The sequence below is a fragment of the Salminus brasiliensis genome, chromosome 17, assembly GCF_030463535.1.
Source record: "Salminus brasiliensis chromosome 17, fSalBra1.hap2, whole genome shotgun sequence".
Classification (NCBI taxonomy): Eukaryota; Metazoa; Chordata; class Actinopteri; order Characiformes; family Bryconidae; genus Salminus; species Salminus brasiliensis.
In genome coordinates, this window is record NC_132894.1 from 7,213,596 (window position 1) to 7,352,432 (window position 138,837).

A 138,837-nucleotide genomic window follows, 5' to 3' on the forward strand; every position below is an offset into this window, starting at 1 on the left:
TAACAAGCCAAATGTTTATACCAAAGTATCTGCATTTCTGCCCTGGATCAAGTCTATTGTTGGAAATGTGTAATGTGCAGAAAACAGAAGCATTTGCCAGATTTGATCTTGATAAAAGCATTTCTCAAGTCTTTGTTGTCCTAATGTTCAATGGAAGTCAGTATAAAATATTTTGGAGCATTTCTATTGGTGCATTGATCATGAATTTTGGCACTATGTAAAGAACAACTTCCAGAGTCACATTATGTCGAAAGGTGAAAACACAGCAACAATGGAAATACAATTTTGGTGTGAGAGCGACGACTTACAAAATAAATAGAAGTGGCCTAAGAATGGATCCCTATGGGATTCCACATATCATAGCCATCCTATCATATACAGACCTATCAGTGATTACAAAGAAACCCATATGTTTTAAATATGACCTGAACAATTTCAGAACTCCTCCCCAGTTTGTTTGTTTTTAGCCATCTAGGAGAATTGCATGATTGAATGTGTCAAAAGCAGAACTAAGATCTAACAACTCCAGAACTGATAATTTACCAGAATCAGTATTTAGAGTAAGTATGTCTTTTTTAAGTATTTAATACGCTTATAAGGACAGTTTAGGTACATTCTTGGACAGGATACAATATACTATTTATTCTATTATATGAGGTACATTCATCATGAAATGTTGATACAATGTAAAGAACAGCCATATTCACAATATATAAAAAAGAAAAATTTTTGCAATACATAGATGACATGCAAGACAATTTTTTGGAAGAGACCTTCCAGAGATTGATTAAGTGATGTAATAGAGATCTGATGTGAGATTAAGAAAAGTACTTTCAACAATTTGTGATACAGCATTTATCACAATTATATAATGGAGCACTTTGTACTGTGATCTTGTTCTCTAATTGATATGTAGAGACCAAATACATTCCTTCATCACTGAAAGCTGAACAAGGATGGTAGGGGAAGTATCATAAAAAAAAAGATATGCTACATGGACAAAAGTATTGGGAACGCCAAAACCCTGATTTTTTTTTTATGAAATCAGGGTTTTTTAATCAGGGGTGTCCTGCTTTTTTTTGAAGTAACTGTCTCTACTGAGCTTTATGAGAATGACGAAGGAGGAGTGGACACCAGAATCAGGTTTGAGAAGCAGTTAGGAAGTCAGGGGGCAGTTAAGTGTTGGCCAGTCAAATGAAATTGTTGAGGTTGTTCAAATAAAAATTAAAATATTTATAAATTGCTTATTTATTCCTAATTCCATTACATGTAAATATACTATAGTGGATTAAAATGCACTTTATGTACAGTGTCTAAAACCAAATATGCGATATAAATTTGTCATAAAATGTGATCTGATCATCATCCAAATTGAGCGTATTGACAAATATAATGTAACATCCAGGACTGAACAGGACTGGAAACTGGATTGACTCTCTTAAAATATATTTAATGTATATTTTAGTACATTGCTAATACACTCAGTGTAACAGTAATGCAGTATATATATATATATATATATATATATATATATATATATATATATATATATATATAACATGGATTTATTACATATGCAGTAATATGTTTAAAGTCTACTTAAGTTTATTTTAACACACTTAACAAAAAGTTATTCGTCTGTATTATTGTCCGACTATTAAAGTAGAATAAGTACAATAAAATAGTTGTAATAGCACTCTTTAAATGCACTGATCATTAGTGTGGCTACAAGTATGCTTTACTAATTCACTTCAGTGTAATATTCTTTTAGTTAGTGGTGTCGATCACAGGAGGAAACTGAAACTGGAGACAGCAAAGAATAGGCTTGAGAAATGTCTGAATGCTTTTATTGAGGTGAAATGAGGTTCATCTGCAAAATACAGACTAGAGATCATCAACAATGGACTTGATCCAGGGCAGAAAAGCTGATATCTTGGCATAAACATTTGGTGCACGAGGTGACTCACACATTTCTCCATCACCAAAGGAAACGATACCCACTGCAATGTTATTACACACCAAAGGGCCGCCAGAGTCTCCCTGTTAAGAACACACAAATGAATGCATTACTCTTTTGGTGGTCAAAGTGTACATTTTGCAGGAGGTGTATGTGTTCCATATACATCAGTCCATATTTTTTCATACCTTGCAAGATCCTCCAGGATAAGCTGCACACACCATCCTAGGAGTAATAGAAACATCCCTCCTGAACCTGTTCCAAGCGTTGTTACATGTGGTCTGGTCTTTGATGATGGTTTTGGCCTCCAGAAGACGCTGACTTCCAGGTTTACTGCTACCTGTTCTTCCCCAGCCAGTTACATGGCAGACTGAGTTGACATCAATGGCTTCGTCTCGTTGAGGGATGGAGATCCAGTTGACAGTCTTGCTTTTTTTGACCGTCCCACGCAACTATGATAGGCACAGGGTCACAGATGTTAACTGAGCATGTGAGCAACTGTGCATGCATCACTCTTCATATCCCATACTTGCATGCAATGAGCAAAAGTGATATGCAAAAGTGATATACATACATATATCTTACACCCTGCTAGCTCATTGCTATCTTACACCTCGCCAACTGTCTATTTTCACGCCTTCTGCCTGCGTGGTTTAAATAGCAATGGTGCCTGTCAGTATATCTATGCTGATGGACATGGTGGTCTCGAAATGAGGTGTATTCAGGTGAATTTCTGGCATATTGCTATGTTGGCAACGGAAAACACAGGTGCGCCACTGACTGAAAACAACCTAAGCAGACGTCTGCAGTCAGATGTTCATAAACAGACTCTCATGCTCAGAAATACCAATCCGCCAAAGTCACCTGGCTCTTAAAGAGAACGTCAGATGACACACTGATTGGTTTATTGCACGTCACACCCAAAACAGACGCATGTTTAATTAAGAGACTTAATACATGCCTCTCTGGAGCAGATAAATATGAATGTACTGGCACCATGCTGCCTAGTGCCAGGTGTGGGCTAGAATAGCATAGCCCTCCAGCACAGGACAGGACTATAATCACTGAGATAATCTGGTAATAACTACGTAATATCTCCTCCCCAATACATGGATTGATTTTCATTGATGTTTTAAAGACTCATGAAAGAATTTTCTTCTTCCGTCTGGAAGTATGTGAGCAGCTCTATTGGATATGCATTGTTTTGGATGCATGTACCAAATTAAAAGTCTAGAAGCATGGTTATTAACCATGCTTTTAAAGATCTACCTTCTTGCAACCCCAATCAAACCCATCTGGCTAATCTAATTATTGCCTAATTCAGCCATATCTGAATACCCTCTGAAAAACAAAGGTGCTTCAAATGGTTCTTTGGGTGATACTATAGACGAACCATGCCTGCAATAGAAATGTTTTACCTTTGAACTGACATCTCTGTTACAAACATGGTTCTTAATGGAAGAAAAAGTGGTTCTTTGCTCAGTGAGTGTAGCTGTATGAGGGGTAGTGGATTTGGGTTGATGGAGAAACCTACAGGAAGGAAGATCTTCAAAATAAGGATTAGTGACCACTGCCACAACCAGATAATTTACCTTTAGAAGCATGATATCAGAGTCTAGCGTTTCTGTGCTGAACTTGGGATGGGAATGGTAAGACTCCACTTTCATGCTGATTGTTTCTTCTTTGCTGTTTGACAGATCATGAGCACCCAGCACTGCTGTAAGCGTGAATTTTCTGCTTTGAACAAAGACAGATATTTAGCTGACTGTATTAATTTAAGAGCAATGCTTGTTCTACAAGGAACTAATATTAATATTATACTAATACTAATACTACTAATACTAATATTATACTAAAATATCACAATATTTATCACATTTTTTATGATACATGATATTTACCATGATACACATGATCACAGACAAGATTCACCAGTAGCAACAGATTCTTAAAAAATATTACTAGTTCAAGTACTGTCCCATACTGAGTACAGTGATTTATATTAAAATGTGCTGCACTTCATCCAGTTAAACCAGACTAATTACAATGTTTGCAATGGCACGTGCAGTGGTTCTTTAAGCACTGATGATATCCTCAATATGCTTAGAATTAAATATTTTGTATCATGTTAAATTTAAAAAATGATCATGATATGATAAAATATCATCATATTGCCCACCCCTACTTGCTCCACTTCATTTTGATAGGACACTTCTATTAAATTACAGAGTTTCCGGTTCATTGTTTGCATTTCTTTCTCTTTGTTTACCTACAAGGAACATGGCGACCGCTGAGGAACGAGCTCCCAAATGCTCAGCAAGGAGCTTGTGTTGTTGGAGAGGCAGCCCAAGAAGACAAGCCCCAGATGCCTCCTACACGGACGTCTCAACCCCAGCACAACAAGCGCATTAGATGCCGTGGATTATAAGCACTGGAAAAAGCCTGGGGTCATCAGTGTGGCCGGGGAAGGCCGAGGTCCTCTCCACCACCATAGTTGTTTTTCACATCTACTAATCAGTTCAAGGTCCTTAGCCCATTGCCTTCCCCATCCCCAGCATCTAAGACAACTACACAGGGTGGCGTTCTCATTGTTGGAGATTCTACTGTAAGACATCGGGCCCAAAGCGAAATGCCTATTTGTCCTATTTTCTGGGTGCCTGCGTCCTAGACGTCGCCAGGCGGCTTTGGGTTAGTTTTAGGTTTTGGTCGAGGTTAAGATTAGGGTGAGGAACAATGAACGTGCATTTAATACATGCTTAGTTAAATGCAAGTTAAAGGCAAGTAGACCATCTACGGAGCATCTTAAATGTCCTATGCAAATAAAGTGTACCTCTCATATTTACTTGATGACTTTTAGTTCTAGAAAACCACTGAATTATAAGGTGATTCCAAAATATGAATTGGTTGATCTTTCGAAGACATCTTGAAATAAACACATAAACATACCCCCGGTAGCAGTGTGCAGCCGTCATGACGAATCGGTCAGACACAAGAAAGCCACCACAAAAGTGTGTCCCATTTACATGGAGAGAAACCATGTATGGTCTTGAGTGTGGGTCTACCACGGTGCCATTTATTATACCAACATTGACACTTGCTGAGAAAGACAGAAAGGGAAGGGGTTAGCATCACACTTGTGCAAATAACATGCAAATAAACAAAAATATGAACAAAATATGCCAAACTGAATATTCAAGTAAATATGTGCAGGTAACCCTTACCAGAGTGTCCCTGGTATGACAGCAGAGCAGACAGCAGAAGCAGGGAGATGAGAGGCATGGTGCAGTAGGGAGAGAGTGGGTTCTCATTGATGAAGAGTAGGAGTTTAAATAGTGAAGTGGGTAGACTGACTTCCTCACAAGTATTCATGGTGTAGCGTGTGTCTTCTGCACAGAAATGAGAAGCTGTGGAAAGCTTACGCACCCCTCAGGTGCATCAGACATCATTAGATTTTGTATGCAGTGTTAGAGACTGGTGGATAACCTCATCTAGAAGAAAGGAATTGATACCTAATGCATAAGTACCAGTCCAAAGTCTGGACACACCTGGTTGAATGTGTGTCAATCATCATTTTTAATTCATTTGATGCAAATGCTAAGGGTGGCGCAGTGGCGATGCTAACACAGGTACAGTGATGAAAACACTGGTAACATTGCTGGATGAGGCCAGTGGTCAGCACAGCAGCTAACACTGCAGCAGTGATGCTAGCACCGAAGTAGTACATCTACCACAGTGTTAGTGAAGCTGTTTAAGGCTGAGGCCAGCACGGTATTGTAGCTAATGCTACAATAGTGATATTAATGAACAAACATACACTATATGGACAAAAGTATTAGGACACCCACTCATTTATTATTACTTCTGAAATCAAGGCTATTAAAGTTTAGCTTACTTTTGATGGGAATAACAGTTTCTACTGTCCAGAGAATTCTTTCTGCTAGATTCTGGAGCATTGCTGTTGACAAAAGCATTCATTAAGGACAGGGTGTTGGATAGTCACCATGACGAGACCACCCGTCTTATCCCCTACTCATTTTAGAGAACACAGTTCCACTGCTCAAAGCTGGGGGGCTTAATACCCCTCTAGCCCATGCTATGCATTAGGCACGGTGCCATGGTTCATGTTAATCTTCTCCAGAGAGTCCTATTCTATTGATCAATTTTCTTTACAGGGACTAGACAAGCTGTGTGTATTTGTGTATTTGCACATCTGTGTCAGAAATGGGTACAACTTGAAGTAGCTGAATGCATCATTAGAAAGGGTGTTGTGGTGGAAAACTTGTGACAGAAGAAGCACTGAGTCTCTGAGTCAGTATTGAAGTGAGTAACAAATTTATTGAGAGAAGTACAAAGCAAAACCTTAGTTTCTGCCTGTCTGCTCTGAGCTCTGCATGGTCTGCAGGAGCCTTTATCATCGCTGGGCTTTACCCTCACCCACTCAGCAATGACTGACCAGATAGCCTTATATGGCCTTATATAAACAGGCTATACATTTATCTGTTACTTGCATGAGAACCGTCCCAGGAATTTGACCCCACTGACCCAGTCTGGTCCCTGTTTATGGGGGGGTCATTCTAAGGTAAGTGACCGGAGATCGTTCTGCCCTCCAGTCGGCAATTGCACCCTGATAAAGGTGAGCAGAGACAGACAATAACAGTGTGGACAGACCCCGGTACAACATAGATAAATAACACGAAGTGACCGAGGTCACCTTATGTATCACAGAATATGCATCAACCATTTAGGTATTGATTATGAATCATCAATAACTTCCATTACAGTGTCTACAAACATTTGAGAAAAATCTATCATATCATATTATGCAGTATCTTTTATGGATATTTACCTTTTTTAGAATGGTAAGAACTAAGGTCTCAAGAAAGCGATCACCACTGTCACATGAAATCTGACATTCTCTTGCACTTAGGTTGCCAGTTGTTCAACATCACAATATTATTCACTTTTCTACTGTCTATATTCAACATATCAAACACGTTGGTGCCACAGTTCATTTATAAAGTACCTAAGAAACAATGCATCCCATGCAGAGCAACCCAGCAACTTAAAACTTGAATGTTTTCACTGTTTATTACAGTTTTACTTTCAGGACTGTACTGTGTGCTGCACTACCATAGCTTTTCTAGAGTTTGGTGCTGGGATGGGAGCAGCTTCTTTGTTGGTTCTGAAGGCTGGTTCTGAAATGACCCAGTGCCCCCCTTAGTTCCCTGATACTGTTGAAATCACACACATTGCTTCAGCCCAAGCTTTAATGATTACTCCATTCCTAGCCTCAGATATAGCCTGAGAGGTTGCTTTTGCTCCTGTCTTAAAGATTGTTCAGCTGTAGCCTCAGAGACTGCTCAATCCATTTTTGGATGGACAGAATTAATGCCCACCATCAGGTCCTTCATCATTTACTTAAGTCAGACCAGGCCAATGTCGGAAAATGAGTCCAAATTCACATTCATAACAAACTAATGTCACTACTAGACTACAGCTTAATCCTCAAATTCCATCTGCCAAGTAGCCAACACTAAATATAAGCCACTATTTTTCTAGGCCAAGTACTTGGGACTGCTTGTGCAGTTTTGGTGGATGGTGTTTATGAATGCAGGTGATATTATTAAAATATCTATATCTTATAATTGGATTGTCAGTTAATTTTAAGTCATTTTAGTAGTGGTTACTGAGTGGATTTTTTTATTATTAAGCTTATGCACACCAGTAAAAACACTGCTAATAAAAAGCCTAGAATTGCATAAATCCCACAATGGCTGAAGCTGGATTATGCTGGTCTAGTATTTTTCCATTACTGCTTTATTTACTGGTTTGCATACCAGTGTCCAAAACACAACATATGCTGGCCTATGCTAACAGATGTTGATGATATCCTTTTAGCAAGGATTAAAAGTAAATTCTCTTAAAGTATCAATAACCATATATTCACCAACAATAATTATCAGTGGAACACAAACCTAATTCTAGCTTTAACCTAACCTAACCTAACCCAAACCTAACCTAACCTAACCTAACCCACCTATTCTAAGGGGCATGAACACCTCCCCCTGCAACTGGATCCTGGATGTTCTGACTGGGAGACACACTTAATCAGTCAGGACTGGGAACAGTCTTTCCAGCACTATTACACTAAGCACCACCACTGCCAGATTTGGTAAAATGGTATCATATATATTGGTGGGTGTTTTTATGAATACGCTTAACTGTGGTTTCAATCCAACAATTAATCGCAGGGGCCATGCACCCTTATGCACATCAGTAAACACAGTAGAGTTTTTTCACACTCATAAAGCCTGAATTTCCTCCTGTGTATCCTTTTTGCATTAAAACGTGCTGACTGAGGTATGTGTGAAATTTCAGAATCACAGAGTGACCATGCACCACAACCTCTGACACTGCTTCTCACAGATTGACTCAGATCCTCACAGAATCTGAACAAGATTTTAGTTTTACTTAGATGCTCCAAATTATTAGCCCAAAACTAACCTATTGCTTCTGATCCTATTGCTTAGGATCTTGCCTCAGAGATTGCACCAACCCTAGCCTCAGATATTGCTCCAGCTTTGGCCTCAGAGATTGCTCCAGCCCTAGCCTCAGATATTGCTCCAGCCTTAGCCCCAGAGATTGCTCCAGCCCTAGCCTCAGATATTGCTCCAGCCTTAGCCCCAGAGATTGCTCCAGCCCTAGTCTCAGATATTGCTCCAGCCTTAGCCCCAGAGATTGCTCCAGCCCTAGCCTTAAATATTTCTTCATAGCTATCAAGGGGCTTAAGAACATCATGCAGATTTGGCCCAGATGACACAAAGTATTTGTCCAATGTTTTGCCAATCTCTGTCCATCTATACCAGGGTCTCTGACATTTAACAAAAAATATTTTATTTTACTTACTGTAAAACTTTAACATGCAAAGGGCATAAAATAACTAATATGATCTTGGCACTAATATAACATTACAAATCTCATACAGGTGCTAGGTGTAGAATCTAACATTTCTTTGCCAATGATAACAAATTAATGAAATGATTTAAATGGTGAATTAAACAGAATGTGCCAGGTGTGTGGAACTGATTTGTGTTATTAATGTGAAGGTTTAGACTTTTCAAACCTACAGTAGCATAAAATGCTTAATAAGCTCGTTTATTTGGGGTTTCTAAAAAATTACTGCAGCATATTTGAGCGTAACCAACCAATGAGGTTAAGTAGATAATATCACTTCAGCTTTGACAGCTCTTCAAATGTTTCCTGTGAAATTCAGGTTTGATGTTAAGATTCTCATTTGGGTTTTAAATCAATAAATGGCCACAAGCCATATTTCTTACGTACGTTTAACATATGCCCACCTAAAGCAAAAAAAAAAACAACCCACAAACAGCACAGACACATGATAAAGCAGAAAATACAAAAATGCATACAAATCCTTGATGTTGTAACTGAATGTATTTGATCTCTATTTTAGAAAATATGAATGTGATCACAGCAGATAATTATACAGAATTTTATTATTATCATGATTACATGATAATAATACATGATACATGATTACATGATACAACTTCACATCTCATTAGTAGGAATTTACCATTTGTCTTTTATTTGTCACACTTCTCTAGAATACATGTATTTTTAAATGTTAGACTGAGGAAAATAGGACTTCAGACAGCAAAGAATATTCTTGATAAATGCTTTTATTGAGCTAAAATGAAAAAAGTATCTTTTTTTGGTTGATTTGTCAAATGCAAACTACATGTTTCCGACAATAGATTTGATCCAGGGCAGAAATGCAGATATCTTGGCATAAACCTCTGGCTTGCTGGGTGATTCACAGAAGACCTCACCGAAAGAAACAATACCCACAGCAATATTATTACACACCAAAGGACCTCCAGAGTCTCCCTGTGAACAATACAGAAATCAATACATCAATGTCTTTCTACAACAGAACGGCCGTATGTATCGGTCATCAGTTTTTTCATACCTTGCATGGTCCTCCAGGAAGAACTGCACATATCATCCTTGAGGTTATCTGCCAGAGTTTGTCACATATTGTTCTATCTGTGACTGTGGTGTTCGCCTCCCGAAGACGGACACTTTTAGGTTTTGTGGTTCCTGTTCTTCCCCAACCAGCTACACTGCAGACTGTGTTACCTGGGATGTCCTCGTCTCTTTCAGGGATGGCAATCCAGCTAACAGTCTTGCTCTTTTTGACTGGTTTATGTAACTGTGGCAAGATCATCATAACACATTATTCCACATTTACTATCAGCATACAGCACTGCTGTTTAGCATCCAGGATACACTACATACGTACATCACTACACAACCCATGTGTGCACACTTAACAGGTCAACTTTTACAAAAGGCCTTTCTGTATAGTAGTCTATATTTAGAATACTTACTAAATCAATACTATTGTCTGGATGTTAATGTTTGAAGGATACAGGTTCAGCAGAGCAGCCTGTAGCCAGCGAGACCTATATGCTGTACTTTGGACAATGTCAGTGCGATAGCAGTGCTATGACTGGGCCTAGTCCTATGAGGCTAATCACACCCAAAACAAAAGCTCAAGTTTACTTTCCATATTTGAAACCTTATAAATAAATAAACCAAAAAAACACTAGACAAGTAAATTACCTCATCTAAACAATTTGGACATCAGTTGTAGTTTTGGAGATAAATATAACAAGGGCCATGATATAGATTTAGGGATTGGAAGCACATGACCACAGCTTGTTTTAAGGACAAAATTAGTCAAGCTCAAGCACAATTATCAGCCAGTTCCTCAGAGCTTTTACTGGCTTTGGGTCAACAATAAGTAAAGTTTAGAGCACCTGCTGGAGATCATCAAGTGTTCACTTCCACAATCAAGTGACAAACACCAGCTTCTTAGTTTATATAATAAAACAAATATATAAATACTATTTGGGAGCTCCTGGCAATATAAGCATCAGTCATGTGTTTTTGTACATTTACCTTTAAAAGCAGGATGTCATTGTCTAAGGTGTGTGAATTGTAATGTGGATGGATGTGGTGAGACTCCACTGCAATTCTGATAGCGTTTTCGCTGCTGTCTGAGAGATCATGAGCCCCCAGCACTGCTGTAAATGTCGTGTTTCTGTTTAGAGAAAGAAACAGATGCTGAGCTGATTTAGCTTTTTTGCAAACATGTTATATATAGGATAACCTGGGGGAAGAAGCACTCTGAGGAAGACAACTGAGTTGCAGTTGGGAGGAGAGCTATTACTACTACTACTTTTACTGCTACTATTACAATTAGCACAATTATTACCAATATTACTGCTATTATTAATACTACTACTATTAGTACTAGGGTACTTAACCATTTGTTTACCAAATACATTGACTAGACACTGAGAGATCGTTGTATTTTAATTTTTGATCAAAATTATAGCTAGAGATAATTCAGTAGTCACTGGATATTGGTAGGGACATGTTCCTATCGCCCCTTGCCAATTCAATAATGTCCCTATCGTCCCTTGATACTACTGCTATTATTTCTACTATTAATTATACTATTGCTACCACTACCACTATGATTACTGTTACTACTACTACTACTACTACTACTAATAATAATAATAATAATAATAACATAATTTCAAGAAAAAGATTAACTGTACATAATATGTAATATAATTTTATTTAAATGCAAAATTGAGAACAATAATAAAATATTTATATTTTTTTGAAGTTTTGGAAAAGAAAGTGTAATTATTGAGACATATTGAAGAGGCATATAATTTTTCATTTTTAATCCATTTTTAAATCAAGGATATTAAGTGCTATAATTTGACACCAGCTGAAAATCAGCTAGATGTCATCTCAAATTCACAGATAATCAGATTTCTCCAAAAAGCCTTTTAAGACATAATTAAAGACTATAACTCATTACGAACCTTAATTAAATACAATTTACTGAGATTACATCTCATAAAAAAAACTGTAAGAAATATGAAGCATACTCTTCCCAGCAGTGGGCAGCAGACATCACATATTGGTCAGACAGAAGGAAGCCACCGAAGATGTGGGATCCATCTTTTTGGATGGAAACCATGTAGGGCCTGGAGTGTGGCTCAACCTCCGTGCCATTTATTATACCAACATTCACGCTGGCTGAGAAAGAAAACAGGGGGGTTAATCCTAGGATCCTTACTCAAAGTTTATCTCAGCGTGGAATTCTGCAATACAGCAGCTTGATTTAATGCTGTGATGTATGTATCTGAACACTACATACAAAAATTGTATGAAAAAAGTAAAAAAAGTACTGAAATCAAACTAAGATGGAAATGAGCAGTGCATTAGCTTTGCGAATTTGACACTTACCAGAGTGTAAGGTATGGTATGGCAGCAGAGTAGCCAGAAAAAGCAGGGAGAAGAGAGCCATGGTGCAGTAGAGAGAGTGTGTTCTCCTTGATGGAGAAGAAGAGTTTAAATAGCATGGTGGGGAGGTTCAGTTCACCACAAATATTTTTTCTTTTGCTGGTGCTGTGGGCCCTGGTATCTTCTGATGCATGACAATGTGGCTGAAGTGTGTCAGCAGTTTCTGCATGATGAAGGCATTGATGCTATGCCTAGTGTAGTCTGCCCGTTCCCCAGACCTGAATCCAATCAAGGACATCTGAGACATCATGTCTCGTTCCCTCCACCAAAGCCACGTTGCACCAGAGATTGTCCGGGAGTTGCTTTAATCCAGGTCTGGGAGGAGATCCCTCAGGAGAACATTTGTCGCCTCATCAGGAGCATGCCCAGGCATTGTAGAGAGGTCATACAGGCACGAGGAGGCCACACACACTACTGAGCCTCATTTAAACTTGTCTTGAGGAATTTCCACTGAGTTTGGATCAGCCTGTAATTTGATTTTCCACTTTTATTTTGAGTATGATTCCAAATCCAGACCTCTATGGTATAATAATTTAGATTTATATTGATCATTCTGTGTTATTTTGCTCTCAGCACCTTTCACTATGTGATAAAAAAAGCAATAAGCCATGCAAAACTGCATTACTGCAAAATAATCAAAGGGAAGGGTGTTTTTTATCACAGGAAATCCTGTGATAAAAAACACCCATCCCTTTGATGAAATCATACACCCTTCCCTGCTTATTGCTTTATCATAAGAGGCCTGGTCCTCAGGGAAAGAATAGAAACTCATTACTAAACTATATCTTCACGATCCTCATCACGCTTCGGGAAAAACTGGAAGAACTTCTGCACTGGTGAGTTGCTAGGCATGCTCTGGGAAACATTGTTCTAGACCGAGCCTTAGAGATTGCTTCAGCCCTAACTTCAGACATTGCTGCCACAGCACGAGAATTAAAGATTGCTTTAGCTTTAACCCAGCTGCCAGCCTAATGATGAGGTCTCATGACGTCTTGATAAATGCATCAAAAGACCCTATAAAAGCTAGTCCTTTGTGGGGGGTTTTGTGCATTTTCTTGCATATGCAAAACACAACACCAATGCTAAATACCTACTGACTACCATTTGAAAACAAATCATTAGCATTGCCCAATGCATTTCCATTTCACTCTCTAAAAATGATGTTTGTGTTAGCTCATATTTATCATAGCTCATAGCTTTATAAATGTCATTTTTAAGCCACACCAAAGCTCTAGTTTCAAACAAGTATGTGCAAGGTTTCAACCCCGGCCTGCCATAGGCACAACTGAGACTGAGAAGTCACTCAGTCAATGGCCAGAACCACAAGAGGGAGTCAAAAGCCAGAAACAGTACATACACTTCACTCATCTTAAGACATTTCAGTACAATCACAAGCTTTTACTCACTGCAAAAATATTTCTTATGAAAGAGATGCATCTTCATTTGGCATTTGAAGACAGTGAAATAAATTAATCTGGGGGAATCCAGTCCATCCCCATGACAGAGAAAAGTGCAGATGCTTGTTTTTCATTCATCTTGATGGATGGTGGAACAGGCCAAGCCATACTAAGGGCTCTTGGTATGGCTCTGGCTTTGACCATTGTCTTCAGGGTTGGATGGGCTGGTCCAGTGGAGTTTTAATGGGCAGTTACAAGAAGCCAATGAAGAGAATGCAAGAGAATGCAACATGAGACATAGCTGAACTTGAGGAAGACCAGTCTGGAGAGAACTGTAGTAGTAGTAGTTTTAAGAACCTTGAGATGACCAGGGACTGAACAAATACCCTGCTGGTCTTTCTAGAGAGGCAGGCCTGAATTCTCTGGATGTTGTAGATGAGAAATGTGCATTCTATTGAAAGTCTCAGTGGTCCTAGATATTTCAGCTAGTATAAGGCAGGATTTAGGTACAGTGGTTGGAATTCCTCTAAAAATAGTTTTATCTATAAAAAAAAGGAATGTTCATAAGTAAAGGCAGTGGTCATATAAAGAACTATCACAACTTACAGAGCCATTTGGATGCTTAAATAGTTCTTTCTTTGGTTAAATGGTTCTTCACGTTGGTGAAAAACCTTTTGTAGGTGGTTCTATATAACACCAAAAAGGATCCCATCAAAAACCCTGTGAATAACCCTTTTCACCAGTTTTACAGAATGCCTGCTGTACATGCCAAATCATTAGCTTTGCCTCATTAATCAAGGTGCTACAGTAAAAATGTACATTGTAAATTAAGCAAACACTAATGTAATTGCATTTAAATGTAATTTTGACATACAGCTGTAAGGCCTCATGACAACGTTTTGAGCAGCAAATAAATAATAATCATTAAACATTTATGCAACACAGTGTATTGTGTCTGAGCACATTCACTAAATGTGCTGAAATTCTGTTGTTCTGGCTCTTGAAGATGTGTTTGCTGTGCATGCTAGTTCTCATGGTTCAGCCCTAAACAGACTGCTATCAAGCACAATCTTGTGTTTGAGGTTGACTTGGAAGTCAGTTTAATCTTTCAATAATATATTTTCATGAGAATCATATCTGTGCTGAAGACCTGTGTCCTTATAAAGGCTTGCTGTTATTTCCTAGACCATTATATGCAAGTGAAAAAACACACACATATATATATAATATATGTGTGTGTGAGAGAGAGAATTTACATGTCACTGTTCTTTGAGAAACTTTTAGGGGTTCTTCAAATTGAAACTGTGGAGGAACCTCTTAAGGTTTGACAAAACTTTTAGAAGAAGGCTCCTCAAAGCACTTTTATCACCTTTTCCTTCTAAATATTTTGTCCTGAAGGTTCCTTAAAGCACCTTCAGAGGTTCCTCCACAAAAGACCCCAAACATTCTCAAAGAAAAAGCCTGTGTCCCACTGGAGGGCCGAAAGTGTTATTACAAACTTCTATGACCAGAGAATAGCCCCACTATTTTGTACAGAAGTCCCTGTAGTTACTGAGTAATACACCTTAGTGTGGAATAAGCCTTGGAGTGTTATGGGGTTAACAGTGATGTGGACAAAAGTATTGGGACTCCTGCTCATTCATTGTTTCTTTTGAAATCATAAGTTTTAAAATATATTTAGACTTTGGAGCATTTCTGTATAGATTTGATTGCATTCAGCAACAAGACTGTTTAGTGAGGTCAGGATGTTGGATGATCACCACCTACCTCATCCCTAACTCCCCAGCAAATCCCAAAGGTATTCGATGGAGCACCAACCATCATTGGGGGGTGTCCACACACATACTGGCACTTCTCTTGTACGGCAGTTGATGCCAAGCTTGCTAGGTATGCTAGGTAACACATTGCAAATGCCAGTGCTTAAGACGTGTAAGTAAGAGGCAGTCTGAGTTCTGCTGTAGTGGAAAACTTCCTTACAACCCACTCATCCCAACCTCTGATTTAGAGGACATAACAAACTGGCCAGAAGACATAACAAAGAAAGTCTGTACATGGTTTTCTTCTATACATGCCTTTGCTTGATCAGCACTAGTCTCACATATGCTTGCACTGTTCTCGTGTGGGTCTGACTAGGCCTGGTGTATAAAACCACATCATAAATAGATTCACTCACATGACGCAGATTGGTAGTGAGATAAACAGCAAGTTCTGTCTGTAGCACAGAGAGCTCATACTAATTAGTTGTCCTATGGGCTGAAATACTGAAGCTGCGAATCTGTTTTACAGGTTTATGATCATGTAAGCGTTGTTATTGAGCAACAAGGTGACCTTGATGTGCTTTGGAGGTCACATTATTAGCATGTTGGTTCATCTTCTTTTTACCATTCACAAATTAAATGTAGTGTTATGAAACAATAACTGCATAAGACTAATGAAATTACATTAAAACTGCACATCATGACTCTTAACCTGTCAAGTAAAATGAATATAACTGATTCTGAACACTGGGATCTACACACCTGGAGCTTATGTCAGCTATCAGCTGTAACTTCAGACATTGAGAGTTAAATGCAATGCAAGAAGGTTGGAAATTAGCAACCTTTTTTTGCTCATTGAGCCCAGAAGGGACAGAATACTGTCACACAAAGAAAAATAAATTTACAATATAATACAAAAAGTACATTAGATTACATAAGATTTGAGAGCATACCCCGATTATACCCCTCTCTACATCTCCACATAGACACTTAGGAAAGCTATAAAGCGAGCTTATTGACCAACCTTTAATAGTGATCTTTTTCTTGTTCCTATTTCACTCTGCTTTGGTAAACATATAGTTTGTTTGTTTAATTATTTATTTATTAATTCATTTATTTAAATATGATGATACAAAAATACTTGAGCCATCATAACCCTTTACTAAAGGGGTTCAAAATCAAGGGTTCTTGGGGAAAAACAATGGTTCCATATAAAATCATGACAACTAGAGTGGAGTTATGAAAGAACTGACTTTTGGGAGGAGGAACATGCCATGATGTGTCAGAAGATGATTTGAGTGTTCCCCAAGGGAAGACAACCTGTGAATTGGCCAAATGTTTGTGGACACCCCTTCTAATGAATGCACTCAGCTACATTAAGGGACAGCATCTCTGCATCTCAGCATGTCATGCTAGCTATGCATGCTAGGAGCTGTGTCCAGTCACACAGTGTGTGCTTAGCCAGCTGAAGAGATTGTAGTAGAGTCTGGTGGGGTTAGCCTTTAGCATAGCACCAAATTAAAAAATACACTTTTTCATTCCAGGACATATTTAACCTAGTCAGTGTCACACAATTGCCTTCTTTTGAATATTTCCTAAGAAAAAATGCAAAATTCTTTATTTTTTTCATTATGTTATTATTATTTACATTTTTTCATAGTTCTCAAATGTTCCGTTTTTTTAAAATGTTCTGTGTTGTAAAATAACTGGCAGTGAGAGTGCAAAATTAAGATTCATCAAGAAGGAGAGGAAATGAGGTTGTTTCTAGGTGCACCCTGCTATTTAAACCCCCCTTCTTCTCAGAAGAAAACCCACTCTCTCCATACTGCACTGCACCATGGCTCTCATCTCTCTGCTTCTGCTGGCTGCTCTGCTGCCATACCTGGGACACTCAGGTAGGTGTCGCCTGTAAGAACTAACCCCAGGATTGCTCCTTCAATACATTCATTCAATTAATTTTAATTTGGCATCCTTTTCTTTTTCAGCCAGTGTGAAATTTGGTATAGTGAACGGCACAGAGGCTAACCCGCATTCCAGACCCTACATGGTCTCTGTCCAAATGAATGGGTTCCACATCTGTGGTGGCTTCCTCGTGTCTGAACACTTTGTCATGACGGCTGCGCACTGCTGGAAGTAGTAAGCTGTGTTTCCTATTTCTTAATTCTTTAGAATAATCTTAATAATGTGACCCCAAAGTAAAGAGCCCTAGACTGAGTCAGGAATCTCTGAAAATACACTACTGAACATCCTCTGTTTCCACTCTGAGGTTTAGATGCACCTGCTTTGTGCACCAACTGGTCCTTTTATCAGAAATACCTACTATACATACATCGATCTGCCATAACTTTAAGACCACTGACATGAAATTGTGAAGTAGATACCGTTGATTATGTGGCTGCCGTGGCAGCTGTCAAGGGGTGGGATCTACATTAGGCAGCAAGTGATGCAGTCAGGTCCTGAAGTTGATGTGTCATAGCATGTCTGAGCGTTCCCCAAGGGAAGACAACCGGCAAATTGGCAAAATGTTTGTGGACACCCCTTCCAATGAATGCTTTAATGTGTACCCATTGCTGACACAGAGCTTGGCTAGTCCTTGTAGGGAAGCACTGTCAATAGAATAGGACTCCTACTTATAGAGTAGGAGAAGATAAACATGAACCTGGTGGTACCATGTCTAATGGTAGGTGTGGACTAGAAGGATATAAAACCCCCCAGCATTGAGCTGTGAAGCCCCCTCCAATTCAAATAGAAATTCTGACAGCAATACTCCACAATCAAGTAGAAAGCCGTCTTCCTTGAACAGTAGAGACAGTTACTCCAACAAAATCAGGATAAACCTTTCCCCATACATTTGGTTTTGGAAGAAACTATGAATGAGCAGGTGTCCCATTAATTTTGTCCATGTAATGCACTAGACATACATGGTGATTAAACTGTTCGATGTGTTTTTGAATCTTGTGATTCTAAAGTGTTGGTTCCTTTCAACAGCGGCATGAACCTGACAGCAGTGATGGGTGCTCATGATCTGAGGAACAACAACTTTAAGCGCATACCCGTGAAATTCTACCACATCTATCCAGGTTATAAACATCTGTACAATGACATCATGCTCCTGGAGGTAACCGGTTTTAAATGGGCCCATTATGTTGTGACAAGTGTCGCAAGTATTCACAATATTACTGTACGTAAAAACACTGATCTTGTTACAGCTTGAAAAGCCAGCGCACATGAGTGCAAACGTTAACTGGATCTCCATCCCCAATACAAATAAGGATATTGAGACCAATACCATTTGCAGCATAGCTGGCTGGGGGAAGACTTCGACTTATTCGAATGCAAGTTCTCACCTTTTGGAGGCAAATGTTAAGATTATAGACCCAAAGAAATGCAAAGAGGACTGGAAAGAGCATTTCTCTAATGTAAATATGATGTGTGCAGGTTCAGGACATGGATTTTGTCAGGTAAAACACTCTTTGCCTATTAATTATGCAGTGATTTTCTTAGTTAACCAAACCCAAGGTTCTACACTGAGGGTTTTTTTTCTAGGATTTTGGCCAAACTCCTATTAAAGAAAGCTACATTAATACTTTACTCCGCAGCCTAATAAAAGGTCGGGCTTAGCAATGTGCTAACATGGATCTTTTTCTTTTTTGCAGGGAGACTCTGGAGGTCCTTTAGTGTGTGATAACATTGCAGTGGGTATTGTGTCATTCCTTGAGAAAGGGAACTGTGATAAACCAGTAGCACCAAATGTCTACACAAAGATCTCCAATTTCCTGCCCTGGATCTTGCAAATCATTAATCATCATTAATCAATAAATGAACAAAAACATTCTTTATAATGAATAATAATGAAAGTTGTATGCATTAATGACATTTTATTTGGGCTCTGATAAAAAAATAAATAGATTTGCAGATAACAAACTGTCTCTGAGTTATTGCAGTCCATTTTGGAGTCAAGTCAAGTCAATTGGGTTTTATTGTCATTTTAACTACATACAGAGTACACAGTGAAACGAAACAACGTTCCTCCAGGACCATGGTGCAACATAGACACAGTGCATACAGAACACAAGTGCAACACAGTACAAGTGCAGACAGACAATACAACACAATACAGACAAAGAATAATAAATACATTAGGGGTAGTGTGCAAATTATGCAGTGTGTAATAAATATTGAGTCCAGTCAGGTAGTAAAGTTATTTGTGCTAAATTACTTCCCATATTGTCTGGGGTAAATGGTTGGAGAAAGAGAGAGAGAAAGAGAGAGAGAGAGAGAGAGAGAGAGAGAGAGAGAGAGAGAGAGAGTGTATGTAACAGAAAAGACATCAGTTCAGAGGTTGAGTTGAGAAGTCTGATGGCTTGGGGGAAGAAGCTATTGCAGAGTCTGGTCGTGTTGGACCGGATGCTGCGGTATCTTCTTCCTGATGGCAGGAGGGAGAACAGTCCATGTGAAGGGTCGGTGGAGTCATCCACAATGCTGGTTGCTTTGTGGATGCAGCGGGCAGTGTAAATGTCCATGACGGAGGGGAGAGAGACTCCGATGATCCCCTCAGCTGTCCTCACAATACGTTGGAGGGTCTTGCGGTCAGAGGCTGTGCAAGTCCCAAACCAGGCAGTGATGCAGCTGCTCAAGGGGTCTCCATTGCCCGTTTGGGAAATACAGCCATATTGTTTTTCATACAGTCTCTTCCATTCCATTTTTACAGGCTCAAATAATTGAACACTAACACAATTACACAACAGTCAGTCATAATATTAGCACCACCTGCCCAAATGTTGAGTAGGCCTCCCTTGTGCCGCTACAACAGATCTGATCATTTAAGGCATGAACTCCTCAAGCCCTCTGAAGTAGTCCTGTGGTATCTGGCACCAAGACCTCAGCAGTAGATCCTCTAAGTTATCCTGTAAGTTGTGAGGTGGGGTCTCCATGAATTGTGTTAATGAGCCTTAGCTGTCCTTGACCATGTCACCACTTTACCGGTTGTCCTTTCTTGGACCACTTTTGGAAGGTACTGACCACTGCATACCAGACAATCCCAACAAGACTGATGTTCCGGAGATGCTCTGACCCTAACTGACTGATCACTTGCTGCCTAACATGCAGATCCCACCTCATGTCAGATGCCACTGTAGATGAAGATGAAGTCAATGTTTTTCACTTCATCTGTCAGTGTTGCTAATCTTATGGCGGATCGACGTAGATGTAAGGATGGTACTCTAGCCAGTACTTTTGGTCATTCAACCAAATGCTCTTGTTGTTAAATGCAATTAAATCCAAAATGTAGCAGAAAGTCTTCTCCTCAGGACAGTAGAGACAGTTTAATGTTATTTAATGTTCTTGATTTCAGAAGAACCAATGAAATGAATGAGCAGGTGTCCCAATACTTTTGTCCCTATTGTGTATATCAGCCTGTTTAGTCTAACTTCCTCTTTCTCCTTGTTCAAAAATGGCTTGACAGAGGTTGTTGAGACAAGTTTAAGATCTAGAAGATCTCATACTTAGCTTAATTTGTCAACACTCATTGCTCAGTTGTGGTTCATTTGATGCTCTAAGAGAAAGAGAACCAAAAGTACACCAGCAAATTCTCAGAGCGCTCAGTTTGCTGACAGTAGACACCCTCTCAGTTATTAAGAATCACAAACCTTATCTCTGTGAAAGTAAAACTGAACAGGAACTGTCTGCTTGTAAGGATGGTGGTGTTTGTGGTGAGCTTAACTTACCCAATCTGCTACACATATCTTGTTCCTCGATGAGTCAAACTACCATTCTTGCCACTGCAACATGGTTCTCATCTCTCTGCTTCTGCTGGCTGTTCTGCTGTCAACCTCATGCCAATCTGGTAAGTACCACCTACATCAAGCTACTGATAGCTATGATAGCATAGGTGCTCAGCCCTAGTCCTGGTGATTCATCATCCTGCACAGGGTTGAGCTCCAACCCAAATGTAACATGTCTGATCTAGTACTTGAAGGCCTTAAACCATGAGACCACTGGGACCTGGGTTGAGCAGCTCATATTGGGTCCTGGTGTCTCATTAGATCTTCAGTTTTACCATTAACTTAAAAAAAATGAAAACAATGTTTTCTGAGGCATCTGGAGTGGATGCAGAATGCAGGATGCAGAGTTACTCATGACATTGACATGACATTGTTACAATGTTTGTATGACTATACATATACTAATCCATCTTGGCTTCCATCTCTTATTCTCAGCCAGCATTAATGTTGGTATAATCAATGGTACGGAGGCTAAACCACACTCCAGGCCCTACATGGTTTCTATCCAGTTTAATGGACAACACATCTGTGGTGGGTTCCTTGTCAGCGAATGGTTCGTCATGACGGCTGCACACTGCCAAGTGAAGTAGGTTTTTTATTCAGTGTTTTATTGTATTATTATTGTTTACTATAGTCCTTTGTATTGTCTTTTCTATGAGGATGTGAATCACCACATCACCAAAATGTCTTACAGAGAGAAATGACTGAACAAGGGACAAAGCTGCATGTCATTAAAGACAAAAAATAAGGGAAAATGGAAATAACACCAGTAACATGTCTAACTATGGTGACAATTTGGTAATAGAGTTGTAGCAATAGCTTGATTACTAACAGTGACCAAAGAAGCCACGGCTAAAGAAGCTGGCAGAGGAAGGTGAACTCAGAAGGCTTTTGGGCTGGAGCTCAGGGCAGCTTGAAAAATTATGGACTCCACAAGTCACAGACAGTATGAGTATGAGCTTTCTTTTATAATTTGTGGTTCTGTAGTTCTTCTGTCTGCATGGATCGTGTCCATGAGCCTGTGATCGCTTCACTGGTTGTCCTTCCTTTGACCACTTTTGGAAGGTACTGACCACTGAATACCAAGAACACCTCACAAGACCTGCCTGATGTCTTGTTTTGAGATGTTCTGACCCAGTCGTCTAGCCATCACCATTGAATCCTTTGGTTGAAGTGACTCAGATTCTATTGCTTGTCCATTTGTCCTGCTTCCAACACATGAACTTTAATAACTGACTGTTCACTTGTTGCCTTTGGCCTTTAAAAAAGAGGACTCCATCCACTGTGCCTAGGATGTTGTGACTGGAGGGCTTTAAGTAGGCCTAAGCTTAATTAATTAGTTAATTGCCTAGATGACCAAATAATATCCATTCAGTTCAACTCAACAAAAACAAGAAACAAGACTAAAAAAACAAGAGTTTAGCTTTACATTACATTTGTTTTGCTTTTTGCTTTTTATTTTCTGTTTTATTTCTTATTTTATTAAGCCGTTTGACTGTAGAAGCAAACACTGAAGTGAAATCAATGCCATATTCCACACACTTTATGCAATTTCAAAATGCAAAATCCATACAGACATATTTTTTAGATCCCAAAAAGAGGACGTATAAAGAGGTTGTATGGACACCCCAGCATATCCCACCCCTTGATAGGTTCCTTTGTAACTAGACAAGCAATGTTATTAGATCACTTCAAGTCTGTGTTTTTAATGTTATGGCTAATTGATGTATATATACATTTACATATTCAATCTTAATTCATATATTCTACAGTGTTCAACAGTATTTGGTGCAAATTATTACTTTATTAAATGTCGCAGAAATTAGCAGTGTTACTGTGTGCTATTGACGCTTACCGCAGCTTCTGCACAGACAAATCTGCAGCTGACAGCTTCTCAAAATAGATCACAATCAATAGTCCGAAATCACTTCTTAGAAGCCATCAAGCTTATCAGCTCATCTACCCCCCTTAGCCTCTGCAAGAATATCTAGGTGTGATGCAGGCGATGTTGGGGTGCTGTGTTTATGTAGCTGCATTGGCAGACATGCACATGAAAAGTATCAGATATTGGCATAAGCCCCTCTCTACAAGATATACATACATATATCGAATCTCATCTGATTATTAAAAAAGCTTGTCAAACACTACAAATGTGCACTATATGTCCAAATGTTTGTGGACACCCTTCAAGTTGCATCTAACCCCCACATGCCTGTGCAAAGATATCTTGGTGTGGTGTAGGCAGCGGTTGTGTATATATATATATATAACATAAATAAAATAAAGTCTGCTACACTATTTCACTGGACAATATTTCACTCCTCCTGGTTTGAGTGACAGGCTATAACTGATCTGATCTGATTTGGACATTTCAGTATATCTGGTCCACTTGGTTTTAGGACTGATTTGTGTTTTAATTGCTGTTTTTTTCTTTCTTTCTTTTTGACATCAGTTGAATCTGTTGTTTCTTATATTGCAGTAGAGGTTCATTGGTAGAATGGACCAATAGAAACGCTCCAAAATTACTTTGAATATAATAAATTTACATTGATTTCCATTCAAAGTGAAGTTTTTTTCTTCTGCTTCTTCTGTAAAGATGCAAATTTGGAGATATGATGGGTTTTTTTTGCATGATGGTGAAGATTTATATCGATGTTCAGGTATTTTTTAGGCCGAAATCAATTATCTCCAGCTATCTCTCCCTCTCTCAAGCTTTGAGCAGTGGTTGCATAGATGCAGGTATATATGGAGCAGTTATGGTGAAGAGAATTGAAAGAGAAGTTAAAGATAAAGTGTTTGTAGCTGTAGAAATCTGTACACCATCTGAAAAGGCAAGCCCTGATATTTGAACCAAATCGAATTATCAAATATATTGCACAATTTTGAATTCATGGCTGGACACTTGAGATCCAAAAAAGAGGATACTGTCTGTTAGCCTAGCTATGCCAGATTATGTAAAGCAATTAGCTCTAACTAGCACTCAGGACACCAAAAACAACTTGGCAGAGGGGAAAGGAGGAATTCTGCCAGTGTACTGTGGATGTTGACTTGTACCATGCACTGTAATATACTTTTATAATTTTCTATCATGGTCAAAAATGAAGTATTGGTTTCTTTCAACAGCTCAACTGAGAAATGGCAACGTGTGACAGCAGTGATAGGAGCTCATAACCTGAATGCTGATGACTTTAAAAGCATAGCAGTGAAGAACTACACTCACCCAAATTATACATCTGAACACAACGCAAACAATGACATCATGCTGTTGAAGGTAAACCGTCCCTCTAGATGCTTTATGTTCGGGTCCATTGACTGTAACAGTCCCTGAAACTTCTGATGATAAACTGATGGAAACACAGTGAATTCAGTCTCAGCAGAATCAACATTGCTATTAAATGTGTTTATTGGTCTCCAGAACAGCTGAGCATTTAGGCAACGTTGGGTTACTGTGTTTATGTAGCTGCATTGGCAGACATGCACATGAAAAGTATCAGATATTGGCATCAGCCCATTCCTACAAGATATACATACATATCATCAAAATCTGATCATTGAAAAAGGCTACTACAAATGTACACCATATGTATATATGTTTGTGGACACCCTTTAAGTTGCACCCATTGCCGACACAGATGTGCAAATGCACACACACATCCTGTCTAGGCCCCTTAGAGAGGAACTGCCAAAAGATCAGTAGATCAACATTAACCTATTGGTGACAGATATGGGCTAGAGGGGTATGAAGCCCCCCAGCATTGAGCTGTGGAGCAGTGGAACTAACGGTGTTCTCTGGAATGATGATGCTCCATCCAAGACGTATGACATAAGTTGGGGATGCATACAAGATGTATTAACAGAACATAAAAGCTGTGCTAGTTGTATTTAGTACTGTTCACCATTTTGATTTTGTTACAGCTCAACACATCAGTTGCAAACTTCAAAAACGCTGCCAGAATTCCCATTACAGGCAAAAATACAGCCAACAGTTACAGGTGCAGTGTAGCTGGTTGGGGATGCCTTAAGACCAACGGAAGCAGAAGCGATGTTCTTATGGAGGCATATGTCAAAATCGTATCCAATGAATCATGTGAAAAGCAGTGGACTTTCTACAACAAAACAACTATGCTGTGTGCAGGGGGTCGCAATCATGGTTTTTGCACGGTAATGCATTATTAGCTTAAGGAAGCTAATTCAGTTCTCACAGTTAAGAACCAAAGTGCCAACACTGTTCTTGTGATCCACAGGGAGACTCAGGAGGCCCTCTAGTGTGTAATGATATGGCAGTCGGTATTGTTTCATTCCACCAGAAGGACTGTGATCATCCCACCCAACCAAACGGCTATACTCGGATATCCGGATTCCTGCCCTGGATCAATAAAATAATGAATAGCATGAAATAATTACTGAGGAAATGAACAGTGCACTCTGTTACTGCATGTATTCATCTCATGAATGTGGTTTATTAAGACTGGCTTGACTATGATCCTGTAGTTTGCAATTTACTGTCACACAAGTAATTCAACAGTGAAGGCTGTACATGCTGGATATTAAAATGCAGTTCAATAAATAAAAAAACATGACTGTGTATGAATGAGGCAGAAGTTTAAGTTGATTCCATATATATATAAGTATTCATTAATGAAATTAGTGTATTACCAGAAATGATTCCAGTAGAAATGAGACACCCTGAGGTTTGTATTGGGGAAAAACACATACTATATATGGCAGTAATTATGCATTTCAGCATATATTGTAAAATATAACACTAAATAATACATGGCCTAAAATTATAATTATTATATTACAGTCTTAGTCTAAGCAAAAGTATATATGCACTGTACCTTGACCAGACACTTGGTAGCCATCAACAAGCTGAATTCTGGCAGAATATGTGACCACTCAACTTGCCAGATTTGGTAGAGTTCAATGAAATGTGTTGGTTACCTGACACTGATCCAATTTTCCACATATTGTAACCCTATTGTAAACAGGTTTTATTATTTTATTATTGTCCCCAAAGTGTTTAAACAGTTTTATCCTCTTGTAGCAGTTTGTTTAGTGGTATCACCACTGGCTAATTTAATCCTCTTCCATGCTCTTCTAAGAGTACACTAGTAACTAGTCAGTTTGCTGACAGTAAACATCCTCTCAGTTTCCTCATAATCCTCATTCTGGCTGAGTTGAACCATCAGTCTTGACGCTGCAACATTGCTCTCATCTCTCTGCTTCTGCAGGCTGTTCTGCTTTTAACTTCATGTCAGTCGGGTAAGTACCATCTACACATAGCTACTGATAGCTATGAAAGCAACCCTAGTCCTGGTGAGCCATCGTCCTGCAGAGTTGAGCCCTACCCAACCCTAATGTAACATGTCTGATCCAGTTTATGAAGGCCTGAGACTGTGAGACCACTGGGACCTGGGTTGAGCAGCTCATATTGGGGCTTAGTATCTCATTAGGTCTTCTATTTAACATTGTTACAATGTTTGTATGACTATACATATACTAATCCATCTTGGCTTCCATCTCTTATTCTCAGCCAGCGTTAATGTTGGTATAATCAATGGCACGGAGGCTAAACCACACTCCAGGCCCTACATGGTTTCTATTCAGTTCAAAGGGCAACACATCTGTGGTGGGTTCCTTGTCAGCGAATGGTTCGTCATGACGGCTGCGCACTGCAAAGACAAGTACGTTTTTATTCTGTGTTTTATTTTATCATTACTTTTACTATAGTCCTTTGTATTGTCTTTTCTATATGGATGTGAATCTCTAGATTAAAGACAAACAATAAGGAAACACAGAAATAGCACTAATAACTTTTTTCACCCTGACATTATCAATATCAAGTATTTGCTAGGAATGGTAATTACACCTTAGTAACAATATAGAGTCCTTAAAACTAGAGTCATTAAAATTAGTGCTTAAAATTTGGCCTTTATATTCAAAAATGACTCTCGGGAGTCAACGTTAACTTGTAAGTGATAGGAAACCAATACTGACACCAGTATGCCTTTCACAGAACCATTTTGGTTATTTTATAATATATTCTTATATATATTGTATGTATTTGGTTATGATATATATATATATATATATATATATATATATATATATATATATATAGTAGCTCTTAGATAGGCTAGCCTTTGCTTCCCACACATCAATAATCCTTGGGCATCTATGACCCTGTCGCCACTTCACAGGTTGTCCGTCCTTGGGCCACTTTTGGTGGTTACTGGACTGTGGGCAACGGGAAACATTCTTGTTTAATCATCACAGTTTGGTCCTTTGGTCAAAGTGTCTTAGATACTTAGGCTTGTCCGTTTTTACTTCTTCCAACACATCAAAAACTGACTGTTCACTTGCTGTCTCATACACTTATACTAGGGTGACCACATTTTGGTTTTCAAAAAAGAGGACACTCACTTTAGATACACAGACTCGTGCCGTGGTCAGGATGTTGTGGCTGGAGGGCAGCTGGCTGCATGTACAGTCAAAAACAATGTCTGCTACCACAAAGACAATTATGGAGCTGACATTTTGACAAACAGCAGCAGATAGTTTCTTTAAAAATCATGGCGACAGCTTTCAACAACTAGCTCTAGCTAACACTCAAGATACTGAAAACAGAGTTAGCAACAGGGACAAGAAGAATTCTGCCAGTGTACTGTGGTTGTAAAGTGGTGTACTTTGACTATACACTGTAATGTACTTTTATTTAAGGTTGAAGATTGTAGTTTTCACTTTTAAATAAGTAGTACTGGTTTATTTCAACAGAATAACAGCATGGGGAGATGTGACGGCAGTAGTAGGCGCTCATAACCTGGAGGCCAAGGACTTTGAAAGCATAGCAGTTACGGAGCACTACGCCCATAAAAACTACCATAAAATCACCCCAAACAATGACATCATGCTGTTGAAGGTAAAAAGTCCCTCTAGTTGCTTTATGTTTGGGTCCATTGACTGTAACAGTCCCTGAAAGGTCTGTTAAACTGATGGAAACACAGTGAATTCAGCCTGATCCTATGCTGTTTGAACCAGGTGGCCTTTCCCATCTAAGTACTAAACATGTACAATGAATCAGATCAGTATCAGCAGATATTGACATAAAGAAAATATTGCCATGCTATTGGTGTTTAAATTTGACTGATATTTCAAACCAGATTTCAACCATGTGTTTACTGAACTCCAGAAAAGCAGAATGTGTTGGCGACATTGGGCTACTATGCTAAATTGTATTCGTTTTAATGCATTTGTCATTTTAGCGGTAACCAGCTAGATGTAGTTCTTGTTTCTACATATCATAGATGTTTCTGTATCAGCACTGGCTGCACATGAAAAATATCAGATATCAGCATTAGCCCAGAATTCATATATTGGTGCATCCCTACAAGGTATATATAAATATCAGCATTGGAAAACAGTGAACAGATGCTGTCAGACACTGTAAATGTATTATAAAAACATAGAAAATGACCAAAAGCAGGTTCAGCTTATTTAAAAAAAAGCCCACATACTATATTACATTTTACCCATAATTGGTTCAGACCTGGATCTGGCCTACGCCTTCACTAAAACAGGAAAATTATGCTGACAGTATCTAAAGTAGCCTTCAAGACTATAGCTTGATAAAATAAAGAATAGTCTTAAGAATGAACTCATTCACTGAGTAATGCAAGAATCAGACTTCACTATATTCATGCCTTTCACGATTTTTGCTATATACTGTATATCAGATTAAGCACTCATTGTGAAATGAATTTATGCCGTGTCTTGACTTGGAGACTGGCAGCACTACACATTTGTTGCTAGCCCATCGTTCACATTTTTGCATGGGTTCATTGGTCTTTGGGAAGAAACTTTTGGGTTAAGAAACTGTCAATTATAACTACTGAATCACTGTGTGTGATACTGGCACATTATCACTGGCATGTGATAATGTGCTAAAGAGGGCTCAGCAGCGGCTGTACTTCCTCAGGAGGCTGAGGAAATTTGGCATGTCACCCAGAATCCTCAGCAACTTCTACAGCTGCATCATTGAATCAATCCTGACCAGCTGCATCACTGTGTGGTATGGCAGCACTACTGTGAAGGACCGCAAACGCCTGCAGAGAGTGGTAAAGACTGCTACCAAAATCACCAAGATGGCACAACCCTCTCTGCAGGGCATCTACAATCTCAGAGTCCACAGGAGAGCTGCCTCCATCATCAAAGATCCCACCCACCCCCAACATGGACCATTTACACTTCTACCTTCAGGTCGGAGGTACAGAAGCGTGAAATGCCGGACTACCAGATTAAAGAACTCTTTCTTTCCCACAGCCATCAGACTCTTAAACAGTTGAGCTGATGGCTCCCCTCATAGACATCACTGTATTTATAACAATTGCACTAACTCATATCATTTTGCACATGAATAGTTGCACTACTGTACTTGACTGTTTGTGTCTGCATACAGCTGCACACATCGTTTTGCACATGTAACTGTTCTTGTATGGTTATATTTCAGCTCATTTTGCACAAACACCACTTTACTACAGACTGTTACAATGTAACTAATGTAGCACATACCTGCACAATGTATATAGCCTGTATAATTCTAAATTGTTTACATTTTATATTTTATTTTATATATTCTCTGCATGTAAAATTTTTGATCCTTGTTATTTGTCTATTTATATTTATACTTTTTATTCTATGACATCCAATGTGGGCAGCAAAGTAAGAATTTCATTGTACAGGGAAACTAGTTTCCTTACTGTGCATATGACAATAAAGCTTTGAATCTCTTGAATCTCTGAATCTCTGGCAGTTTTTATGTTCAGAATAGAAAGAAATACAATAAGGACAGTATGCCAAGAGGACGGTATGAGCTGTCTATCTTTCAAAAAGAAGTTGAGGTAACTTATCAATAACATTACATAAATGTAGCTACTGTAGCTCCCAGGTTTACTGTATGAAAACAGAAGGTCCGGCCCAACAATACTCCCTTGATGAAAGGTCAAAAAGGCAGAGTTATTGTTGCCTTGTATTGTATATAAAATTTTCCCCTTTTCCTCCCAATTTGGTACTGCCAATTATTTCATCCATTTGTAACTAACCATAGCACTGGCATTGCTGCCGAATACCAATGTGTCATTCCTGGGCAGGTGGTCCGCTCTGAAGAAAGCATCATGGCAAAATCAGGTTGAATTTGTGTAGTCTGATCCTGGCATAAAGGTTTCTGCACTATGCGTATTAACAGAACACAAAAGCAGTGTTGGTTGTATTTCATTTCGCTCACCATTCGTTGATCATTTTGATTTTGTTACAGCTCGAAAAGTCAACTGCAAACAGCAGAAACGCTGCCCAAATTTCCATTCCAAAAATAAATGCAGCCAAAGGTCACAGCTGCAGTGTAGCTGGTTGGGGATGCCTCAAGACCAATGGAAGCAGAAGCGATGTTCTTATGGAGGCAAATGTCAGAATCTTGCCTAGTAAAACATGTAAAGAGCAGTGGTCTTTCTACAACGATGCAACTATGCTGTGTGGAGGGGGTCACAAGCATGGCTTTTGCACGGTAAAATATTATCAAGCATTATTCTCACAGTTTGGGAAGCAGCTTTATAAAGGTCTGTTCATTAATGTGCTAACACTGTTCCTGTGATCCGCAGGGAGACTCCGGAGGCCCTCTAGTGTGTAATGATATGGCAGTCGGTATTGTTTCATTCCAGGAGTCAAACTGTGATCATCCCACCCAACCAAATGGCTATACTCGGATATCCAGATACCTGCCCTGGATCAACAAAATAATTAAGAGTATGAAATAATTACAGAGGAATTTAAAAGTGCACTCTGTTACTGCATGTATTCATCTTATTAATGTGGTTCATTAAGACTGGCTTGAATATGATCCTGTGGTTTGCAATTTACTGTCACACAAGTAATTCAACAGTAAAGGCTGTACATGCTAGATATTAAAATGCAGTTCAATAAATAAAGAAACATGACTGAGTATGAATGAGGCAGAAGTTTGAGTTGATTCCATATATATAAGTATTCAACACTTACAAAAATGACATCATTTGTGTTTTAATCTAATTAGTGTATTACCAGAAATGATTCCAGTAGAAATGAGACACCCTGAGGTTTGTATTGGGGAAAAACACATACTATATATGGCAGAAATTATGCATTTCAGCATATATTGTAAAATATAACACTAAATAATACATGGCCTAAAATTATAATTATTATATTATAGTCTTAGTCTAAGCAAAAGTATATATACACTGTACCTTGACCAGACACTTGGTAGCCATCAGCAAGCTGAATTCTGGCAGAATATGTGACCACTCAACTTGCCAGATTTGGTAGAGTTCAATGAAATGTGTTGGTTACCTGAGACTGATCCAATTTTCCACAAATTTTAACCCACTTGAAGACCATTTCTCAGCATTCCAAAAGCTTAATGTTAGCCTGCTTTATCCATTCCCCAGCCACCGTTGTCATCTTTGTCTCATCTGACCATAACATTTGGAGCAGGTCTTCTTTTTTGGACAGCATTCTCTCGGCCAATGGAGATGTAAAACTTCCTTGACTGTAGACAGTGGCACTGGGGTCCCAGTAGCTTCCAGTTCATAGCAGGCCTGTGCCTTAGGCTGTTGATGACCAGGTGTGCCTGATAAGTTCATTACCCCCACATCAAAACTTGTACACCTAAGATGTTGGCCTATGGCCTAATTCTACCCCCCCCCCCTAAAAAAAAGAAAAGCTCAAGGAAATCACTGAAAGGCCGATTAACATGATATTCAGGTCTGTGATAGGCGTACGCAGAGGTGCTGCCAGGGATTTTGGGCACCATGAAAACATATTACACACAAGTCTAGGAATTGTGCCAAAATAATCAATGAATACTTTTTTAGGGCACCTGTCAATCACAATCGTTCTAACTCCTCGCAACACCCGCCCCTGGGTACGGTGCCGCTGAGTGTGTGTACACCTCAGACTATAACTGTACCTAAATGGTTGTTGAAAGAATTCTTATTAGCCTACTTTGGGTTGGCAAAATTTCTGTAAACAGGTTTTATTATTTTATTATTGTCCCCAAAGTGTTTAAACAGTTTTATCCTCTTGTAGCAGTTTGTTTAGTGGTATCACCACTGGCTAATTTAATCCTCTTCCATGCCCTTCTAAGAGTACACTAGTAACTAGTCAGTTTGCTGACAGTAAACATCCTCTCAGTTTCATTAAGAATCACTAACCTGTCTATGTGAAAGTAAAACTCCAACAGGAACTGTCTGCCACTCCTCGTCAGGATGGTGGTATTTGTGGTGAGCCTAACTTGCCCCAATCTGCTACATATAATCCTCATTCTGGCTGAGTCGAACTATCAGTCTTGACGCTGCAACATGGCTCTCATCTCTCTGCTTCTGCTGGCTGTTCTGCTTTTAACTTCATGTCAATCGGGTAAGTACCATCTACATATAGCTACTGATAGCTATGAAAGCAACCCTAGTCCTGGTGAGCCATCGTCCTGCAGAGTTGAGCCCTACCCAACCCTAATGTAATTATGCATGTCTGATCCAGTTTATGAAGGCCTGAGACTGTGAGACCACTGGGACCTGGGTTGAGCAGCTCATATTGGGGCCTAGTATCTCATTAGATCTTCTGTTTAACATTGTTACAATGTTTGTATGACTATACATATACTAATCCATTTTGGCTTCCATCTCTTATTCTCAGCCAGCGTTAATGTTGGTATAATCAATGGCACGGAGGCTAAACCACACTCCAGGCCCTACATGGTTTCTATCCAGTTCAAAGGGCACCACATCTGTGGTGGGTTCCTTGTCAGCGAATGGTTCGTCATGACGGCTGCGCACTGCAAAGACAAGTAAGTTTTTATTCCGTGTTTTATTTTATCATTACTTTTACTATAGTCCTTTGCATTGTCTTTTCTATATGGATGTGAATCTCTAGATTAAAGACAAACAATAAGGAAACACAGAAATAGCACTAATAACTTTTTTCACCCAGACATGATCAATATAAAGTATTTGCTAGGAATGGTAATTACACCTTGGTAACAATATAGAGTCCTTAAAACTAGAGTCATTAAAATTAGTGCTTAAAATTTGGCCTTTATATTCAAAAATGACTCTCGGGAGTCAACGTTAACTTGTAAGTGATAGGAAACCAATACTGACACCAGTATGCCTTTCACAGAACCATTTTGGTTATTTTATAATATATTCTTATATATATTGTATGTATTTGGTTATGATATACATATATATATATATATTTATATATATATATATATATATATATATATATATATATATATATATATATAGTAGCTCTTAGATAGGCTAGCCTTTGCTTCCCACACATCAATAATCCTTGGGCATCTATGACCCTGTCGCCACTTCACAGGTTGTCCGTCCTTAGGCCACTTTTGGTGGTTACTGGACTGTGGGCAACGGGAAACATTCTTGTTTAATCATCACAGTTTGGTCCTTTGGTCAAAGTGTCTCAGATACTTAGGCTTGTCCGTTTTTCCTGCTTCCAACACATCAAAAACTGACTGTTCACTTGCTGTCTCATACACTTATACTAGGGTGACCACATTTTGGTTTTCAAAAAAGAGGACACTTTAAGATAAGATAAAGATAATCCTTTATTAGTCCCACAGTGGGGAAATTCTCAGTGTCAGCAGAAAGGGATAGCAAGACACTCAGTTACAAAGAAATGTAGATAAATAATTGACACTATATACACAATGTAAATAAGAATTTAAAAAACAATAGCAATATTATTTACAGGTTATTGCAAATGACTCTTAATTGCACATGTGGGGGGGGGGGGGGTATTGCACATAGTATTTTTACATTGAGAGACCTCTGTTCCCTGAACATGTGTGATACACAGACTCGTGGTCAGGATGTTGAGGCTGGAGGGCAGCTGGCTGCATGTACAGTCAAAAAAAGGACAGAACAAATTGATCTATGGACCTATGAACACCCTAGCGCAACCCAGCCTTTGACAAGGGCCTTTGTAACAATATAATCAATGCTGTTTACTTCATTCCAAGTGTTTTTAATGTTTATGGCTGATATATATTTACATTTACATATTCAGTTTTATATTTACAGGTATCACAGCAGTATATCACAGCTGCGCTACACCAATAAGAGTCCTTGGGCAAGACTCCTAACACTCCATTGGCCCACCTCTGTAATATGAGTAACCATGTAAGTCGCTCTGGATAAGAGCGTCAGCTAAATGCCATAAATGTAAATGTAAATGTAAATATTTTGTGCACCACATTATTATATTATATATGGAAAATAGTGGTGTTACTGTGTGCTAATGGCGCTAATGTCTGCTACCACACAGACAATTCTGGAGCTGACATTTTGACAAACAGCAGCAGATAGCTTCTTTAAAAAGCCCCAAAACACATCTCAGAAGCCACAAAATATATCGATTCATCTAACCCCCATGTGTCTCTGCAAGAACATCAACCACTCCACCACTTTTTTTGCTATTCCTTTTTAGCATTAGCTGTTCAGCAGAAATGTTCAGTTAGCATGTAGGAGACTGTGTGTGTCCAGCTGGTTTGTGTAAAACACCCCTCTCGTAAACATGGAACTAGAAGTACGGAGAGTTTGGGTTCAAAGTATTACGAGATATCCAGATAATAACAAGTCATGGCGACTTTCAACAACTAGCTCTAGCTAACACTCAAGATACTGAAAACAGAGTTTGTAACAGGGAAAAGAAGAATTCTGCCAGTGTACTGTGGTTGTAAAGTGGTGTACTTTGACTATACACCGTAATGTACTTTTATTTAAGGTTGAAGATTGTAGTTTTCACTTTTAAATAAGTAGTATTGGTCTCTTTCAACAGCATAACAGCATGGGGAGATGTGACGGCAGTAGTAGGCGCTCATAACCTGAAGGTCAAGGACGTTGAAAGCATAGCAGTTACGGAGCACTACGCCCATGAAAACTACCATAAAATCACCCCAAACAATGACATCATGCTGTTGAAGGTAAAAAGTCCCTCTAGTTGCTTTATGTTTGGGTCCATTGACTGTAACAGTCCCTGAAACGTCTGTTAAACTGATGGAAATACAGTGAATTCAGCCTGATCCTATGCTGTTTGAACCAGGTGGCCTTTCCCATCTCAGTACTAAACATGTACAATGAATCAGATCAGTATCAGCAGATATTGACATAAAGAAAATATTGCCATGCTATTGGTGTTTAAATTTGACTGATATTTCAAACCAGATTTCAACCATGTGTTTACTGAACTCCAGAAAATCAGAATGTGTTTGCGACATTGGGCTACTATGCTAAATTGTATTCGTTTTAATGCATTTGTCATTTTAGTGGTAACCAGCTAGACGTAGTTCTTGTTTCTACATATCATAGATGTTTCTGTATCAGCACTGGCTGCACATGAAAAATATCAGATATCAGCATTAGCCCAGAATTCATATATTGGTGCATCCCTACAAGATATATATAAATATCAGCATTGGAAAACAGTGAACAGATGCTGTCAGACACTGTAAATGTATTATAAAAACATAGAAAATGACCAAAAGCAGGTTCAGCTTATTTAAAAAAAAAGCCCACATACTATATTACATTTTACCCATAATTGGTTCAGACCTGGATCTGGCCTACGCCTTCACTAAAACAGGAAAATTATGCTGACAGTATCTAAAGTAGCCTTCAAGACTATAGCTTGATAAAATAAAGAATAGTCTTAAGAATGAACTCATTCACTGAGTAATGCAAGAATCAGACTACACTATATTCATGCCTTTCACGATTTTTGCTATATCAGATTAAGCACTCATTGTGAAATAAATTTCTGCCGTGTCTTGATTTGGAGACTGGCAGCACTACACATTTGATGCTGGCCCATCGCTCACATTTTTGCATGGGTTCATTGGTCTTTGGGAAGAAACTTTTGGGTTAAGAAACTGTCAATTATAACTACTGAATCACTGTGTGTGATACTGGCAGTTTTTATGTTCAGAATAGAAAGAAATACAATAAGGACAGTATGCCAAGAGGACGGTATGAGCTGTCTATCTTTCGAAAAGAAGTTGAGGTAACTTATCAATAACATTACATAAATGTAGCTACTGTAGCTCCCAGGGTTACAGGGTTACTGTATGAAAACAGAAGGTCCGGCATAACCATACTCCCTTGATGAAAGATCAAAAAGGCAGAGTTATTGTTGCCTTGTATTGTATATAAAATTTTCCCCTTTTCCTCCCAATTTGGTACTGCCAATTATTTCATCCATTTGTAACTAACCATAGCACTGGCATTGCTGCCGAATACCAATGTGTCATTCCTGGGCAGGTGGTCCGCTCTGAAGAAAGCATCATGGCAAAATCAGGTGGAATTTGTGTAGTCTGATCCTGGCATAAAGGTTTCTGCACTATGCGTATTAACAGAACACAAAAGCAGTGCTGGTTGTATTTCATTTCGCTCACCATTCGTTGATCATTTTGATTTTGTTACAGCTCAAAAAGTCAACTGCAAACAGCAGAAACGCTGCCCAAATTTCCATTCCAAAAACAAATGCAGCCAAAGGTCACAGCTGCAGTGTAGCTGGTTGGGGATGCCTCAAGACCAATGGAAGCAGAAGCAATGTTCTTATGGAGGCAAATGTCAGAATCTTGCCCAGTAAAATATGTAAAGAGCAGTGGTCTTTCTACAACGATGCAACTATGCTGTGTGGAGGGGGTCACAATCATGGCTTTTGCACGGTAAAATATTATCATGCATTATTCTCACAGTTTGGGAAGCAGCTTTATAAAGGTCTGTTCATTAATGTGCTAACACTGTTCCTGTGATCCACAGGGAGACTCCGGAGGCCCTCTAGTGTGTAATGATATGGCAGTCGGTATTGTTTCATTCCAGGAGCCAAACTGTGATCACCCCACCCAACCAAACGGCTATACTCGGATATCCGGATTCCTGCCCTGGATCAACAAAATAATTCAGAGTATGAAATAATTACAGAGGAAATGAAAAGTGCACTCTGTTACTGCATGTATACATCTCATTAATGTGGTTCATTAAGACTGGCTTGATTATGGCCCTGTTTGCAGTTCACTGTCACACAAGTAATTCAACCATGAAGGCTGTACATGCTGGATATATATTAAAATGCAGTTCAATAAATAAAGAAACATGAGCATGAATAAAGCAGACATTTGAGTTGAGTCATTGCACTGAAGTACACCAAATATTCACCACTTACAAATATAGCATCATTTGACATCATCGTTTTAATGCAGTTAGTATATTACCAGAAATAAACCTCTTACCACTACTGCCCCTGTAACAGCAAAATGTTTAAATGCCTACCTTAGGTTGTCACAAGTTCAAATATCAGGTTTCAATAAATTAAAAAAATCAGGGATTATTTTAATTTTAAACAAACTACAAAGATTTAGAATGAAATCTTCATACATCATAAATCATCTTAATTAATAATTTTAATTAATGATTAAATCATCACTGCTGTGGTCTAGTCTGACGATAATTTTACCACTAGATTATTGGGTGAATTACAGACTAAACCATATGACATGTTTACCTTCTTTGTGGTTTTGCTGACAGTGCAAACACAGGTTAAAAGATCACCCAAATCACACACAGAATATTTAACCCAACGTGAAAAAAAGCAGAATATTATAAATATAACGTGAAATAAACCTTAATTTTGCAACGTTGATTCACTGCATTAAGTGTAAAGAAAATGTACAGGCCTCATTCTAAGCCCTTGTCATCTAGATTTGTGAAAGATATAAAGCAATAAACATTTATGACAAGTATGAAGAACACAATTTTAAAATTCTACACTATTTCTATGTAAATATTTAATCAAATCTAATCAAATGTGTGATATTAACTATGTTAAAGACAGGGGCGTTTGTAGGCTGCTAGACTACTCTAGACTACTTGTATTGGGGCACACTGAACTTAGAGGACCAGAGAATGGCCTCGTTACTAGTTAATATTATTAATATTGTTATTAATAATATGCTAACAATAAAATTAGTATTTATTATAATTATAATTTTGCTGCATAAAACTACATGTGAAACTATAATTTTATCTTTGCATCATCAGTTCATGTTAGCTAGATAACCCAGGCTTTAAAATCAGTAGTTTACTGTCGGTGAAATCACAATGCTAATTCTGCTAGCTTGTGTTATCAATGACCTTTTACTAGCTAGCATAATAATGCATATGCTATCATAACTGATGCATTTGCTAATTTAATTAATGCTATTGCTTTGATAGATTATACGGTTATAAGTGGCCTCAACCAAAACATACAGCTATGAGCTATTATTACAGTGTCTGTTGTGTGGCTGAATCTCTTTTAAAATATTTATAATTTGGGGTCTAATAAAGCCCCTGGTTAAGGTGTTTGACCAGAAATGTCAGATGTATTTTAAATACTAACACATTGTGATCATGTTTGAATTCAGATTCAAATGTTAAAGTCTCTATTTTTCACTGAAATTGTTGCTAATACTGCTAATCGTTTATGCTGATGAACTCTGTATTAAATTGGGAAATAATGCAAAACAGCAGCATTTTCATTAGTGCTCTCAGATGACTGGACCCCATTGTAAGTGCTGGGTCACTAATGATGACTGGTTTGGTGAAAGACTTGTTCATTTGATGTCAGCCATTGCTGGTTCACTGTATTTAGGCTCAAAATGATTGTTTATATTTGTATATCTCTCTTTATGTGAAGGGATCCTTGTATAGTTGGGCATGTTATCATCCTATTGCCACACTCTCTGCTGTGGATCAAGGCCAAAAGCACACATACAGGTACTGTACCAGTAAGGGGCACAAAATTGGCCCAAATCAGTGAGGAATATTATTAGTTGGTTCAAAAATCTGGACAAAAGGTGCTGTAGCTCAATGCAATACAATTATGAATACATTACCATCAAAGGATATATTATTTATTATACATAATATGTAAGCCTTTTAATAAGAAATTTGGGTTTAAGCAGAATAAGAGCTTTTTAAATTGAACATTTTTGACATTAAAATTGCTTTGTATTACACATCACATGTTTAATGGGTGTAATATACTGAGTTTTTAGTAGTTAGTTAAATGCCATTCCAAACAAACGTGTGAATTTTTTTAAATAATTTGGTAGATTTTGAGCAGAACCGCACAAGTTTTAAACTGAAACCACTAGAGTTCTTTTTGCACAGCTCATCTCCACTGTGGTCTAGTCTGACGGTAACTTTACCACTAGATTATTGGATGGATTACAGATTAAACCATGTGACTACATGTTTACTTTCTTTGGGGTTTTGGGAGTCGGTTAGATTCTTGCTGACGGTGCATACACAGGAAACAAGACCACAGACCACCTTAATCATTAAAACCCTAATCATTAAATGAAGCCAAATATTACATAATATAACTCAATTTCTCTACTTCTAGTGTTAAAGCTTCAATGTTGATTCTACAGGCCTCCTTCTCAGCCCTCTCATGCTAGTGACAGCTGAACATTTATCTTTATACACTGACCCTTTCTCTCCATACACTGATTCAGACAGTTGTTAAATAATACCATTGCTATAAGCCATGCTCTCTCTGCAATTCACCCTGGTTCTCCTCACATGGAAGCTGAAGTCTTTAAAACCATTAGCACTAAGCAACATACAGGAGAGAACAGACTGGGTCCTGTTTATCCTAGAACACATTACATACATAGAAAAACAGCACATCAACAGACATCAGGTCTCTCAAAGCTCTCAAAACTGTTTAATGTACCAACCAATCTGGTTTGAATGAAAAACACAGCACAATTTCTGCTACCACACTTGCTTTAAACCCTTAAAAAGCCTATGGCAAGCGGGCAGGCCGTAGGTGTTATTACAAAAGTCTGTTAAAAAAGAATAGCACTACCAGTTTGTACAGAAGTTCCTGAAGTTACTGAGTGTTAAGGGGTTAAAATTTCCCTTTAACTGATAGAAACTGTAGAGCTGTTGTAACTGATGTAAAGCAAAATAGTTGCTTTACATCAAAATAGCAAAATACGTTTGTAAAGTTTCATCGTTTCCACACAAATAAAACACAGCTGCATTTTATATTTCAGTTTCAGTTGACCTTAAATTGATTGGTTAATTGATTCAATTTATCAGTGTAGAAATAGACACATTTTAATCCAGTCATATTAATGTTTTTTTCTTTCATTTCTATGTAATACCTAATACAACTTTGGCATTTGCTTGTTATTATTGGTTCTGCAAATTAATATTTCCCCTTTGGTGATTGCTTACACAATGCATGCTCTACTGAGTGCAGTGTGGAGGTGGTATCAGTCTGCAATTCCTGTTTGATTGGGATGTTGGTTGGAAACTTTGCAGAAAACGTTAACTTTCTTTCCGATATCCTGTGCTGTGGAGAGTCCCTGTTACAAGATGTTTTAACACCTATAAGTGATCTCAAAGATCTTGTCAGCATTTTCAGTTTGAAAGATTTCAGTGGAATTTGTTATCTGTGCTGATGAATCCAGCAATCTAAGCACTACCATGTTAGCTTCTTTGTTGTGCTGAGAATGGCCCACCACCCAAATAATGTCTTGTCAGTGATCTTATGATCATACAAGGTAGATGTTCCAAATAAATCTGCCACACAGCACACATTAAATGTAAGACTATGTCAATATGTGGATGGATGAAACAACCCAGAAGATTTTCAACTCTCTGCAAACGAATGAAAGTCATCATTAGAATATTTGAATATTTAGCTTAAATGCAATTTCCCAAAGTGGAAAAAGTGAGTGTTGACCAAAGCAGAGCCAATTTTGAAAGTAGTTTGAAGGAAAAGGTCAAATCTTTATGCAGAAGGGAGTCTTGGCCTACTTCGGCATACTTTATGCATACAGGTGAGTGGAAAGATGTCATGCCCAAATTCAATGGAATATTTTGATGCCGTTACATCTGAGCAGAGTCATTCTAAATGAGACCATTCCAGACCTACACTCTTAGAAATAAAGGTGCTACATGCTTTTTTGGGTGATTTTCGAAGAGCTGTGAGCTTTAAATGGATAAAGAAACATTACAGTGACTTGGAAACCTCATGGACCCAAAAGTGGTTCTTCTATGCCACCACTCAAAGCCACCACTTGAGAAGGGTACATCTCTTCAAATTCAGTCTACATTTAGATGATAGTAACTTCAAAATGCCTACAGGCAGCTCACACCACTTATGGGGATCAGAATGTGTGAAAGCTCTACTCAAAATGTTCTCAGCTACAATGGCCACCATTCTAGATGCAGCGTTAACCACAACCCGCCTGTTTTGGTTTGAGTCTGCTTTGCTGATTCAGGCCCTGCTTAAGAACTTGTGTTATCTTTCATGCTAACTTTGAATAACACAAAGTAGTAGAGGATATCTGAGTGCAGAATGCTACTTTTGACACGGGAAGAGATGTTTTGTAGTTCAAACATCAGATAAACACTCCAGCACTGAGCTGTGAGGCAGTGGGGCTGTGTTCTCTGGAATGATGGATGGTGCTCCATCCTATACTTTTGGGATGAGTTGGGGAGTTAGTGATGAGGCGGAGTGGTGATCATCCAATATTACCTTACCTCACTAACTCTTTTGTTGCTGAATGCAATCAGATCCTTTAGCAATGCTCCTCCAAAATCATATAGAAAGCCTTGGACAGTAGAGACAGTATGACTCCAACAAATACAGGACAAACTCCTTATTTAGTGGCCTTGCTTTCAGAAGAAACAATCAATGGGCAAGTGTCCCAATACTTTTGTCCATTAGTGTATATAAAAAAGAGAAGACTTTAATTGAAATCACACTAGACAACAACCTTCAGTTTGAAAACTGCACAAACATTGTGTGGCTTGGGGGTGAGAAATACAATACAGAGTGCCTGACTGCAATGTTCTCAGCCTGCTACACTCTGAAAAAAATAAAGGTGCTACAAAAGGTTCTTTAAGCAATATCATAGAAGAACCACTTTTGGTTCCATAAAGAACCAAACACAGAGATGTGACCTTTGAATTGAGTAGCGACCTTTGCATCAAGAGAGAAAGAAAAAAGAGAACATTTGGGTCTATTAAAGGTTCTTCAGACACAATTTAAAGGTAAAGGTGCACGTATTTGTCACTGTACAGTGTGCACTGCACAGCGAAATGTGTCCTCCGCATTTAACCCATCTGTGGTAGTGAACACACACACACACTAGTGGACTAGGGGCAGTGAGCACACACACACCCAGAGAGGCGGGCAGCCAACTCCAGCGCCCGGGGAGCAGAGAGGGTAAAGGGCAGCTGGCCAAGCCCGGGAATCGAACCCACAACCCTGTTATCTCACACATATATCAAACATGGTTCTTTATGGAAACAAAAGTGGTTCTTCTATTGTACCCCTCAAATAACCTTTTGTAGCACCTTTATTTTTAGTGTAGCTTAGAAAAAAGCTTTTTTGCTGCGGGATGTGCAGTCCAGACACTCGCTGCAGGCCAGTAGAAAAGTACTGCCAATAGAATAGGACTCTTTGGTACAGATGAACATGAACCTATTGGCACCATGCTACCTAATGCCAGGTGTGGGCTAGAGGGGTATAAAGCCTTCCAGCAGTAGATCTGTGTTCTCTGGAAAGATGGCTGATGTTCCATCTATTACTTTTGGGATGAGTTGGGGAGTTGGGGATGAAGTGGGATGATGATCATCCAACATCCTGACCTGAAAGCAATGAAATCCCCAGTTTAGCAGAAACAATGTATGAGCAGGTGTCCCAATACTTTGTCAATAGAGTGTATTTTGGCACATATATTACCAATCACCAATGGTTCATAAATCCACACTGCAAGAAGCTGACCAATAGCATTTTACCCCACATTAGCTTGTGCCCTACAGCCCTAACAAGAGCATTCATGAGGTCAGGATCCTGGATGCTCCTCAACCCCAACTCAACCCAAAACCCCCAAAATACTGGATGGAGCACCATCCATCATTCCAGAGAACACTGCTCACTGTTTTACTGCTCAATGCTATATACAGTGACTACATCTGTGGCAGCTGATTGGCTGATTATTGACAACATCAGCATTCATGTTGGCTGTATAAGTTGCAATAAAAAAAGTCACTGTGCTTTTGTGCAGTGGCTGTAGCATCTCCATCTGCTGGCCTCAATGGGGAGCACATGCATGTGTCATGAGCTCTAATGGGCAAGGGCTCTCCTCACCTGGGGCTCAGCTCCAAGCACACAGGTGCTATTCATTACAGGACTAATTAGGACCCCTCTTAATCACCTCTGCTTGGAGTGCTCTTGGTAGAGTCACCGTGGCGCTACCTACACTTGATGTGCATGTGGTCCAGTGTTAGTTCTCTTGGTTTTGATGTTCTGTTTGGATCTACTACTTGGATTATGGATGTGCCTGTGATATACCTGCCTGCCTGTTTTCTGATCTCTGCCGGTCCTGAGGATGAGTTTTTCGCCTTAGCTCCAATAAAAGTCCCTCTGCACATTCAGCCTGTCTCTACCAGTTTGTTACAATGGCGGTGCCAAGGGGTCATAACAGGGTGCTGCAGCCCCGCAGTTCTCCCATGTTTACTAAAGAAATGTGTTAAAAAGTTACTCTAAAATCTAAATCTCAATAATGGTGTGCATGTGCATACACAGGGTAGAAAAAAGGCAATTGCTTGGTCATGCCAGAACACCTGGGGTGTAAGCCTGCTGCTAGTTTATTTTTTCAATCCTTAGCTAAGTTTAGATGCACTTTGTGAGCTCCTCTCTAGGGTCAGTTAATTTCAGCTTGCTTGGTTAACTGAGCTTGGTTAACAAAGTCAGTAGAGGGTGATTTTTACTTTGTCAATGTTTCAGACAATTTGTGATTCTGCCAAAAGCTTTTTTATACAGTACTTGCTAAAATGTGCAACCTCTTTTAAAGTAATGAGATCTTGATAACAAATGACACCAATATATTTTTTTCTGTGGCATATTACTTTCCCAGTATCCCAGTGAGCAGTGTTGGATCAGCTTTGGGGAAACAGAAGCTGCATCATACCATCCTGGCAGTTCAATTCCTAAGTACACACAATTTCACTGGGGAGCCACTTGTTCAACAAATCAGTTTGTCTGGTTTCTGCCCTGCTAGAGCTGCCTCAGTCAACTGCAAGTACAGATACTGTGAAATAAAAACAGCAACAACAGCTTTGTTTTTTTTTTTAAAGCCAGTTCAGTGTGAAAACTGACAATACTATAGCAGTTATATACCACTGATACAACTACTAGGCGTCTTCAGTATACAGGACATAACGCTGAGGCATAATGCAAGCTAGGAATCAAGTCAAGTCAAGTGGGTTTTTATTGTCATTTCAACTACACACAGAGTACACAGTGAAACGAAACAACGTTCCTCCAGGACCATGGTGCAACACAGACACAGTGCATACAGAACACAAGTGCAACACAGTACAAGTGCAGACAGACAATACAACACAATACAGACAAACAATAATAAATAATTAGAGGTACAAATTATGTATATTATGAGTCCAGTGAGGTAGTCAGGTTATTTGTGCAAAATGCTTCCCATATTGTCTGGGGTAAATGGTTGGTGAGAGAGAAAGAGAAAGAGTGTGCATGGAACAGAAAAAAACATCAGTTTAGTCTCTGGAGTTGAGAAGTCTGATGGCTTGGGGGAAGAAGCTATTGCAGAGTCATGATGTGTGGTGCAACAAATAACACCACAAGTAGCCAGTGAGCTACCACATCATGTGGGAGACTGGGGTTGGGATCCTAGTCTGGTTGCCAATTCTGCACTACACCAATAAGAGTCCTTGGGCAAGACTCTTAACATTACATTGGCCCACCTCTGTAACACGAGTAACCTTGTAAGTTGCTCTGGAGAAGAACGTCAGCTAAATACTGTAAATTCAATGATGTTCTGGACCTTGGCTTGAGGAAATTGTCTGAACATCATTCAGTTTTAATGAATACCCCTGCTTTAGATGGTCTTTGGAAGGTGAGGATCCATCAGTCGACATCAACTGAGAAATGAGCTCAGACCAAGATGCATGTCTACACCACAATCTCCACGGTTCTGCCCTGGATTAAGTTAAGTTATGTTAGGACGTATGGAGTGAGTACCTGACTAATGACTTGAGTTACTGTGTGAACATTTACCTCAATCAGCAAATTTAACATCATAAATAGTTCTGCACACTGTTTGCACAGCCGTTCTGAAGATACGTTTGTGCTGCGCCAGCATTCTGGTCCTTTCACACCAAACAGGGTAGGTGTGAAAGCACCTTAAATGGGCAAAATTACAGTCGCAAATTCTCAATTTCATTTCAATAAACACAGCATCTTAAACACAAGTGCGTAAGTCTTACTGATGTTAACTTTGAGATTTGAGTGTAAGCTGCTAAATAGAAACGTCTAATGCATGCAACTGTTTTACAGATTTTATTGGTCTTATATTTAAATACAGGATGTTACAGTCATTTATACAGATACCTTTTCTAAAGATTTAACACTTCACTTCTAAAAAACACATTTTAAGACTTTTCTTAATTATATAAACTATAAAAAAACTGTAAAATCAGTTTATCGGTTAAAGTTCACTTTTTAAATTATTTTACATGTTTCCTTAGGTAAACAAGCAAAAAATAGTTTTTAAAGATTTAAATACTGAACATCATTGTTTTTATCCTTCTAATATGTTTAACATGCAGTGAATTCTTAAATGTGAGAAATGTTCATAAATTGTTGCTGTCAACTAAAAAACTTGTATCTCCATTTTTGACAGTTTTCTTTACTTTTGCCAAAACTTGAACCTGGGTTGTTTTATTGTCATCAAAATTTTATAATGAATCTAGAAAATCTTTTTACATTGACGTCCATTGCAAGACATTTTGTAAAGAGAGTTAAAAAGATTTTTCCCCGTCTCTTGTAAATTTGCCATTTTTTGGGGTTTTTGACAGTGACAATATGACGTTTAGGTGTCAGTTTAATTTTCCCCTCATACTGTGAGGGTTTACCAGCACTGCATTTAAAGTGAGGAAGAGATGACTTCACACAAAGGTCACACAAAGAGCATATAAGTACCTGGAGTAGTCTTTGAGCCAAAGTCGCTCATCGGCAGGATGAACGCTCCTTTCCGAGTGCTGCTAGCTGCAGCTTTGATCACACTGGTGTTTGAGGGTAAGCGCTTGATTATGAACTCAAGAATGTAAGATATTGCACAGTTTCTGGAAGATAACATTTTTGGTCATTTGGACATTCTGATCATTTCTTCTTCTAGCCACCTTTGTAGAAGCAATCATTCATTGTTGGAAGGCTGCGAACGATGACCTGCAGTTCATGGCATCAGTGGAGCATGGCAGGGTGCACAAATGTGGAGGATTCCTCATAACCCCCCGCTTCGTACTCACCGCTGCCCACTGTTTCGGGTGAGTTCTGTGTTTATTAAACAGCAGTTTTCTATTGTCCTCAGTTTCTTGATTTCTACTCATGAGATGCTTCTATCCTTCTGAAATGCAAAGGAAGGAAATGAGCGTGGTCATCGGTACTCATAACATCGACAAGACTGGTTCAAATCTAGGGCAGAACAGATATGAAGTGAAGGGCAACCACACACCCGAATCATACAAAGATCCCAAGACTGGAGATGACATCATGCTTCTGGAGGTATAATGTTTTTTTTTTATTAAAATAATGCAGAGGTGGTACTGTAGAGAGTGAATTATGGCAATTATATCACAGTTTGGATAGGTCCTGATAATTATTAGGTTTTAAGATAAATACTGGAATGTGAAGTACAGTCATTTTAATGCAATGAAAAATTGCTTGTAGTGTCCATGTAAACAGAGCTTTTCATCAGACTGTTGAATAGAGTGAACACATAAACACCTCAGTCTGAAACTAGAATGAATTCAATCAGATTGAATTATATATACATACATACATATATATACAATACTTGTGGCCCTGAGGCAGACTGATGGTTAAAAAGAGAGTTTGGCATGCCTAATAGAATGCCTGTCAGCCAATCACACTGCAAGGTGAACTGTGGTATAATGTACAATTTACATAATCACTAGATTAAGATGAGCCTAATAACAGATTGTGTTTTTCCATTCAACACTTCAAGCTTACCAAGGCAGTTCATCTGACTGATGATGTGAAGATCATCCCTATGCTAAAAGAGGATGAAATAGTCCAGCCCTATCAAAAGTGTCAGGTTGCAGGATGGGGAATGACTGAAAACACAAGAACTGTTGTAAACGACCTCATGGTGACTGATGTGTCGACCATTAGTTTAAGAACCTGCAAGAATGCATGGGGAAAAGTTAATAAAAATCTCCCACCTGGCGTAATGTGTGCAGGGGGCAGTGAGGAAAGTGGTGCATGCCAGGTAAGAGGATGCCTCACACACTGTCTGGATATCCTTTAGAAACAGTGAAATGGTCTAAAATGCTAAAATGCTTTTGCTCGTTGATTCTTGCAGGGTGATTCTGGAGGACCTTTGGTATGCAGTGGTGTGGCCGTGGGTATTGTCTCCTTCAATTTACATGGTGATTGTGAATATCCAAATATTCCCAATGTCTACACTGACATTGCAAAGCACAGAGCCTGGATTGATAATGTGCTGAAAGGGGTTTAAGGGTTTCTTTTGCTTTTCAGTCAGCTGATGTTTGATTTGATGGGACTGTTGATCACTCATTTATGTAAAGTCTCTTAAATAAAGATGGATTTCTTGTCTTTTTTTATAAAATAAAATAAAATAAATAAATAAAAATGACTCATGTCTCATTAAAGGACATTCTGATCTAAAAACACAGTCTTTCAACATTACTATGACTATTATTATAGGTCCTGAAAGACCTGGTGCTCTACACATGAGATGTACCTGCCCTAACACACAAACCTTATCTCAGGTTGGATCAGGTGTGGTGGGTCAGGGGTACTCCAGAATCAGGGTTGATAACCAGGGGCCAAAGACATTGGAACTGTTAGGATATACATATAGTATACAGTATATATATATATATATAGTTGCTGTCAAATGAAAAAAACAGGTATCTCCAAAAGATTGACTTTAAAAAAGATGAAAATGTCCTAAAAACCAAAAAGCTAATAAAAAATATAGATAGATAGACAGATCATATAAATAATAATAATATAAATTTAGATACATTTTTAATAATATAGAAAAGAAGAATTAACAGTAATGTGCAATGTAGTGATGTGTTACTGAGTGCAACTGAGCAGGAGGATAATAACATTATTATTATTATTATTATTATTATTATTATTTTATTATTATTATAACAGTTGATCATTGATAACTGACTTTTCATCAAAGTTAAAAAATGTGAGTTTCACATCATTCACACATCCTTTTTGGGTTACATACATACATCAGAGCTGAAGGTGTCATCATGAATGACTGTAATAGTGATGCCATATAGAAATAGCAGGCTACACAGTAAGGCAGTAAAGGTCTACAAAACGATATCCAAATGTCTGGATATTCCAGTAAACACTGTTGGGTCAATCTTGTGAAAATGAAAGATGCATCATACCACCCAGGCACGGCCTAGACAAGGTCACCGCTCAAAGCACAGCATCAGAGCCAGAAGGCAACTTATGGGGAAGCCTTTCCTCTGAAGGAGCAACAGATGTCAGTTACTGAGATCAAGGATTAGGAGCTCTGCATACAACTTGCCTGTATGGAGGGTGGAAAGAACAAAGGCATTGCTGAAGACTCCTTGCGAATTGTGTAAGACATTTATTCTGTGGCTCCTTCCCCTCAATTAGTTTACTGTTAATTCCCATCTGCAGGTTAGGACTCCCCCTAACCATCACGTGATGTCCCCGGACATGTGGAGTTGTAATTATGATCTCCTTCCACCTGATGAGCAGGCGGTAAGAGTAAATTTAGACATACAGAGATGTACATGACTTCTCTAGACAGCTCTAGAGTGGCGCAACTGTCTAACTGCCTGTAGCGCTGTCACTATAATCACTATAATTGCTCTCTCAGGGTGGGTTCATGGCATTTCCTCCTCCCCCCATTACTACTAGCATCTGTTAGCTGTTGTATCTGAGCTGGGGAGCCGCACTTTCCTCTGAGAGCTGGCTACCTAGCGATGATGCATCAGCACCAGTTTGAAAAGAGGTGGCTGACTTTACATGTGTCGGAGGAGACATGATGCTCTTCATCCTCCTAGTGTTAGTTGGGTAAGTTGGGTAGAAAATGGGGTAAAGTTAGAAATAAATGGTCTGGAGTCTAAGGAAAGGAGGGCCTTCCCTCATGTAATAGGGGTGGTTCATAATCTGCAAGCTAATGTGTATTTCTCCTTTGGTAAATGCTTCCGCAATGAATTATTATACTTTTGTGTGTGTGTGTTTTTGTGTGTGTGTGCTCTACTGAGTGCAGTGTGAAGATGGTATCAGTCTGCAATCCCTGTTTGATTGGGATGTTGGTAGTAAATTCTGCAAACTTTCTTTTCCGATATCCTGTGCTGTGGAGAGCCTCTGTTACAAGCTGTTGTAACACCTATGGGGATCTCAAAGATCTTGTTTTAGGTCAGCATTTTTAGTTTGAAAGATTTCAGCAGAATTTCTTATCTATGCTGATGATCTCAGCAATCCACCACTGTGTTTGATACGCTCATACCATCACACTACCCTATTAGTTTTACTGAGCTGAGAATGAACCACCACCCAAATTATGATCATTCCCTTCCATTAAGCGGGAATATTTGCAAGTTGGTACCTCCAAAATATACATATATGAGCAAATGTTAAGAAATAGGTGTACCTATTAAACTGGGGAAATGATAAAAATGTAATGTCCAACAAGCACCAATCGAGCAGATAAGTTTTCCCTCAATCCTGACCAGTCTCCATGTCCCATCAGCTGGGGAAAAAAACACCACAGCATAGTGCTGCCACCACCATGCTTCACTGTAGGGATGGTATTGGGTAGGTGATGAGCAGTGCCTGGTTTCCTCCAGACATGATACATAGAATTGAGGCCAATCTGGCTTTTATCAGACCAGAGAATCTTGTTCCTCACAGTCTGAGAGTCCTTTTCTTAGGAGAGTGTCTTTTACTGAGGAGAGGCTTCTGTCCTCTGCCTGGTGTAGATTGGTGGACGGCTGCAGTGATGGTTGACCTTCTGGAATTTTCTCTCATCTGCACACAGGATTTTTGGAGCTTAGCCAGAGTGGCCATTGGGTTCTTGGTCACCTTTCTGGCTCTTCTCCCCCGATTACTTAGTTTGGTCGGGCAGCCTTCTGTAGGTTGTTCCAAACTTCTTCCATTTAAGTTCTTCCAGCAGCAGCAGATTTTTTTTGTAGCGTTTTCTGTCCTGTCCTGTCTCTGAGCTCTACAGACAGAGCCACAGCTTGGTTTTTGCTCTGATATGCATTGCCAGATGTAAGTGTGTCTTTCTAAATCATGTCCAGTCAAATGAATTTACCACATGTGGACTCCAATGAGATGATCAAGAGAAATAGGAGACCACCAGACCTAAATTTCAAATGTCATATCTGGACATAATATTGGGACACCTGTTCATTCACTGTTTCTTCCAAATCAAGGGTATTAAAAAGAGTTCATCTTGCTTTTGTTGGAGTAACTATCTTTACTGTCCAGGACACAGCGTTGCTGTGAGGATTTGATTGTATTCAGTGACAATAGTGTAAGTGAGGTCAGGGTGTTGGATGATCACCACCCCACCTCACCTCATCCCCAACTCCTCAACTTATCCCAAAAGTATTGGATGGAGCACCAACCATCATTCCTAAGAGCACAGCTCCACTGCTCCACAGCTCATGGTATATACAGTGATTATTTCTGTGACTGCTGATTGGCTGTTTATTGACAACATCTGCATTGATGGTGGCTGTATAAGTGGCAATAAAAATGTCTTGCACATTATTTAATTTAATGTGCAATGGTGGTGCCAAGGGGTCAAAAGGGGGTGCTATAGCTTAACCTGTAATATGATCAGCAACCCCACAGTTCTCCCATGTTGTTGTTTTTTTTTTTTTTAATAAAAATAACAGGATTAGAAGGAATTAATTTAAATTGACTCTAAAAAAGTCAGTTTACAGTGATCAGATTAGTCTGGATTACAAATGACTAATTTTTTAATGTCACCTGTAAGTGCAGATACTGTGAAATAGATGCACATTTTGTCCAAAAGCATTCTGTTTTTTTCAGATTTTATTTGAAATTAGTTTGTCGAACTGTTCTCTTTTTCTCCCAATTTGGTACTGCCAATGTACCCACACTTAAGAGCTCTCCCGAGCACTAGCAATGCTCCCAACACTAGAAGTACTTCGCACATGTCTCCTCAGATACATGCAAAGGCAGCCAATGTATCGCTTCGTACTGCTGCTGATGTGGCCTCGTGAGGAAGCCGACACACTTTAAGCCCAGTTCCACCGTACCAGCTAACAGCTAATTCCAATGCGCCGGCCACCATCACTTAAACAGTGATAAGAGGAGAGAGCTTCATCTACCCACTTGGAGAGAGCACACCCAATTGTGCTCTCTCAACTCCAGCTGCTGATGGCAAAGCAGTATGGCTCTGGATTCGAACTCACAACCCCCGAGCCACAGACATTTGTACTTAAAAGGAGAAAAGAACACGATTCTGCCCTGGATTATGGCTGTATTTTATTCATATATTAAGGCTGTATTTTTGTACGAAAATGTTAGTGAGTGACTGTGTGTTTATGCAAAAGCCAATCAGCAAATTTAACATCCTAAATATTTCTGTGTTGCAACACACTGCTTTCACAGCCAATGAAGAACATCCTGTTTGTGCTGCAACAGGGAAGGTGTAAAAGCACCCTAAATGGGCTAAATTATAATACAGTCAGAAAACCTTCATTTCATGTTAAGAAATACAGCATCTTAAACACAAACTACTGATTTTAAACTTTGAGATAAAGGAATAATTTGTCATTTGAGCTTGTCAGTGAAAGCTGCTAAATGGATACTTTAGAAAATGACATTTATCCTCAATTTAAAACTTTCAAACATAGATAAACATGCAAAAAATGATTTCTAAACATCTTTGCTTTTATTCTTCTGATATGATTAGCATGCAGTGAATTCTTAAATGTGAAATGTGAAATCTTTTTTCTGTTATGCAAAAAACTTGTATCTCCATTTTTCCCATTTGTTTTGCCAAAATTTGAGTTTGGGTTCTTTTATTCATGAGGAATCCACCATTGGTTTACACTGACTTCCACTGTTAAGATGTTTTGTGATATAAGGTTCTTGTCTAAAAGTGATGACATGCTTGTAAAGGCTCATTTATATACATTTTAAGTGAGGAAGAGGTGAGTACACCACCCTATAATGAGGAGGTCCTACAAAGAGCATATAAGTACCTGGAGTAGTCACAGAGCCACAGTCGCTCATCGACAGGATGAACGCTCTTCTCCGAGTGCTGCTTGCTGCAGCTTTGATCACACTGGTGTTTGAGGGTAAGCGCTTGATTATGAACTCAAGAATGTAAGATATTGCACAGTTTCTGGAAGATAACATTTTTTACTGGTCATTTCTTCTTCTAGCCATCTTTGGAGAGGTAATCATTAATTGTCAGAAGGCCAGGAGGAACAAACTGCAGTTCATGGCATCAGTGCAGATCAAAGAGAAGCACAAATGTGGAGGATTCCTCATAAACCCCCGCTTCGTACTCACCGCTGCCCACTGTTTCAGGTACCTTCTGTGTTTATTAAACAGCAACATTGTGTTATCCCCAGTTTCTTGATTTCTACTGATGAGATGTTTCTACCCTTCTGAATTGCAAAGGGAGGGAATGAGCGTGGTCATCGGTACTCATAACATCGACAAGGCTAATCCAAATTTATGGCAGAACAGATATGAAGTGAAGGGCAACCACACACCAAAATCATACAAAGATCCCAAGACTGGAGATGACATCATGCTTCTGGAGGTATATATATATTTTAGTAATTATAATTATGCAGTAAGAAGTGAGAGGGGGTACTAATAAAGACAAATTGTTTCGATTTGCAGACAACAAATTTACCACTGATTAATAAGAAAGTTTCCTCACATCTGTGCATTTAAACAACTTAGAGGCAGGGTCATATAGCTCCCTGTTCTCCACCTCTTTCATTAGCTTCTCCTTGTTTAATCATGTTCAGATGGAAGATAGCTAGTGTTTTTCTTGAGGTGGAACATCGGCACCACACACTAAACAGAAACTGTGCAATAAACCAAATCAAACTTGACAAATTTAATTGAAATAGCTCAACACAACTAATATAACAAGTAATTTCTCCAAATTCAACACTTTTAATGATGACTGCAGTCTCAGAATTATTCAACCCTTCATGACGAGCATCTTTAGAACTTAGTTTGGCACCCTGCTAGTAACTGCTGCATAGCCAAACACAACCAGCTTCTGGCAGTGCTATTGAGCAATCTTAGGGCAGTGGGGGTTGTGTGCTGCATTCACCTTCTTCACATCTCTGCAAATCCCATTTTGTATGGGGTTCAAGCCTGGCGACTGTGACGGCCACTTCAGATCTTCCAGGACTTTTTCTGAAACCAACCTTAGTGTATTTTGGGTTCTGCTTGAGATCTTGCCAGGGACTGTCCTTGCCCTCCACACACTGCATGTTTGGAGACCTTCAGCATTTGGCATGCATCTTACTGTGCAAACCGAAACCTCAGTGCCTGCTGCCACCAAATCATGCTGCAGGTCTTTTGCAGTCACTTAAGGATTTTTGACCACCTCCCCAGGAATCTTGTGACAACCGGTGATAGGTTCCTTTTTCTGCCACATCCAGGTAGAGTAGTCAGTGTTCCTCAACTTTTGAAGTCTTTGATTCCAGCTGATCTCCAGCAACATTCAGTGCATTTGCTTTTTTTGTATCCTTTTCCTTGTTTATTGAAGGCAGTGATCTCTTCTCTGAACTTTTTGGACTACGTTTTTGCCATATATTTCTAACATACAATCAAACGTCACAGTCAATTAACCCCTAGCAGGTTCAGGTGTTTGATGTGTTTCATCTCAAGCACACTTGATGCTTGACCCCTTGAGCAGCTTGTGTCCTGCCAGTGGGACGAAGTGTCATTGCAAATTTCTAAAAGAATCCCTGTAGTTACTGAGTAATACACCTTAGTGTGTAATAAGCCTTCCTGTGTTAAGGAGTTAATTTGCCACCAAATTTGCAATTCAGGGGAGGCAATAATTCGGAGAGTGCGGTATTTTGTGTGCAATTTAAAGAAGCCAGTTATATTATATTAGTTTATGTTGAATTGGTTTATTGCAAACAGCTAAATGTTTGTACATTTTGCTAGAATCTTAGGGGGTTGAATAATATAATGCCTGCAAGGTCGTGACTAACTGTGGTATAATGTACAATTTACATAATCACTAGATTAAGCAAATAACGGATTGTGTTTTTCCATTCAACACTTCAAGCTTACCAAGGCGGTTCATCTGACTGATGATGTGAAGATCATCCCTATGTCAAAGAAGGATGATAGAGTCCAGCCCTATCAAAAGTGTCAGGTTGCAGGATGGGGAATTACTGAAAAGACACAAACCGCAGTAAACGACCTCATGGTGACTGATGTGTCAATCATAAGTTTTGAAACCTGTAGGAATGAATGGAAAAATGTAAATAAAAATCTCCCACCTGGCGTAATGTGTGCAGGGGGCAATGAGAAAAGTGGTGCATGCCAGGTAAGACGATGCCTCACACACTGTCTGGATATTCTTTAGAAACAGTGAAATGGTCTAAAATGCTAAAATGCTTTTGCTCGTTGATTCATACAGGGTGATTCCGGAGGACCTTTGGTGTGCAGTGGTGTGGCCGTGGGTATTGTCTCCTTCAATCTAAATGGAAATTGTAAATATCCAAATATTCCCAATGTCTACACTGACATTGCAAAGCACAGAGCCTGGATTGATAATGTGCTGAAAGGGGTTTAAGGGTTTCTTTTGCTTTTCAGTCAGCTGATGTTTGATTTGATGGGACTGTTGATCACTCATTTTTGTAAAGTCTCTTACATAAAGATGGATTTCTTTCTTTTTTTTAATAAAGCTGAGTCGCAATAAAAATGAGTCTATTGCATTAATGCATGTAAATACAGCACATGCTCCCCATCCTGGTCCTGGAGAACCTGGTGCTCTTTATGTCAGGAAGGACTTGTTCAGGAGCTGATCAGGTGTGGTTGGCCAGGGGTACTCCAGAATTGGGGTTGACAAACAGAGGCCTACATAAGTTCTAGGAAATATATATTGTAGTCATATATACTCATATATACTATTGTTATAAATGCTTCCTCAGGAAACAGCAAATGTGGGCAGCTAAACAGGTGACCATAGAGAAGTGATGTTCATTGGCCACTAGGTGGCGCTCCTGTCAATGACTAAGATAAGATAGGATTGGACAGTCTTTATTGTCGTTATACACAAGTATAATGAAATTTCGTTAACAACCATCCAGGCAGCAGGGCATGTATTTACAAATACAAATGTACATGGACAGCAGAATAGTCAGCAATGGTATTTATAGCAGTTTGAGGTAGGTGTAAAGTGTAAAGCAGAAATGTAGGTAGAGACCCCAAGATTGTTAAAAGTCCAGGATAAATAAGGTGCAATCAAACAATGAAACAAAAATCCAGGAGTAATAAACACGTTGTCAGGAGTGTGATATGGTCAGAAAGAGGCAGTGGGTAAAGTGTGGGTACCAGTGGGGTGCAATGGAGACCACAGATTTTGTAAAGAAGTTGTTTCTGTATCTGTGTCTGTATCATTTGCCAGATGGCAGGATATTGAAGAAATGGTGACCAGAGTATGGTGTGTTGAGGCCTTCTTCTTGAGTCGGTTGGTGTAGACACTGTCCAGTGTGGAGCAAACCTGCAGGAAGAATGGATGATGGATTTCTCCTAAACTTCAGCAGACATAAAGCTGTTATGGCAAAAAGTGATTGTATCAGGTACTAGTTTGAAGGTTCTGAATGCAACCAGCACCAGGTCTGCTCACACATAAGGACATAATGTTTGACTGAAGATATACTTTACATAAAATAAACAGGCTTCAAGGTTATTTGAGCAAAGCCATTGAAGAAACACTTTTGGTTCCATAAAGGTTTCATTATATTTGTAATGGAGATGTGTGAGTGGAAAAAAACCCTAGAATTCAACAACATATAAAAGGTGCAGTTTAAAAAAGATGCAGCGACTGGCTTCATGTGACTCAAAAAACAATTGATGCTGCACGTACAGTCAATGTATGAAAAGCTGTGAAGACATCAGTATTCACAGAGCCTCACCAGTTGCGTGTCAGATTGACCCAGACAAGCTAATCGAAAGCAACAATGAGATCAAGCTCTTTATCTTATCAATCATCTGCAGAGCAGATCATTTTTTTTTTTGTTGTTTTTTTATCTTTCTAGGTCGGTGGTCTAGCAACTCCACCAACATGAGGCCTTTACCGTCAGCCTCTGTCTGCTTTAGGTGAGCTACGTTCCACACAAAGACACCAACTTCTGCAGACTCTCCACTGTGGTCTGCTGTCAGATTGACAATGATAAGCTCATCAAAAGCAACCCGAGATAAAGCCCTATATCCTGTCAAGCATCTGAAACACACTTAGTGGGAAGTGGTCATCTTTGCAGAGGAGGGTCACTTAAAAAAAAACCCAACTTTTTAGGTTGGCGGCTTGATGACACCACAAACATGAAGTCTTTATTGTCAGCCTGTTTGTCACTGTCAGCAGAAAAAAAGAGTGTGGTGAGAAGAACAGCCTAGTCTTAGAGAATTATATTAGAAGTATATTTTGGATCATTTTCCTGTTGTGGACACCATCCTCTTTTCAGCCTCAGCCTTTTAACAGATCACAGTCTGACCAGTCTTCCAATATTGCCAGTGCCACTGGCAGCAAAGCAACCCCAAAGCTTCACAGTTGACACAGTGTGCTTTTTCTCAATGCAGCAACAAGACTGAATGTCGTCTTAAAACAGATAAACGATGCAAAATACAGGTGCTTCAGACAACCTGCTTCTGTTTCCTAAAAAAGGTAGCTTAAAACGTCACTTTTCAGTGAGACACTGATCTCAAGAGCACCAGAAGGAAGCAATCCAGGACCTGTTGAACAGTGAAAGGGTGAATATTGTACAATGGCCTAGTGAAAGTTCAGATCTCAATCCCATCAAGAACCTGAGGCTCACAGACTCCTTGCAATCAACCTGAACAATCTGGAACAAACCTGCATGAAGGATGGAGGAGAAATGTCTCCTAAACCATGATCAGAGTTTGTAGATCTCTCCTCCAACAGACCTAAAGTTAGAGTGCTTCTACCAGGTACTAGTTTGAAGGGTCTGAATGCGACCAGCACCAAGTCTGCTCACACATAATGACTTTACTTAAAAAATAAAGGGGCTTGAAAAAGGTTCTTTGAGCAATGCCATCGAAGAACGTTAATGGAGATGTGGGAATGGTAAAGAACCATATCATGAACCTCTTTAAACCTTAAATAGGTTGTTCACACACATAATGGTTCTTAAATGGCATTGCTGATAATGGTGATAATACTGCAGCAGTATAAGTAGGCCTAAGTGAAGGCCTGAGCCCAGATATTCAGTTGGCATGCACTGATGGAAGTCAATGCAGGTGCACTATATAGACCAAAATATTGGGACACCTTATTCATTGTTTCTTCTGAAATCAAGAGTGTTAAAAAAAGCCTATCCTGCTTTTGGTGGAGAAACTGTCTCTACTGTCCAGGGAAGAAGGTTTTCTACTAGATTTTGGAACAGCATTGCTATAAAGATTTGAACCCCAATTCATCCCAAAAATATTGGGTGAAGCACCCTCATTCCAGAGAACACAGTTCCACTGCTCCACAGCTCAATGCTGGGTGGCTTTATACCCCTCTGGTCCATACCTGGACTAGATTAGGCAGCATGGTGCCAATACATTCATGTTTCATGTTCATCTGCTCCAATACCTTTCTACAGGGACTAGAAAAGCTGTGGGTGTGCGTTTGTACATATGTGTTAGCAGTGGTTATAGCTGAAAGTGGATGAACACATTTATTGGAAGGGGTGTCCACAAATATGTAGACATAGTGTACATCTACAACTCTATGTTTTCTGAAGTATACAGCTAGACAAACCAGAGGAGTTTTGAAAACAAGCACCGTGGGCCGATTAAGAACCTTTTTTCTATTGAAGTGAAGGGTCTTCGTCAATTTATAGGTTCATCACACACTCTGGCATCTCTGTTACAGTTGCCTCTATTGTATAATGTACGGTGCATTAGATCCAATCTCAACCTAATGGTCTTGTTCATTACCTACATTAATTACCCATAAACTAATGCAGGTTAACATAATGAAGATGTCTTCCAAGTCATTCTAGAGCCATTCTGTTGGTCCAATCATAATGCAATGTTCAGAAAAAGTAAAGCATTAAGAAAACATTTAGAAAATAATAAAAACAGCATCTTTCTGAGTGGCACTGTAGTATGAAACGGTGGTTTCTGCTTCTGCAGTAGAGGTGTGAAAACAGGCCTGTGTGCAATAATAAAAAAATAAGTACTTCTGCGACAGCAACACATTGAAGGTTGCAAAAGTGTTTGTGGTGAGCACATCTTGCCCACTCTGCTACATATAATCCCCTTTCTCTGTAAAGAGAACTAAAACTTGCCTGGTTGCATCATGACTCTCTTCTCTCTGATTCTGCTGGCTGCCCTGCTGCCATCCTCGGCCCGATCTGGTAAGATTCATCTGATCTTATCTACTCTCTGTAGGACTTCCCTACCAGTTGAATCTGGCATGTGGTTTATCACTGTCATCTCAAATCTCAAATCTCCATTGATTTCAGTATTTTGAAAAAGGTTAAAATGTTTTTTAAACATTTAGAAAAGAATAATCCACTTTACATTGTTGTCACGTCAAAGTCAAACTGAACTGTATTGTCGTTCAGACTACACAAACTTGCTCCAAATGCTAATGTGCGAATATAGCATAAAAACAAGTACCCGTAAGACATCATGTAGACACTGTGAAACAGGAAGTGTAAACTTGACACTGGTGAGTAGTGATAAAGTACTCAAGTGATGAGAAACATTGAATTATTGCACACAAAAAGGTGCATTTACAAAGTGTTTCAATAAATGAATTAATTAATAAATATGTGTGTGTGTGTGTGTGAGTTCAACAGTCCTGATAGGCCAGCATGTAGTCTGATTGCCTGTGGAGGCAGACATGAGCTCTGAGTATGTGCTTTTCGATTGTGTGATTGTTCAAAAGTTCAACTGTCCTGACAGGCCAGTGTGTTCTGAATGTTCTGTGTGTTGTTAGAGAGAGTTATCTAGTAGTCTGATGGCCTGTGGGAAGAAGCTCTTGTTAAGTCTGGCAGTTGTAAATCCACTCTCAAACAGTCATTTTGTTTTCAAGTGAGTGGACATTTTATAGCAGAGCATGAGAGATGGAGGTGCAGGTCTGTAAGGGTAAGCCTTTAGCCTAGAGCTGATTGAACCTGCTTGACTGCTGCGTTTGCGTGGTCTCTTCCACCACTTGTGTCATTTCCTGTGGCAGTCAGTGATGGTAGGTGAGAGCTCTGCTGTGCGGGCCTCTGAGTCTCACCGATATAAAATCCCCAGCTTGCAGAGTGTTCTGGTGTCTAAAGCTGGTAAATCGCTCCATAAGTTGCTGGATGTGTCGAATGCAAGTCCAAGACAAACTATTGACAAATCTTGTAAATTGACTGTGTCGGAATAGAGAGTACATTGGAACAGAATCTTGTTTCATAAGCTTTCATTGGAGTTAAGAACCTTCTCTCCCTTACCTATAAGCTTTCATTTAGGAGATACAGGGTTTTGTCATGACAGTGATGATAAACAGAAACTATGATACTAAAAGTCCCCCCAAAAAATGTACTGTAGAATCTACAGAATATAGAGAACCCTCGCTGGTAGATCATGTACGTTACCTGGTAGGTAATATACATTACACTACTTCTGTTAAGTTAATGAAATACAACTGATGTCATTTAAGCATTAAACACTTAACCACACTCAGTTGTGTTATATCAAGGCTTCCTTTCACTCTGTGGGTTCTCACCAGCGCTATAGCAGAGCATTACTGATGTGCTGAATGAGAAACATTACTGCTTCACCTCTACAAAGAGAAGAATATGTGACAGCATGTATTTCATCTCCCTCTCCTGAAACAGAGCATGTAGACATGGGTATAATAAATGGCACGGAGGCCAAACCACACTCCCGACCCTACATGGTTTCTGTTCAAAATGAGAAAGGTCACACCTGCGGTGGCTTTCTCGTGTCGGACCGCTTCGTCATGACGGCTGCACACTGCTGGAATCAGTAAGTTCTCAGCTTCAAAAGAATTTCACAATGAATCTACACAAAATCTGACAGGTCAGTCCTACCATTGTTACCTTAGAATTATGTGACCTGAGACACCAGAGAAAACTAAAGTTTAAAGTGACCTATGCATTACACAAAGCCAAACAATACATACATACATGGTGTAATTGTAACCAGGGCTGATTGGCTACTGATTAACCAGTTACTGGACCTTCCAGACAGGTGGCATTTGGGAAATATTCACTGCACTCAGGTGATCTGCATTTCACTAATTGTAAGATTACTACCACTAATTGCCAAAGATAACCAATTAAGCCAAAACATTTTTATATTGACGATCCCATAACAAGAAAATGTTAGATGGTAGTTAAACACTTGGTTTTTGTAGTCAATATGTTGGATGTTGGAGAAACTTTGACAGGGGCCAAATCTTCAAAACAGCAAGACTTGTGGGGACGTCTGGTCAGCTGTGGTGCATAACTTTCGATAATCATCCAAGGAGGAACTGCATATGACTTTTTTTACAGTACTGTAGAACCAAACCTTGACCTTTTCTAATGGTCAATTTGTCATTAAATATTACATAATATAAAGAGCATTTATATTGGCATTTCCATACTGGGTAAAAAACAAACAAATCTGGCAGTTGTTCTTTGCATGATACAATCTTTTGATGAATGGACCAATAGAAATGCTCCAAAATGTTATATTGATATATTTTTGTTTTTAACATTGACTTCCATTGAAAGTTAAGAAGGCTTTCTCCTGTAAAACTGTAACTTTGGAGATACATGTTTTTTTTTCTTTTGTATAATAGCAACAATATGCGTAGATATGTCACAATAAGAGTTCTTTATTTCTAATAGGGGGGAAAAGCTGAAAGTCGTGTTGAGAGTTCATAATCTGTCTAAGACCAAATTGCATCTCACTGTGGCAGTGAAGTTCTACCACATCTATCCAATGTATGACTCAGATACTTCTTTAAATGACATCATGCTGCTGCAGGTAAACCACCAGACACACAATTGCACATTTTTCATCTGAGAAGCTAAGGATAATGGCAAGCATATACATCATTTTATTGCAAGTGTGAACGTTTAAGCTAAAGACTAGTTTATCATAAAGTTACTTTCACAGTAGATCTTTTTTCATTTAGACTGTTTTCATTGGCTGAGAAGATCGACATTAAATTCAGCATTGGTCAATCGAAGGCCTTAGAACCAAACTATTGAGGAATTAGGAGTATTTATGATCAATCGGCTCTTGATTTCACTGCAAAAAAAAAAAAAAATAGGCCACAATGATCACAGAGCATTTTTTGAATTAACTCAACTTTTACCTTAAAGTTCTCATAGCTCAGATCTCTAACTTCTGCATCTAACATCTGCAGTTTGGTCAACAATACATTTTGAGTTCAGCCTCAAAAATGCTAGTACTGCTTGCTCGTCAAGTGTGAGGTTTTAAATCCCAGCAAGGGCTTAGCGCTCCACTGTCAAAATCCTATCAGTCTGGGGACATTATGTGATGGGGGGTTGTAACCTACAGATGAGAATAAACACTGACCTTACAAAATATTTCATATATATATATTTATGTGGTATATAAAATGGTATGTAAAAAAGGAGAGTTTGGAGAACTTTATTTTTATTTTTTACCCAATTAAAAATGAAAAATCACTAGAACTAGATCATTTGCAATGCTTCTGACACTTGTGGGATTCTCCCTAAAATCAATAGAGGCTGCCTGATGCAATTGGGACATTTTATAACCATGGTTCTAGGCTAAGCGAGACTCAGCAAGCATCCGAAGAACATTCCGTAACTCCTCAGTCAACGTGCTAGTAGGAAAGTGTCGTATCCCCAGCTCTAATACATCAGTCAACAGACGCCTGTGTCAGACAGCATCACAATGATATTGATTAAGGGAGCATCAAGACCCGGGATTCAAACTTGCGCCTCTTTGGTCATGAGCTATGAGAACTCTAAGTTAACTCAAAAAACACCCTGTAATCAGTTACTTTACATCATTGCACTGTACGTTCACACTTGCCATCAACACTTTGTGGCTAAAGTGTGAAGTGCTACTGTAAATAAATAACACTGATTATTATCACTAACCAAGACCATTTCACCACAGCTAAACAAAGCAGTCAAAAAGAGCAAAGAAATCAACTGGATTTCCATACCAACAAAAGACAAGGACGTCAAGGCCAAGATGGTCTGCAGTATTGCAGGTTGGGGGAAACAAAAAATGAATGGAAAGCTCAGTGATGGTCTTATGGAGACAGACGTCACTATCATCGACAAAAATGCTTGTCAGAAATACTGGAACAAAAACTACTCAACATCGAGGATGGTGTGTGCAGGAGGTGTTGGAGGATTTTGCCGGGTATAAGACAATATTCTTCTGGCTATCAGTTCTGTGTAGAGCATCCAAGTGTGCTCTGAGTGTTTACGCTTCTTTGTACCGTTTTTGTCAAAGAAAAATGTTTGCAGAACCTTTTAAAGATTTAAGGAAGTCAAAGTAAAGGTTTTCTACCAATTTTAAGGTTCTTCAACTCTCAGCTCCAAAAGTGGTTCTTCCATTGCCTCACTTAAAGAACCTTACTTTTAAGAGGATACTAATAATGTGCTGGCTGCATCCCCACAGTCCACATTACATAGTACACATAGTACACTGCATATGTGCTATAATGGAGAGATGAAACACTGACCCTGTGTATGCATCATGTTACAGGGCGACTCTGGAGGGCCACTGGTGTGTAAGGGTACTGCAGTTGGCATCATTTCATTTACAGATGTCAAAGGCTGCAACACAGGCAAGCCCAACGTCTACACCAAGATCTCCACATTCCTGCCCTGGATTAAGGCCATTTTAGGAAGTACGGCGTGAACACCTGGCTAATAAACATGCTGCATGCTCTTCCATTGGTTGCATTACACTTTTTATTTTTGTATGAAAAGGCATTGTTACTGTCACTGTGTGTGTATATGTGTGTGTGTGTGTGTGTAGGCCTAATAAAAAAGGGTGCCGCTAAATAGGTGGCGGTAGTGCGTCTCACGTTGGTCTGCCGGCCGCTATTAGCCCAAAAGCTGTGTATCTGGTTCTAAAATGGGTCGTAAAATTGTCAAATCTTTGTTCATTTGATATGAACAACAATTGTTTATGCCATATGAGGCTCGAATACCTTCCTGTGGTAGCCTTAGCTAAACTGGTTAGCCCTGGATAATAGTGACTAACAGCTGAGCAATAGCAAGTACACAGCACATCTTAACAAGTGTCCTCCGCTCTTGTGTTCTTGGAAAGTAACTTGCGAGGTCAAGAATGTTCTTGGTATTGAGAAACACCTGAGGTCTGCACAATGCAGGTATATCAGTGTGTTATGCGTGATTTACTAACTACTAATAACTAGCGGGCAAGATTTTATTAGCAGCGGGCAAACATTCACACACACACACTTGGTTCCACCCAAGGTTTCTTCCTCCAGCTCTGAAGGAAGTTTTTTCTTGCCACTGTGGTTTCTGGCTGCTCACTGGGGAATTTAGCTTTTTCATGTCTTATGTTGTTCATTCCTTGTCTTTTTTGGCCAATTACTGATTGTGCAAAGCTGCTTAGTGACAACACCATTTGCAAAAAGCGCTATACAAATAAATTTGATCTGATTTGCTCAAGTATATGTATTAATTAGTTTGTTATTGCCACGGAATGATATATGTTAAAGCTGTAAAATTTTACATTACTGCATCCCAACTCCCACATGTCTTTATAGAGACAACTACAGTTAAAGTTACACTAAGAAATGCAGTTCTAATGCTGACTAGTTCAGAAACACTGTGGTGTAGTAGTGTGGGGTTTGGGACACAGCCCTGCCAAACTAAAGCGTCAGACGGAAGAAGTTAAAGCACAGAAACTCACCCGTGCATAACTCCATCTGCAGAGGTGAAAGCTCTCTGCTCTGGGCGCCACTTATTGTCTGCATGGTTAAAAAAAAACATCTCAGGTTGTTCAGTCATTCCAGTATAGTAAAATACCACGACTGCAGAAAAGTGCTGCTCTTCACCGCCTGACTGTTTGTATCCATGGTAAATATTGGATATCACTATCCAAGGACCTAGGCCCTGCTATTTTGCAAAAATGTTATGTTTGAAGTTGCACAATCAATCCACAGCACAATCCCCCAAAACGCACCCAGAACTGGTCCTGGGTGCGGACTTGTGTATTTGGGACAGGTGTAAAAAAGTCCCTTAATCTGACTAACACCAGTAACAGAGCAATCATACTAGGGGTAGTTTTAGTCAAACCAAAATGGACAAGTATAAACACACCTTAAGAAGCCTTTGTTGTAACACTGTATTTACAAAAATACAATCTGATTAACGAATATATGTACAATTACTGTCCAAATTGCATGTGATGATGCTACAAAAATAGGAAAATGGACCAAAATCATATGATGTCCACTGTACACTTTACCCAGCATTACCCAGCATTCAAGCAAATCTCAAAGACCTGAGATGAGTAAATTCCAATGTATTAGAGTGACCATTCGTATACATTACGCTTGATACAGTAGAATAAAGCATCAAAAATTATAGCTTCAGTTAAATATATTTAGTGCATAATTTAGGTATACAGTCACTGCACTGATGATCTGGTATCTGGTAATTTCTACTAAAAGGCAGCTAAGCTGTTTACCAAAAAGTATGAGAAAGATACTCACACAGGGCCAGATATTCCATCAGTTCCATGCAGAAACACTGATTACCACTGAATAAACCTATCATTTCTAAGCACACTGAGCATGTCTGATCTGTAAACATCAGAAATGTGTGAATGAGCAAGTCCTATCAGTCCTGTCATAACCATTCATTCATAACCCCTTCACCTCGACAAAGCCAAGAAGAAATCGCAGCATCTCTCTCTTCTTCAAAGCGTATGAACACATGGGTAAGTGAATGGCAGGGAGGCTAAACCACACTCCAGGCCCTACATGGTTTCTGTTCAGGGAAACGCGAGGATTTCCTCGTATCTGAGCACTTTGTCATGACGGCTACGCACTGCATGAAACCGTAAGCTCTCCACAAGTGTGATGACTCAAAATGACACAAATACTCCACACCATTTACAATTTCTTTGGGCTCACTTGTTCTTTCCAGTAAAAAGGACAAGCTGACGGTTGTGCTGGGTGCTCATGAGCTGTCAAACAACATGGGCCGCACAGCAGTGAAGTTTTATCAGTTCTAAAGTTCTAAGCAGGACTTCCAGTAGCACAGCCCAGACAAGGTCACCCCTTAAAAGACAACGTCAGAGCCAGAAGATGACTTCTGGGGAAAGCCCTAACTCTGAATGAGCTACAGATGTCAATGACTGAGACTGGAGTGAAGGTCACCAGTCACCAATATTAAGAGCCCTGCATACAACTGGCCTCTTCAACTCCCCCCAAAAGTATTGGATGGAGCACCAACCATCATTCCAGAGAACACAGTTCCACTGCTCCACAGCTCAGTGCAGGGGGGCGAGCTGCATACCCCTCTAGCCCACCTGATTGTTTGGCACCTGGCATTAGAGAGTCCTATATAGCAGTACTTCTCTTTAAGGACTAGACAAGCTGTGTATGTGTGTAAATTGTGCACATCTGTGTCAGCGATGGATGCACTTTAAAAAGTAGCTGAATGCATTGATTAAAAGGGGTGTCCACAAACATTTGGACATGTAGTGCATATAAAACTCAACAATTGAAGTATACTACAGAACATCTAATCAAGTCAGATGAGTTTTGGAGGTCAGTAGAACTTATACAAACCATGTTTGTAGAGATGTGTGAGTAAACTAAAGGGTCTTTACCAATTTGCTTTGCTCAAATACTGTAGAACGTTTAAAAAACAACAACAATAATAATAATAATAATAATAATAATAATAATAATAATAACAGCATCGTTCTGAGTGGTCTTGGGCACTGAAGTACGAAACTGTGGTTTCTGCCTCTGTAGTAGAGATGCAGAGACAGCCCCTATGTGCAATAATGAACAGAATTATGTGCTGATGTGACAGCAACACATTGAAGGTTTGAAGAATGAGGAGTGTTTGTGGTGAGCATATCTTGCCCACCCTGCTACATATAATCCCCTTCCTCTGTGAAGAGAACTAATTCTCGCCTGGTTGCATCATGAGTTTCTTCTCTCTGCTTCTGCTGGCTGCGCTGCTGCCATCCTCGGCCCGATCTGGTAAGATTCGTACCTAGGTTCTTCTCTTATCTACTCTCACTTACATTTAACATTTACATTTAATGCATTTAGCAGATGCTCTTATCCAGAGCGACTTACAAAAGTGCTTTGCTATTTACTTAAGAAAAACCTCAGCTAGTTTAAATAGACTAATAATTTAAAGACCCCTTCAAGTTTAGACTCTAGACTCTAGACTCTTAGGTAATTATTTTTATTACATTTTGAATATTGTATTTAACTTCTGTTAAAATCTTGGTGCTCCCAGTCAAAAGTGACCAGTCATTAGAAATGAACAGGTGACACTTTAATAGGTGTATAAATGTGGCTTTAGACACATTATCATACATGCTTGTGTGTACAGCGGGTTTGTGATCTGGATGGAGGTGAATCCAGGCTGGAAGGAGGGGAAGCTCTTCAAGAGACTATGCTTAGAAGAATTTCATGTTCTGCAGTTTTTAAGATAGTGACACTGTTCCAACTCCAGATTGTATATTTGTACATTTATGCCATAATGACACAATAACAGTACTACAGTTTTACAATACATACAATAACAGTTAATAAAGTTTTCAGGTGCAATTTGGGCCTTTATTTACTAATAAACTTAGACTCTGCCTATTTTGACTGGCAACACTAAATATACAAATTTAAAAAATTCGAAATAAACACAATAATACAAAATAAACACAAATATTCTTGTTAAATTTACTTTTTCCTTTCACTCTGTGGGTTCTCACCAGCGCTATAGCAGAGCATTACTGATGTGCTGAATGAGAAACGTTACTGCTTCACCTCTACAAAGAGAAGAATGAGTCACAGCATGTATTTCATCTCCCTCTCCTGAAACAGAGCATGTGGACATGGGTATAATAAATGGCACGGAGGCTAAACCACACTCCAGACCCTACATGGTTTCTGTTCAAAGAAAAGGAAATCACATCTGCGGTGGCTTCCTGGTGTCAGAACACTTCGTCATGACCGCTGCACACTGCTGGAATCAGTAAGTTCTCAGCGTCACAAAGTTTTACTGTGACTTCTGAGAAACGTTCTCCACATAGAGGGACTACTCTCAAAATCACCTATTCATTAAAAACATAGAATGCTATCTATCCAGTCATCCATCTTCTTATGCACTTCATCCTGGTCAGGGTCAAGGTAGGGCCAGAGCCCATGTGGAATTATTGAGGGCAAGGCAGGAATACCCTCTGGAAAGGGCGCCAGTCCATCGCAGGGTTAATGCTATATACTATTGTATACTTTGGAATATACTGAATGATACTGAGCTGCGTATAAAAGTTTGAAATCCATGTTTTCAGTAATACCAAGTTTCAGATACCACAGGTCATAGGTTTTGTAGAGTGAGCTGTTTTGGTGGCAGATGACCATCAACATGTTAGGCAGTGTGGTATTAATGTTTTAGCTCATTGACACAAATATTTATATTTATAATAGACAATTCTGGTTACTTCTTCTAATTATTATTATTATTATTATTATTATTATTATATATTATAATACTGTCCAAGGATATTTTCCTCATACAGACAGTGAAGTCTAGCATTTACAGCCATCATCCAAAGACAAGTCAAAGACATCCAACACCTAGTTTATCTAATCAGTCTTTAATTAAAGGAAATCTATGCAGTGTCTGAAGTTCACTGAGAAGATCTGCAACCAGACCTGCGTACTTCTAATGTTGTGTTCTTCTAACCAACATCTCAGTTTATGGGCAAAAACACACTTTCTGCTGAGACAGGTTCAAACTGCATAAGACTTTTTCACATTCACGTTTACTCTATATTCATAACAACATATAAAAATAAGCATTTTCCATTTTACTGAACTTAAACTTTAAACTTAAATTTGACTTATTGTATTTTATTTTCAATAGAGAGGACAAGCTGACGGTTGTGCTGGGCGCTCATGAGCTGCCAAAGAGCTCCTCTGATTTGGGCCGCAAGGCAGTGAAGTTCTATCATATCCATCCAATGTATGACTCAGAAACTCTCTTTAATGACCTCATGCTGCTACAGGTAAGCCACCAAACACTTCTTCATATGTGAAACACTTCTAAGGATAATGACAAACATAGATGTCATTTATGACCAATGTGAAACTTTCACAGTAGCTACTTAATAATGACTCTCTCAACAGTCTGGATTTAGATTTTGGACTGTTGAGAGGGTCATCATTAATTATATATTGGTCAGTTAATGGCCTTTAGTTACTAACAAGTGACAAAAACTTGCTACTGCATTTGAATAATGCTTATTATTATTATTATTATTATTATTATGATTATTATTACTACTACTACTACAAACTAACAAAGACCATTTCACCACAGCTAAATAAAACAGCCAAGAAAAGCCAACGGATCAACTGGATTCCCATACCAACAAAAGACAAGGACATCAAGGCCAAGCCAGCCTGCAGTGTTGCAGGTTGGGGGAAACAGCAAACCAGTGGAAGCCGCAGTAAACGTCTTATGGAGGTAGACGTCAGTGTCATGGACAAAAGGTTTTGTCAGAAATACTGGGGAAAAGGATATTCAGCATCGAGGATGGTGTGCGCAGGAGGTCAGGGAGGATTTTGCCAGGTAAAAAATAATATTTTCCATGCAATTAGTACCTAGTAGTCCATCCATTTGTGCCCTATATGTTTATGCACGGTTTACAGATCGGACACACACAGTAAACTTATTGAATATTATCACTATCATGCTAAAACCTAGTGTCTCAAAAATTGCAGCTTTTTGGGAGAAGGAAAACAACTTTTTTAACTTTCAATTCAAGTAATTTTGGAGCATTTCTATTGGTCTAGACACCATGACCTGTTTGTGCAATGATAGATTTGGTCAGAATGAAAAAATCCAAGGGTTGTTTCTTAGATACTGAATTACAGCAATTTGAGTCTCACAGGGCAAACATAGCTTAACTGTGTCTAGGAGAAATAACAAGACTCTTAACTTGAATATTTCTTTCCTCTGGGGCTACAGGGTGACTCTGGGGGGCCACTGGTGTGTAAGGGTACTGCAGTCGGCATCGTTTCATTCACAGATGACAAAGACTGCAACTCACCCAACAGGTTGCCCAATGTCTACACCAAGATCTCCAAATTTCTGCCATGGATTAAGGCTATTTTAGGAAGCATGGAGTAAACACCTGACTAATAAACATGCTGCATGTTCTTAGATTTGTTTAAGTTTAAAGTTGTTATTTTATATTTGTTTATTTATTCATTGTTTTTGTATGTGAAAAGACATTGCGTGTTTTTTATTACTAAATCAATCACCAAATTCAATATTCAAGATTAATTTATTTCACAATAATGGTTTACACTGACTTGGTGACTAATCAACCAAAATATTCATGTGAAAAAATAAAATAAAATTTTAAATACTTAGTTCATTATTAAAAATGTTTGACATATTTGATTGTTCAAATAATATTTTTACATAAATAAGATTTAATTTCACCTTTGCAAAATAATTTGATGAGCAAAAAAAAAAAAAAAAGATAAAAAGATGCCAGTTCCTACTGAGGAAAAAGCGAGGACACGCAATGACCTAATAGCTGGTACAAGATATGTCCAAATGTTTGTGGACTCTTACCTTCACTTCACATGAATCCATTTAGCTACATTAAATTGTACCTGTTGCTGACACAGCTTGTCTAGTCCCTGTAGAAAAGTACTGCCAATAGAATAGAACGTTCTGGAGCAGATAAACATGACCTACAAGGCCTAATGCCAGGCATGGGAGTATAACCATCAGCAGTGGAACAGTGTTGTCTGGAAAACATTTTTTGTGAGTTGGAGAGTTGGAGGTGAGGTGGGGAGTTGGAGGTGAGGTGGGGTTGTAATAATCCACCATTCTGAGTTTACAAAAGCTCTTGATGCTGAGCGCAATCAGATCCTCTCAGCAATGCTATAAAATCTAACAGAAAGCTTTCCCTTGACAGTAGAAACAATTAATTCAACAAAATCCAACTTTTTAATACCCTTAAATTCAGAAGGAAATTCAGAAAAAAATAATGGGCAGGTGTCCCAATACGTTTGTCCATATAATGTACACCCACCCCCCCTCTGGCTGAAATAACCTCAATTATGTTTACCTCAATGTTTACTATAACTCTCTCTGAAATGGTTCTTCCCACTCCCTAAAGCAGAATTAAATCATAGTGGGTTCTATGATGGAGAACCTTCCAGGCCCAATCACTTCATATCACTGCACTGACCAACAAAACATACTTCCTGAATAGACGCAACAGTAAATTTCCCCAATAAAGAGGTGATATGGATTGAATAATATTTTTTTGTGCTGAGACAGCTTCTTTCCATTGACCATCAGGCTTCTGAAAAGCTAGTAACTATGTAGTGCATCATACATTACACCTAGAACTCATAAACTTGCATGGACAATCCCAATGGCCCTCAAAACTTCACTCTACTCTTTATTGTACAGTAACCTAGCAGCTCACTGCACACTACTTCAGTTGGATTCATGTGGTCTGGATGTGCCACAGAGCCACAGAGCCAAAAGCCATTATCAAGGTGAGGGAGCGTTTCAGCATCCAATATATACAGAATTTGCACTATTCTGATCTGCATACAATTTGTTAATGTCTGATAATGGTTAGTGAATGATGTATGAATGAAGTTATTTGACAGCATGGGAGAGATAAAGTCTTCCATGATTTAAAGGGAGAATTAAATGATAGTCATCGGCATCAGCCATGCAGTTTATGTACTTTAGCAGTAAAATATCACAGCTCATTCATGCATTCAGATCTGAGCAGCCAACAAAACAAGAAAGAATCCAGCAAACCCTCTTTACAGAAGTGGAAACACCCCGTCCGGTGTAAAGTGGGTCTTGAGGTGTGTTTGTGGTGAGCCTAACTCGCAGACTCTGCTACATATATTCATCTTCCATCACTGGGGAGAACTCTCTCCCTTCTGCACCATGGCACTCGCCTATCTTGCCCTGCTGGCTGTGCTGCTACCGTTCCTGAGCCACTCTGGTAAGCCTCATTGCATCTTGTCTTTCTCTCTGTTCTCTGTAAGAGAATGTTCCTCAACTCAGTTTGTTTTCATGCTCCCAGATGGTTCATGTTTTTGTCCTGCCTGAGCTCCCAGCATATCCTTGAGCTGAACAGTCAAGAGCACTGAACATCTGGGACACAGTAGAATGGCAGGCCGGTTTCATGGACACTGATCTAATCTAGTTTTGGACTAACCTGCAATGCCAATGGTTTTTCAAAATTGTTTTTCACCAAAAGTCCAAGATTAGGTTTAATCTGGATTTGGAAGTTTAGGCTGGCCTTGGGAAGCTTTAACTGGCCCTGGGTAAATGCCACTTTGATAATAACTGTAATCCCACCAGAAATGCAAGTAAAAATGGTCCTAAAATGGTCCTTCGAAATGATGGCCTACATAAAATTTCTTTATTGTTCGAATTAAAACACACACTGCGTTCCCTGATCATACAAATGTACTTGTTGGACATCAGTGATCAGAGAGTAAAAGTAGTATGTGAGTGAGTGAGTGAGTGAGTGAGTTACAACCCAGGTCCATGAACTGCATCTAAAAAATGAACTTCTGAATTTAGATGTTTGATTGAGTACTGAGAACAGCCCAATATATTTTCTAAGAACATTTCTTAATTTCTGCATATCTTCTTAAATTCAGCTTTAAAGGCATATAAGAATTTACTCACATGTTTATTGTCAGCATGTTCAGAACAATCTTAGCTCACTCTATAATGAGAGATTAATTTTTTAATTAGTTGGCAACTCATTTGGATGTTGATTTTAGTCGGCTAAGTGTATTAGTCCTTGCACCCCTAATATATATTTACATTTTGTCTCTAAGGAACCTTATTGTAACACTGTACTTACAAAAATGGAATGAAGTGCATCCCAAAGAAATGATTCAAGTAAATTAATACACAATTTGTATATATTAAGTATATATAAATAAATATTAATTATATGATATAAGTAGAAAGAGCAACACAAGTCCAGACCAGTTACATTTAAGGCATTTAGCAGACGCTCTTATCCAGAGCGACTTACAAAAGTGCTTTGCTTTTTACCCAAGAAAAACCTTATCTAGTTAGAATAGACTAATAGTTCAAAGATACCTCTAAGTTTAGACTGTCAGTAAGTCAGTAAGGTGACCACTCTGCTATTCGCTATACTCTCTGAAGAGGTGGGTCTTCAGTCTGCGTTTGAAGACAGCGAGTGACTCTGCTGTTCGGACACCCTGGGGACGTTCGTTCCAACACTTTAGTGCCAGGACAGAAAAAAGCCTGGATGCTTGTCTTCCATGGATTTTTGATGGATGGCGGGTCGAGCCGAGCCGTACTTGAAGCTCAAAGGGCTCTTGGTGTGGATCGGCTTTTGACCCTTGCCATCAAGTATGGAGGGGCTGGTCTTCCATGATTTAAACTAGTCTTCCATGATTTAAACAGCACATCTGCGGTGGCTTCCTCGTGTCTGAGCACTTTGTCATGACGGCTGCGCACTGCAGGAAACGGTAAGCTCTCCACAAGTATGATGACTCTCAAAATGACTCTGCTACATATATTCATCTTCCATCACTGGGGAGAACTCTCTCCCTTCTGCACCATGGCACTCGCCTATCTTGCCCTGCTGGCTGTGCTGCTACCGTTCCTGAGCCACTCTGGTAAGCCTCATTGCATCTTGTCTTTCTCTCTGTTCTCTGTAAGAGAATGTTCCTCAACTCAGTTTGTTTTCATGCTCCCAGATGGTTCATGTTTTTGTCCTGCCTGAGCTCCCAGCATATCCTTGAGCTGAACAGTCAAGAGCACTGAACATCTGGGACACAGTAGAATGGCAGGCCGGTTTCATGGACACTGATCTAATCTAGTTTTGGACTAACCTGCAATGCCAATGGTTTTTCAAAATTGTTTTTCACCAAAAGTCCAAGATTAGGTTTAATCTGGATTTGGAAGTTTAGGCTGGCCTTGGGAAGCTTTAACTGGCCCTGGGTAAATGCCACTTTGATAATAACTGTAATCCCACCAGAAATGCAAGTAAAAATGGTCCTAAAATGGTCCTTCGAAATGATGGCCTACATAAAATTTCTTTATTGTTCGAATTAAAACACACACTGCGTTCCCTGATCATACAAATGTACTTGTTGGACATCAGTGATCAGAGAGTAAAAGTAGTATGTGAGTGAGTGAGTGAGTGAGTGAGTTACAACCCAGGTCCATGAACTGCATCTAAAAAATGAACTTCTGAATTTAGATGTTTGATTGAGTACTGAGAACAGCCCAATATATTTTCTAAGAACATTTCTTAATTTCTGCATATCTTCTTAAATTCAGCTTTAAAGGCATATAAGAATTTACTCACATGTTTATTGTCAGCATGTTCAGAACAATCTTAGCTCACTCTATAATGAGAGATTAATTTTTTAATTAGTTGGCAACTCATTTGGATGTTGATTTTAGTCGGCTAAGTGTATTAGTCCTTGCACCCCTAATATATATTTACATTTTGTCTCTAAGGAACCTTATTGTAACACTGTACTTACAAAAATGGAATGAAGTGCATCCCAAAGAAATGATTCAAGTAAATTAATACACAATTTGTATATATTAAGTATATATAAATAAATATTAATTATATGATATAAGTAGAAAGAGCAACACAAGTCCAGACCAGTTACATTTAAGGCATTTAGCAGACGCTCTTATCCAGAGCGACTTACAAAAGTGCTTTGCTTTTTACCCAAGAAAAACCTTATCTAGTTAGAATAGACTAATAGTTCAAAGATACCTCTAAGTTTAGACTGTCAGTAAGTCAGTAAGGTGACCACTCTGCTATTCGCTATACTCTCTGAAGAGGTGGGTCTTCAGTCTGCGTTTGAAGACAGCGAGTGACTCTGCTGTTCGGACACCCTGGGGACGTTCGTTCCAACACTTTAGTGCCAGGACAGAAAAAAGCCTGGATGCTTGTCTTCCATGGATTTTTGATGGATGGCGGGTCGAGCCGAGCCGTACTTGAAGCTCAAAGGGCTCTTGGTGTGGATCGGCTTTTGACCCTTGCCATCAAGTATGGAGGGGCTAGTCCGTTCTTGAATTTGTAGGCAAGAGTCAGGGTTTTGAATCTAATGCGGGAAGCAGCTACAGGAAGCCAGTGAAGAGAACATGCAGTTCCATGCATTTGTTGAGAAACACTGATTACCACTGAATAAACCCATCATTTCTAAGCACACTGAGCATGTCTGGTCTATAAACATCAGAAATGTGTGAATGAACAACACAGTCCTGTCATAACCATTCATTCATAACCCCTTCACCTCGACAAAGCCAAGAAGAAATCACAGCATCTCTCTCGTCTTCAAACAGCGTACGTACATATGGGTATAGTGAATGGCAGGGAGGCTAAACCACACTCCAGGCCCTACATGGTTTCTGTCCAGAGAAATAAACAGCACATCTGCGGTGGCTTCCTCGTGTCTGAGCACTTTGTCATGACGGCTGCGCACTGCAGGAAACGGTAAGCTCTCCACAAGTATGATGACTCTCAAAATAACATAAAAACACTGTTCAGCTAGAAATCCCTCTGCCACCCTTTCCAGTAAGGAGGACAAGCTGACGGTTGTGTTGGGTGCTCATGAGCTGACAAATAACATGGGCCACACGGCAGTGAAGTTCTACCACGTCCATAAAAAGTATGACCGGAGGACTTTCTCCAGTGACATCATGCTCCTACAGGTAAAGCACCAAATGCTGCTGCGTCTGTGGAATGCAGCTGATTAGAAAACAACAGGCAAGTGTGTAGGTTTGAGCTAAGGACCAATTAACTGTTACTTCTCTTTACTACTAAGATGCTCAACTGTGGGACTGTGGGACTCAACTGTCTTCTATTTGGCTGATAGTTAAGGTCAAATAAGACAAAACTCCCTGAGCTAGAAACGTCACAACCAAGATTTAAGGGGATGGATTAGCTCCCGTTCTACACCTCTTTCAAATGGTACCTCCCTGAAGAAGAGATGATTTTCTTTAATAAATAAAACAAAATAAATATGATTGTGGTTTTTAAAAGAAAGTAAACTGTCTGTCTTACTATCTCAAATTCATTAACCAACCAAAAAAACATTCATTGCCCCCCTCTTTAGAAGCTCCACCCCCCAATTTTGTTTACTCACACTGCCAAGGGGAACATAACCAAATGACCCACATACCAGTGCATATCACAACAGAGGACTGTCTGTATCCGATAAAGCTAACAACCAAATCTAACGTTACCCAGCATAGCATTTCAAATTAGGCATCTAAATAATCACACTTTGCTATCAAACATGTGATTTAGGTCTTTGTGACCACAAAACTCTTCAAACAAAAAAATACTACAATATAAAATCTCACAGGGGTGGGTTGATGGCACGTCCTCCTCACATCACTCCTAGTGTGATGCTGGTCAGCACAGGTACCTGTTAGCAGCTGTATCGGAGCTGGGGAGCCACTGTGTTGGACACAGATGGAATTTGGCCTTCACATTTAACCCATTTGTGCAGTGAAACCCACACAGTGACAGTGAGCACATGAGCTGGTGGGCAGCCATTGCTGCCGGCGCTTGGGAAGCAGAGAGGGTAAAAGGCCATTCTCATGGGCCCAACAGTGGCAACTTGCTGAGCCCTGGTATCGAACCCACAAACCTGCCATCAACAAGCGCACTGCCCCCTTCAGCTTTCATTCCAACTGTATTTTATGTTACTACATTTACTGTTAATGATGATCCATTTTCCCACAGCTGGACAGAGCGACCAAAAGGAATGACAAAATCAACTGGATTTCCATACCCAAGAAAGACACAGACGTCAAGGACAGTGTGGTCTGCAGTGTTGCTGGCTGGGGGAGACTACAAACCAATGGAAACCTCAGTGAAGTTCTAAGGGAGGCAGACGTCAGAATCATAGACAAAAAGCTATGTAAACAGTCCTGGGGAAAGCACTACTCAGTGTCGAGGATGGTGTGCGCAGGAGGGAGTGGAGGATTTTGTCAGGTATGATACAATATTATCCAGGTTATCAGTGCTGTGTAGCAGTAATTCCAATGTACAGCCATGCTCAGAAGTATTTGGACACTGACCCAATTTTTTTTCTAATTTTGATTTTTTTCTGTACACCACCTCAGTGGATTTGAAATGAAGCAATCAAGATATGATTGAAGTGTGGACTCTTCCATTTTCACAGCCTCAAAAGTAATTGGACAGATAAAAATTAAAATTTTAAGGAGTATTCTTTTATACCTGGAAGCAAAGTTTTTTCCACAGAGATGCTTTTGCAGGCCTTTACTGCAGCCGCCTTTAGTTGATGCTTGTTTGGGGGGCTTTCTGCTTCAGTTTTGTCTTTAAAACTTTAAAGAGTTTATAAGGCATTGCCAGGGGCAGCATTACACAAATTGTCTTACTGCCCAAACACTTCTGAACCTGACTGTTTGTACTGGACACTCAGTATACAGGGCATTTATTGCATATGCTATGATGGAGAGCAGCAGAGCACTGACTCACTATGTGTATATCATGTTACAGGGTGACTCTGGAGGACCTTTGGTGTGTAACAACACTGCAGTCGGCATCGTTTCATTTACAGATGACAAAGACTGTAACGATCCAGAAAAGCCCAATGTCTACACCAAGATCTCTAAATTTCTGCCCTGGATTAAGCGTATTTTAAGACTTATGGAGTGAACATGTGACTAATAAACATATTATTTGTTCCTGCAATTGCCTTTTTATTAATCGTTATGAGCTACTCAATTTATCACTCAACTAATCCTGAGTCTCAAACTGAACACCACAAACAAGATCAAACCCTTTTTCTTATTCAGCATCCGTCTGAGTTCTCAGTGGAAACATGCGGTTATCTTTGCAGCGAAGGGTCGCTTTTTTTCTTTTTCTTTTTAGGTCGGGGGTCTAACATCTGAATGTGAGACCACAACTCTTTACCGTCAGGCTGTGTGTCACTGCCGGCAGAAAAAGAGTGTGTGGTGAGACAATTTTACTCAGCATTTGAGAAGAGAGCACCTCAGCGAAGAGTAAGCCCTGTGACTCAGCATGAAGAAACATCAGGCTAAACTAAACCACATTCTTACCAATAATAATGAAACTATAATGGCCTGGTGACATCTGGAATACTGCTGTCACTGTATGTGCAATGATGAAATAGATGAAATACAATTGTTCATAAATTGTGTGTGTGTGTGTCAATTGCCAACTAACACTCAGCAGCTGCCACTTTTCCTGGAAAGCCTACTTGGTAGAGGTGTGCAAAGATTTGGGCCAAATGACCCAATTGAGAAGCAATAAACACACAATATGAAACATATCATATTTGTAGCCAATCCTAATAAACAGAGCCTTTTTTTTCATAACATAAAAAATAAAACATTAAAGTTATTAATAGAAAGAAAACTGTACTCCAAGTGTTACAGAGGCTTATGTGGTTTTTGACAAGATCGGAGACATTGATTAGCAAATCAGGCCTGATTTGGAGGCTTTAAGGAGCCCTGTTTTCACCCAGTGGCTTCTACAGGGAAGCCACTGGGTGATATATATATATATATATATATATGTGTATAAAATATATATAAAAGTTTGGGGACGCCTGTTCATTTTGTTGGTGCATTTTGTTTATGCATTTTTCTGCACATTTATTGCAAAGTTCTTATTTATTTACATAATTGTAAAATATGTATAATATAATGTATTTATGACAACTTTTTTCACACACCACATGTAATGTTTTTTTTCCTTTTCAAACGTAACATTTGTATAAATAACAAGGGTGCCTGTTGAACACCTATAAAATGTGAATTTATTTCACTTGAACATGTAAATTATCCAGGGTACCCAAACTTTTGCATAAGCCTTGACATACACACTAAACTGAAACGTGTGAACAGTCCGACTGTCTTTGGTCAAACATGCATAACAAGCATAATCTACACAAGCAGGATATGAAAGCTTGTGGCCTCTTCGTCAAACCGCTCTTCCTCAGGGTCTCAGAGCAGTCTTTTAGCAGAAGTGGAGCTGTACTCAGGTATGCTTCAGCTAGATTCAAAAATATATCCTTAAACAATATTTAACACTGATACACTATATGGACAAAAGTATTGGGACACCTACACATTACACCTACAGGAGCTTTGGTCCCTCTTCGCAGCTCTAACTGCAGGTTTGGAACACTTTTTGGCTAAAACTCAATAATACCTCAACAATAACTCAATAATACCCCTCACAGTTGATTGGGAAGAAATGCACATGAACAATGAGTTATTGTTGCAATGGTGGAATCTTATTCCAAAACCAGGCTGGAATTTAGAACCAATGACTTCTTTAGAACCACTCATTCTTTCCATTGGTGGACGGCTTTACACCTGTGGCAATGAGTCTAAATGGAACACTTGAACTAATTGATTCAGAGGTGTGTCTAATTACTTTTGTTATCTGACTAACATCTAGCTGCCCTTTTGGTCCAGGTCACCCAAGACAACCTTGATATAGTCAGCTGACATTGCATAACTAGTACAACCTTACAGATGAGTACAATCTCACAAACGATTTTAGCAACTTATGTCCAGATAAAAGATAGTAGTACGTGTGTGTGTGTGTGTATAGCATAGCTGTGTACAGCTGTGCCCAGTAGCAGCACCTGTGCTGATCAGTGAGGATGGCCTTTAATACAAGCCACACACTGCCCACGTTGCAACAACAGGAAGTCTACTTTGTCCTTCTTGCCTCTAGAAGCACATACGAAATTGTGACCAGTGGAAAAAAATGCAAAGCACAATTCGTTGCTGTGCTGAATGACGACTATAAAACAAGCTACACTGTTAAAAGTAGAAGATCCTTGAGGAACTTTTGGAGGTTCTTCAGTTCAAAACTCTCTTAAGGTGCTTTGAGGAAACTTCAATGAACCCTTTTCTTCTACAAAACTTTTCTTGAAGGTTCCTCAAAGCACCTTAAGTGGTTCCTTCACAGTTTCAAATTAAAGAACCTCCAAAAGATGCCACAAGGTCTGCACATCTGGATTTGGGTATTTTGGGGACCGTTGGTGGACAGCCATGTTCAGATCTCTTCAGAGATTCGATTGGGTCCAGGTCAGAGCTCTGGCTGGGCCACTCAAGGACATTCACAGAGTTCTCCTTAAGCCACTCACTAAGAAAATGGACCAATGCTCATTTAAATATCACAGTGGTACACAAACATTGCTGTTGGACAATCTGCTACTCACAATATTAATACATTAACATCTAATAACATCTCCATGAATAATAATAACAACAGCAGATTGTATATGATAGAAGGAGTTTAGGGGGGAAATCAGGTCAGTATTTATGTCATATGGCAGTTAGTCTCGACCTTGACTTAGACTCGCCTGCTGACGCAGTCTTGGTGTTGAATCAGGCGTAATGCGTCCAGGTCTCACCTCTCACCTCCCATGTCTTGACTCGGTCTCACCTCAGGTCACGTATTTTAGCAGTAAATGTAAAGGCTGGAAAAATGGTGTGACCAGAAACAATACCAGAAAGGAAAAAAGAGAGACCTCCCACTCATCTTCTCTGGAAACTATTAGTATTCAATATTACTCACAGGGAAGACGCGTCACTTTCGACCCAACAGTGGATTCTTGTGGGGTTTATCAAGAGACACATAACTGACACTGTTTGTAAGTCTTGCTGGTGGTTATTGCATTGTTGTGTGCACTGTTAGAAAAAAAAATCTTAGAGTGATTAAACACTCTGTTCTTCCAGGACATGTCCTCTTTCTATTAAGTGTAATTAAGTCTATTAAATTCTATTAGTGTAAACACGTTAATCACACGTGTTGTTGTGATTACTGCGTTTACACTTTTTAATAGATGACACTTCTAATAAAAATATAAAATAACACCTCTACTACCTTTTATATGATATAATTTTTTGTAATTTGTTGCACTGTTCAGTCCTCCTGGTGTGTCTCACAGGCTATAACTGTGCGATTAAGTTGATTATTGATTTGAAGCTGAATTTAGATTTTGTCACATTTGCACTTTGCACTTTTTCCTGCTGTTGTTAAACAGTCTCCCACCCAATGGTTGCATGTAGATGCAAGTACATATAGTCCAGTTTAAAGAGCTTAAAGGACAATTTGAATACAAGTTAGGAATCCCAGCCGGACACATTTGTTTACATCCCGAAAAGAGATGAACAAACACAAAAACAAATTCTGTGATTAATTATGATTAATATCTGACAATATCTCAGTGTAGTTTTGAGAGCTTTAGCCTCAGAGACGACGAAGCTCGGACACAGAAGCTTTAATCGAGAAAATGCTTCAACAACTTTAAGAGATAAATGGATGATCAGTCATTAAGTTGGATTAATCTAAGAGCTAAAAGAGGAGCAGCTGTGTGTGTGTGTGTGTGTGTGAGAGAGAGAGAGAGAGAGAGAAATGAGGGAGGGATCAGAGAATAACAGTAAGTTATGAGATATCATCCACATTTCAGCATAAATAAAGTGTAATCTACCCTCTGAGCTCAACAGTAGCGATGCTGTGTTTACATCATTGCCTGTACTTGTGTTACTGTGTTCTTCTGAACGCTCGGAAGTGTTCTTGTTCTGCCCGTGTTAATGAGGATGCATCAGGACATGACTTGTTTGGAATTGGCACAGCCAAATATCCCAGAATGCATTACGCACTGTTCCAATTACATAATTACCATACATCTCTTTGTAAGAGACTTTGCCTAATAAAAATACATGAACCATCAAACCACCAACTGCTAAGACAACTGCACTGCCACTATGGCTGGGGGTCCCACGTTCGAATCCCGAGTCATGCTGCTTTGCCATCAGCGGCCAAAATCCAAGAAAGCACAATTGGTCTTGCTCTCTCCCCGACCCAGACATTTGTTAAGTGTTGCGGTGGAGCTGGGGATCTGGCGCTAACATCTGATTGTGTCGGCTGGCCAACAGTTCGAAAAGAGGCGGAGGCCGCCTTCGCATGTATCAGAGGGGATGTGTGTTAAATCCTGACCAGCTCCACTGCACCAGCTAACAGATGCCTGCGTCGGCCAACATCGTTTTAAGAGTGATGAGGGGAGAGAGAGCACGGCCAATGGTGCTCTCTCAGACTTAGGACACTGATGGTAAAGAGGCATGGCTCAGGATTCGAACTTGCGACCCCGCAGTGGGCCCGTAGTGGCGCAAACTTTGACTAGGGCTTTCACTAGAGGGATGAGTTTATGTAAATTTTGGGGGTGCAAAAATGCAAATAATGAGTCAAGACTATGAGAAAACAGGCTGGAGGTTTTGGACTTGGTCTGTTTTCCAGCTCTGTTTTGGTTCTAATTGATTTGCTTTTAAAGGAGCGACATGTATTTGAGGGTCATGGTTTGTCACTGAACTCGCATTATTCAACGGCGCCAAGAAAACCACAGTTTAACATTCTAGGTCACCTTCAGTATCAGTATCAGTTAAACAGACGTGGATGTTTCAAGAGATCCTTATTAGGGTCACTGGGTCAGTCTTGTGAGCTAAAATATGACAAAACATCACATATTCCTAATAATATGAATAGCATTCAGGGTTTGTTTGATTATGAGATGTTAGAAATAAGAGAGGGTTTTGGGGTGTTTTCTAGGTTCAACAGTACTGCAAACTCCAGTGAGGGGTACACTATTGTCTAGCAGACAAACCACAATGAGGAGGGCCCACAATGAGTATATAAGTACCTGGAGTGGTCTTTGACTCACAGTGGCTTGCTGGCAGGATGAACGTTCTTCACCGAGTGCTGCTTGCTGCAGCTTTGAGCACACTGATGTATGAGGGTAAGCACTCAGTAGAATTAAAGTGAATTAAAGAATGAAATATACTGCACAGCTCCTAGGAGATCATAGTTTGACTGGTCATTTCTTCTTTTAGCCACGTTTGGAGATGGAATCATTAATGGCAAGAAAGCCAAGAAGAACACCTTTCAGTTCATGGCATCAGTGCAGTTCAACGGGAAGCACGTATGTGGAGGATTCCTCATAGACTCCAGATTTGTACTCACTGCTGCCCACTGCTGCGACAAAAGGTAGGTCAATGATGTTCTGTGTTTTTGACACTTTCCTTCTGTTTCTGACTGCTACTAAAACAAACTCTTCGTCTGAAATGCAAAGGGAGAACATTACCGTGGTGCTTGGCACTCATACGATCAGTGGAAATAATGGGGAAAGATATGCAGTGAAAAACAAGTTCAAACCCCTGTCCTACAAAAACTCAAAGAGCGGGGATGACATCATACTTTTGAAGGTATACTTTGAATACTTCTAAATCAGTAACATATGAATATACAGATTTTACATAACCATTAGTATAAAAGATGAGACTAATGAGATTTTTTCCAATTCCAGCTTTCCAAGAAAGTAAATCTCAGGAAAGGTGCGAAGACCATCAAAATGTCAAGGAAGGACAAAGTCCAGCCAAAAACCAAGTGCCAAGTGGCAGGCTGGGGAAAGACCGAAACACAGAACACAGTCAGTGACCTTCTGGTGACTGATGTGGTAATTGTACCTTTTAAAGACTGCCAGAATGAGTGGAACAGCGTGAGAACTAGACTCCCAGACAAAGTGCTGTGTGCAAGTGGCTATGACACTAAAAGTGGTGCATGCCAGGTAGGATACTGGAAATATCAGAGTATGCTCTGTAGCTGTAGAACAGTGGAAATCACCAAGCAGTGTTAATGTTTGTGCTGTGTGATGTTTGCAGGGTGATTCTGGTGGGCCTTTGGTGTGCAAAGGTGAAGCAGTGGGCATTGTCTCCTTCAACATGAATGGAAACTGTAATTATCCAAATGTACCCAACGTCTACACTCAGATTTCCAAGTTCAGAAGCTGGATTAAGAAACAGATGAAGAAAAGTGCTTGAGGTTTTGTTTCTCTCTTTTTCTTCTTTTTCTGCTCATGTGTTGCTTTCGATCTGACTGCATGTTATTACTGTTCAAAGCTTAAATAATAAAGGTTTTATATGATGTAAAATGTGACATGGGGGTCTTGAATGGGTGTATCTTTAAGGAAAATAGCTGTTTTGGATGTTCTACATGCTAAAGCGATGTTTCTACAGCACACTTCAGCAGAGTTCATCTCTGAAAAGTTCAATTCCTACAACAGGCAAAATGCCCTTTCGAGCTTTCGGCAGCCTGCCTGAAAGCGGAACCTGCAGCCCCAGCTCAAGCATCGTTCGACAGAAACCACACTGAAAGTTCACCACCACCACATGCAAGACTTGTGCAACTTTGAAGTGAAGTACAAAATTTATTACAGCCACATTTAGACTCTCAATATAGAACACACTGGCTAATGTGTTTATTGTGGCGCGGAGACCTTATCTGCAATTTTGCCCACTTTTTGACATAATAAGAATCTAGCAGCCGAGTCAAAAGTGTATGATGAACGGACCAGTAGTAATGCTCCAAAATAACTTGGAAAAAAATTGACTTCCTTTGAAAGTTAAGGTTTTTCCTTCTACTATAAAGATACCACCAGATATGATATATATATTGCTACATATTGTTCTTTGCATATATAGCAACAATAATAACCCTGTAATTTAAAGGAGTGTTCAGATCATTCAGTACTTGCTATTAGAGCTATATTCTATAGCTGGATACATTTAATAAAATGTATATAAATGTATACACAGGTCAAACATAACATTTACCATCCTGCCTAATATCGAGTAGGTCCCCCTTGTACCACCACAACAGCTCTGGTCATTCGAGGCATGAAGCCCTCTGAAGGCATCCTGTGGTATCTGGCACCAATATGTTCTGTAAGATGTACTGCAAGAGGCCTGTAAGTGGTGAGGTGAGGCCTCCATGGATCGCATTACTGAGTCTTAGGTGCCCATGACCATGCAGCTGGTTAATCGGTTGTTCTTCCTTGGGCCACCTTTGGTAGGTACTGGTCACTGCATACCAAAAATACCCACAAGACCTGCCTGATGTTTTGGACATGGCTGACCTGGTCACCCTAATCAAAGTGTCTCAGATCCTTACGCTTTTAACACATCACCTTCAGTAACTGTATATATCCAAGCCTGGACAGATGCCAATGTATTTCACTGATAAAGATAATCAGTGTTTTTCACTTCATCTGTCAGTGGTACTAATGTTATGGCTGATTAGTGTATAACTCCCACAAGCAAATCAAGCCATTTGAGCTCAAGAGGCAGAAACAGGACAACAGATTTTGTGCAAGTGACTCTTAAAGCTATGCACTCCATTTTGAAGGAAGAACTAAGTACTCCTACAGTGGCCATTACAGTCCACTGGTACCAAAATACAGTCTTATGCAAAAGCTTGGACCTCCTGGTCAAACTACATGTTCTTATGATGTTCTTAATAAGTGTAAGCTCAATTTTGCTACAGAAAGACACTTCACCTGTTTCCAAAGGACACCGTTCCACTGCTCCACAGCCCAGTGCTGGGAGGGGTTTATATCCTCTAACTCAGTGATTCCTAACCCTGGTCCTGGAGAACCACATGCCCTGTTTTTGTCTGCTTTCTGGCCTCTTTTCTGTCACCTTTTGGTCAGACAGTCATAGGCTTCAGATTTCCACATATGAATACATGTAAATATTGTTCCATTACAGCTCTATAATGCCCTACTTAAGTAGAGTAAGAATCTGTGATTTCATGACTTGCGTAGCACACTGCATAGGGAGCAGTGTGTAATTTCTTCGTAGTGTATTGATGTCTCTCTTTATGGGACTCACACAAGCGTTTTTCGTCCCTGTGTGGACGGGAATACTTTCAAAAACGAAGGGAGGTAAATCTCCATGGAGGGGGCCTTGGTGTATATTATGCTCCCAACAAACCTGATCCAGCTAATCAGCTAATGAACAAGTCCTTTCTAAGGTGAGAGTAGCATGCTGGAGCAGGAAACCACTGAAATGTGCTTTGGTCAATGATTTCCTATAGAGAATAAACAGGTTGTGTGTATTTGAACACCTTAAAGTAGTTGCATTTACTAATAAGAAGGGGTGTCCACATACTTTTATAGACATATAGTGTACATAATGTAGCAGGTTAAATATGCTGTAGGTATAAGTATCGTGATACACAATTCACCTGCTGAACACAGTGATGATTTATTCTGCACTGAATAATAATTTGCTTTTGGACAGAAGAGAAAAAAGGAGAAAAAAATATATAATATAAATACAATGATACTTTATGCAACGTTTACACCCACATTGTTATCAATGTATTTATTTTACTGGACATTAAATATACCTTTAAAACAGGCATCTTTCTTCTCCCTTTAACACATTTTTAACACAAAGGCAGACTGTGAATAAACTTGCAAAACACTTGAGTGTGTTCATGGGAATCTCTCCATTGAATGTGGTTTTCCAGTGTGGGAACTTCTACACGTGGGAAAGCACTTCCATGTGACGGGAACTGGGAAACAGCTGATCTTAAATTTACCCACTGGAATCGTAACTGTAGTTGCCAAAGGGTGATGAAACGAGTTCATTTGGCCAGGTCTTTCAGGTACTGCAAGCCTTGACTTGTGTAGTCACACATTGCAGTTGGAGCGACTGATAGAGCATGGATGGACTTCTGCACTCCTGAGGGGGAGAAGAAAACAGGTTACAGGTAGATACACCATATGTCCAAATGTTTGTGGACACCCATATAGTTTTTTTCCCCCTGTGGTACGTAGCTTTGTGAACAATTTCAAAGCAAATACGTTATATTTTTTGGCCATGTAATTATAAAGATGATGAGTTCGGTGACAGTTTTTGTCAATGTTAGCCTAGCATCTACTGTTGTAAACAAAAGAAGCAAACCTCATACATCAAATATGAGCACTGCACATATGAGACCTGTGTGCTTTGGGCCAAAAAGTTTGTATATAGTTTTTTTAACTAGATTTCTTGTTTACTTACAGGATATGAAACCAATATACGCCATTTGTTGGGTGCTTGTGCTTTAGGGCCCAGTTTCTTTATGAGCTTTTAGGAGCTCATCTGAACTGGCTAAAAGACAGTTGCCTGCTTTGCCATTTAACCATGATCTTTGTGCGAAGAGGTTATAGGAAACCCAGCCTAGATTGGGTTGAAGGAGAAAAAAAAATCTTTCAAATTCAGAAAAGGCAGGTAATTCGTGAGCTAGCTTTATGGAAAGGTGTACAGTTTAGAGATTTGTATTAGGTCATATTCAAGTTATTGCCCAGCCCTATATCTACCAGTGATTGTCAGACAGTCCACATTTTTGCTCGAACCCTGTGTAGTGAGTGATATAATCAGGGTAATTTGGACTGCCTAGGGGGCCTGAGGACAAGTTTCAGAGCCACTATACCAAGTTTTCACAAAGAACCATTTGGAAAGCTTTATTTTCACATAAAGACAAGGGCATTACCTGAGTTCCATGCATCAACTGGGGAGAACTCAATTTTGGGTGCTGCAGGAAGCTGAAACAAAAAAAAGAAGAAAAAAATGGTAATTATTTTGAACCTTGAATTAAAACATCATCAAGCATCACTACATTTCATGCAAGACCCCCTCAATTTCCAAATGAACATTTCTCAAGAAGAAGCAAACATTCTCTTTTGGTCTACGACGTCCTTAAAGACCTACATGACCAGACAATCCTTTGGTAGGTTTCAAAAAAAGCAGTCATTATCATCATGCTGGTATTCTAAATCATATGACCTTGTTTACACCTGGTCACTTCATGCGTCTTGAGGATGGGGATTATATCTGATTAAAGCTGAGTCACATAAAAATGTGAGTGTAGACCAGATGTACAGTAAGGAAGTAGAACTACTTCACTACTGTACTTAAGTACTAAAATACTGTATCTGTATCTACTGGAGTATTATTATTTTTCCTCCTACTTCCACTATAACTTCACTACTGATTTTGGATAAGTTTAATACTTTTACTCCGTTACAGTACAAAACTTGTACTTTCAGTACTTAAGTAGAAAACTGTTGGATACTTCCACTTAGGTATGGAGCTTAAAGAACACCTCTACTTCTACTCAAGTCACTTTTTTGATCGAGCACTTGTTCTTTTACTCAAGTCTGGGTCTCTTGTCCTTTATACGCTTTAATGTCTGGTGTAGACACACCTAAGACGTATTTAAACCAGATACAGGTCCGAACACTCATACCAGTTTAGGAGGAGGTCTGAGACACATCTGAGCCACGTTACAGCACTGTAAACACAGCCGCCTCTCGATGACACATTCGACAACTGATACCCCTCCCAGTAAAACCGATACCCCTCCCAGTACAACCCAAACACCAGTAACAACTGTCGAAGTTGCATATTCCTCCCACAGGGCAATCAAACAGGGCAAGATTTCAGTCGGACTAACTGGAGACGCATTTGACTTCTAAATTTAAAGCATTTTCAGTATACAACCCAGATACTGGTCACACAAAGTGATCAGTTATTTAAAATAATTTTTAATGAGCTTTACTTCTAAACCGAAGTACTTCGTCCATTCCTCCACAGCAGGAGGAACAGCCGCTTTAGCTTTGCTCAGAGCCACAGATCCCTCTTCACTGCCCCCAAGAAGTCCGGAGTCATAGGCCACGTAGACCGCTCCTCCAGCGATGCCCACCTTGGTGGCAAGCCTGCAAGAAAACCAGGATCGTTAGATTTCATTGGATCAGCACCTAATACTTATTATGAAGAGACTTGTACACGACATGTCCAAATGTTTGTGGACAGCCTTTTTAAATAAATGCAATTGGCTACTTTCAGTTGCACCCAATGCTAACACTGATGTTGAAATGCACACACACACACACACAGTGTCTCTCTAGTCCCTGTAGAGAAGTACTGCCATTAGAATAGGACTCTCTGGAGCAGATAGACACATGAATGCCTAACGTGCCAGGCGTGGGCTACAGTTATCTGGAACGATGGGTGGTGCTCTATCCAATACTCTTGGGATGACTTGGGGACTTAGAGATGATGTGGGGTGGTGCTCATCCAACATCCTGACCTCACTGCTGCGCTTGTCGCTGAATGCAACCACTCCTGGCAGTGTCAGAAATTAAAAGTACCTTGAATTCAGGGTCTATGCAAACTTTTGTAAATGCAAACCAAAGAAAGATTAAATGAATGAGCTGTCCCAAAACTTTTGTCCAGGATCTATTAGGACCCAGATCTACTACGTACACACTGTATATGACTTATTTAGGCAGGTGTAGAAGGTCAGGGACTGAAGGCTTCTCTCTCCTCCTGCCTAATCTGATCAGCCACAGCTTCAGACCAGGGCCAGCACAGCACTGAGCCCTGCCTGCTATTAGCCTGGCTTACACTGCGGTCTCCCTCAATAAAAATAACCGCAGAACTATTTCAGCAGCATCTGTCTAGTTTAATAACCGACATTTAGGCCAGTTTGCTCTCGGTCTTGCTCCTGGGTGCCGTTCTTCTCAGCGAAGGCTGAAACTTACTTCACTACGGGTAAAATCTTGGCCGCCATGGAGTCACACGCAGCGCTGCAGGACTGCAAACTCAGACAGGACTGCACACAGGCGTGTATCTGCTGAGACCTTCACTCTGCAGACCGAGAAGAGCAGCAGCCGCAGTGATTCTCCACACGTTAGCTAGCCCGGCTAGTTTGACAGCTAACAACATCCACAAGGGCAGCAGCCGTTTCCGGCGGCCTGCGAATAAAGTTTAGGGCGAAATTTTGAATCGCAGTGCAGCGTTCACTCACAGCCACTCGTTGCAAAACGTTGCTGTTCTTACACATTTAGAAAATAGGTTTGGAGACATAAACCGTTCGCCTGAGTTAACAAGTCTCTCAGTTTAATAAATCATTCCCTTTAATAATTCCCTTTAAAATATTTCCGAAGGAACAAATTAATAAATTGGAGGGATAACGTATTAAATGTAAATAACGAATGGTTTAAATTCATGTAAAATTTTACTTTTTAAATATTGCTTTAGTAGCACATTATTTATTATCAGTATTATTTATTTTCTATTAGAATACTGATTACATTTTTGATATTTTTTTTATTCTAATTTATTGTCGATAACTCAAAACGGTATGATAATATAAAATGTTTAGACCTGTTATGTCTTGTATATTCCACTGTTATAATACTGTATGAATATTTAAAAATTAATTTAAAATTTTAAAAAGCAGCTTCTTGCCAATGAACTTCGAGCTGCAGCTTAAGAACTTTTATTATGAAATCCTTTGCTGCTCAGAAAGCAAAATGAATATATGTACATGTCTATGTTTAATTTACCAGATGTTGAAGATATATTATAAATGTATAATAATGATTTTAAAGATTAGAAAAAATAAAGATGATTTTATGTGTGATTAACTGAACTCGCCACTAGTTTAAGTGTCATCCTGTTTGTAAGCGCGTACTATTCAAAAGGCGCAGTCCCATTACCCCACTAGTTCCCTCCGAAGTGCACTACGGAGGGTATTCCGCCATTTTAAGGGCGCGTTCCAAACCACGTCTCGTTTCCAGTGTGCAGGGATTATAAGGGGACTGTGTAGGGACCCTGTGGAATTGATTGCAGTTAGCGACTCCGCCTGTTTCACTAAAGCCTCAGAAACTCACGGTAAACTTCCTTAGTTTTACATTCAGGCTTAAGCCCGTGTGAACGACTGGCCTGAACGAGCAGCCTGTGAGCTTTTAGCTTGCTGGGTTTCTGCAGAGAGGAAGAACTGTAACCTTGATCTTTGAGTTCAGTCAACCTGTCAGGAACCAGAGCGAGGCTCTCTCAGACTGTCCGCGATGAAGTTTCCCGTTAAAATATTCTTGTTCGGGGCTCTTAGCGCCGCTGTAATTACCTTCCTATGGAGGGATCCGACGTTTAGTGAAGGTGAGTTTGCTCGAATGCTTTAATAACATCTAATAAACGTTTCAGTTTAGCACTAGCCTTTAAAACATGATTTACATATATTTTATTAACATACTTTCACCCATTTCCCCATGTGAACCTAGTAGTGTGTGTTGTTATTTAATAATTTTTTTTATTTTAGATTTCTATTAAAAATTAAATTCAACATTTAAATGCAAATAAAAACTACTTAGCAACATTTTTACATTTTCATGTGAGAAATATTAATAATTAGATATGGGGATCAAACTGAAATGCATTAAACTGTGGTGTGAAGAACTGCAGCATGCCAGTCCTCTGGCACAGTCACGTGGTAGCCCCTACAGTAATCCCTTTAGTGGGGAACCCATGTAGTCTCATCCATGTAGGTCTACTCTCACACTATAGTAATGTGATGTCATCAGTTCTCAAACTGGGGTCTCAGAAAGTTGCTAAGGGCTCCTGAGGAAAAAAAATCTTAGGGTGAATCTCTAAAATGATCTTGTTGTCTGATGGAAATATGCTGTATAATTATACAGCACCTCAATGCCTACCTGCTTGTTTTCCCCAGAATCTCTAAAAGGGGCAAAGGTCTTGGTGACTGGCGCCAGCACTGGCATCGGGGAGCAGATGGCATATCACTATGCCCGTTTGGGCGCTCAAATTGTCATCACAGCCAGAAGAGAAAATGTCTTGAAAGAGGTTAGTGGACTGTTTAAAATTCTGAGCGTCTCTATTTACAGCATTTTAATTCCTGCATATCCTCTATAGGTGTAATCACAACCGGAACCCTATATAAGTCTATATATAGTGTTGTTGAAATGCAAAGTTAATAATAATATCATTAAGTGATGTCATACTTTTATTATTATTATTATCATTATTTTTTATTATTAATGCATTATATTAGCTTAATAACAACTTAATAACAGTAACTGTTTACCATGTCTGTCTGTTACTGTAGTGTTAAGCTTGTTTAATGGTGTGACTGCAGGTGGTGAAGAAGTGTCTGGATCTGGGGGCTCAGAAAGCCCTGTACATCCCAGTGGACATGGCCATTCCAGCCGACGTCGACCGGGTGGTGGAGTTTGCAGAAAAGCAGCTGGACGGACTGGACTACATAGTGCTGAACCACATTGGGCCCAGTCCATATCAGATGTGGGATGGCGATGTGGATCACATTCGTTGGCTGATGCAGGTACATCAACAGCTAGAGCTCTGGATGTTCCTGAGCAGACTGAAACCAGGCAGTTTTCTTAGACAATAACAGACTCGCTACCATGCTAATGTTATATGACATAAACAGCATTCACACTACATCTATACTAAACTGACAAAAGTATTTGGACGCCTGCTCACTCATTGCTTCTTCCAAGTCCAAGGGGTTGTTCGAGTACAGTCTACAAAATCTTTCTACTAGATTTCAGAGAATTGCTATGTGGATTTGATTGCAATCAGTTTCAGAGTGTCAGGATGTTGGATGAGGAACACCCCACCTCACCCTGTCGAAGTGATCATTGTTCATTGATCATTAGTCATGGTGCCAATAGGTTCTACTGTAACGTAAGAAGACGGGGTTAAACTTAGAAATGAAGTGATTGACAGCCTTAGCTGGAAGAGAGTGGTTGTCTGCAAACTGGGAATCCGAGGGAAAATTCACTCTACTTCTGTGCTGTAAACTCAATGAAGGTGGTCTGAGACACACTTGCTCTGGGAGAAGGGGTCAACCAAATGAGATGGCGAGTCTGGCTCTGCCTCTGGTCTCTACTGCGCAGACTCTGGTTGCAAATTTGACAACATGGCAGACAATTTGTCCCTCTTCCTTCATTCTTTGGTCAGCTTATGTTCAGAATCAGTGTCTTCAGTGCTAGAGCTTTGTAAACTTTGTGCCTTCTTATTTCTCTGTACTGTGCGAAGGTGAATTTCCACAGTTACGTGCAAATGGCGGTGAAGGCTTTACCGGCCCTTGAGAAGAGTAAAGGCTCTGTAGTGGTGGTCTCCTCCATGCTTGGTGAGCAACAAAACTTGAAGAACTCAATCTCCCTACATTTGCAGATGTTCTGAAGTTGAAGTTGTTCATAATTTATGCCTCACAGGAAAAATGTGCTCACCGTTTGCTCTGCCGTACATTGCGACCAAGTTTGCCCTGAATGGCTTCTTTGGGAGTTTACAGCATGAGCTGGCGATGAAGCAGAGTAACGTGTCCATCAGTATCTGCAACCTGGGCCTCATTGATACGGACTCCGCCATGGAGAAAATCAAGTAAGTTTTATGTCTTAAAACTTACTTACATGTTTTAGTTCAGATGGTTTGTTTCTAATTGTTTCATTTAAGCAAACAGAAGGTTTATGTGTCAGTGTCGGGCTTGCTCTGAGAGTGCACTGTTATAAAGCTGCCGGTTAGCACTTGAATACTAGGGCATAGGTGCGCCCTACTGCTATCAGCATTGCCATGTTTCCTCTGTAGTTGGTGCCCTGGGAGCATATTTGGCAATTTCTTACAAACGCAGAAAAAACCTCCATCTTCAGTTTTCTGCAGCTTATTAATAATAGCTATATAATAAAATAGTGTCCTTCATGGAAAACAGGCCTGTCTCAATTCTCACTTATTATTTTTCACAGTAGTTTGTTTATGTCACAACAAACAGAATGTAATTTGAGTACATTTAGGCAAAAGTATTTAAATAAAATAAAATTTTTAATAGACACACCATGACACAAAAACGTGAACCTGTGGTCCAAGAGGACTGGCACTGCTAAAGGGCACTGCTGAGCAATATCTGTTTATTTTAGCTCATGCCGTCACAGGGAATTGACAAGTATTGACATCTATTAAGCAAGATACCTAACCAGCCAATTTGGCTAATTTAGGCGTGCTATAATGTATATGGCAATAAATCTTTAAATTGCAAGTGCACATTGCAAGTGGCAATATTACAGGAGGAAGCACTAAATAGGGTTACAGAGCCAGTAGAGCACAAATGATGGGTACTGTTTTTACAGTGACCTCATTTATAATAGGGATGGGTCTCAAAAGTAGATCTTTGGACAGCTGCCTGAATTTGCATAGTTGCATAACATTTGCATAGTCAAAATTTGCATACTGAGGTTCTTGCCTCTTGTGCACCAGAATTCACCAGTATTCTCATGTTAAAATCACTGAAGTTTCCTCATAGGAATGAGGTTGTGATGGTTCCTCAACATCACCTTTCTCACTGCTCATGAGTTTTCCTGTCTGGCAGACATAGACACACATGCCGTATTTCACAGTGTATTCACAGGGCACACAGAGATTGCCAAGACGGGGCCTGCAAGTACATATAGCAGTTGGGGCAAGGTGATTTGCTAGGGCTGGAAAAACACAGTTCCATTATCTGCTATCTGATGCCCCTTTCCCACATGCATATTCAGTGCAGATCATTTTACTGTGTTCATTTTGGTTGGAAAAAATGGAGCAAAGTCTCTTGCTGTTTTCTATCCAGAGTGATTATTATGTGATACAGCTTCTGCAAGGTAGCCCAGTATAATCAGTTACTTCTCTGTGGGTGTTTCAAATTGCGGCTTGTCGTCAGAAACTAGGTGACTGGTGATATACTGTATGTTTGTTTGTCTTCCTTGTAAACACAGAGGCTACATAGATATGACCCCTTACCCAGCGCATGAGGCTGCATGGCAGATCATCAAGGCCGGAGCACTGCGGCAGAGCGAAGCCTTCTACCCGTCGTACGTCTACTACGGCGTTCTCTTTAGAGACTGGTTCCCTTCTTTCAGAGATCAGATAATTCGCAGCTCTTACAATTACCAGCCATAAGCTCTAGATACACACATACCTGGCCACTATTGGAGACTGAAGAACACTTGATGGTTCCTGAAGGTGTTTTTGGAGCAGAGTTATTGAGCAGCCACTTTTGGTGGAAACTTTTAAATAAAACATTACTTCTTTAGTTTAGCACGGCTAATGCTAGGCTAACTTTGTTAACAAACACTGGACTTAGACTGTCACCAATCTAGTCTCTGAAAATACATGGCCAGAAACATCTCAAAATACATCCAGATCTGGGTTTGCTTGGTACAGATACATGTATGTGGTTTAGAATACTGTACAACTTACTTTAGCCCATAAAAAACAAATAAACCTCTCCACCAAAAACGAGAGTGTAGTTCCAGCTTAAATTTAGCTTAAATGTTTACATAAGGTCTATCCATGCTGGTTTACTCAATTATTGTTTGCTTATCTAGCTTTTCTATACATTTTTGTAACAAATAAATTATTTTTTGGCATATACTTATGGAGATGTTATTGGTGACCGTCTAAGTCCAGCGCTTGCAACCTTAGCTTAGCACCAACTGTTATGAACTAAAGAAATATACATCAGATTTTACACAAAAACAGATATAAAATAATCCAAGACTGCCATCCGGGCTTAGTAATAGATTTTGTTAATTAGTAATAATAATATTTTGCCAAACTGTTCATGTAAAGAACACTGACCAACTAGGTTTCCACTGTACTGTAATTCAACTGCATGTAATTCAGTTAAATTCAACTTTATTGTCGTTAATACACTAATACAGTGTGGTACAGTACAGCGAAACCCTGTAAGGTTAAGTCTCTGGTGCAGAATAGGTAGGACATAATACAATAGTGCAATAGTCATTTTTTGTTCTTTTTTTAAATATGGCACTACTGGTCCTTTTTGGATCTGTTCCAACTTGCACTGGACAAACGCTTCTTGCTATGATGGTACATCCCATCACAGTATGGCTTTTATATGATGAATATTTTCAGTACTACTAGAACACAGACCAGCTGCATGTTGTATTACAAAGCCAGTATAATCGGTACTGTTTCACTGACGGATTCACACCGTTTTACAGCTCACGGCTCCCCAAATATAGCACAATCATTAACCTAGCCGAATTCCACCACACTGTTTAATTGCGCAACATAGTTAAAACTAACAAGACCATGATGGTTGAATTCTGTACAATCAAAAAGCTAAGTATTTGACACTGACATGCACTGCAAATATTAATATATCTCCCTCAACAGAACATTGTTGTTTGATTTTCATAAGTGAGAAATGATCCCATATTAACATCATGTGCCATATTTAAATGAACATTTAATTAAATGTTAGGCTTAATGTTGTAAACAACGTTTTGTGGAAGTTTGGGAGCATGTATTTCTAGGTGTGCTTCCACTGGCTCTTTTTTTCCATTCCAACGTCTAATCACGATTGTATTGTTGCCATATCGGCCACCCTTCATACACACTACAACAAGTATGAATGTAGGACAGGGGTTAGCAGTCTTCTCTTTATATAACCACCCAAGTGTTTAAAGGCAGAGACCAACTTATTAAACCAGTAGAACCAGGTACGTTCATGAAATGGAAACCTGCAGCCAGACCAAACCTGGTTCTACTGGTTTAAAAAACCCGGGTAGTTATATGTAGGAAGCTTCTGCCTGGAATGAAAAACCTGCAGTCGCACCAGCTCTTTGCGGATAAGACTGGTGACCCCTGACATAGGACAAGGAATGGTTATACTACAGTAGGACTTAATAACTTAATAGGACAAAGAGTGGTATAATATTGTATAGGTTTCTCTGATGTTTGCTCAGATACATGGTCGGAGCATGCATTGATGCTGATCCTAAAGGGCTCATATTGACCAAGGGCCCATATTGTACTTGTTTACACTTCTAATGTAAGTGTCCATAGGCCACATTCCAAGTTTCTACAGAACATGTGGACTCTCTAGATCACAGTGTGAACGGTGCATTTTAAGAAAATCAGTTCTGTTCATTTGGGCCTTTTAAGAACAGAGGCTGTTGAATTGTTTTGGTGCTTCTTAATGTAAAAAGATAATTTAGCGAAATGTTTGAATTGTATAATTGTACATGTATAACTCTCCTTTTTAATGTGAACACACTGATGTACTGATGACTCACACACTGGTATGCTCACACTTCTATGCACTGGATACTCTGGACACAAGCCCTACTGTGCAGGCTTTAAAAGCATGTAATGCTTTCTGCATAGGAAGAAGGGCATCCAGGGCATCATAAACTGGTTAATAAGTCATGCATGCATGTCCGTTATCGCAGAGGCTATTCTACACTCTTACAGATGAACTGTTGCGCCATTCCTGAATCTTCTGCTTAAGAAGAAAAAGAATATACGTTCAATAAACGAGCAGACTGTGATTGGAACATTCATTCGTGCAGTTTGTCTTATTGCACCTCTACACGAGCAACTGTAAAATGTTGATGGGAGGTTTCTGGAGAAGGCTGACGTAACTCACCACATGATTATCACTCAATTATCTGTCTTCTCTCGGATTAGATAATGTAGCCGGGGGAAGCACGTCTCACAGTGTGTTTTCCTCATCTTTTGGCATGGTCGATACTTTCTGTACTTTGCTGAAACTGTTGCTGTAGGCTATTTAACACTTGTTCATATTTATAAGTATCTTTTTTCATTATAAAAGGTAGTTTATAGTTTATAAACTTAAAAATAAATAAATAAATAAATTATATATATATATATATATATATATATATATATATATATATATATATATATATATATATACACACACAGAAAGTGTTTCTGGCCTTAAATCTTATGTAATGCCCTAAAGAAAAACAAATACTATCGCTATTTTTTTATTGTAAAAAATAAATACATTTAATAAACATATTCCATTTTTTATACTTTTATATTTTGTTATATGCCTCCAGATACAGTAGATAAAACTTAAATGTTAAATGTTTAAATAATACATAATAGTAACTTTATTGAATGTCCAAAATGTTACACTGTTAAAGTTCATTTTTAACTATATTTATATTAATACTTAATAACCCATCAGTATTAACCAGGTCTGGAGCTGCTTGCTGTGAACAGCAGAAATGTGTCACCATCAGTCTTTCTTAAATACTGAGCGACTGAGCGAGTTACGCTGATGTCAGAAGGGTTATTGCATTAACCCATGATACCCACTAGGGGGCAGTGGTCTATTTCTTATCCTGTTGACCACACTTTCACTACCTTTGAACTTCCACTGGTCTGGAGTGTCTGCCCACAGTTTACTTGACTTGTCTCCCCCTCTGTCTTCCATGTTCAAGGATTTATGGGTAATTGCGCGTGCACACACACACACACACACACACACACACACACCCTGGATCAAAGATACCCAACAAAACAAGTTCAACATGACTGCAACTGACAAAAGGTCTGTGCCCCGTGTAAAATGGCACAAACATGCCAACAAACATACAAACTAAAGAACTACAGTGACAGATAAAACACACAACACAAGCATGACACCACCACCACCACCCTCACCACACTCATCCACCCCCTCAACAACAACACACAACTCACGTAAGCCACTTGATTGCTATAATTGTTCATTAAATATTACCTGAAATTACCCATTGTTTCATATCATGACCAATATTTAATAGCTACTGTGTGTTGAACCCCCATACACATATCTACATTTATAAGCTGTATCCTTATTGTTTTTTGTTTAGGTTATACCTGTGGTGGTTTTATCTAGTCTATAAACCACACTGGGCAACTATATGCAGTAAATATGTATTGTAATTAAACATTTAATTTAATATGTAAAAAAAACAAAAAACATTATATTAAATTATTTAACTAATTCAGCTCGTTACTATATAGCATTAGCTATGCAAATGGGAAAATGACAGCTGTTACCTCACCTCAGCTTGTCTTTTGGCCATTTAACCCCCATGGGCAATAGAAAGATCTACAGAATTCTGATTTACGGGATATTGTATGAAATTTCCAGGCGCCAGGGAGCCGCCAGTCATATGTGGGAGAATCCCGCGAGTTGCGTGAGAGGTGGGACATCTAAGTATCATGGTATTAGCCAAGTAATGTTTACTGTAAAAGCTCTGTGGAAAGGTTACCTCATTTTGGCAATACAGTACTGATACAGGACTGACAGTAGTCTTACACAGAACATGGATTTTGTTGGATGCTACTGCTAACCTAGCTAATGTTAGTGTGTAGTGTTAAGTTGTTAGCTAGCTTATGTTTTAGCTAGTTAACCAACTTATCCCAAAAGTATTGGAAGGGGCACCATTATTGCAGAGAACTCAGTTCCACGGCTCCACAGCTTTACACCCCTCTAGTCCACACCTGGCATTAGTTATGGTGCCAATAGGTTTGTGTAGTCCTATTCTATTGGCAGTACTTCTTTACACAGACTAGACAAGCTGTGTGTGCATTTGCAGTGCACTGTCAGCAATGGGTGTAACTTAAGGTAGCCAAGTGAATTCATTAAATGGGGTGTCCACAAACATTCGGACACTATCTATCTATCTATCTATCTATCTATCTATTTGTCTATCTGCCTGTCTGTCTGTCTATCTACCTGTCTATCTATCTATATCCATCTATCTGTCTGTCTGTCTATCTGTCTATCTATCTATCTATCTATCTATCTATCTATCTATCTATCTGCCTGTCTGTCTGTCTGTCTATCTACCTGTCTATCTATCTATATCCATCTATCTGTCTGTCTGTTTATCTATCTACCTATCTATCTATCTATCTATCTATTCATCTATCTTTCTGTCTGTCTGTCAGTTAATAAGTATTGGAAGGGGCACCATTATTGCAGAGAACTCAGTTCCACGGCTCCACAGCTTTACACCCCTCTAGTCCACACCTGGCATTAGTTATGGTGCCAATAGGTTTGTGTAGTCCTATTCTATTGGCAGTACTTCTTTACACAGACTAGACAAGCTGTGTGTGCATTTGCAGTGCACTGTCAGCAATGGGTGTAACTTAAGGTAGCCAAGTGAATTCATTAAATGGGGTGTCCACAAACATTCGGACACATAGTGTAGGTTGTTCATTTAGCATAAATCCAGCAAGTAGTTTATTTATTCAGATGTGATGCAAAGAGAAAAAGGGGAAAGTGAGCAGGCTCTTGTGTTGCCAAAAAAGGTAATATCTACTCATGGACACGTATGCACACTCTTTCTTCCTTCGACCCACTTTCTTTCACACACACTTTCGTTAGCTCTCTCAGACGGACACACAAAGACTGGGGCCTTGTGGGGTAAGGGAGCAGGCCCGGCTGCGTCGGATAGCAGCCAGTAACACCTGCAACAGATTAGTGCTTCTAATGCTGGGCAATAAATCCCCTCCCCCTCTAACAGCATCACCACGAATAGTGCACTCTAGCACACACACACACACACGCACACACACTTTCTCTTCACACACCTTGACTATGGCACTTCAAACACAATACAAACACACACACACTCTCACACACACGCCATGTGCAAGGCACTCCAAAGACACACTCACTTTCTTTCTCATACACCATGAATATGGAATTCCAACACACCTAATACACAAGTAAGGCACTTACTTACACAATCTTTCTTTCTGTCTTTCTTTCTTTCTGTCTGTCTGTCAGTCTGTCTGTCTGTCTATCTATCTATCTATATCCATCTATCTTTCTGTCTATCTATCTATCTATCTATCTATCTATCTATCTATCTTTCTGTCTGTCTGTCTGTCTGTCTGTCTATCTGTCTGTCTATATACCTGTCTATCTATCTATATCCATCTATCTGTCTGTCTGTCTGTCTGTCTATCTACCTGTCTATCTATCTATATCCATCTATCTTTCTGTCTGTCTGTTTATCTATCTATCTATCTATTTATCTATCTATCTATCTATCTATCTATCTATCTATCTATCTATTTGTCTATCTGCCTGTCTGTCTGTCTATCTACCTGTCTATCTATCTATATCCATCTATCTGTCTGTCTGTTTATCTATCTATCTATCTATCTATCTATCTATCTATCTATCTATTTGTCTATCTGCCTGTCTGTCTGTCTGTCTATCTACCTGTCTATCTATCTATATCCATCTATCTGTCTGTCTGTTTATCTATCTATCTATCTATCTATCTATCTATATATCTATCTATCTATTCATCTATCTTTCTGTCTGTCTGTCTGTCTGCATCTTTTTTGTGGAGCTGCTCCTACTCCTTCAGCTCGCCTTAAACAGGAGTGCCTCTGTTCAGCTTTATTTATCTGAAGTTACTCTATAGCTGCTCAGGTCAGGCTGCTCTCTAGCTTCCCCACTCTAAAGGGAAAGCTGGTAAAACACTTGTGGGCTTGAACACCATGAATCTCCTGTGCAAGAGAGAAGAAGACAGGAGCTGCTGGCAGGGCAATGCTATGGCTCATACATCACTGTCTCTGCTGTAAACGGCCGTCACTGTGAGGCCTGTTGTAGAGCTCTTTCCCATGTGACGGGGCAGACTGTAATCTGACAGCAGCAAAGTCATCAGCCAACTTTTTGAGGCGTGGGATTCAGCTTCAGCGAATTCAGATCTATACACATTGAAGGTAGTGCGTAATTCTGGGATGGTCTGTCTAGAAGAATTGTAAGAGTTTGCTCTGAATGTTTCAACATGTATAAGAAACAGATTCTCTGATTGGTTCAACCCTTTGTTCTGCGTTGATTTGGAATTGGACAGTGGTCTCATTTCTACCTGGAAGGAGCAACTGGAGTTGGAGTTATGTCTCGTATGTCCGGGGAGCTAACACAGTGGAGTGTTGAGTATTTAGTAAACAGGTTTGGCTCAGTCTTGCTATTAGCTGCAAGCTTTACAGCTTACTAAAGTACACCCCCACTAAAAACCTGTGAGATTTGACACAGCTTAAATAGACAAGCCTTTAATTACGGTAAACCTTCAGTCAGAAGGATGAAACTGAGCTACATACAGTAAATGCAGTGCTGAGAAGGAAAGAGGTAACCAGCTTGAAATAGCTGGTTCGGCTCTAGTCTGTATAGCCTTGCCAACAGTAATAGCTAATATCTGTTTGAAGTTTTAGCATTTTAAAGGAATTTTATATACTTGCTATCCAAAGCTAGACCTGCATCTCACCCTTTCTGTTCCTTACAAACTTATTGCACTTTTACTGGGAAAACTGGAAATCCAGGAGACAAAAATTGGCATCAATGAGGCTCAATGAAGGCGGTCTGAGACACGCTTGGTCTGGGAGAACTGCACAGTCTCTGGTTGCAAATTTTAACAACCTGGTGGACAATTTTGGCTTCATTTCCATAGAATGAAATGGAATGGAATTACACGACAAATTACATGACAAAGACTACTGGCCACTAACCCTCGAATATTAAGGAGAGAGGACGAGGAAGGCATGGCGTTGCTCTTTGAATGACAGCCCGCCTTCGATTCTGTTGAAACCTGTATTTGGGACAGTGGTGACACCATTCACAGAATGCCAGCGTCAGCAGTGACAGAAAGGGTGATGAGACGGAGGTGGTGTGAGGTAGGGGGCATGTGGCCTCGCCCGCCCCTTCCCTCTCTCTCCTTCTCCCCCCTCGGCGCTATTCAAAAGCGCACAATGGTTGACACCTGTGTCCTTTCAGAGCTGCCACTATTATTGTTTATGCGTTCCGCGGAGGGGAGGAAGAGGCCAGAGGTGCTGTGAAGCGGGCCAAAGCCATGCCCCCTCCCCTTCACTCCCTCTCTCTCTCTCTCTGTCTCTCTCCCTCTCTAATTAAGTCTCCTCGCCCGTGTCCAAACTCATACCAAGGGTGTGTGTGTGTGTGTGATGCTGCCCCTCTGCTTCTCATTCAGTTACAATGAGAGTTCTTCATTCAAACATCTACATTGAAAACAGATTCCACTGAACTGATTCAAATGCACACATCATTAACCCATACATAAAATACACCTTAGACCAGCCACAACATTAAAACCACTGACCGGTATAGTGAATAGCATTGAAGGTGATGTGTTGGAAGCAGGAAAAATGGACAAAACTTCAACAAGAACCAAACAGTGATGGCTATGGACGGTCAGAACATCTCCAAAACATCAGGCAGGTCTTATTGTCTTATGTTCCCGGTATGCAGTGGTCAGTACCTACCAAAAGTGCTCAGAGGAAGGAGGCCATGGATGCCCAAAGCTCATTGATGTGATGCTCAGAGGCCCAACAGGACACCTTCAGAAGCCTTCCGGAGTCCATGCCTTGATGGGTCAACGCTGTTTTGGCAGCACGAGGGGACCTACTTAATAATAGGCAGTGATATTAGGACAAACTAATAAGCCAGTGGACCAACTATGAGTCCGTAGAGTGTATATTAGCTTAAAAGTCACAGTACCAAAAACACCCGGTTTAATGGATAAGTACAACAGGATGACCAGAGGTTGAAAAATGGTCATGTGGGAGCAAATTATGGTGGTTTTGATACATATATAAATAGAATTTGGGAATTTGAAAATTCATGAAAAATGCAGGACTTTAAAAACATGTGGCTGGAAGGTTATTTAGTCTTTGCAATAAATGGTTCTTTAATAGCATTGCTGCAAAGAATGCCTCCATTTTTAAGAGTGTATGGTGCATGGGTGGTGGGGTGGGGGTTGGATGAATTCTTCTTTCTTTCTTTTTTCCTCTCTCTCTCTCTCTCTTTCTCTCTCTCTCTCTCCTCCATAGAAGAGTGAAAGACCAATTAACAAAGGATAAGAAGTGAACCGTAAATACCCTCAACAAGGCCCAACAAGAACAAGAGCTCTCTCTCACTCTCTTTCTGTCTCTCTCTCTCTCTCTCTCTCTCTCTCTGTTTCTCCGCCATCTCTCTCTCTCTCTCTCTCTCTCTCTCTCTCTCTCTCTCTCTCTCTCTCTCTCTCTCTCTTCTCTCTTGCTTTCACTCTAGGTCTCTCCTCCCCTCCACCTCTCACAAAAAAGAAGGCTCAGCGCTTACAAAGTGCCAATTAACACTGAATGTTTGCCCCTCGCACCTCCCTCACCGAGCCGCTGACAGCGATGGTGTTTGGGTTAATACCAAAGGCCCGCAAAGAATTATAAATCTCCTCCTTCAGCCCCACCATCCCCCCACCATCTCCACCACCACAGCCACCCCAACACACACACATGCACCTCCCCTCCCTCGCTCTCCTACCCTCTCCTCCACAGTCCTTTATTTTGTTTCCAATGGGGTGGTTTTACAGTTCAGTGCACGTTCAAAGAGTGATATAAAATGACTTTCCAAAGAATGTTCGTTCGGAGAGGAGGAGAAGAGGCTTGCCCCGGGTTAGGGGTAGAACCAGGGGTGGGGCAACAGCACCAGGGAGAAAGTCCGGGGCACAGACAGACAAGTGAGGCTTCCTTCAGTTCAGCACCACCATTTTGGTGTGTATTCTGCTGTGCATTCTCCTGCATGTTGTTTTTAGCCATCTGCGTGGCTAACATGGCACTGATATTCCACATTTAGCCATGTAGCTACGTTACAAATGAAATGCTAAAGGAATAGCGGCAAAACATCAGATTTACAGTTTTCCTTAATCATCAGCCAGGGCATGTTTGGTTTGGTGACTTGTTTGGTGGAGCCAGTCAGCTAATGTAGCTTAAAAGTACTGAAACCTTATAGGTGCTGATTAGCATGGTTTTAAAGCAACAATCTAGCAAATTTACCCTAAAATAGATTCTTCAGAATCATTTTGACAGTCCACCGACTGTCCTGGAACTGGTGGAGCTGCAGAGCCCCTGTGTAATGCTGCGTAACCCAAGTCATATTAGTATAAAATCCTGTAATATTACTCTTAATATTACTCGCCTCAGTCCATATATCTTTCTTTACCTTCATGCCGGTTCTGTATCTGTCAGAGCTCGTCAATAAATACTCGTTTACAGCTGACCATTAGGGGGCGCTCAAAGCATGATTTGTATTTTCAACAGTGGTGTGAATGTGAAGTACACTGCATAACTGTAGGGGGAGCCCATTAGCAAATTTAGCACTTCTCACGTGCTTTAAAGATATGCCAAAATTATGATGACTAAAAACCACTTGAAGGTCAAAACATCTTCAAAACATCAGGCAGGTCTTATGTGGCTACTGCTAGCTATTATGGCTGTTTGTAACATACTGTTTTGCAAAATTTAAAGCACTATTATTAACATTTGAATATTGTTAACCCCCTTAAACCATCCATAGTTCTTGCTGATTATGCTGGCAAACTATATCTTGTTCTGACAAATTCTGTGGCTGAATCTCAAATGGCTCCTTCCTCCCATTATTTAGTGAATGTGTATTTTAATGACAGTAGTACATCTGAAGAAGTCTGAAGTAGCTTTTACCAGTAAAATACACCACTGCTGCTGGAAATGCTAGTAACCAGCAACATTAGCGCTAAAACACATGCCAGAATACACAAGCTGTGTTAGAATAAGAGGCAGCAATTGCAGGAGAGCTGAAACCAGTGCAGGGCTTCTGTAATGTGGTGTTTGCTAGCTCTGCTATATTCTGATATTCACTATACTGGGCTGAGTGATGAACTCTCAAGAGGGGTATCTGGTCAGTGGTGTTCTTTACTCTTCTTCCTCCACGAGGCACATTCGTTTTACACATTCTATAAATATGTGAGTCTCGCAAAACATGAATCATATGATCTGACCAGCTAATGATTGGCTAAAACACAAATTTGGAATATCGGTTAATACCTGCCATGGTGTGTTAGGCCAGATGTGAAGGGATGAACACTCGCAGGAATCCAATGCAAGAGGATTTATTTAACCAAACGAACATAAACACAAGGGGTATAAAAAACATGAGCAGCAAACAGAGGGCAAAACCGTCAACACAACCAAAACGTGACAACCGAAACAGCGAACACAACAAACCTGGCACTGGGAGGAGGTGGGAGCTGAGCAGGTATGAAGGGGAGACTAACGAGGGAAAAACCAAACGGGAACTAGAACTAAATGCTACAGGCAGGGCCTGGGCGATAGGGGGTTAATGTGAACAGACTCTAGAGCAGCGCTCAATACATAAACAAGGAGAGCTGGGGACCAGCAGCTACACCAAACGGCAAGGTCGACCTAACCTGAAATAGCAGCGTGCTGCCGCGAGCGTGGATCGCCTTGCTTGGGCGTGGGTAATCTGAGAATCCAGACATGAAGCGAGCAAGCCTCGCTAGGCGCAGTGAGTAGCAGGGAGACCTGCTTCTGAACATGGATAAAGAACCGGAGCTGACCTGAATACACCGAAAACGTGCGAGGAACCTTAGGGCGTCCTAGAGGTCCCAGACGGTTCAATTCTCGGCAGAGAACGATGGTGTAGAGGCCCCTTAAGTACCCCCAGTCCCAGGTGCAACACATGAACCAAGTGAACATGAATCGACTCACATGAATGGAACCACACACACATGGACATAAACAAGGCGGAAGTCCTTATTTGAGCCTGTGGGCGGTGGCTCGGGATTGCCCCGGAGGAGGGCGTGATACCGAGTGCCTGACAATACCGATGCATAGCCAATCAATCTTTCCATCCCTAGTGTTTATATTACAGGTGGGCTCAATAAACAATGCACGTAATGTGGATGTTGTGAGAGATAGTCCAAAATATTTGTAGGGTCTATGCTTAATGTAATTAAGCAATTTAATGTAATTAAATAGAGTTTAACTAATGTCATAATTTTACAGTCCTCATGTTTATAGATAATCTGTTATACAGTGTCAGAAACTATAAAGGCAAGCCTATTGGCTTATATACTTAACAATACGGCAGTTTAAGGCAAGAGATTTATTTAGGTGTGAAATTTGCACAGGCTAACTGGTAGGTATATACGTTTTCATTACTCGTTGGCTACAAGATATACTTGAGATATAGAACTCTATATGCACACAGACGCCAATGCATACCAAATTTCCCACAAACCCTCAAACGTGTTGAAGTGTGTTCTCACTGAAGAGGCCAAGGCGAGTGTGAGACACTGCTGGTTTGAGTCATTTATCAAAGGGCCGGCAGTGACACGGTTGTTTTTCCTCCCCTGCGTGTGCCCATAAATCAGCGTGCTGAATAAAGGAGTGGAGAAGGCGGAGGGCGACAGGGGTTAAACCCTCGAAGAGACGCGCACCCTCCTCTCTGTCTGAGGAATCCTCCTGACCCCCAAATCTGCTTCAGGATCAGTCCTGCTGTCCAAGGACTGGTGATAAAGATCACAAACTGACACTTCCACGATAGCCGCAGATCCAGTGGCACATTATTACCACAGCCTTGGCTAGGCCCTCAGAGACAACTGGATGACCCTGACTATACAATGGATTTGGACTTACAGGCTATTAAAATGAACCCCACTGTGGGATACTGGGCAAATTACAGTTGATCAAGCTGGTCTGAAGGAATTTACATAGCCATAACAACTACTGCTATTAGCTACTGTACATTAGTCTCATATCTCTAGCTCAACACCAAGGAAGACGTCAAGGAAGACGTTTTACACTGAATTTTGAGTGTCCGTCCCTTTCGTCTTCCGAGACGTCCCAACATAGGTGTTCAATTGCACAAACAGCTAAAGAAGCATTTTGCTGATTAAGTGGAATGCTCTGGATCATCTGCACGTCGGCCGAAGGTCACAATGCATCAGCTAGAGGCGTATAAAACCCCTCAGCTCTTGGCTGTAAAGCAATGGAACCATGTTCTCTGGAATGGTGGAGCTCCACCCAGTGTGTCTGGGATGAGCTGAGGTGAAGTTTGTAATCCAAAACTATCTATGCATCATCAAACATGCAATCAAATCTTTGCAGCAGTGTTCCAACATGCAAACATTTAGTGTAAAGCCTTTGCAGAAGCTGTAGAAGACAGCTGTAGAAGCTGTGCAGACCAGACCCGATCATGAATCTGGTGTTTATTACTTGTATCATTATTATTATTATTATTTTTATTAATAATAATAATAATAATAATAATAATAATAATATTCCTGGCAGAACTGATTAGTTCTGAACATTAGTTAATTTCTTGACATAGCTTTTAAGCATATTTTCACATATTTCCAATAAGGTCACGACTTTGGGAAAACCACTCCAAAGGCCTACTGAAAGCCTGCTTTGTCCATTCCTTAAGACCTTTGATGTGGGGTTGGGGTCATTGTCCTGCTGGTACACCCAATTGTGTCCACGTTTCAATCATGTATGATGGTTTGAGGTTATGCTGAAGAATTCTGAGGTAGTCCTGATTCTTCATTATACCATCTATCAAAACAGGTCCATTGAATACCTCACCTTTACTCCTCCAAACATACTGCACCTCTGGTCATTGTGGGATTTCACAGAGAAGGGGGCGGGGCGGGTACCTAATTGGTCAGTTATTTTTGCTGAGAAAAGCTCTAGTATAAATGCAAATAAACATTAATGCAGAAAGTGGTGATTGTATGTGTGTTGCGGTGTTTGTTGTTGTTTGACCATTTCCGACAGCATCACTGTTCACCTCCTGTCCACCCACTGCCCACTGCCGCCACACTGCATACTTATTTAGTCAAATTCAGCATTTTCATTTATCGTGCAGAATTGTCTTACAGCGACTGCCCAACATTGCTGCCCTGCTGATGGCTGTAAAATTGCCCTGTTTTTCTTCTGGAGTGAAGATGGCATGGCACCTCACGCACACGCAGATGCACAGAGCAGCCGAAATGGAAGCGATTACATCTAAGATTCCCCATCTGGGAGCGATTCCCTTAAAAGACGAGTTTCAAAGCAGATGAAGATGACAGAGCGAAAAGTAATTGCACGGGATTCGCCAATCTGGTATCCTATTCACATCTTGTTTTCGTGGCCCTTGACCCGCCGCATTCATGCATTTATTCATGCATCCTCTCCGACTCGCACACAAAGCTGTTTCTCATATTGTCTCACTGTCATCCACAAACAAATAACTGCACTTACTTCAAGCTCTATGTAGTATTTTGTCCAGTAAGAGTCTTAATGACTCTGATGTGTGTTTGGGGTCAATGAACACCAATTGCCTAGCCAATGGTTTGTTGTGGTCAAGCTGCAGAATACTGAAGCAGCCCTATTTCTTCCTTATTCCATCCAGCAAAACAACCCCTGATCCCCTGAACATCCTGATGCTACCACCACCATGCTTAACAGTCGATACAGTGTTTTAGTGTAGAAAAGGAGATGCTAGGCTAACTTTGCTAGCAAACAGTTAAGTTCAGAACTTTGGGAAGTCCATTCCAAAAGCTTAATGCTAGTCCGAGTTTCAATCGTCTAGTCAACGGTTTGAGGGCATCCTGAAGAATTCTGAAGTACTTCCTTCATCTAGCCCTAGAGCTTGCTGGTGCTACCACCACCATGCTTAACAGTTGGTACAGTGTACTAGTTTAGAACAGGAGATGCTAGGCTACCTTTGTATCAGACACTGGAATGCAATGAAATATCGCACTTTACATATAATATATGGACAAAAGTATTGGGGCACACCTCTTCTCATCAGTGAAGTCAGGTGCATCAATCAGTCCCATTGCCACAGATCAAGCACCAAGCACCAAGCCATGCAATCTGCCTTCCTACACATTAGTGAAAGAATGGGTGATTCTAAAGAGCTCCACCCCTGCAGCATCAAGTCATCAAGTCAACATCAAGTCAGCTGGTGAAATTTCTTCCCTCCTAGATATTCCACCTGTGAGTAATTACCAACTGTGAGTGGTATTATTGAAAAATAGAAGCGATGAAGAACCACAGCAACTCTCAGACCATGTAAAAGTACAGAGAGGGGTCGCTGAGTGCTGAGCTCAACACATAGAGCAGAAAAGTCTCCAACGCTCTGCTGGCGCAATACCTGCAGGGTTCCCAACCTGCTGTTAGAGCTGCAAAGGGGGACCAACACCATATTAATTCCTATGGGTTTAGAATTGGATGTCGTAAAAGCTCCTAACGGTGTAATGTGTAGGTGTCCCAATACTTTTGTCCATACAATGTATATGATATTTTTCTATTTTTTTCTATTTACTATTAGTTAAAGGTTATTAGAAAATAAGCCAATGTCACTTTACCTCCATTACTTGTTTACTACATAAGCCTCGTATCTCCAGTGCAAAACTAATGAATAACCCTCAGACATCAAACACACTTGGGGCCCATTTCGGTGAACCACTAACTATCATACATTCACTGTAATGCACAGCATGTCATGGCGTATTGCTAAAAATCTGTCTGCATCAAGTCTGTCCCAACTGCTGTAGCACAAACAGTGTGGAGGATGGAGGAGCTTGGCATATCACAGGTCATTTTTCATAATTTGGTCTGACTGGACAGGACATAGCTGTGTTGTTTGATAGCAGCACAGTAGCTATTGCTTTCCCCCCTCCCCACCCTTGCAGGCCCTCTCTGAGCCCCCCTCTAGGTCCTCTCTCTCTTTCTCTCTCCCCACCGTGTCCCCCGGACCCCCTCCCTCTAACAGCTTGCTTTGACCCATCCCGCACCTCTCAGGGCCCACAACAGACGCGGGGTGTGTGAAGAAGGTCAACAGTTCAGCCCACAGCTCTGTGTCTGAGTGTTTCGCCTGATCTACTGTTGCCATTCAGGGCAGGTTCAAACACAGTGCAGAGCTGGCACTAGCACCAGGGGGTGGGGTGCGGGGCAGAGGGACTTGGGACAGGCGGAGAGAGGGAACCGAGAGAGAGTGAAAAAGGGAGAGATGTGCTTGGTTACACAGTTGCTAATTAGGTACCGCTAATTGCTAGGGCCTTGTTTGTCTTTCTATTTCTTAAAAAAGGATTTTTTAACCTAAAAAACAGAAAAACCCATGAAGCTGAAATTCACTTTTAATATAAGCCACTGAGCAGCTGAGAAAGTCTGTGAATAAACAGAGAAATACCCACAACTACACAGATCAACCATAACATTAATACCACCTGCCTAATATTAAGTAGGCCCCCGTCATGCATCACAACAGATCTGACAATTTGAGCCATAGACAAGACCTCTGAAGGCATCCTGTGGTATCAAGACGTGGCAAGACATTGCAGTAGAACCTTTTAAAGACCTGAAAGTTGTGCCTCCATGGATCGCATCAATAAGCCTTAGATGCCCATTAACCTGTTGTCGGTTGACTGTGTGCCCTTTTACTGGACCGCTTTTGGTAGGTACTGATCACTGCATACCTGGAAACACCCTTCAAGACCTGCCTGATGTCCTGACCCACAGTTTGGCTCATGTCAAAGTGTCTCAGATTCTTATTTTCTTTTTATTCTTTTAATTTTAGATTCATTTAATACAATTTATCCTGCTTTTAATCCATCATCTTTAAGAACTGACTGTGCATCTGCTGCTAATATATACAGCCCTTAAAAGATGCCACTGTAGATGAAGATCATCACTGTTTTTCACTGCATCTGTCAGTGGTGTTAATGTTATGGATTATTGGTGAATATTTAACCAAGAAGGTCAGTTCACAAGCATAAGCAAGTCCAAGTATCAACTAAATCTCAAGTCTGAGGTTCTGAACTTTAAGTCTGTTAATTACTGTTGTTACATTGAACTGTTCTTCTTCTGGAGCAGAATGGATGCACAACATACATTTTTAATAGAAAAGGCCCCAGCAAATTGCTGCCCCAGAGGATGATACTACCACCACCATGCTCAACAGTTGGTACAGTGTTCTTAGGGTTAAAAGCTGCACTTTTTTGCAATGAATTGTTTGAACTTATGACCTTGGTATCTGCAGTTGTGCAGAAATGGCTTCAAGAGACATTCCATACTTCTATGATCGTCCTTCTCAGGGCTTCTTCATTGTACTGTCTGTTGGTCAGTTAGTCCAATGAGTTCTGTCTGTCCAACAGACCCTTTTCACATGAGTACAGAGAAGCTCCCAGCTGTAGTCAGTCATGATCACTGTCTACAGGACGTTCAGAGACCTTGGCCATGGCATTTAAAGACCTACTGGAACGTTCACGACACTGAAGAAATCACTGAAGAACCAGCATTGCCAAGACATTCCTGCACATAATGAGTGTATATAAACATCCAATCGCAACTGTATACTCTGATATAATGTGCAATATTAAGAAGGTCTTACATAGTGTCGGGGAGTATGGTGGGTGTAATAGTAATGGAGCTACTGTGAAGACAAATTTCAGAGGAATCTGCAAATAAAGAATCCCACTGTATTGTGAAAACGCATCAGTACCCCTCTACCTTTATGATTACTATATCATTCAGTTGTTGTAAGCCTGTTTAAGGATAGGCTAACTTTGCTAGCAAACACTAGAATACACTGAAATATCACACACAACAATTAAGGTTGAGGTCAGGACTTTGGGAAGACCATTACAAAACTTAATGCTAGCCTGCTTTATCCATTCCCCTTTGGTGTGTGTTTGGGTTTGGACACTGACATGTAGGAACACCCAATTATGTCCAAGTTACAACCATCTAGTCCTCGTTCTTCATTATCCTACCCAGCAAAACAGGTCCTGAGCATGAAGCTACCACCACCATGCTTAACAGTTGCAAAACACGAGTACTCATTTAACTTTACTTTTTAACCATATTATTACTATTATTATTATTATTATTATTATTATTATTATTCAGTCATTAATCTTATATCTGTGAAGGGTTGACAGTAACCCGTCAACAGGCCCTGTCCCTTAGATTTTAGGTCTCTTGAACTATATACTTACCATCTCCTCTTTATGTATGAATATGCCAATAAAAGCAAGTTTGTATTCATGTTCTGGGTGATTTTTGCTGTGTTGCTTAGGGTCTAATTGCCGCCATATGATGACCTCCACCGCGCCCCTAGGATGAGGCCTCCGTTTCCGCAGCCTTCAGCATGCTGAACTGATCTCCAATCACAAGTAAAGAGTAAGGAGAAGCTTGTCCAATGTATTCTCTCTCAGTCTTAACTAAGTGTTGGATCTAAAGTGCTGTTTATCACACTGTGGCCTTAAAGACGTGAGGAGAAGTTGATGAAAGAGTGTGTGTAGCGCGCGTGTGTGTGTGTGTGTGAGCGCACGCACGCTGCAAGCTAAGCAACTGTGAAAATCCACGAGTGAGAAAGCAGCAGCAGTAGAGCAGATGTGAAAACTGGAGCATGGCCAAGTTAAGCCCCTCTGTAGTCCACGGCCTTCATCTCAGGAGAACACAAAGGAAAGGTGGGGGAGACAACGAAAGAGCGAAAGAAAAGATCAGTGAGGGGGGAGAAGGAAAGGCTTTCATCTGCTTGCTCACTTTCCCCGGACGCTCCAGTACGGCCTGATGCAGTCACCGCCGCTAAAGTCACATTTCAGCTTTGAAAGCTTTGAAAAAGGTCTCGCTAATCCTAGTCAGGACTTGGGTTTGAATTCACCTCTACTGAGCTCTGCATTTAAAGATCAAGACGGATGGCACTGTCATGTCGTCCATACAGACGTACTCAGTGGCTGGAAACTACGTTCTTCCAGGGACAGGGTTTATCAGACCAGCGCAATGTACAATAAGGACACATCAGTGCGGAGGATTTAGGCATGGCACCGATCCGATACCCAGTATCAGTATCAGGTCAATAAAATCAGAAATGCTGGATCGCATATCAGAAGCAAAGAAAGATGAAACCTGATTCTTTAACACATCCAGTCAGAAATAGCACAGACATGCTGGAAGGGCATCGTAACACAAGCAAAGTCACTAATAATAACAGTAGCTTCATACAACCTAATGCTGGCTTAAGAACAACCACATATTCAACAAAGCACACATGTGCAAGATGCTATCATGTCAGCGGTGCGGAAACACAAATAGACTAATTTTGTGCCCATTTGCACTGTGTTGTTTGTTCACTTTTGGAACAAAAAAAATTCTGGATGAAAAAAGCTTTACAGCAGTTTGTGTTGTTAGCTGTGTGTTTGTTTCTGTAGAGTAGTAGTGTTTGCTTGAGCATGGTACCTGTAGACAGCCATCCTAAGGGAAGTGAAGTGCCCCATCAAAGGACTTTATGAGATTGATACACTGCCAGGTTCTGTTGATGTACATGTGGGACCCCAAGTTATAAACAAAGGAAATGAACACTTTAAGGGCCCAATTTTGGTCCAACTGTGTTATCTAACCAGAGATACTGAAGAGATGCACTTGTGAGGTCTGACCTTACTGACAGTTATCTTTTGTTTCCAAAACTGTATAAATAGTACTCAAACTTCCAGTAGCAGTAATGAATTGAAATGAACATTTTGAGCAGCTGACTGGATGGATGGATGGGTGGATGGACAGACAGATTGATTGGCAGATAGATGGATAAAAGGATGGATGAATGGATAGATGGAGAGATTAATGGAAAGATGCATAGACAGACAGACAGATGAATGGATGAATGGATGGATGGTCAGACAGATGGAGTGATGAATGGATAGATGAATGAATGGATGGGTGAATAGATAGACAGAGAGATTAATGGAAAGATGCATAGACAGACAGACAGATTAATGGATGGATGGATGGACAGACAGATGAATAGATGTATGAATGGCTGGATGGATGAATGAATTCGCAGACAAATTAAATGATGAATGGATGGATGGACTGGTGGACAGATGGAGTGATGAATGGACAGATGAATGAATGGATAAATGATTGGATAGATGGAGAGATTAATGGAAAGATGCATGGACAGACAAACAGATTAATGAATGGATGGATGGATGGATGGATGGACAGACAGCCGAATGGATGGATGAATGCATGGATGGATGGATATATGGTCAAATAAATGGAGTGATGAATGGATAGATAAATGACTGGATGGTTGATTGGATAGATGGAGAGATTCATGGAAAGATGCATAGACAGACAGACAGATAAATGGTTGGATGGATGGACATGAGGAGTGATGGATGAATGGATAGACAGAGATATGGATGGATGAATGGACTAACATGGACAGACAGAGGGATGGATAGATGAACAGACAGACAGAAAGATGGATGAATGAAAGGATATACAGATGAAGTGATGGATGGACAGAGAGATGGACAGATGGACAGATGAATGGACAGACAGACAGATAAAAGAAAGGACAAATGGATGGAGCAATGGGGGAATGAATGGATGGATGGATGGATGGATGGATGGACAAAGAAATGGATGAATGGAAGGATGGATAGATGAATAGATGGACAAAGGGTTGGCAACTGGATGAATGAAAGGACAGGCCAATACATGCATGGATGGATGGATGGATAGAGGAATGGATGGATGGATGGCTAGATAGAAGGATGGAGGGATGGCTGGACAAATAGATGGATATGAGGACAAATAGACAAAAGGATGGATGGACAGACAGATAAAGAAATGGCTGGATGAACAGATTCCTGTGTCTAAAACTGAACGGACAGCACAGAGCTGTCTGGACTGGCCCATTGCCACCTTCCACCCATCAAACGCTATCTTTTCAATGTGTTTTTGGCTGAAGCAGGCCAGTGCAGATGGTCAGCACACTCCATTCCAGACAAGCTCTTTCATACCGCACTCCACCAGAATAGAGAAAGACTGTGCCCACCACAGTGGCTCTCCAAGTGAAACTTGCTCCCACCCCTGTCCACCAACAGTCCACCGGCTGCATCACACAAAGTCTGTCTGAGTGTGCGCCACTGCCTTGTTTTTCCATCAACACTGGACTGTGGAACGGGTCACTGGCCAACCGACTGCACCTTCAGCTGTGTTTTCCAAAGTGCATATGTGTGTGTGTGTGTGTGTGTGTGTGTGTGTGTGTGTGAGGCTGAGCACCATGTCGCCTGGAAACCTGCTGTTTACAGACTGATTATTTAAGTTTGAAGACTGATGAAAACTTAGTCATATGGACATGAGCATAGCCATAAAATACCCTAGGGTTAAATTATGCTAGGCACAGAGTTGTGCTTTCCAATCTGCTTGTTGATGGACATGGTAATGACTTGTAGAAAACCACACTGACAGAAGCTCAGCTGGGCAGCTGAGGACAGAACTGACCACTTTTAGAAATGTTAGTGTATGTTGGGGTCTGTTCGTCCATATGAGCTATATGAGTTGAAATTATTGCAAGCCATTATACTGCACTTATAAAAACGAAGGAGCTTTGGGTGGTTCTTTGAGCAATGCCATAGAAGAACCACCGTTGGTTCCATAAGAAGCCATGTTAGTAATACAGATGTGTGAAGAGTGTGATGACCATTTAAATTGGTCACTGTTCAAAGAACCATTTAGAGCAGCTTTATTTGTAGGAATGTATGAGGTAAAAATATCTGATTCATTTAGACCCTGTTTACACCTGGTCACTTCATGCATTCATGAGTATCATGAAGAGTAAACACACCCAAGATGCATTTAAACCAGACATGGCCTGCATACCTCAAATACTAGTGTCTGGACTAAAGAAATAAGGTAATTCTTCCTCTCTATTGACACTAAATGGACACAAGTATTGGGACACCTACTCATTCATTGTTTCCTCTAAAATCAAGAGTATTAAAATCAGTGTATTCTTTTTTTGTTGGAGTAACTGTCTCTACTGTTCAGGGAAGAGGCTTTCTAATAGATTTTGGAGTAGCATTGCTGTGAGGGTTTGATTGCATTCAGTGACAAGAGTGACAAGTTCGTGAGGTCACGGTGTTGGATGATCACCACCATACCTCATCCCCAACTCCCCAACTCATTCCAAAAGTATTGGATGGAGCACCGACCATCATTCAAGAAAAAAAACAGTTCCACTGCTCCACAGCTCGATGCTGGAGGACTTTATACTCTAGCTTACCTTTTAGATTAGGCATGGTGCCAACAGGGTCATGTTTATCCACTCCAGAGAGTCCTATATGTTTGGTAATACGTCTCTACAGGGACTGGACAGGGAAGGGTGCAACTTAAGGTAGCTAAATGCATTGATTAGAAGTGATGTAAAATATATTTGGACATGTAGTTTAACCATTCAGAATACCTCCATTAATGCATGGACTAACTGGTCTTAAAATGTGTACAATATCTATCTTATAGTTATCTGTGAAACTGTGCTAATCCAGGCCTTCTCCTCATGTTCATCTCATCCTCTTACTGACCTTTGCTCTGCCTGTTTCAACATGAGCAATAAATGGCTCTAATCATTTTCCAGACATTAATCTGCACTTAAATGCACATTCTAGCAGATCTGTAAAACGTAATGGTTTTCTCTCTCTCTCTCTCTGTAAGAAGACGGCCAATATGAGCTCCACCGCCGCATGTTAATGTTGCTAACTGGAAAGTTTTCTTGCCGGAACGTTGCGTGAAGAGACATAAAGCAGCAGCCGCCCGCCCTTTGTGCATGCTCTAGATACTGCAGTTTCCCTCTCAGCAGTGCCATTCTCTCTCAGACAGAACATTTGGAGGAGAAGCCTTCAAGCAGCATCTGCACTCTTCAAATGGACCAGATGTGCCTTTGGCTCCACAGCCAAGTCTTTAAGCAGCAGCGGAACAAGCCCGCTCCCTCCCCAGGGGAGACTCGCATAATAGCACAACTGTTTCAGGCAACAGGTAGCCCTCCCTCTCTCCCTACACACACAGAGACACACACACAAACTCACACACACCTCCTTATACACTGCTCATAGTGCGAGACAAGCTGGAAGTCTTCTGAATAGAGAACTTCACCCAAGCAAAGCAGCTTCAGGCAAACAAATAAGAAGAGTGATCAGGTTTATACAGAAGGCCTTCTGCAGTGGCTTGCAGTGCTATGACAGATATGAGCTATGCTAAAGAAAAAAGCTATGTCCAAATATTTGTGGACACCCCTTCAAATATCGATGCATTCAGCTGCTGTAAGCTGCAAACATCCTGGGATAAGTTGGGGAGTTGGGGATGAGGTGGGGTGGTTCTCAGCCAAACATGCAGATCTCACAAAAGCTTTTGTCACTGTATGCAACCAAATCCTCACAGAAATACCCCTCCAAAATCTAGCATAAAGCATTTCCTGGACAGTAGAGACAGTTTCCCCAACAAAAGCAGAATTAACTCTTTGTTAATACCCTTGATTTTGGAAGAAACAATGAAAAAGCAGGTGTCTCAATACTTTTGTCCAAACAGTGAACACACTGATCAGCAACAACATTAAAACCACCTCCCTACTATTGTGCCACCAAACAGGTCTGAACCGTTGAGGCATCATCTCCAAAAGATCTCTGAAGGTATCCTGCCACCGAGGCATTAGCCGTAGATCCTTTAAATCCTATAAGTTGTAAAGTGGGGCCTCTGTGAGCCTTGGGCACCCATGACCCTTGGGCACCCATACTTCCTTGGAGCACTCTTGGTAGGTAATGATGACCACTACATACCGGAAACACCCCACAAGACCTGCCTGATGTTTTGGAGATGTTCTGACCTTCCAGTCGTCTAGCCATCACTATTTGGTTCTTGTCCAAATGGCTCAGATTCATGTGGTTCATCACCTTCAAGTCTTGACTATTCACTTCCTGCTTAATGCAGACACCCCTTGAAATCACAACGGATCTCAAATACTACTTGACACTTCAGACAAACCAAAACAACCCTGTTCCATCACACATATTCTCAATAGTGAGATCATCCATGTCATCACTAGCAGGTTTAACAGAGCCAAGTCTTAACAGGAGCCCGGTGGGGCTGAAGAACACCTCAGGGACAAGCCTGTTCAGGTTTCTTCGAACAGGTGTCTCAGCAGTTATTTTAAGGGGTGAAACACAGGCCCGAACTCCTTCTCAGGGCTGAAGGGTCGAGGGGAAAGATGCTGTGTTCAGGAGGTTCGCTTGAGGTTCGCTTGATCAGCTTTTTTTGAGGTAAAACTGCAGTGTACGAAGCAAATGCAAGGGATCCAGGATTTATGACTGTATGTTATATCTGTAGTCATGTGAGCATTCTGTACATGGCTGGATGTCCTCTCTTGTGCTGTTCTGATGGCAAGCCTGGACGACATGTGTCTTAAAATGTTCATTGAAAAATTGTCCAATCAGTGTTCTGTCCCTGTGGGATCTAGGTAGATAGAGCCAAGCAGGTTTACTCATTGGTCAGGCCTTCAGGAGCTGGACTGAAGGCCTTGCATGTTAGTTGAACCGCCAACTGGCACAGAGCTGCCCCTGCTGGTCAGACTATTGTTCATCTCCTCGTTGTATAACTCATGAGATGGAGTGGAGATGGAGTGACCCTTTTCTCACACACCTGGAGTGACCCTTAGTCCCACCCCATTGGATATCAAAATGTCACTTCAGGCCTCTAGGTACAGTAAAGTGATTGTAAAGGATAAAGTGAGCTTGGTAAATGGTGTGGTTAAAAAAAGGAAAAATAATTATCTAAAATATAAGAAAATGCCATCTAATAGATAAGAAAAGGTAACTTTCCTATATTATAATAATAAATGCAGAAGACAGGGAGGAAAAGAATCTGGGCAAGATGGATGGGTCAGCATGGATGTGAATTTCTGACTCATATTCACTCAAAGGATCAAGAGAAAAGCATGAGATATTCAAGCAGAACAGTAAGGATTACTGGCTTTTGACAAGGAGGCCACTCATACTATCCAAACGAGCCTGAGCACTTCCCATGTCCACCCCTTTGTCCGATGTGCATTGTGAAAGGACACTTGTCCTGGTCAGCCTATCTGGAAACACTGGGCCGTCAGTCCAGGGTTGCAATTAACAATGAAAGCAGATTAAACAGCAGGGACAGACACTTTTTTCTTTGACTTTTTTGCCACCATAAAGAAATCGTGGAGACCAGGAGAAGCCCCGTGATGTCATTTTGCAATGAGCCAAGTGGCACAGGCTGATAATACAACCAGCCGCTGTGGCCAACAGTCATGACATTAAAAAATTAGAGTTATACTTACAATATACTGCAGCCCACTTTTTTAAATAAGGCCCAGCCAATCAGAAGAGAGGTCATGTACAGTATCTGTTTTAAAGCAGCAATATGCAAGAATATAGGTTATGCATTGACGCCACGTTCCCGCTGGAACACGCCCCCTATAGTTGGACTGAGTGGCAAAACATTCTGTAACGTAGCTGCAGCGTTTATTAGGGAAGCCTGCTCAAGCTAAACGCAGTTTAGTTGGCAATCCATCCAAATAACGAAAGAACCAATGGTTCATGGATAGTGATGTGTAGCCAGGAACGTCCAGCTAACCGAGGCTGAAATCACACCCGCTCAGAGGATAAAGCCCTTATATCTGAGAGTACTAAGGAGTGTTTTCCATTGTTTTCAGGCACATTTAGTAGACTCTGGTTAATCCAGGTTTGCTAGCTTTCCCTCTTACTAAATCACTAAGTCACCAAATTCGCAGCTACAGTGGCCTTGTTTTTTTTCCCCCACCTGTCTTCAGAGCGTGACTTCACCACTCAGTGAAGTCCCACACGATTCAGTGCCTGGATTTCCGTCATTTCTGTGAATTGCAGCAAAATCCATTAGTTTCTCTTCTCTTTAGCTTTAGCAGTCTGTAGAGGAGAGCTCTGAATTCCTGCTAAATCTGTTTGTACAGTCGGTCGCACAACAGCTCTTTCTTTCGCTTTTTTTTGTAAGCAGCATTCACACTGAATGCTAACGCTGACACTTGCTGACAATGCTAACGCTGTCAGTCTTTTTGCCACTTAGTGGATGTGGCCGCAGTGACTGCCGCTACCTGTGATGTCACGGGTGCATAGCCTCTGTTGGTACTTCTTGCTCTAGGGCTTCCCCTACAGTCAGGAGGTGTCATTTGCGCTTTGAGCCACCGCAAAAGGATACTCTTTACATATGCATTCCTGGACAAGCTCAGGGAGGCAGAAACGTCATAAATACAATATGATTAGTGTTGTCCCGCCCACTTCATCATAGTGATGTAAAAATTTGGAAGTGTTCTGAGCCTAAAGTGGGAATGATAAAGACACCACTCTCCCTATTACAGGTCAGTTGTTTTTAAGGTAAAAATGCTACATAATGTTGCTTTAAAGGCATATTTACTGAAAGAGCTTGTTTATTAGATTGTACGAGATAAAGAGGTTGAAAGATGGTTATGTAACAATGAATTCTGATCATCTTAGGAACATTAAACTGCACAAATGTTTTGAATGAATCTCAAGATAAAATATAAAATACAAGAAAAATGTAGGATACAGCCCCTTTAACCAAAGCTTTGTTATGTCAGTAGCTAGCACAGCCCTAGCGATGTGAGTCAGGAGGGTAAAGAAGGAATGCATGGTATATTTGCTGTACTTTTGTTGGAAAGCCTGTGTTGATAATGCAGTATTTTTAAACCAGCCTGCCTGTAATAGCAATTCCTGATGCGGTTTAACACAAATCTTTCTGCGTTACGTCGTCTGAGTTATTCAGGTAGGCCAGGCCAGGCCAGGAGAAGCCCCAAGACAAACATAGAGAGAAGAACAAAGGAGGTGAGAGGAAGCCTGAGTCCATGCTGACAGACTTTGACTCGTCTTTCATCCGACCATGTGTGTGCAGCACCCCCTTTACAAAGGCTTGCTAGAACCTACTGAAAGACGGCCAACGCCGCTCTAACACCAAACAGCTCTTCAGGTCATCAGCACCAGGTTTTAGATTTCACAAAATCTGGTAGCCGATTCTCAGATAATGTTCAGATAATGTATTTCATAATGAAATGATGCACAAAACGCATTCATCGAAAGGAAGAGATGCTTTGCGCCAGAGTTGCCCAAGAAGCTCATTTCCATTCGCAAAAACTGCTCATGGTGGAGGGATACATGTGGGACGTTATAAGGCAAAACAGTGCCCAAAGAAACCCATTATTTTACCATCATTATGACATTTAATAACTCTAGGTAGGTTCACTGCTTGTTCTGGATGTTAAATAAAATGGTAGCTATATTGATGTTGCAGATGTGACCCCTGGTTCCATACCTGTGTGTTTAAAACCATACAAATGGTGACACTGCTACTTAAAGGGGAAGTTGATTGTCAGAAGTTTTTCTGTAATTAAATGTTTAAGATGTAAATGAAGTCATTTATAGTGGTTTGGTGTAAAATTCTCTGTTCTTGAGAAACTTGGAGATAATTGTTCCCATTGGTAGTGAATGGAACCAGACGTCTGTAGAGTTAAATGCCACTATGAGTGCTTTCATATCTACCTAGTTTGTTGTGAACCAATTAAACATTTCTTTTCCTTAATCCCTAATTCCGTTTTTGCAGGTGTGAAAAAGTAACACTTTACATTACGCTGCATAATCCTCAACAGTGACAACAAAAGTCCAGCGATAAGGTTTTGCTCTAACATATGTTGATTTTAATTTTGTTTTGATTATTTTGTAAGGACGCACACAATTCATTCATATCAGATAAGGAAAGATGCTTTGCATCAGAGTTAACCAATAAGCTAATTTCCATTTGCATAAGCTGTTAATGGTGGAGGGACACATGTGGGACATTGTAAGGCAAAATAGTGCCCAAAGAAAATTTTAGAAAATGCAACATTTAGAAAACACACATAGGTTCATTGCTTGTTTTGGAGGGTAAATAAAATGGATATACAGCTGCAACTGAAATTCTTTGACCCCCACTGCACATTAGGCTTATTAGCAAAATCTACAAATTCCCTTCTGTTTGCAATAAACTAATCAAACAAGAACAATTTAAATAGCTCGACACAAGTAACTTTTACTCAAATTCAACACAACAGACACCAGCTTCTGGCAGTGTTCCTGAAGAAGGGCAAGGTGGAGGGCAAGATGGATTCAATCAAGTATCAGGAAATCCTAAGAGAAAACATCCTGCCTTCTGTGAGGAAGCTGGAGCTTGGGTGTCATTGGATCTAGCAACAGGACAATGATCCCAGGCAGACCTCAAAATCCACCAAGGCTTTGTTTGAGAAGAAGTCCTGGAAGATTCTGGAGTGGTCGTCACAGTTGCCTGACTTGAACCCCACAAAAAAATCTTTGGTGGGATTTGAAGAAGGTGGTTGCAGCAGCAAACCCAAGAATATCAGCGAACTGGAGGCCATTGCCCTGGAGGGATGGGCTAGTTTTCCAGGACCGCAGCCAGAAGCTGGTGTCTGGCTGTGCATTAGGTTTGCAGCAGGTCGTAACAGAAGAAAGGTACTCTACTAAGTACTAAAGTACTAAAGACACTAGTAATTATAGGGTTGAATAATTCTGCAATTGACTGCAGTCATTAAAACACTAAGTGTTGAGCTTTTAAATTGGCTGTGTTTGATTGGTTTATTGCAAACATCAGAAAATTTACGGGGTTTGAATCATTTTTAGTGCAACTATCTGTTGTAGGTTCTATTCACCAATACAAAGAAATCTGTAAGTCTGAGGGCCCAAGAGAGCTGCCAATTGCGCCCTGCGCAGCTTGATTAAGGACGTCAGTGTATCTTTGGTTTCGGAATAACAGGAAAAGTACGCCTTGCATGGATTGAAATGTGTAAAAGTAATATACTAAGTTTCTTAATTATTCATGGGTGTGTTTTGGGTGTAATGTGCAATAAACCAATCAGTGTGTCACTCACCATACCCTTTAAGAGCCAGGTCTGACTTTGGGGGATTGCTATTTCAGTGGTGCAAAGCATGGGGTGTACGCGCGTTGGGCATGTGACTGTGTTGACAATTAATTGCCAAGTTAGCATGAACATAGACTGATAGCAATGAGCATCGTGATGCGCCTTCTGCAGAGTGTAGGGCCATGAGTCTGTAAATTTCTTTCTTTTGATGGAATTTTCCTTTAAGAACAATGACTTAAGATAAAAAAAGAAAACACAGCATTTTTGTTAAGTTGCTCTGGATATTGCCCCCTCTTCTAAATACTTTAACTGTAAATATAAGCAATATATATTGCTAAACATTTCAATTATTTGTTTTCCGGGTTGCCAATCTCTGATTTCCGCCCCGAAACCCTTATTTCCCCCCTGCATGCCAGCGAGAGGCCAGTTCATTCACTTTGTTTTTCCAGTCCCTTTTTTCTCCTTGTTTTGGTTTCTTTCTACCAAACTGCGGGTCTTCAGTCAGACTCTTGCTTTGACAGGTGAAGATCAGCCAGAGTCTTCGCTATTGGCCACCGAGTAGGCCTGAAAGGCGAAGGTCAGAAGGGGGTCACCGGCAGCTCCGTCATTCTATACCTATTCAATAATATGCCCAGCCCCCTCCGGGTCAGGGGTCACACACAACATACCTTACCCTCCGGAAAGTTCTCCGAAGCAGCGGCTCAGGATCACCATGAAGCGGTCAGTTTCACAAAGCAAGGCCAAATGACAACAAAGGCTTAAGAAGTGCTGAAGAGGACATTCAACGTGTCAAAGAAAGAGATACTGGCTAGTTAAGCCACTGTTATCCCTCTGGATCTCTCCACCTTCCTCTCTCGTCTGCTTTCTCTGTGCAGTGGAGGTCGTTTAGGTTTTGACTCCGCACGTTAGGAGAATTTAATTTCATTGCCCAACAACTGAGTCAATTGAAAGCAAGCCGCCGTAGGCCGTAAAAAGGCTATAATAGCACGAGCACTTTCGTTAGCAATTATCATAATGCCAGTTGTGCCTGTCACTGATGAAAAATTTCAGTGGAGACAGTAAAGTATACTTAACGAGGCTGTGCTAAACGCTGAGCTTTTAACTGCAATTAACACTTAATGCTTAGCACATGGGTGGAAGCACATCGTTCTCCTGAACTACCTCATCCCCGGGCCTCCACACTGACCAGCTTTTACTGCAGCTGCAGCAAACCAACTGTGACCAACTGCCCATATTTCTCAACAGCAAAACTCTAATATGGAATATAATTATTTGTGGTGTTCTGAAGAACACAGCCTTGAAGCTTTCAAAGGTTTCACTCTTTGAGGACTGCAGCAGTCAATCCATTAGATCACAAATGTGGCTATTTCTACTCTTTCTACTTTAATCTTCTCCTCTCATCTTATTACGTTTTTTTCTAATGTTTTAATGCATTTATATGATGTACATATAGCACAATAGGTTTGGCCTCATGCTAAATGGGTTTCAACTAATAAAGAAATGTCAGACGTGCCCAGAATGAAGCTGTAGACCATTCTATAATAGCTGTGTAAGCTGTAAAACACTGAGGACGAAGTTAATAATTACATTGAGAGTTTAAAATTACTTTTTTTTTTATATGGACTAATCCATTTTAAATAAATGCAACATTTATATTTATTTGCCCTCAAATCTCCACTGAAAAGCTACATAAAAACAATCTGCTTGCATTAGCATTATTACATTAGCATAACATCTCTGCTTCTAAACTAGTGAAGAAAACTTCAGATATCAGATGTGATCAAATAATGTGGCAGGTAAGACATCGAGGAAGTACTGCCTCACTTTTTCTGAGCAACATAAAAAATAATTATCCAAAATCTACAAGCTGAATGAACTGCTGTTAAATCTTAAAGGAACAGATTGTCAAAGAATCTGATTAACGTGGTTAGTCACTGATCCCTGATGCAGCTGATCAGACAGGACATGTGTGATACCTGAAGTTTGTTTTACTAGTCTACAAGCAAAGATTTTATGCTAATGTGACTAACACATACTGGATTTAGCTTGTCACCAATACACTGCAAATGCTAACAGATTGTTTTTATGGGGCTTTTCAGTAAAGATTTGAGGCTAATAAATACAAATGCTGCAATTGTTTAAGATGTGTTAAGCAAAGTTGAGATTGGTGACAGTCTAAGTCCACTGTTTGTTAGCAATATTAGCGTAGCATCTCCCGTTCTAAAGGAAAAGAGCACATATCAGATATCACACATGTCTTGGCTGATTGGGTGCATCTGGGGTCAGTGATATGTTGTGTTAATTTAAAATGTTCTATTAAGTATAGCAGTAAAGATTCTGCATTCGTGGATCAAAGGTTAATATTTCAAAGCAATATTTGCTGGAAAAATGTGTTATTTAGTTACATTTTCTCTGTTGAGAACTGTACATCATCACTTAGTCCAAAAATAAGTAAACTTTCTTAAAAGTTTGTAGTAAAATGTACTATTATCATTTACAGTGTATAGGCGGATTATGACAGTATATAATTTATCATCAACTTCTTGAGGTTCCCAAAAATACAAAACAAATAAATACCTTCTGATATTGAATTATAATTTTAATCTATGTCGTATAGTTTATTATTGAATAAAGTAACAACAATTATCAATATTACAAGTGGGTCTGAAGTTGGAACAGTGGTGTACTTTGATGTTGTTGCTTTTGTTAAAAAACCTTGTATCTCTACTAGAAATGTCTGCATATATAGTAAAACGAAAAGAATAATTTCTATGTTTAATGTATGATAATGTCACAAGTTTTACCATATACATCGACCCGGTAGTTGTAATCCAACTATTATCCATCAGTACCGATTAGCATTATATGGCTATATTTTCCTAAACAATTAAGGTGCTTCAGGCACAACTGATTGTGTTCTCTCCAGGTGGGTAGATGGCACTCTCTCTCCCCTCACCACTCTGGAAGCGATGTTGGCGGGCATAAGTGGGGCGGTGGAGCTAGGGACCCAGGGCTTTCTTCTGAGTGTGTCAGCTGCCTGGTGATGCCACATCACCGGCAGTTTGAAAAGAGGTGATGGCTGGCATCGCATGTACGCAATGAGTGTTAGGAGCATTACTAGTGCTAGGGGGAGCCATAAGCGGGTGGGCTAAACGGCAGAACCAAATTGCCAAATGCCAAAAAGAACCAGTTTTGGGTTTATTAAGAACCATGTTTGTAGTAGAGATGAGTGTGAGTGTGAGGGATCTAACGAACCTTTACCTGATGAAGAGGTTCCTTACCAATTTAAAGTCTCTTCACAGTCACACATCTCATTACAAACAAGGTTCTTCAAGGGACCATGTGCCTCCTCCATGGCATCGAACCTCAAAGAACCTTTATTTGTAGGAGTGCATATCCTCATGTTGATTCAGGTGTGTTGTGGCAGGGAAAGTGCTTGAACTTTATCCTCAGCATTACCTGCATCGGCCTGAGGCTCTGAACCTTGAGTTTGACCCCAAAAAAACCCCAACAAATCCCATCTTTTGCCTTTGCGCCCCCTTCCTTCATCCCGCCCCCCCTAAATTGTCAAAAAAAAAGTGTTTGGGAATTTCTCTTGGGATACAGACGCAGATAATTGGTGGCAGATTTCTTTTTTCAGGAAACAAAGAGATCTCCTATTCAGGCTGATGCAGCTGTCCCATTCACAGGCCCATGCTGGAGCACCCCGCTAACTGGCCTCCAGAGCAGCCTCACCCTGAAGGCTCTCCTACTGACTGGACCTTTCCCTCAAACACAGCCCCATTCACTGCCCCAGCAGAGGCTGCATGGGTGCGTCCCCTCCCCTGGCCCTGACCCTCTCCCACCCCCAGGATCCCTCCGGTTTAATAGACTGCCCTAAGCCGTTATTAGTCCAGCCTTTGATATTGGGTCAGTCATCAATTAGAGGCCACTGGGCCACTGTGAGAAGTGCACCTGTTGGACGAGTTGCAGTTTCGATGGATGACTGTCACTGACAAGGGTCATTCTGGCCTGATTATATTTTGGTGGAGGAAGGACTGACCAGGGTTCACGAGGCATTAGGGAGTGGTTAAGGTTGATCCACCATGTTTAAGCTGCCAAGTCTTTACATGAAGAGGTTAAGAGGTTATGAAGGCATGAATGGAAGAGAAGAACCAACTTGTAGAAACATCTTGAAGGTTGGACTCATACAGAAGCATTCAGAGAACCTTCTTAGAATTTAAAGAGCCCCATCACTTTAGCACTTTTTTTTTATGTGTTTATTAAGGTTCTTTATGCTTACAGATACACACTATATGGACAAAAGTATTGGGACACCTGCTCATTCACTGTTTCTTCTGAAATCAAGGCTATTAAAAAAAGAGTTCGTCCTGTTTTTGTTGGAATTACTGTCTCTACTCTCCAGGGAAGAAGGCATTCTACTAGATTTCTTTTCTGGCATTGCTGCAGGAATTTGATTGCATTCAGCCACATGAGCCTTAGTGAGAACAGGATATTGGATGATCACCACCTCACCTTATCCCCAACCCCCCAGCTTATCCCAAAAGTATTGGATGAAGAGCACCATCATTCCAGAGAACACAGTTCTTCCACAGCTCCACAGCTCAATGCTGGGGGGGGTTATACCCCTTTAGCCCACACCTGGCATTAGGCATGGTGCCAATAGGCTCACCTTTATCTTTTTAGATGTCTACAAACATTTGGACTTTCAGTGTATTTCTTCAGTCAAGTGGTTCTTCTGTTCCAAGAACGTGCCTCAATTATCTAACAATACTTTACCTGCCATACGTTCCACCAGGAGCTTTTGGGCAGTGGCCGAGGCGGGGATGGGGTCAAATGACAGTGGGGGAGCTCCTTATTTTACAATAAGCACAAGTGTCCACAGTAGAGGTCTTAAGTGGTCAAATGACAACAGTAATTCAAAGTCGTCCAAATGTGGGATGATTTCTGTCTGTGTTTTGAGCTGGGGGTGGGGTGGGGTTGAGGCAGCATCCCCTTGCATCACCCCCACCCCCCACATCAATTCAGGCCTTGCTGTTGGGTCTCTGAGACTTCCTGACATTCAGCCGCTTTAACGTCTCCCTCTCTGTTTCTCTGCTTTGCTCCATGATTCATGCTTTGTTTTACTCTGGCTAAGAGCTGAATTCATTGACATCTGACAGTATTCATGTCTAAACGCTCTGAAAATCACACAGGGAGGAAGCGGAGGGGAACTGGGGCAATGCTCTGCCTCTGGAAACAGTTGAAAGTGGGCTAACACGTTTTCAGCGGGACTGCTTCCTGTGCTTTCTCCCCACTCTACCTTAATGGATTACATGTGTGGAAATGATATATAGCACCAAAAGAAAAGTGTCAGAGACTACATGGCGGCTACGAGAGAAAGAGAGAAAGAAAGAAAGAAAGAAAAGAAGGAGGAAAGAAAGCAAGTATTTAAGAGGAAAGCTCCACTGCTGAAAGTCCTGAAGACACCAAGAAGAGCTCCACAGTCTGGAAAGGGGGGGGGGGGGTATAAGAAGAAGCAGAATGATTGCTCTAGCAGTCACAAACAGTCTTGGAGCGAGTGATGATGGCATAGCCAGGCGAGGGCCGTCTCTCGGGACCCTCTGGAAGCCAGGGGTCAACCACCCCTTTCCTGATGTGCCATATGTTAAAGGAATTCGGCAGTGCATTGTGGGAGCTGAACCCCCCACAACTTTGAAATTACTAACACATACAGCTCACTGCTTCCTCAGCCAGCTCCAATGCTCTCACCAGATCCATCCGAAAGCACTCAGCTGTTCTGGCCTTAGAGAATAAAACTCCAGCAAACACTGGCCTGAAAACGCTCCTGTTGCCACAATGAAAAGACATTGACATTTTGGCCTGTCGTGTTGAAAGTGGGGGTGATTTTTTATGGAAGGCTCACAGAAAGGAAAATAGACATGAGATAAGACAACCAAGGAACCTGAAACTCCACATATTGGCCTTCGGAAGAGCGAAAGAGTCTTTGAATGGTTTTATATAGAAGCCTGACACCTCACAGAACCATTTGGCTGCTTGAATGGCTGTATGCCTGGTTTAAGGGATCTTCAAATTGGTGGTAATTAGGTGCACATAAGTCACATCCTCTACAGAGACACACGTCTGCACATTCTGAGGCACAGTTACTGTTTATTTGCTTCATTTAATCATTTAAAGCACAAATCCATGCAAAAAACATAATAAGTCAGTAAATGGAGACAGCTACGGAACACCTCTGTGTGAAATACCTGCTCACTGAAGGCCACAAAGTGGGGGGTGGAGGAAAAACAGCAACAGGACTGACAGATGTCTGTCAGATGTCAGCTTGTGAGAAGTGAACCCAAAGGAAAACAAACAAAAGGTAAAGCTAACACGGTGGTCCGAAAGTGTGTCCACATAGGCATTTTGGTGCCCACTGTGACTATGACTAGAACCTGGTCAGTGATTAATTCATTAATATGTACATACTGACCCAGTCATGTTAAATAATAATATTAATAATTGTTTAATAATTGTTTAATGTCCTTCAGAAACTCATGTTCAGCATAGCACAACTATAAGACACACACTATGGCCTCTTTTCCACTGCAGGGCCGAATGGTTCTGAGCACGGAGGTTAACTGCCTCGGTGGCTTTTCCACATAAACCCAGTTTGGCACAGAACTATTACACAAGTAGCTAACCGTACTTGGGGCCACAGAACTGTTACATGGGAGGGCTTAATGACATGGGGATCCACTGACTGGCTCCATATTCGCATCACCTTTAAGATCCTAGGTCTTTATACTTCTATAGAAGCTGAGGTATCAGCTTAAGTTTTTTACTCCAGTAAAAGTGTAAAAGTGCTGGTTTCAAAATGACTTCAAGTAGAAAAGTAAAAGTAATGTAAGGAAAACAAAGACCAAAAGCTTAGGCCGCACCACAGAGGCCTATAGTGCACTACCGCCCCCCCCCCCCTCCTCAAAAACCCATTTTTCTAAAAGCCATAATGAGGAGAATGTTCTATTAAAATGTTGATGTTGAAAAATGTTGGGCTGCACTAGGCTCCTGTTTCAGCTGCAGATCTGCCCATTGAAAATGAAGCATTTCAGTAATATCAGATCCATTAAAGGAGCATCTCTGTGATCTACTGAGCATTAACATGAGCTTCATGGAGGAAAATATGAGGAGTCGTTGTCTAGAAGTTTTGTAATGGTGCAAAAAGTCAAACTTCAGAGGCGTGTGATCAATAAGCTTTATTGGAATGTAAATGTGGGGCTTAGTCGGGACGTTTCACTGCAGTAATCTTGAGTCTCTGCCACGGACACAGTCTTCATACTAGACTACAGACGTCTGCTGTGTGCTTGCTGGAGAGTGACGGGACGTGTGCAGGTGTGATGGATCACTTATAAACCAATAGGGTGTCAGAATAGTATATGTTTCTACTTCTCATCCAACCACAATCAAATTTACACTTTCCAGATGGTCTAATTTATTTATTTTGGATAGGGTTGTTTTTTTTACGATGACAAGCACTAGTATTTGTACTTCATTACTTGACACCTCTGGAGACTGGAGCTAATACGTAAAGGAGTAGTTGTTCCATTTTAGCCTCTTTAACTGCACTGATCCTTAGTGCGGCGACAAGTGTGCTTTAGTGCACTGTATCATAACATTTAGCTCGGTCACGTAGTTTTCTCCTGTACAACATCCAGACAATTCGACCCTTCCTCTCTAGAGAGGCCACCCAGGTGCTTGTTCAGTCTCTCGTCACTTCCAGACTTGATTACTGCAACTCTCTTCTGGCTGGTCTTCCTCTGCGCACCATCAGGGCCCTGCAACTCATCCAGAATGCAGCGGCACGGGTCGTCTTCAATGTTCCTAAATTCAGCCATGTCTCTCCACTGCTGCGTTCTCTTCACTGGCTTCCTGTAGCTGCTTCCCGCATCAGATTCAAACCCCTGACTCTGGCCTACAAAGCCAAGAACGGACCAGCCAGCCCCTCCGTACTTAAAGGCAATGGTCAAAAGCCGATCCGCACCTATAGGCCTTCAAGCTTCAAGTACGGCTCGGCTCGACCCGCCATCCCTCAAAATCCGCGGAAGACAAGCATCCAGGCTTTTTTCTGTCCTGCACCAAAGTGGTGGAACGAGCTTCCCCTGGGTGTCCGAACGGCCGAGTCGCTCGCTGTCTTCAAACGCAGACTGAAGACCCACCTCTTCAGAGAATACTTGGACGATTAGAGTACTATGGTCACCTTATTGACTTGTGTTTAGTAATGTCTAAGCTTAGAGGTATCTTTGAACTATTAGTCTATTCTAACTAGCTATGGTCTTTCTTGGGTAAATAGCAAAGCACTTTGTAAGTCGCTCTGGATAAGAGTGTTTGCTAAATGCCGTAAATGTAAATGTAAATGTATCATAACATTTAGCATCCTTTAGTCGTCTACAGGCCTAGCGTGACAGCTAATCCAACATCGCTTTCGCCAGGATCATATAACCTTGCTAGCATGGCATAAGCATGGCCAGGCTCGCTTAGTGGTAACTAGCATTACCGTTGCGATGCCTAACACTTCAAAGTGAACTGCAGGGTTTCTGTATTAAAAGCTGATGTGTAACAGCTGTGCTGTTCATGATGTTCATGATTTTGTGTATTATCTTTTATGCCGGGACTACGGCTATAGCTGTTCATTAGCATAGTGCTACCCGCATGCCGGAGTCGTCGGACACTTACGCCAAACGTCATTGAGTTCATTGCAATCTATGTAGGCCCCCACCTCACAACTTACAGGACAACTTAAAGGATCTGCTGCTAACGTCTTGGTGCCAGAGAATACCACAGGATACCACTTGTGGAGGTGGAGTCCATGTCTCACATGCTCAGATCTGTTGTGGCGGCACAAGAGGAACCTACTCAACATTAGATAGGTGGTACTAATGTTATGGCTGATTGGTGTAAACCATTACGATATGATGCTACAAATTTGCAGCATGCTAATGCATAGGCTAAAGTCTGTTGTGGACGGCATATAACACAGGGTTGAGAGGTTGACCTGCTGCACTGCTAACAAAGCTGAAGTGCTAATAAGGAATTAGGTTGTTGATTGAAGAGTGAAAATACAGACATAACAAAAGATCCAGGAGGCCGAACAGGGCGTGGGCGGGAGTGGAGTGAAGGGGGCAATTCCGAAGGGTGCGGATGGTGTATGCCAGCTGCTGTGGATCTTCATGGACAAACACACACACACACACACTCACACACACCAACACATGGAGAATGGAGAAACACGCTAACTCCTTTACATGCACATAAGCAGACTATTATACATCAAACACATATATACACTATATGGACAAAAGTATTGGGACGCATGCTCATTTACTGTTTCCTCCGAAATTAAATGTATTAAAAAAATAGTTCATCCTGCTTTTGTTGGAGTAAAGGAAGTGAAGTACCCACTGCTGACACAGATGTGCAAATGCACACACATACACACAGCTTGTCTAGTCCCTGTAGAGAAGTACTGCCAATAGAATAAGACTCTCTGGACTAGAGGGGTGTAAAGCCCCCCAGCATTGAGCTGTGGAGAAGTTGTAGCGTGCTCTCTGGATTGATGGAGTCTTTCGCAGTGATTTGAGGAGTTGAAGGAATAACGTGGGGTGGTGATCGTCCAACATCCTGACCTCACTAACACTCTGAATACAATCAAATCCTCACAGTAATGCTCCTCCAAAATCTAGCAGAAAGCATTCTTCCCTGGACAGTAGAGACAGTTCCTCCAACAAAAGCAGGATCAACTCTTTTGAATACCCTTGGTTACAGAAGAATCAGTGAATGAGCAGGTGTCCCAATACTTTTGTCCACATTGTGTACATGTGCGCATACACCACACACAAATATAGAGTGTTCCTCAGACAAATGGAACTGTGTTGTCTACAGCCTGAACAGTAAGGACAAACACACACACACACATGTACAGAAACACACATATGTGTGCACTCACAGCAATTCACACACACACACACACACACACATATGCAGACTCACAACAGTGTGGAAAATGAGCGTAAGCCGCCTTCCACCCATTCTCACACCCACACAGATTCCTAATGGCCTGCTGAACTGTAGGTGCAGCATACTGAGCATAGGCTCTCGCTTTCAATGAGAAAACCATGCAGCACTGCAGAGAACACACTGCATACACACTCCCCCTGCTTGTCTTCTACTTCTACAGTGCAGGCGAATAGCAGCAGCGGTTTAGTATTGTATATGAAAGAATGTACCGTATATTGTATGGGCTTGCTATTTACTGCAAGGCCCAGGATCTGAGGATATTAAAAAAGCATCTGTTTAAAACTCCCTTCTATTTTATTTGTCCATTATAAGGTATATTATTCGTATAACAATATAAATAAAAAACTATTAATTAATAATTATTTCTATAGTGTTTTTCATTATGGATGTCGCAACACAGTTTTGAAGAGATATAAGTCAGAGCCTCTTTTGGGCAATCCAAAGGCTGGAGTTGCAGGGAGAAACTCCCTCAGATCAACAGGAAGAAACCCAAAGAGGAACCAAGACAACAGGGGAACCCTGAGTTGCACTGGTATAGCCTGCGATCGTTCTGAAGTTTGAGCATAAAGTCCTCAGTTTGAAGTTAACATGGACTCTTATTTGCTACTATTATGATTATTATCACTATTAACCCTCATTACTTTCATTATTCTTACCAGCTCTACTGTGATTACTTTAGTTATATTATATTATGATGATATCAACACACTAGAGCAGAAGAACAGTCTTATATGGTGGTACAGAGGCTTTTTATCAATCATTTATAAATAGTCTGAGCAGAGGAGAATGGGACCCTCTTGTGAGTCTTGGTTCCTCTTGTGAGTCAAGGTTTCTTCCTCCAGCTCTGAGGGAGTTCTCTTTGCCACTGTCTCCACTCTTTGGCTGCTCACTGGGGGTTTTAGGTCTCCTGTTACAATGTTTTTTGACAACGCCAAGCGCTATACAAACTATCCTTTTATCCATATTGTGTCTTAACTGGGAAAACTAGCTACTGCACACTGTACGACTGAGGTACACTCTGCCGCTTGGTAACAAATGCATAATGTCAATTGACACACTGCCATGGAAGCACAGACAGCACCCAGCACAAATTCCTATCATTCAATGAAAAAAATTACGTAAAGTGAACAAAATATGAAAATATGTGTTCACTAACTTTAGACATTAAATGTTTTTTTTTTTTTATTTTATAATCAAACTAAATAAATTTATAATTAAACTTAATTAGACTCTCTGGTGCAGGTAAACATGAACCAATTGGCACTGTGTCTAATGCCAGCCATGGGCTAGAGGGGTATAAAGCCCCCCAACATTGTTGCAGTGGAGCAGTGAAAGAATTGTATTCTCTGGAGTGACGATTGGTGCTCCATCTATCCCAATACTTTTGGGGTGGCATGACTTTTGGGTGATCATCCAACATCCTGACCTCACTAACGCTCTTGTCATCGAATGCAATCACCCCCTCACAGCAATGTTCCCCCAAAACCTAGGTATAAGCCTTCTCAGGACAGCAGAGACAGTTACTCCAACAAAAGCCCTGGATTTCAAAAGAAACTATGAATGAGCAGGTGTCCCAATAATTTTGTCCATATAGTGTATTTGAACCCCACTTATTCATAAGACTTAAGACTAACAATTAGCAATTAGTCCTCAAGAGCATGTGAAAGTGTGGCGTATGCACTAAATGAACCACAGTCCCAAACGAATGCAATTAAATGACATGCTGGTTTAGAGAGAGGTCAGCAGTGTCCGTGGAGTGAAATCTCCAAAAATGCAGCATCCTTCACATTCCTGTCATTTAGTATGTGGGTGATGTGTTCGCAGCAAACCGCAGGGTTGTGTAAGCTCAATTATGTGGGTTACTTAGATAACCAAATGGTTGCCAAATGTAATGATATTCACCCAGTCTGAAAAGCATGTGTCTCAGCTATAGCACATTCAGCTTCTATCATAGGGGGCAACTGGGTCTGAAGATCTACAGCATAAAGGGTTCTAAACTGCTCTGGGCTTGGATGTACTCAGGGTTGGTCAGTATTAGTACAAGAGTATTGAGGATCTACAGCAATCATCCATAACATTAAACCCACCGGAAGGTAAACATCAGGCAGGTCTTGTAGGGGATATGGGGTATGCAGTGATCAGTAAGGATCACTTAAGGATCTGCTGCTAACGTCTTGGTTAGCCCAGATACCACCGGGCACGTTTAGAGGTCTTGTGGAGCCCATGCCTCATTGGTTCACAGCTGTTTTGGCAGGACAAGCGGAACTATAGCCATATAGAACCCACATTGCATATTACACATCTCAATGACTTTACAAAAATCATTCTAGGAAGAACCACCCATTGAAAGGTGTTCAGGGAGCCTTTTGACTCACATTTAAGATTTGAGAAAGTGGGAAAGCAGGTTTGCAAAAGCTCAGAATGACTGAGTTCATTCCAGTCAATATGAGAATGTCTTCAGCTGCCATTGCAGTAACCACTGTCTGTGAGCTTTTCCATGACGTCTCACTGGAAGATGGCGTTTTAATGAAGTTTTGGAATGGAGGAAAGAAGTTTTCCAATGACTAGAGAGTCTAAAGAGCTGAAGAGCTGTGAGGAGAAGAAGAACTGCTGAAAGGAAGACTTAACAGTGACTTTAATTTACTACATTCCCTTTTCTCCACTCCAGTAAAGTCAACATACCCTTCAAACTGCTGGGTTGTTCTTTCTACCCAAACGTTGCATAGAAAACCCAACAGCCTGTTGAGTCATTTGCTGGGTTGTACTGCTGGTTAGTTTTTGGTGGGCTGGGTTACTGACTATGTCACATGAATGATTATACACAGATCCACTATATTAATAAAACCTGCCTAATATTTTGTAGATCCTTCTCATGCTGCTAAAACAGCTCTGAGTCGAGGCATGGACTTCAGAAAACCTCTGAAGGTGTCCTGTGGTATCTAGCAACAATACATTAATGTCATCGTACATACCCATTGATACCTACTCCTAGGTATGCTGGCTGGTTAACCAGCTCTTGACCAGCACAGCATGTTGCATTTGGTTTGATTTGGTCAAGGTGGTCATGGTGATCGACCAGCATGGTCATGTTGTTTAAGATGGTCAACCAGCATGGTCTTGCTGGTTGACTAGCTTGTAGACCAGCTAAATCACCAAACACAAACAAAAACATACCCTCTGATGGTCAAGAGCTAAGCTGGTCAACCTGGTTAACCTGGGGTGTTAAAGCTAAATTACCAACCATAAACATTAAAAATGTCACGTAAATAATTATATCCAATATCTTGATACTGGCGAGAACTCAGTGCTACACATGGAGTTCCAGCAAAACGCTGTGGTTGGATCTGGCTGGATTTCTGTGTGGATCACTTTACAGGACTATGTATAGGCAATTGGCAACAGTGGGTTGATTAAGGCTACTCAGCTGCGGAGCTATCTTAGCAATTAGCAGCCTGGCTAACACAACCTCCATAAACAGTAAAAACACAAAATATTAAATGTAATTGTAGCATCTCATCATACACTCATCACTTTACAGGACTGTGTATAGGCAATTGGCAACAGTGGGTTGATTAAGGCCACTCAGCTGCGGAGCTAACTTAGGGATGATGCATGCTAGCGAACTCACAAACAATACAATGCAAAAGTAATAATGCCAGATAATGCCATAATCTCTACAATACAGTGCAGTACATTACATTGATAGCCTTTATAACTGCTGTGGTGGAGGCAGTGGGGGATTTGTGTCAGCTCGCCTCAGTTGAGGAGCTAAACTAACAATTAGCATGCTGGCAAACGTGCCTACGATAAGCAGTAAAATCACAGAAAGGTGACAATACAGTCTCCCGACTGACTGTGAGTGCAGTCTCTGTATTATTGCATTTACATTTACATTTAAGGCATTTAGCAGACGTTCTCATCCAGAGCGACTTACAAAAGTGCTTTGCTGTTTACTTAAGAAAAACCTCAGCTAGTTAGAATAGACTAAAATTCAAAGATACCTCCAAGTTAAGACACTACTAGACACAAGTCAATAGGGTGACCACCAAGTACTTTCTGAAGATGTGGGTCTTCAGTCTGGGTTTGAAGACAGCGAGCGACTCTGCCGTTCAGACACCCAGGGGAAGCTCGTTCCATCACTTTAGTGCAGGACAGAAAAAAGCCTGGACACTTGTCTTCCATGGATTTTGAGGGATGGCGGGTCGAGCCGAGCCGTACTTGAAGCTCGAAGGGCTCTTGGTGCAGATCGGCTTTTGACCATTGCTCCATCAATTATGGAGGGGCTGGCTGGTACGTTCTTGGCTTTGTAGGCCAGCGTCAGGGTTTTGAATCTGATGCAGGAAGCAGCTACAGGAAGCCAGTAAAGAGAACACAGCAGTGGAGCAGTGGAACATGGCTGATTATTTAGAGCCAGTGGGAAAGAAATGGCATTAGCTCTTCCTCAGTTTTTCATATTCCAGTCTCATCAAGACTGCATTTCCTCATCTACGCAACATTGCACGGCTTCACCCTCTTCTCAGCGATTCACCTTTCACCTTTTCTCTTACTGATTAATGCAGTTATCTTCTTTTCGGTCGTCCCGCTACACTGCACAGCCATCTTCAGTATGTCCAAAACTCAGCAGGATGGATCCTCACACTTACACTGAATACTCCTGTCATCAAGCAACTTGGCGTCCTGCCAATTGCCTCCTGTATTAAGTATAAAATTCTTCTGCTTACCTTTGAAACCCTACATGGCCTTGCTCATGGCCATCTCCTGGTTAAAACCTCAGCTGAAAACCTTCCTGTTTTCTACACATTATTAGGTTTGTGAAAGGCACTATATGAATGGAACTTATTAAAAGTATTAAAAGTAGTAGTAGTAGTAGTAGTGGGTGGTGGTGGCTCAGCGGTTAGAGCTCCAGGCTATCGATAACGGGGTTGTGGGTTTGGTTCCCGGGCTCGGCAAGCTGCCACTGTTGGGCCCTTGGGCAAGGTCCTTTACCCTCTCTGCTCCCTGGGCGCTGGAGTTGGCTGCCCACCGCTATGGGTGTGTGTGTACTCACTGCCCCTAGTTCACGTGTGTGTGTGTTCACTACCACAGATGGGTTAAATGCAGAGGACACATTTTGCTGTACAGTGACACATACGTGCACCTTTAGCTTTTTTGAGACTGCAGAGCTGGGATGCTCCTTCAGAGGTCAGCGCAGCCAGAGCAGGAGCGCTATTGGTGGTGGATGTGGATTTGTGTGTCTAAAATTTATTCTCAAAATTGATTCCAATAGAAATGAATGCATTTTCGCTTACTTCAGTACACCTACAAAAGCCTACAGTGCGACCGCAGCTTAGGTCATTTATTTGTGAAACCCTCATGACCCTGCATGTTGGGTTGTTTGTATAGTTTAAGCCAGTGTGTGATTCGTATATAGTAAATAATGTGGAATTCATCCAAATTGGGTTGGTTGTTTTTAGCTCAGCACGTTTGGAGTGCACTGTTGACCATTAGGAGAAGACCATGACTTTACTTTAATTTGATATTTCGAAGGCTTTGACTTTTGAAGTCGTAAGCAGCTGGCAACACACAGCACTTTCTTTCGCTCACGGCACTCGAAAAGATGCTGATTTATGAGGACTAGAGTGCTTACATGTCACTCCAAATACGAACGT

The 138,837-nt window shown here is 40.4% G+C and overlaps 12 protein-coding genes and 1 pseudogene across 12 annotated transcripts; 10 read left to right on the forward strand and 3 right to left on the reverse strand.

Annotated features, from left to right (window-relative positions):
* Positions 1-1,884: 1,884 nt before the first annotated feature.
* LOC140538210 (mast cell protease 4-like) lies at positions 1,885-5,236 on the reverse strand. Its single transcript, XM_072660661.1, has 5 exons — positions 5,179-5,236; positions 4,904-5,054; positions 3,550-3,691; positions 2,146-2,409; positions 1,885-2,040 (listed from the first exon to the last, which is right to left on the reverse strand). Exons 1-5 carry the CDS (start codon positions 5,234-5,236, stop codon positions 1,885-1,887), a joined length of 771 nt encoding a protein of 256 aa, XP_072516762.1.
* Positions 5,237-9,678: 4,442 nt separating this feature from the next.
* On the reverse strand, positions 9,679-12,377 carry LOC140538153 (mast cell protease 4-like). The gene is made up of 5 exons (XM_072660594.1): positions 12,317-12,377; positions 11,956-12,106; positions 10,946-11,087; positions 9,951-10,193; positions 9,679-9,868 (listed from the first exon to the last, which is right to left on the reverse strand). The coding sequence occupies exons 1-5, from the start codon at positions 12,375-12,377 to the stop codon at positions 9,716-9,718; spliced, it is 750 nt and encodes a 249-aa protein (XP_072516695.1). The 3' UTR covers positions 9,679-9,715.
* A 4,987-nt stretch (positions 12,378-17,364) lies between these two features.
* Positions 17,365-31,243, forward strand: LOC140538516 (transmembrane protease serine 9-like). The gene is made up of 9 exons (XM_072661110.1): positions 17,365-17,422; positions 17,513-17,663; positions 18,516-18,645; positions 18,737-18,988; positions 19,184-19,328; positions 26,847-26,997; positions 28,088-28,232; positions 30,624-30,869; positions 30,964-31,243. Exons 1-9 carry the CDS (start codon positions 17,365-17,367, stop codon positions 31,117-31,119), a joined length of 1,434 nt encoding a protein of 477 aa, XP_072517211.1. The 3' UTR covers positions 31,120-31,243.
* LOC140537960 (duodenase-1-like) lies at positions 21,294-25,889 on the forward strand. Its single transcript, XM_072660298.1, has 5 exons — positions 21,294-21,372; positions 21,746-21,896; positions 24,434-24,581; positions 25,226-25,471; positions 25,555-25,889. Exons 1-5 carry the CDS (start codon positions 21,315-21,317, stop codon positions 25,708-25,710), a joined length of 759 nt encoding a protein of 252 aa, XP_072516399.1. The 5' UTR covers positions 21,294-21,314; the 3' UTR covers positions 25,711-25,889.
* A 1,448-nt stretch (positions 31,244-32,691) lies between the features above and the next one.
* LOC140537961 (mast cell protease 8-like) lies at positions 32,692-37,519 on the forward strand. Its single transcript, XM_072660300.1, has 5 exons — positions 32,692-32,758; positions 33,035-33,185; positions 35,204-35,348; positions 36,846-37,091; positions 37,186-37,519. The coding sequence occupies exons 1-5, from the start codon at positions 32,701-32,703 to the stop codon at positions 37,339-37,341; spliced, it is 756 nt and encodes a 251-aa protein (XP_072516401.1). The 5' UTR covers positions 32,692-32,700; the 3' UTR covers positions 37,342-37,519.
* An 8,969-nt stretch (positions 37,520-46,488) lies between these two features.
* Positions 46,489-48,044, forward strand: LOC140537959 (mast cell protease 4-like). Its single transcript, XM_072660297.1, has 5 exons — positions 46,489-46,546; positions 46,647-46,794; positions 46,888-47,032; positions 47,496-47,759; positions 47,853-48,044. Exons 1-5 carry the CDS (start codon positions 46,489-46,491, stop codon positions 48,006-48,008), a joined length of 771 nt encoding a protein of 256 aa, XP_072516398.1. The 3' UTR covers positions 48,009-48,044.
* A 4,755-nt stretch (positions 48,045-52,799) lies between these two features.
* On the forward strand, positions 52,800-55,454 carry LOC140538205 (mast cell protease 1A-like). Its single transcript, XM_072660656.1, has 5 exons — positions 52,800-52,857; positions 52,945-53,092; positions 53,186-53,330; positions 54,831-55,094; positions 55,188-55,454. Exons 1-5 carry the CDS (start codon positions 52,800-52,802, stop codon positions 55,341-55,343), a joined length of 771 nt encoding a protein of 256 aa, XP_072516757.1. The 3' UTR covers positions 55,344-55,454.
* Positions 55,455-59,046: 3,592 nt separating this feature from the next.
* On the forward strand, positions 59,047-64,434 carry LOC140538043 (mast cell protease 4-like). The gene is made up of 5 exons (XM_072660439.1): positions 59,047-59,133; positions 60,595-60,745; positions 61,615-61,753; positions 62,885-63,136; positions 63,485-64,434. Exons 1-5 carry the CDS (start codon positions 59,076-59,078, stop codon positions 63,638-63,640), a joined length of 756 nt encoding a protein of 251 aa, XP_072516540.1. The 5' UTR covers positions 59,047-59,075; the 3' UTR covers positions 63,641-64,434.
* A 2,482-nt stretch (positions 64,435-66,916) lies between these two features.
* On the forward strand, positions 66,917-70,239 carry LOC140538106 (mast cell protease 4-like). Its single transcript, XM_072660537.1, has 5 exons — positions 66,917-66,974; positions 67,824-67,974; positions 68,866-69,007; positions 69,322-69,573; positions 69,973-70,239. Exons 1-5 carry the CDS (start codon positions 66,917-66,919, stop codon positions 70,132-70,134), a joined length of 765 nt encoding a protein of 254 aa, XP_072516638.1. The 3' UTR covers positions 70,135-70,239.
* A 3,364-nt stretch (positions 70,240-73,603) lies between these two features.
* LOC140537979 (mast cell protease 4-like) lies at positions 73,604-77,701 on the forward strand (annotated as a pseudogene).
* A 5,064-nt stretch (positions 77,702-82,765) lies between these two features.
* On the forward strand, positions 82,766-83,967 carry LOC140537978 (kallikrein-7). The gene is made up of 5 exons (XM_072660342.1): positions 82,766-82,823; positions 82,918-83,071; positions 83,157-83,289; positions 83,391-83,651; positions 83,746-83,967. Exons 1-5 carry the CDS (start codon positions 82,766-82,768, stop codon positions 83,902-83,904), a joined length of 765 nt encoding a protein of 254 aa, XP_072516443.1. The 3' UTR covers positions 83,905-83,967.
* Positions 83,968-86,108: 2,141 nt separating this feature from the next.
* micos13 (mitochondrial contact site and cristae organizing system subunit 13) lies at positions 86,109-89,679 on the reverse strand. Its single transcript, XM_072660462.1, has 4 exons — positions 89,457-89,679; positions 88,472-88,628; positions 87,404-87,455; positions 86,109-86,610 (listed from the first exon to the last, which is right to left on the reverse strand). The coding sequence occupies exons 1-4, from the start codon at positions 89,483-89,485 to the stop codon at positions 86,513-86,515; spliced, it is 336 nt and encodes a 111-aa protein (XP_072516563.1). The 5' UTR covers positions 89,486-89,679; the 3' UTR covers positions 86,109-86,512.
* An 862-nt stretch (positions 89,680-90,541) lies between these two features.
* On the forward strand, positions 90,542-97,073 carry hsd11b1la (hydroxysteroid (11-beta) dehydrogenase 1-like a). The gene is made up of 6 exons (XM_072660264.1): positions 90,542-90,855; positions 91,424-91,554; positions 91,847-92,050; positions 92,770-92,863; positions 92,949-93,114; positions 94,479-97,073. The coding sequence occupies exons 1-6, from the start codon at positions 90,768-90,770 to the stop codon at positions 94,660-94,662; spliced, it is 867 nt and encodes a 288-aa protein (XP_072516365.1). The 5' UTR covers positions 90,542-90,767; the 3' UTR covers positions 94,663-97,073.
* Positions 97,074-138,837: the final 41,764 nt, after the last annotated feature.

Excerpts from the sequence above, each read along its gene's own strand:
- LOC140538210 (XM_072660661.1), bottom strand. The coding sequence starts at position 5,236 with ATGCCTCTCATCTCCCTGCTTCTGCTGTCTGCTCTGCTGTCATACCAG. Across the intron at positions 5,055-5,178 it reads GTCATACCAGGGACACTCTG|CAAGTGTCAATGTTGGTATA; the intron begins GTAAGGGTTACC and ends TGTCTTTCTCAG. Across the intron at positions 2,410-3,549 it reads CTGATATCATGCTTCTAAAG|TTGCGTGGGACGGTCAAAAA; the intron begins GTAAATTATCTG and ends TGCCTATCATAG.
- LOC140538153 (XM_072660594.1), bottom strand. The coding sequence starts at position 12,377 with ATGGCTCTCTTCTCCCTGCTTTTTCTGGCTACTCTGCTGCCATACCAT. Across the intron at positions 12,107-12,316 it reads ATACCATACCTTACACTCTG|CCAGCGTGAATGTTGGTATA; the intron begins GTAAGTGTCAAA and ends TTTCTTTCTCAG. Across the intron at positions 9,869-9,950 it reads TTCCTGGAGGACCATGCAAG|GGAGACTCTGGAGGTCCTTT; the intron begins GTATGAAAAAAC and ends TATTGTTCACAG.
- LOC140538516 (XM_072661110.1), top strand. The coding sequence starts at position 17,365 with ATGGCTCTCATCTCTCTGCTTCTGCTGGCTGCTCTGCTGCCATACCTG. Across the intron at positions 18,989-19,183 it reads CAGGACATGGATTTTGTCAG|GGAGACTCTGGAGGTCCTTT; the intron begins GTAAAACACTCT and ends TCTTTTTTGCAG. Across the intron at positions 28,233-30,623 it reads ATGACATCATGCTGTTGAAG|CTCGAAAAGTCAACTGCAAA; the intron begins GTAAAAAGTCCC and ends ATTTTGTTACAG.
- LOC140537960 (XM_072660298.1), top strand. The coding sequence starts at position 21,315 with ATGGTTCTCATCTCTCTGCTTCTGCTGGCTGTTCTGCTGTCAACCTCA. Across the intron at positions 21,897-24,433 it reads GCTGCACACTGCCAAGTGAA|CTCAACTGAGAAATGGCAAC; the intron begins GTAGGTTTTTTA and ends TTCTTTCAACAG. Across the intron at positions 24,582-25,225 it reads ATGACATCATGCTGTTGAAG|CTCAACACATCAGTTGCAAA; the intron begins GTAAACCGTCCC and ends ATTTTGTTACAG.
- LOC140537961 (XM_072660300.1), top strand. The coding sequence starts at position 32,701 with ATGGCTCTCATCTCTCTGCTTCTGCTGGCTGTTCTGCTTTTAACTTCA. Across the intron at positions 33,186-35,203 it reads GCTGCGCACTGCAAAGACAA|CATAACAGCATGGGGAGATG; the intron begins GTAAGTTTTTAT and ends CTCTTTCAACAG. Across the intron at positions 37,092-37,185 it reads ACAATCATGGCTTTTGCACG|GGAGACTCCGGAGGCCCTCT; the intron begins GTAAAATATTAT and ends TGTGATCCACAG.
- LOC140537959 (XM_072660297.1), top strand. The coding sequence starts at position 46,489 with ATGAACGCTCCTTTCCGAGTGCTGCTAGCTGCAGCTTTGATCACACTG. Across the intron at positions 46,795-46,887 it reads ACCGCTGCCCACTGTTTCGG|GAAGGAAATGAGCGTGGTCA; the intron begins GTGAGTTCTGTG and ends TGAAATGCAAAG. Across the intron at positions 47,033-47,495 it reads ATGACATCATGCTTCTGGAG|CTTACCAAGGCAGTTCATCT; the intron begins GTATAATGTTTT and ends CAACACTTCAAG.
- LOC140538205 (XM_072660656.1), top strand. The coding sequence starts at position 52,800 with ATGAACGCTCTTCTCCGAGTGCTGCTTGCTGCAGCTTTGATCACACTG. Across the intron at positions 53,331-54,830 it reads ATGACATCATGCTTCTGGAG|CTTACCAAGGCGGTTCATCT; the intron begins GTATATATATAT and ends CAACACTTCAAG. Across the intron at positions 55,095-55,187 it reads AGAAAAGTGGTGCATGCCAG|GGTGATTCCGGAGGACCTTT; the intron begins GTAAGACGATGC and ends TGATTCATACAG.
- LOC140538043 (XM_072660439.1), top strand. The coding sequence starts at position 59,076 with ATGACTCTCTTCTCTCTGATTCTGCTGGCTGCCCTGCTGCCATCCTCG. Across the intron at positions 59,134-60,594 it reads GCCATCCTCGGCCCGATCTG|AGCATGTAGACATGGGTATA; the intron begins GTAAGATTCATC and ends CTCCTGAAACAG. Across the intron at positions 60,746-61,614 it reads GCTGCACACTGCTGGAATCA|GGGGGAAAAGCTGAAAGTCG; the intron begins GTAAGTTCTCAG and ends TATTTCTAATAG.
- LOC140538106 (XM_072660537.1), top strand. The coding sequence starts at position 66,917 with ATGAGTTTCTTCTCTCTGCTTCTGCTGGCTGCGCTGCTGCCATCCTCG. Across the intron at positions 66,975-67,823 it reads GCCATCCTCGGCCCGATCTG|AGCATGTGGACATGGGTATA; the intron begins GTAAGATTCGTA and ends CTCCTGAAACAG. Across the intron at positions 69,008-69,321 it reads ATGACCTCATGCTGCTACAG|CTAAATAAAACAGCCAAGAA; the intron begins GTAAGCCACCAA and ends ATTTCACCACAG.
- LOC140537978 (XM_072660342.1), top strand. The coding sequence starts at position 82,766 with ATGAACGTTCTTCACCGAGTGCTGCTTGCTGCAGCTTTGAGCACACTG. Across the intron at positions 82,824-82,917 it reads GAGCACACTGATGTATGAGG|CCACGTTTGGAGATGGAATC; the intron begins GTAAGCACTCAG and ends TTCTTCTTTTAG. Across the intron at positions 83,290-83,390 it reads ATGACATCATACTTTTGAAG|CTTTCCAAGAAAGTAAATCT; the intron begins GTATACTTTGAA and ends TTCCAATTCCAG.
- micos13 (XM_072660462.1), bottom strand. The coding sequence starts at position 89,485 with ATGGCGGCCAAGATTTTACCCGTAGTGAA. Across the intron at positions 87,456-88,471 it reads CGAAGTACTTCGGTTTAGAA|CTTCCTGCAGCACCCAAAAT; the intron begins GTAAAGCTCATT and ends TTTTTGTTTCAG. Across the intron at positions 86,611-87,403 it reads AGTTGATGCATGGAACTCAG|GAGTGCAGAAGTCCATCCAT; the intron begins GTAATGCCCTTG and ends TCTCCCCCTCAG.
- hsd11b1la (XM_072660264.1), top strand. The coding sequence starts at position 90,768 with ATGAAGTTTCCCGTTAAAATATTCTTGTTCGGGGCTCTTAGCGCCGCT. Across the intron at positions 91,555-91,846 it reads GAGAAAATGTCTTGAAAGAG|GTGGTGAAGAAGTGTCTGGA; the intron begins GTTAGTGGACTG and ends GTGTGACTGCAG. Across the intron at positions 93,115-94,478 it reads TCCGCCATGGAGAAAATCAA|AGGCTACATAGATATGACCC; the intron begins GTAAGTTTTATG and ends TTGTAAACACAG.